Raw genomic sequence first — 143,312 nt, forward strand, 5'->3', positions numbered from 1 at the left:
TCCAGGGTTTTTTTCCTAAACGTACGGTTTTTTGTTAAAATCTCTTAAGAGATTTTAACTGACGGAACTCTCTCTGACATCGCATAGTCACTGTTGACCTACTTAAAACCGCGGGAAAAGCAGACAACAACAACACTATATAAGATTCATGAGATATATTCGTCTTTTTGTTAAAAATACATTAATATCCACAATGTGTGCCGTTCTGGGCTTTTTGTTATCCGACGCACTGTACAAAAACTCGCAACTTACGTCTGCGTCCGCATTAATGCGTTTGGCGCCATATGTTATTTTGGTCTCGAATGAACGCGAGAATCCGCGTGACACCATTACGTCATTAGCAACGAATGCCTTGATGAAAGCTTCGAAAGCCCTATTGACAAGCACAGATTTTAGTTTTACTACAATAACGGCCGTTTTAGTGGTAAAATACAATAGAATATATTTCCATGCGTTGTTTACAATGTATTTCATGCGGAATTTTGAATCTCAAAGGAAGAGTTATTATTGCTTTAAGCTCCATTATTGCAAATAAAAATAATTTCCAAAATTTTTGCTAATCTTTGAAAAAAAAAATTGGATTTTGGTTGCATTTTTTAAGTTTGTTCCTTTCCATTGTTTCTGCTTTGGACCGAAGTATCTATTGTCCCTGGCTGTTGCCCAGTAGGTGTAAAAGTTTCCTTTTTTTTGTTTTCAGAGACGTTCTGTTTCCTAAATTTAGTTAATCGTTTACTTTCACCTATCTCTTCAATCAAAACATTTCTTTTAATTTTTTATGAACTGTTTATATTTCATTCTTTAAAGTCAACACATCCATAAGATTTTCAAATTTAAATGTCTTTTTTTTAAACTTATATTATGAAGTGTATATTTACACAAATGCAAAAGTTGTAAGATGGTTATCAAACAAAGTTCAAGCTAGATAGGCCTATTTATACTTACAATATATGAATCAATATCCATTTAATTTAAAAAGTGTATTGTGAAGTAGTTATACATAAGACAATACATAAGAAAACAGATTATTTTGAAAAATAAACATGATAAATGCACAAACGACCGCTTCACAGCGATTGCTTCTGTTGCGACTGCTTGTCTTCTCCAAAGCAATCCGTGACGTAGAACTTTCATTTTTGACTCTGGTTTTTCCAAGGTAATCGTTTGGTATCTCCCCGTGAAAACATTACTAACCAGGGGCGGATTTAGGCCGTCTTCTGGGTCTTCCGGAAGACGGTCAGATTTTAAAGTTTACATTGACGGGTATCTAATATATTCTGTCGGAAGACGGTCAAAAATGGAGGATGGATTAACAAAAATAATTTGGAAGACTGTCAGAAAATCTCTCTGGATCCGCCCCTGCTAACACCATCTGAAGAACACACGTTTGTAAGTCTTATACTCTAAAACTACGACTAAGCACCTGACGTTTTTGAAAAATAAAAGACAGCAAATTTACACGTCCGATCTCAATCAAGCTGATCGAGACGCGCGCTGCAGCACTGTTCTTTCTGCTTCCGACTCGTGCACACCAGCTCCGACAAATTTGGGTGCTCTTTAGTAATTTAAAACTTAACTCTACACCACAGGTGCACCCACACTACGAAGTAACTCTGAAAGATTGTTACGGTTGAATTTCCCTCGAGGGTAAATCTTACTACCCGCAATTATGTTATTTAATCAGCTTAATTCTTGATCACCTTCTAGCCACGTCACGTTGATAATTACTCACCATCCGCCGTGAATAACTCTCTGCGTTTAGCTATCAGTTCACTATTTCTCTTTCTGGCTGATGGTGAGGGGCGTGTTGCTCAAACAGCGCAGGTTTCGCTTTAAGTACCAGGAAATATTTTATCAGCTGAGACTAAAGAATCAATGACGTCACGCCACGCTGAAAATAAACACTTCTGCGCAGGCGAATAGGCCGTAATCTGAAGCCTGAGAGATGTTGTTTTACTCTCTCATCATGCAGCTGGAAGGTCGATTCAGAACTAGCTGGAGTATTTTGCCACCGAAATCCGCGAAGTTCCTTCCACGAAAACTGTCGACGAAAACAGTGTTCAGTTTCAAACACCCGCAATAAGTAATGCAAGGATACAACGCGTAAGGTAAAACCTGGCGGTGCCTAGGCCACATTGTCCAATCATAGGACGCAATTGGACATAAATCTGCATATGCATGAATCAAGCTGACCTAATTTCACCCAATTTCTGGGTCACTAGTCTCACGCTTTACTACGGATACTACACAGCTAAATTAATGCCCAGCAAGCGAAAAGACAGAAAGAATTAAAGGGTAAGGTTTTTACACATATATTCAAGGCTTCCTAACTACTAGTACGTGCCATAATGATTTATAGAATATTATACGCGTGTTTGTGTATGTGCATTGTATGTGACAAAAATCCCTGTACTAGTAACAGATTTAATTTTACAGTCAGGTAGAAACAAACAATGTGGAGAAACTTTGCACAGAGGAGGACTCAACAGAACCTCTTACAAATAAATAAATAAATAAATAAATAAATAAATAAAAATAAAATAAAATAAATATGCTCATCATCTCCAGCTTTTACTGGTTCGAGACATCATTTGCCTGATACTGCTGTGAGGTATGTACAACATATTTTAAGTAAAATGAAATAAGCCCTACATATGCATTATTTATGGCCATGATAATATTACATGATGCTTAGTTATTTTGGTGACTGTGAGTTTTGGTGTTTTTTAGAAAATATATTTTCATTGTGATAACACAAATCAAAATTGGATTCTATTATTTCACATTGAAAACATTTTTATGTGAAAATCTCATGTGAGTGGCAATTCAGTTTACATTTTCAAACCAAGTATAATTAAATTAACTTTCTAAATATTTTATGGAGTAGTTAAAGAAATGTTGTACAAACAGTATTTTATATTATAAATGTTAAGTTATTCCAATGGATTTTTAATTCAAAGTCGGTATACACTATTGAAGCAAATATTTTTTTCATTTCTGTTCTTCTGCTCAAAAGCAACTTGACCTAAACAGCAGAAATAAAAAAAAAAAAATGATGAGCCTGTCCTTGTGCATATAGGGAGCAAGTGAATCAGTGGTTCAGTACCTATACCAGATATGCAGGAGACAAAAAGATTAAAATGTACTTAATTAATTAAAAAATATCAACTAGGCCAGATCAATGGATCAAGTTTGTTCCCTTTCCATTATATTATAAATGAGCTAAATTGACTTTTTGCACAGGACGAGTGGTCTTTTATTTATATACATGTTTACTATACATGCTTAATATACATGCTTTATTTGTTTAGCTTATCTCCTTGTAGGCCAGCTGAACCTGTGGAATATAAGTCACCAAACATTTTGTAACTTTGTTGTGAAAGACAGACTGATACATAGGATGGAGGTTCTACGATTGAACAAATTGACCTCACTGTTCTAGGCTGAAGTTGAAAAACATTCAGTTGGCGATACATCTAGTTTTAGGCGAGACATTAACTAGTGATTTTTTTAATCAAAAGTCTGGTCATTGATTGAAGATTTTTTAAGGAAAGGGTAATAAAAGTATAGTTGTTCAGTTTAGTTAGGATTTCATTACAGTACACACTTAATTGCTTTACAATAATCACTCAGAGAGTGAAGTATGGATTTTGAGTCATTGTTGCACATCATCTTAAGCTTATTTCCGTTTATATTATTCAGAAAGGATAAACTCAAAATATGGAAGCGTGTAAGGGTCACAACACCAACACCAAAAACAAACTTCACAACACCAACACTAAAAACAAAACTCACAACACCAAAAACAAAACTCACAACACCAACACCAAAAACAAACTTCACAACACCAAAAACAAAACTCACAACACCAACACCAAAAACAAACTTCACAACACCAACACCAAAAACAAAACTCACAACACCAAACAAAGAGCGATTTAAACAAACCTGAGTATCATGTATACTGTATCATGTCTGCATTAGATAACCACTCTACTTGACCCACTTCAGTGGCCATTAAAGAACAATCAATTGTCAAGTTTAAGGCCCTTTGATTAAACAACCATATTTTCTCTCATATTTTAGTTTAGAGGTAAAAACTTAAATAGGATAGAAAATATGGTTACTTTGGTTGCTTGGCACGGCTGTCTATCCTGCTTCTGTGAAAAAATCTTAGATGATCTGATTAAGATTAAAATAGACCATTTTCTCTAGAAGGGTTGGAATTGCCACTACTCTTTAATTTGCAACCTTGACAAGTGATTGATTGTTCTTCAATGACTACTGAAGTCGGTCAAGTTGGCATAGTAACTTGGTGCAAACATATAATACATATGATTCTAAAGTTTGCTACTAGACTTGTGTTTAAAATGCTCCCCGTGCTTGTTGTTGCCAAAACAACCAAAGTAACCATATTTTCTATCCTATTTTAGTTTTTACCTTTAAACTAAAATATGATGGAATATATGGTTGTTCAATCAAAGGGCCTTAAACCATTGCAAGCTAATTAACTTTGAGACACTTCTCGGGCTTAACATTCATAAGTCATGTGTACCTCGCTTCTGAATGTTAAATCGTTTAAGTCATGTTTAACAACTTCTGTAGTTGAGGCTGATGCCTGAATATCACATAATCAGCGTTCTTCGCCAGAACTATGAGAAAAACATGATTTTTGAATAATTGGCGATCCTCAAATGTAGCTTGGATTGATTGATATGTAGGAATAGATTCAAAAATTGACAGTTGACTCTTAATTTGTTCTACGTTACGTTATTATTTCTACAAGGACCACACCTTACATTACTGGTGAGCTTTATTTTAATAAACACTGTGCCCCAACAGCCGCACAGCTGAATCCGAAATCTCAATTAAGCTTTATTGTGTAAAAAAGTAAGACACAAACTTAACATCTTGAAGGGTTGGAACTGCCTCTACTCTTTAATGTGTAGGCTTGACAATTGATTGATTATTCTTTAATGGCCACTGAAGTGGTCAAGTGTGAGTGGTCATATAGTGCAGACATGATATGGTATACATGATACTCAGGTTTGTTTAAAACGCTCTTTGTTTGGTGTTGTGAGTTTTGTTTTTGGTGTTGGTGTTGTGAGTTTTGTTTTTGGAGTTGGTGTTGTGACCCTTACACGCTTCCATATCAAAATATGGCTTATGAGAGATTTTCCACAGCTTGTTTTTCATAAAAGTCGGAGAAATGCAAGTTCTGGTACTTACATCAAGGACAGAAACTGAGGAGGAAGGAGGAGACAGTTCCAAGGAGAAGAACAGCAGAAATGAATGATGGAAAACTGGTGTGATACTTAAAAACACATACCACACCATGACCTCTCTCTTCCAGTGAATTTACATATGTATCAGCCAAAGAAGTTGTTCCAAATGAGCTTATTTTCTTTCTTGGGCCATTTCGGCTTCTAAAGAGCCAACACTAGATAATCTCTCTTTGTCAGAAGAAACTCACACCAAGCTGCTGTCAATCTGTCAAGATATTGTATAATTAGCATTTAAAGGGAGGAAAATTACTCAGAAGTAACTGCATGGCTCTGTCTCTGACAACAGTTAAGACACTTCCCAACTGCTCATTATTGATAATTAAAATAGCAACATCATATACTTAACCACTGTAGGCCTAGAGGCCAGTATTGTCTGACTCCAGTTGCTGTCTTCCAATGATATACCAGCAGGTTTCATCAGAGGATTTCCCACAATTCTGTTACAATTCTGGGACAATATTGACTTTAAGGAAGAAAAAAACTCACTGGGGCTATGGTGATTAGAATTTTGCTGTGACTTTTTACAAAGAGATTTAAATATGAATGTCCCTCCCAGTACTTGTAATATATTCTCTTTTCTGTATATGAACATGTAAAGATAAACTCCCAAATATGTTTGTCCTAATCGAATCTTTTATGTGGTTTACATATTAATCTGGAATGCATTTAGCATGAAAATGTTAGAGAAAAGCTTCAGTATACATAGAATTATTGCCCCATTGTTTTGGTCCTTTTACCATATTTTTATTTTATTATAAAATTTTTTTTCAACAAAGGCTCTGTTTTATCTTATTCTATATATTAAATCATTTATAAGAATTTGCTTCTGAAAAAATCATTTTAAATAGAATGTTCACCGTCAACCCAACGGTGATTGTTATGCGATGAACGTTGGACATAAGACGCGAAGCCATCATTGTCTAAATTATATAGAGGTCAGCGACAACAGCGATCTTGCTCTACCGGGGCCGTAGCGATAGTCCGAAGGTTCAATAGTCCGAAGGTTCATTGGTCCGAATGTTCACTATAGAACCTTCGGACCAATGAACCCTTGATTAAAAAATCGATAAAAATGTTACCACTTTTTGGACCAATGAACCTTCCGACCAATGAACCTTCGGACTATCGAGACGCCCCCGCTCTACCTGTAGTGGAGGCCATATGATCCAAACGCAGCTGACTTTGTGAGTGGGGTGCACTAACCCTATTATCCTTGATATCTTTCCTTGCGATTCCAGTCCTGTGTATTATTTGTCCAAGACCGTATCGAGCACGTACCCTCTACCAGGGCCACAGGTTGATTTTTCACCAGATATCCACAGATAATTTTTCTCACAAAATATGGTCAATCTTCTAACTGTGGCTGGTGGAAAATATGCCAATAATATATCCCGCCCTGGTAGAGGGTAGCAAGCATGAAGGCTTCGTTCAAGCGATTCTTCACGAAATAAGCGGTGACATGTGAGAGAGAGTCCTCCATGATAGAGAGTCTGCTTACCATTCATTTGTACAGGTAAGCCTCGCTCTAGATTTTGATCCACTTAGGTTATACGTACTAACCCTTACCACTATGACTATAAGAAGGGGGGACTTTCTGTTACATGGACTCTCAGTTTCGGTACACCAGCACATACAATATGTACAGGTAACTGTATCCTTATAATGCATCACTCAATGTAAAAAGGACCTGATTTCCCTGTGCTTCATGAAGCACTATGCTCTTCTTTCACATTAAATTTTAACTTCCAATTACGTTGAACATGATATGATGCCTGAATGTTAGTTTTCTAATTTCATTTTGTGATTCTTTTCACCATGAAACAACCTGAAACACTGAATTATGGTAACATCAGGCACCACTGATCCATAGCTTCATCACAAATATTTTTTGTAATAAATAAAAAATATTATATTGTCGCAACTTGTTTTTATTGGTAAAAACAGACAACTGTGAAATAGATTTAGAAGTATTTATTTTACCTGAAGAGATAAAAAGATAGTGTATTTGCACAACCACAACCAGTCAGTTACAAAAGAGTGAATCTATATGTTACAATGAATAAAACACTTAATTTAAACAAAATAACTAATCCAATACATACACCCATTTAATAATATAACTAAACTAGAGGATCAGAGAGGCGATACCGCCTTCTGTTATAGTACCACCAGCTGGAGTAAGCGCATTCGTATGGAAAACCAAAAAAAAACAGGTCACCACCACCACCACCAGTGTTAAGCTTGACAAGCTCTATAAAATGCAATAAACAAGAGTTCTCAAAATATGCAAAAAGAAGTGAAAAAACAGCATAACTGTAAAAACAGTCTGATCAAGCTTATTTTCGAATTAAGCTGTATTTTTGTAATATTGATCACTCCTGTGATTTTCAAGACAGTAGACATATGGGTTTTCCTTGAAATGTGTTATCAGCGTTGCATATGTGTTGGATAAAAAGAAAACCCAGGAGAAACACTGGGCACATCTCTGCCAGATTTGAAGATATGAGGGGCAGAAAATATGCAAAGTTCAGTTCATGGTGAAAAGTAGGTCAAAGGTCAATTTCAGAGTCACTGTTAGATTGGCATTATATGTCTTCCTATTCAAGTTCAATAGTAACTATGCGCATTTCTTTGTCAGTTTTGGAGATGTAAGAGCTAGAAGATTTGCAAAGTTCAGTTCATGGTGAAAAGTAGGTCATATGTCAATTTCAAGGTCACAGTAAGATTGCCAGTATACGACTTCTTATTCAAGTTCAACAGTAACTATGGGCGTATCTTTTCGAGATATAAAGGATAGAAAATTTGCAAAGTTCAGTTCATGGTGAGAAATAGGTCAAAGGTCAATTTCAAGGTCACAGTTAAATAGCCAGTATATGGCTTCCTATTCAAGTTCAATAGTAAATATGGGCGTATCCCGGTCAGTTTTCGAGATATAAGAGACAGCAAATTTGCAGAGTTCAGTTTATGGTGAAAAGTAGGTCAAAGGTCGTTTTCAAGGTCACACAAACACCACTGCCAGTATTGACATTGACAAGCTCTACAGAATGCAACAAACAAGAGGTCTCTAGCATTTATGGTTCCAGAATAAGAGTGTTTTCAGTTTTAGCATCTAATGGCTGCTTCTCCTGTGAAAATGCACCGATTGACCCCAAACTCCCAAAGATGAAAGGAGTCCCTAATTGTAACCCTACACTATGATATGAGAGCTTAGGTCTGTGTAGTTTCTGAAAATTGGCACAAACATATTTTTTTTTTGCAGAAAATTCCCATTTTTAGAAAATTTTGGCCTGTTTGACCTTGGAATAAAGGTCAAAATTCAAATCCAAGGGCATATTTGGTATCTCCACATATGACTTTCCATCAAGCTTCTGTAGAAATTTTTCCCATAATTCCTTCAGTTTGTGAGATATTTAGCATTGAATTTTCAAAAATTCTGACAAGGGTGCGTTTGAACGAGGGCCACGCCCAGGCCAATGCACCGACTGAGACAAAAAAACCAGGGGGTTCAAGTTGAGATTATATGTGACTTAAATCCAAGAGATGGGGACACAGGTCCTTGCGGTCTAGGAGGAGAAGCGGTAATGGTGACTTGTATCCCACGCCATCCTGCGGAGCCGGCGGAGCTGCAGGAGCCGGCGGAGCTGTACGAGACGGGTCGGGACTAAAACCATGAGTACCGCCAGCGTACACGCTGGTGGTACTAATAAATAATGTTTCATGGCAATGGAATTTGAAAGAATAATTAGCTCACCTGTAAAAATAAAAAGATACTGGTCAGTTACAAAAGAGAGCGAAAAAGGGCACGGCAACAGACGCTGATCAGGTGAACACGACTGTTATCACATGAGAGAATTATCTAATCAACCCCTGCTCAAGATGATGAAAGAAAGAAAGAAAGATATACATACAATATAAAAATGGATGTGGTGAAAAATACACAAGATGAGACTTATACCCTGTCACAAAATAAATTCGCCCATGCATGGCTTCATTTTACAACACTGGACTTCTGTCCTCAAAAATTTCTGCATTAAAAATCTGTGACACTTCAAATCTACTATTTCTTGAACTTCAAAAATAGCCATGGTCAAAGTCTAGTGAAGAGATTTAAAAATGTAATATTACTTCACACTATTACTACTGAGTGCTTTTTTTAAATTTTTAGACCTTATATGCATTAAATAACTTTATAAACAATAATGTAATCTACATAATAATAAAATAATAATAATAATCTAAAAGAAAACACAAATAGTTTTTTTTTTAAATATTTTTTTAAAAATCTCATTGAAGATAGCTAACCATTAAAATACCAGAATAAAAAGAAAAACTTGGCTATTTGATCTGGCTATAAATACTTAAGTTATCATCTTAATATACCTCTATAATACTTCATATTACGTATCCACCTCAACCATATGAAAGGAACAGCAGGAAAAATATCAATAACTAGAAAAAGCACTCAGGAAACACAACCTCCGCTAGGACAAATAATAATTAATAATCAACCATTTCATAATTAATGAATTGTCAACAAAATCTTATATTATATCTTCATCAGCTCATGCCCGAGCTTTCTTGAAATTCTAATTAATTAATTAGCTATTCACTTAATAAGTTAGTACCCTTCCACTAAATCTTAACTTTTTTGCATATAATGACAATAATTCATTTCAGAAAATCACAACCTATATGCAAAATTAAATGTGCAAAAGGATCATGTATGTATAAACATTTAAAATTCAAAGGTTACATAAGATCTGATTATGTATGAAGTCTGAAACCTTGAAAAACGAGTTTGTGGAAAGGTAAACTTTAACATTTACTGTCATAAATACAATATTATTACTCAGAATATTGTAACTACTTCACCATTTTACCATGCTGCTGTCAAAGCAATCAATTTTATTTGCTTTATTGAACAACACAAGAGTTCGGTCTGAAAATGTAAAGAATTGTCTCATTTCAAGACAACAAACTGGACAAGAAAGACCACGTCTCTCCTATGGCGCGACTTGTGAACAACTCATAGTAATAACAACATTAACTTAAAAGCAACTCAATCACGTGAATAAAAACATGAATAACTATACAACAAAATACAGTAACTAATAAAACGGAATGTACATGTATCAAAAATAAACAAATTACAATAAATGCAACGGAATGTGAAGTAGAAAAGGAATGATAAAGGGTGAATAATAAGAAACCAAAAGGTGAATACCAAATAAAACATATATAATGTGAAAATAAACTCACGCCTACCTGAAAATGTAAAGAATTGTCTCATTTCAAGACAACAAACTGGACAAGAAAGACCACGTCTTTCCTATGGCGCAACTTGCGAACAAAAAGCTTATGAAAATACACGAACAAAGACGAACAAATACGAACACAATGAGAGCACAAGGAGAGCGCAACTAAAGTATTTTGCCTGTCACACTGCTAATCAGCTTTTTTACAAAATAAAAAAAGGTACTTCTGTTTTGTCTTAGGTATTTTAGCCTGCAAATAATGGATTTCACAACTCGACACTTAAAGTCATAATAACTCTTCATTTTGGCCAAAAATTGGATTTTCCTGGAGTAAACGGCAATTTTCCCGTACTTACCAATGGTCAGCGACCCCATTCCTGCATTCAAAGTTAATCCAGGGTTTTTTCCTAAACGTACGGTTTTTTGTTAAAATCTCTTAAGAGATTTTAACTGACGGAGCTCTCTCTGACATCGCATAGTCACTGTTGACCTACTTAAAACCGCGGGAAAAGCAGACAACAACAACACTATATAAGATTCATGAGATATATTCGTCTTTTTGTTAAAAATACATTAATATCCACAATGTGTGCCATTCTGGGCTTTTCGTTATCCGACGCACTGTACAAAAACTCGCAACTTACGTCTGCGTCTGCATTAATGCGTTTGCCGCCATATGTTATTTTGGTCTCGAATGAACGCGAGAATCCGCGTGACACCATTACGTCATTAGCAACGAATGCCTTGATGACCGGGAAGAAAAGCATCGTAAGCCCTATTGACAAGCACAGATTTTAGTTTTACTACAATAACGGCTGTTTTAGTGGTAAAATACAATAGAATATATTTCCATGCGTTGTTTACAATGTATTTCATGCGGAATTTTGAATCTCAAAGGAAGAGTTATTATTGCTTTAAAAAAGGATTTCTGGCCTATTCTAATTCACCAGTGCCTATATCCACTAAAAACACATATATTATATATGTTTAAACACAACCTTTTACAACCGGCCTTATGCCAATCAAATTCTAAAATTTACATTAAGGTTAATATCATCAAAATGTCTTCAGAACAAGTCAGTTCCCAAATCGCCCATTAAGAAGTGGGTCGCAGTTTACTTCTTTATGTTCACCAGCAGTTTTTTTTATCCAATTGTGACTGTCTTGATGCTTTCATGGGGTCTTCAAAATATCAAGTTATTTTTTTGTGTTCACAACACAAAATTACATGACACACAATGTTTGACAGTCTTTGAGACAATTTCAATATAGGTACACAGCCATCAATATAAACAGATGCCAGAGAAGAGCTTGATTTCTTCTGGATCATTTCTCTTGTATTCGCCAGAGTAGCAATAAAATGCAACAAATCGGTGAAGATATTTTGAATCATCCACGTCTCAACAATCCATTTGTAACTCTGTCTGTATTGTACCACAATCCATCTCAGTTTGTCAAAAATTAATCACAATGATGTGACTATAAATACAGTAAACTGGACGGCCGGCCATTAGACCTGATGCAAGAAGTTAAATCAAAATCCCTCATAATTTGCCAAGTTTGCTGCCTCTGACCACGCAGCATGTCGAGCCCCATCCATTTCTCCAGCCAACTGATTGTCATCCCGAAGTCGATGACTCTGTCCGCCAATACAAGCCTTACACTCAGGACATGTTGCTTCTTCCATGGCGCCACCACAGTCTCCGATTGCGTACACATGACCTGACAATGAAGGGTATACTTTTGTATTAAGCATTTGCTATTTAGCATTCAAAGGTTAAAGCACTTACAGGGGCGATTTGAGGTCTTTGATTTTTTTTTCTGTCAGAAGATGGTCAAAAATAGAGGATGCTTCTACAAAGATACTTTGGAAGACTGTCAGAAAATTTATCTGGGTGTGCGCCCGACTTATCAACATTTTTGAAATTTGCATGAGACCATCAAACAGTTCAGTACCTTCTTCAGGGGTAAATGACAGGTGTTGTTATAAAATGTGGCTGTTCATAGTGGTAAGTACACAAAATCTACAGATGCAAAAATTTACATGCCAAAATGAAAACCAAGGAGACCACTATAAGTCTATAAGCTGACTTTATATTCAAATCAAACTTACCATTTGGACACTTAAACCAATGCCCTTGGGTCAGGTCCATGGCTTTAACAATTTCCTGGCGTTCTGTGTCTGTGATTCCTAGTCCCGAGGCTGGACAGGCCTGCTTCACATCATAGTATATTCTCTTCACTTTTGCCTCTCTTTCTGGAGAAAGTGGTTTCTTGTCACACAGTAGGGTTTTCACGCAATCAAACCAATCTGATAATTCGGGGGACAAGGTCCCCCCGCTGTTCTCTATTTGGGTTTTCATGATGTACCAGTTGCCCAGCAGGGCCAGGCGAGTTGTCTCTGCACTAAACTGGGTTGTCTCCTGCTGGCTCATGTGAGAGCGAGGCTGAACGACCCAGGTATAAAGGGATGTGAGCTCCTTCATAATGTCCTTGAGTTCACTAGCATATTTCCCAGTTTTCTTCTGCTGTTCTGCAAGCTTCGCCTTCATGCCAGACAGCCTTTTAATTAAGTTGATTTGATTCTCAATAAAGGCCAACTGATCGGCAGAAACAGTTCCACCTGTAATCTTGGATTCAAAATCGGCAAAGATGTTCTGCGCATGAGGCAAGCCACTTGGATCAATATTGATTTCAGAAATTTCCCTTTGAAGACGGCTCTGAGTTGTAAGGAGTATATCCCTATCAACAGCCAACTTCATTTTCACTAATTCTACATTTGCTAACTGAGTGTTGATCTGCTTGCCATAACGCAGGTTTCTCCTAATGGTTGTCTTACACAATGGGCAGCTTTTTAACTGAATGCTCATGTTTTTTGAATCACTGCTTTCCATTGCAAAGTACTGATCGAGTCCACTGACTTCAAAGTAGTGCTTGCAATCCTGGAGTTGCACGAATCGAGCGTCATCTTCATCCTCAGTCCCAAAGAATATTTTTGTCACTTCCTCGCCATTGCAAACTCTGCACAATTTGGGACATGGCTCACCGCAAAGGCCAATACAAGGATGTCCACATCTCAGCATCCTGCTGCAAGGTTCATTACATGGTGGGCGGTTGCATGGCTCACTGCACAGCTTCCTGCATTTGTGGTGCTTGCAGACCCATGCACAGGGTTCTATACAAGGCACACAGGGTTCTCCGCAGGTCTTTTGGCATTTGCTGTGCACACAGCGGTTCTCACATGGCCTCTGACAAGGGGGGCAGTTCTTGGTGCACGTGTCCTTGCATGGATGTCCACATACTAAGGTGCGATCACATTTCTGTTGGCATGACATGTGCAGTCGCCCTTGTCTGCATTTTCCACATTCCCCAGCACATTTGTGCCCACACTCCAGTATCGCTTCACATCGTTTAGGACATGGGAAAGTCTCAGGAGTACGATGGCAATAAGTCATCACAACGTGATCACATGGCCAGAGACGTTGGTACACCTTATCACATTTCTTTGTGTGTTCCTCGCTGCACTTGTTGCTGCAATTGTGCCCACAAGGCAGTTTTATATCACATGGCTGATTGCAGGACACCAGAGACAAGTCCACTGAGCAAGCAACTGATTGCTTATGGCCACAGGCTGGCATGACTTTATCCACCATCTTCATGCATTTGCCACATTCTTCAAAGCAGCGTTTTGTGCACTGATGCTTCATTTCACAAATTGTTTTCATGCATGACTCCATGCATCGCTGATTTGCATGCTCTTTATCATAGCCATGACAGACTTTTTTGCATGCATGTCCACAAGGAAGACGATATTCACAAGGTAGCATGCACCCACCCTCTGGTGCCAAATTAAAATCAAGATCTGTCTTGGCAAAAATGCCCTTTTTTTTAGGATGGTTCTGACAGTACAACCGCAATCCTTCTCCAATAGACCCACATTCCCGAAGATCATCAATTATCTTGCTCCACATGTTATTACTTTTTAACAGCCTAAAGTTGCCTATCACATAAAAACCCTTTTTGGCACGTGACAACGCAACACAAATGCGGTTTTGAATTGCCAAAAAACCCATGTTCCCTTCTTTGTTGCTGCGGACAAGCGATAGTAAGATGATATCATTCTCTTCTCCTTGAAAATTGTCTACGGAGGAAACACGCACTCCCTGGAATGTTGTCTTGGGCATGATTTTCTTTAACTGCAACAGCTGGCCTGTGTAAGTTGTTAGAATGGTGATCTGCGCTGCCCCATATCCTTGAAGGAGGAGATATTTACACAGTGCAACGATAAACTTTGCCTCATGTTTATTGGATCGACTACTGTTCTCTCCATCCTTAACTTCTGGGCAGCTATGGTTAATGAAGAACATATTTTTTGAAACGCCTCTGATGTCTTCAGCATCCTCAACACTTGGGTGGTTTTGCAACTTCGGATAGATGTGCCTTAGCAATGTAGCAATCTCAGGACGCATGCGGTGCTGCAGCTTCAGGCAGTCAACTTGAATGCCATTCTTGACCATCCTCTCAAAGAGAGACACATCAAGGTTGTACTTCTTTGCCAAATCATAAACTGTTGGTGTTGGCCTCAGCTGCTTGTGGTCTCCAATCAGGATGAGGTGCTGACACGACTTGCTAAGTGCGGTCACAATGTGGGCCTCCAGTACTTCAGCTGCTTCTTCAACAATCACAATCTTGGGCTGGACTTCTTGGAGGATGCTGCGGTACTTAGCAGCGCCAGTTGTGGTCATGCCAATCACAGCAGCCTCTTTAAGAATCATGAAATCCTGCTGGTTCTTGACTTCCCTCATGCGTGCTGAGACTTCTTCATACTGTTCCTCATACTCTTCTATCCCTTCCTTAAGGTGTGTACAGTATTTGGTAACCCAAAAGTGATATAACCGCCATCTATCTTTTTTGGATAGGGTCCAGACATTGCGCACTTCACCCTCTTCAACTTCAGACATAGCATTCTTGTTGCGAAGCCCATCTCTTAGAATTTTCTTGCGTTTTTTGGATGTTTGATTTTGATCTTGCCAACCAATATCTTCTCTGTCTTTGGTACTACCAAGTTCAGAAATGCTTAAGTGATCAAAATCAAGGGCAAGAGGAATATCAGAAATGGCCACCATCCTCCTTCTAGGAAAATCAGCTTCCTCTTCTTCATCATCAATTATCCTTTGCTCCTGCAACATGTCTGCTTCTTCTTCCACATCAATAACTTCCTCTTCTTCTTCTTCATCCTCGTTCCCTTCCTCCTTTCTTGCTCCTTCATCAAACCCTCTATAATCCCCTGGGGCATACAGGTTATTTCCCAAACCTAACCAGTCAACCATGTTGGAATTCCTTTGAGAAGTTTGTTCAAATGGCCAATCCAATCCTTGAGGCTGCCTGAACTCTGTAAGGCTTGTGTAGTGGTCAGGGTCAATAAAAGGGCGCAGTGTGTCCTCATGCATGATTCCTTGGTCTGTGTGCTCTATGCGGGCTACAATATTTTCTATCTGTAACTCTATTTCCTTCATCTCTGATCTTGCATCATTCAAACCTTCATGGATCCCAGAGGGGACCTTCTTGTTTTGACGCATTTCATCTTTCAGGTTTCTGATTAAAAACTTCTCCAGAGCCTTGCTCATTGACCTGCCCCCAACCCTGACAATGCCATTTTGTATGAATGTGTGTATGCCCTCTAGGAACTGATCCAATGCATGGTTGGTGTAGCATACAACTAGAACAGGTGTGTCTCCACCCCACACAGCTTTATTGTGAAGGAGTGCCCTAGCAATCTTCAGACCCAGGTATGTCTTGCCTGTACCAGGTGGTCCCTGTATAACTGCTATCTCTTTGGTTAGGGCTGTCTTCAGGGCTCGCATTTGGGATTCATCCAAGTGGAACACCTCAGCACTTGGCCAGCACGAGGTTTTCAGTGCTAGCACCTGTTGGGCACTCTCAGCTGCCAGGCTGTCCACCGGGAAGTAATCATCATTATCTGTACCATCTTCAAGCTGAAGGAGGGGTTCTTGTCCTTTAACTAGTGGGTCTTCTGTTAGTGGACTTAAATCAAATGCAACTCTATCCTGGTCTCTTCCTTGCAGGTATTTTGGTGGAGCCACCCCCTTTTCACAGTGAACTATATATCTTTCCAATGGAAATCCATTCTCTTCAATGGTCTGTAATCCAAGGAGAACATGGCGATATGCCTCAAAGTAAGCAGTTGTCTCAGCCATAATGAAGGAGGTGGCAGGTGAAATTGTGTGTACCTCTCCCATTCTCTGCTCAAAGCGAACTTCTAGGACCCCTTTTGCCAAATCTTTTGGATTGCGGTTGGCAACTGTGGCAAACAGAAGTGTTTCGAAATGATCCTGTGACAGACATACAAGAGAACCAAAGATCAGTCTTTTGCTGTGCTCCCACCTCACCCCCTTCAGCTTGGACACATCAAGACGTATTCTGTACACCAATCCATTTGCTGTGCACACCGGATTTACCACATGGACATCATGGTAGATACGGATATCTTGAAGACTTTTATCTTGAAGATGGTTAACATCTTTTTGGTTGTTAGATCTAAGATGTAAAAATTTCATAATTCCCTCCCTTAAAGGCCGAACGAAATCTTCGCGCAGCAGGCGGAACTGGACATCAAGATATTCATTGACATTTTTGTATTTACCACATGTTATATTTTTTCTTAGAAATGGCTTCGTTGTCAAATTGATGTCATCAAGAGTGGGGAAAATTGGAACATTTCTGAAATCATCGGGTGGGAGCTGATCATCAGAAGCTATTGCCATGTCACACCCAGAGCCTTCTTCTTGCTCTGTCTTCAAAATGGCTTTACTCAACCTGTTGACCTCTGCCAGCTGAAGCTCAATACCTTCATCAATGATGTCACTGATGGACCGAAGCTTCTTAATAGTGCTATCTAACATCAACAACGGGCCCAAAACAATGACTATTGCAGCTTGTGGTAACATAATAAGTAGTTCTCTAAATATCTTTAGCATGTCTTCAATGGGCTGTTTAAATTCTTCTCGCTTGCAGTCTGAACTTTCAAGGTCCATCTGGGCAATGTACATTACAAGGTGCACACCCAGAAATTTGGAGTCTTTGACAATGTTCAGCAGCTGTATCAAAAGCTGGCGGGACAAGCTGCATGTGCAAGCTTTCCCTAACAAGGCCAGGACAAGCTTGATCTTATCAGGTTTCAACGAGTCTGATAACAAGAGTTCCCGAAATCCACTTCTTGGGTTATTTAGTGTGGTTAATAGTTCAGAAGGTTCTTTGGACTGAAATTCAACAAGTTTACGGTACCCAATAACTGGTATCCTCCTCTCTGCATCTTGTCTTGCATGACTGCCCCCTCTACTGGCATTTCTTGGCATACCATTGGCATATCCTCCTTGTTGCCTTGAACCAGAGATTGTTGAGGATATGTTACAAATATCAGTAACCAATTAAATGATAATATATATCGATTGGCAGCAAATAAGACAATGAAGTTGGCAAATATACAGACATTTTAATTCTAAAAACAAGTATATTAAAAGAAACAGACTAAGTGTTTTAAAAACATCATTAAAAATATTTTCCCCTTAACAATGGGTAAAGTCTAACAAAGAGAAGTATGTGCTTTTCACTGTTCCTTCTCTCCTTTTCTTGTTCGGACCAACCACAAATATACACTAATGGGTCAAGACATTTTCATTATTTTTATGTTGTTGTCAATTTGAAACAGCTCATTTAACAACAGCAATAATGAGAAAACCTATGAGCAAACTAAACTAAAAGTTATAAATAACTTTATTGATTAGAGAGAGAAATCATCTACCTTTATCTTTAGATATAATAAATATGATAAAAAATTGCAAAAGTGAACAAATGAAAAAAGCATCTTGCTAATTATCTATATATAAAGGCAAGGCATACTTAATATATACAAAAAATAATAATAATAATAATAATAATAATAATAACAATAATAATAATAATAATAAATAAATATATTACATTTTATTAAATCCTACAAGGGATATAATAAATACATGATCATTCCCCAAAGTTTCATTTATCTTGGTTGCTTTGTATAAAATTTATGTCCTTTTTAATAATATGCTCCAAATGCCTGCACATTCTCTATTTGTTGGCTATAGACACTGGTAATCCAACAGACAAATAGATGTATGTTTAAAGCTACTAGTATATACCCTCACTTTTTGTGGAGAGGGGGGAAGGGACATAATAAATGGCCTCAGTTTATGTTGTATACTTACTCTGCACCATGAGGTTGTTGAAAACCTCCACCTCTGCCGCGTGATCTTCCCCTTCCTCTCCCACGCCAACCACCATTGCCTCTTCCTCTCTCCGCCTAACAAAAAAGAAATTCATTGAAGTTGTTAGAAATAAATTAAATTACACTCTGTCAATGAATCATTAACCCCATTGGGATCAAAAAGGCCCCATTCAGAATAGGGGACTAACTAGTTAGTCTGAGGGTCAAATATGGCAACCCACTCCAAAGCTTGTCGTCTTATCCTCTAGTAGACACTGAATAGATATCCCGTGGGGAAGTATTCAAGTGGGTCGGCCATATTTGACCCTTGAACTAGTTAGTCTCCTATTCTGGGAATGGGGTGTAAGCTTGTGTTATCCCCAGTATTCAGGCAAGGATATCCCAGAAGTATTCAAGTGGGTCAGATAATTGGACCCTAGGACTAGTCAGACCCTAGTCTTGGATGGGACCTTGGTGCTGACCTAGAAACCTCCCCAGGCAGCCCAGTAAATGAGCAGGCCTACAAAACTACCAGACTAGGCACCAAATGATCCCGAAATCGACTCTAGAACAATTCCTCCCCCGGACTTTTCCTCCCAAGGACAATTCCCCTCCGGACTCCCCCCCAAGAAATATATATTTATTTACAAATATATAGAACAAAGTGTAAAGTTTAGAACATTTCATCCATTTTATTAATGTTTTTAGTGTGATAATACAACTTCATCATGAAACAAATTTAATGTGTATCGAATCATTTTAACTTTTACAATTATATTTTAAGATTGTGCATCTCACGACTTTTTGTTTTTATTGTAAAATCCAATTTTTTAAGTTGCAAATAAATACATATTATTATTATTATTATTATTATTATTATTATTATTATAATTGTAAAACAAATTCCTTTTTCATTGAGTACAGGTACAGGAAGATTTGATAAATATCGAATCAAAGTATAATCACCTATCCTTCAGGTAAAGGTTGGGTAAACAGATGAACAGGTAAACAGATATTTTATGAATATTTTAGTGGTGAGAGTAGAGGGTAGGTGGGTAGTGGTCAAGCAATTAAAAATAGTCAAAGGGATACCTGGATAAGCAAGAAAATCTGTTTACCACAACTCAACCTAGAGATGCACCTTGATTCAAGACTTACTCAACCAAGGGGGGGGGGGGGGGGTAATAAAGCAATTAAAAGTATGTAAAAATAACTGGTGTAGCGATCTCAGAATAATTATGCAAAAGCTGCAGTTAGAAGATATATTCACAATGCGGTCAGCGGTAGACTTAGAGCTGGCACATCGGAAAATTATTGAATTGTACAAGGTGATATGGAAAAACGACATCCTGAAAAAGCCAAAGCTAAGAACATATATACTCTTCAAAAACACCTTCAACTGGGAGTCATATGTTAAGTTGTCCATGAGTAAGTCATTAAGATCTGTACTATGCCAATTAAGATGTGGTATACTACCACTAAGACTTGAGACAGGCCGATATGTAGGGGAAGAGGTTTCCTCCCGACTCTGTAAATTGTGTCACATGAACTTGATTGAGGATGAGGTCCAGTTTGTGTTAATATGCCCTCTATACGTGGACATACGACACCAGTTTTTGGGAGACCTGGACGGCAGTAATGTCGACAGGGAAGATTTAATTAAAACGTTAATACACATAATTGTAAATAAACCTAAAAACTTGGCACATTATTTAAAAGACAGTTTAAGTCTAAGACACACAGTCTTATTTAAGGCGGCACATGTGCTGAGTATACCATGAATTATAGTGTTTATTTCACTTCCAGCTTTAATATTTATGTATATATATTACTATGATGATGATTATTTTTTTTTTACTATTTTTATTATTCTCTGTTTCTGATATATTGTAGTATTATATAGTACGGTGACTTGTAGGCCCATGAGGCCGGGTGAGGCTCTCACATGTCACGTTAATAAATAAATAAATAAATAAATAAATAAATAAATAAATAAATAAATAAATAAATAAATAAATAAAAGTAACAGGTAAATCATCAAAGGGTTACCTGGATAAGTGAGATCATCTGTTTACCCCTCCTTTACCTGGAGATATACTTTGATCAGATTTATAATAAAATGTTCTGTACTTCTATCTCGAAAATTGTATGTACTTGTACTCCATGAAAATAATTTGTTTTATAAGATTTTCTATCCTCGAGTTGCAACATCACACTAAGAAATACTCAGAAAATGGATGAAAATATTTGAACTTTGTACTCTTTCCTTTATATTTGTACATAAATATATATTCTTTGGGGGCAAGTTGTCCTGGGGGGGAATTGTCGGGGGGGGGGGGGGGGAATAGTCCAGGGGGAATTGTCCTGATACCCCGAAATCACCGGTAGATCGGACCACACTACCTGTTTTCAAGGTGTGTGTCAGCACACATTTCACTATCTGGAATTGATAATAATATTTTAGATGGTTATTGCCACCATTCTGTGTCTACTAGCTGAGTTTATGAAACATACATTTATAAAATCATGTTTTTCTCTCTCTTCTTACTGGTACATTTCAACATTCCCTACAATAACCCAAATAAGAGCCAACAAACATATCTGAATGCACATCATTCATTTATGAATTATTGTTCAAAGATGGACAAAACACAATTATTTCCAAGATACGCATGCAGGTATGTGGTTCTGGGCCTTTAGAGTAATTAAGTGAGAAATGAACTGCATATATGCAGTAACATTCCATATGGGGATAATTAAGCTCCATTATTGCAAATAAAAACAAGGCAGCAAAGCTGTCAAATGTACAGACAAAAACCAGAAAATAAAAACGCAGGAAATAGGCTACGGTCAATTCTGATGAACTAATGTATTATGCTTACTGTAACTGCATAGCCAACATCAAATTCTTATTCTGCATAACATTGGATTAGGATGAAAGTAAAATGTGTATCAAGCATTAGACTAAGTTCCCATACCTAGATCAATCTAACAGGATCAATCCAACTCCAAGGGGTTTCTCACTAAATAGCCTTCAGTTTGAGAGTCTTAGGATTCTGGCATGCCAGTTTCAGTAGGCGTGACAGACAACTAAGCCACTTACATTGATTGCAATTTAGCGAGAATTCCCATGGAGATAGATCGATCCACAGTTAGCATGATAGGGTCTGGAAATAGTCCCTAAGGTGTCAGGCTGATAAGAGTTAAACTTTGGAAATGCCAGAATGAGGTACAGTGAAAATTACACACAAAAAAAAATTGCTTAAACTCATATATATATATATATATATATATATATATATATATATATATATATATATGATTAATTTTTTTTGGGGGGGGGCTGTATGTCAATCCTAAGAATCATTCTTGTAACAAAATACAGAAAATGTTACAAAGTAAGAGTACAGGGCTCCTGGCAGATGGGAGTGATAAGTCACAACTTGAAAATGCCAGTATAGCACTCTATAAACCTGCATTGCCTCCAAAACAGAAAACAATCACACTGGTTTTCAAACACAAGCTGCGCATTTCTGTCTTATGAAACTTTTCACTAAGTTTCAGTATCATAAGTAACATGGTTTTCCCTTAATCGCTATCCTGGCAGCAGTGTCCAAAATAGGGTTTTCTTCAACTTTCATGCAATAAAACATAATATTTAACAGCATAATGACCATCAAATTTTTTATAAAAAAATAAAAGTATCATGAATATTCACAAAATGTGATTTGGGAAGGTCTTCAAGGCCATGGAAGTTCAGAGTCACACTTTCAAAATGTCAAAATGTAAACAAGAGATAACTGTACTGAAATGATTTTCTTTCCATTTTCAACACCTTTTTTAAAACAAAATAATCAATAAACTGTCATTTTTAAATGTTCAACTAGGAAAATTGTTGACATAAGAAAAATATCAATAGAACAATTTTCAATGTCCAATTTGCTCCATTTGCAGATGCTGAACATAGTGAATGATTAAATCTGACAAACTGCAATGATGAGTTCCTTTCCATTTATGAAACAACACTTTTACATATCTTATTAGTTCCATAATGAGACTGTTAACATGCCTAAGAATTAAATCTGAAGAAATAACAATTATATACAAAAATACAGAAAATGCACAGCACTTCTGGTGGATGGGAGTATAAAAATCACATCTTGAAGATGCTAGTGTTTGAAAAATAATTTAAAAAAATTTTTTAATAAAACGTAAAAAATTCCAATAAAGCTGCTATTCAAACTTTTAATCTAGCTGTATTAACTTGATATTAATAACCCCACCAAGTTTGAGAAAAATAAAGCACTGTTATGCATCTATAGCATGTTGGCATAACACATTCTTTTTGTTGTAAATTATTTGCAATGTTAAACACCATTTATCTGCACAATTATCACCAAATCCTAATTTTGTGACACAGTTAAGAGAGCTAAACCTATGGGACTTTACAGGGAAATCTCAAGGAGTGTTTTATGTAATCTCATTTAATGGCCAATTGAAAATTAATGAGTAGGCAAGTGACTTTATAGACCTTAATTTAATTAGTGATCACCCAAGGGACAATTTTAAAGACTGCTATCCATACAGTACCGTCATATAGCACAAAGGTGTTGCATACATGCTGAAAAAAGTGAAAAAGCAGCATTACTTCCCTAAAAATGACCCGATCATGCTGATTTTCAAACTTGACCTGCATATTATGAATATTCATCAGTTCTGTAAGTTTGAAACCAAAAGGTAAAATGGTTTTCCACTTATAGTGTTATCGGTGCTGCATATATGCTGAAAAAAGTGAAAAAACAGCATAACTACCCTAAAAATGACCCGATCATGCTGATTTTCGAACTTGACCTGCGTAATATGAATATTCATTAGTTCTGCAAGTTTCAATCCAAAAGGTAAAATGATTTTTCACTTATCATGTTATCAGTGTTGCATATATGGTGAAAAAAGTGAAAAACAGCATAACTTCCCTAAAAATGACCCGATCATGCTGATTTTCGAACTTGACCTGCGTATTATGAATATTCATCAGTTTTGTAAGTTTCAAGGGAAAAGGTAAAATGGTTTTCCACTTATTGTGTTATCGGTGCTGCATATATGCTGAAATAAGACAGCACTGTTCTGCAATGGGTTTACTTCCATTTTTAAAACACTTTTTTAACAAAACAAAATAAACAGTATACTTCCATTTGTATATGATCAACTAAGAAAATTGATGAGATGGGAAAAATATCAATAGAACAGTGTTAAATGTCCAATTTCCTCCATTCTGAGATAATGAATATAGTAGATGATTGAATCTGACAAACTGCAATGATATTTGTTTATTTCCATTTTTGACACTTTATAACATAATACACAATAACAAGTTTACCATCATTTTTACATAATCAACTAACAATGTTATTAAGATGCAGGAAATGTCAAACAAACACTTTTACGTATCTTATTAGTTCAATAATGAGACTGTTAACATGCCTAACAATTGAATCTGAGGAAATAAGAAAAAACAGCATAACTTCTAAAAGAATGGCCTGATTATGCTGATTTTGGAACTCAACCTGCGTTTTAGTTAGTTTGACTACTCCTGTGAGTATAATGACAATTGGCCTATCTGTTTTTCTTATATTGTGTTATTAGCGTTGCACATATGTTGAGAGAAGTGAAAAAACAGCATAACTTCCCTAAAAATGGCCCGATCATGCTGATTTTCGAACTTTACCTGCATATTATGAATATTCATCAGTTCTGTAAGTTTCAAGCCAAAAGGTAAAATGGTTTTCCATTTATGGTGTTATCGGTGCTGCATATATGCTGAAAAAAGAGAAAAAATAGCCTAAATTCACTAAAAATGACCCAATCACGCTGACTTTCGAACTTGACCTGCGTATTATGAATATTCATCAGATCTGTAAGTTTCAAGCCAAAAAGTAAAATTGTTTTCCACTTATCGTGTTATCGGTGCTGTATATATGCTGAAAAAAGTGAAAAAACAGCATAAATTCCCTATAAGTGACCCGATCATGCTGATTTTCGAACTTTACCTGCGTATTATGAATATTCATCAGTTCTGTAAGTTTCAAGCCAAAAGGTAAAATGGTTTTCCACTTATCGTGTTATCGGTGCTGCATATATGCTGAAAAAAGTGAAAAAACAGCATAAATTCCCTATAAGTGACCCGATCATGCTGATTTTCGAACTTGACCTGCGTATTATGAATATTCATCAGTTCTGTAAGTTTCAAGCCAATAGAAAAAACGGTTTTCCACTTATCGTGTTATCGGTTAAGGTGCACGGCGACGACGGCGACGGCGACGACAGACGCAGATGATGGCTATATGTACAGACACATCTGTGTCTGTACATAATAATTTCCAAAATTTTTGCTAATCTTTGAAAAAAAAATTGGATTTTGGTTGCATTTTTAAAGTTTGTTCCTTTCCATTGTTTCTGCTTTGGACTGAAGTATCTATTGTCCCTGGCTGTTGCCCATGCAGTAGGTGTAAAAGTTTCCTTTTTTTTTGTTTTCAGAGACGTTCTGTTTCCTAAATTTAGTTAATCGTTTACTTTCACCTATCTCTTCAATCAAAACATTTCTTTTAATTTTTTATGAACTGTTTATATTTCATTCTTTAAAGTCAACACATCCATAAGATTTTCAAATTTAAATGTCTTTTTTTAAAAAACTTATATTATGAAGTGTATATATATACACAAATGCAAAAGTTGTAAGATGGTTATCAAACAAAGTTCAAGCTAGATAGGCCTATTTATACTTACAATATATGAATCAATATCCATTTAATTTAAAAAGTGTATTGTGAAGTAGTTATACATAAGACAATACATAAGAAAACAGATTATTTTGAAAAATAAACATGATAAATGCACAAACGACCGCTTCACAGCGATTGCTTCTGTTGCTACTGCTTGTCTTCTCCAAAGCAATCCGTGACGTAGAACTTTCATTTTTGACTCTGGTTTTTCCAAGGTAATCGTTTGGTATCTCCCCGTGAAAAAATTACTAACACCATCTAAAGAACACACGTTTGTAAGTCTTAAACTCTAGAACTACGACTAAGCACCTGACTTTTTCGAAAAATAAAAGACAGCAAATTTACACGTCCGATCTCAATCAAGCTGATCGAGACGCGCGCTGCAGCACTGTTCTTTCTGCTTCCGACTCGTGCACACCAGCTCCGACAAATTTGGGTGCTCCTTAGTAATTTAAGACTTAACTCTACACCACAGGTGCACCCACACTACGAAGTAACTCTGAAAGATTGTTACGGTTGAATTTCTCTCGAGGATAAATCTTACTACCCGCAATTATGTTATTTAATCAGCTTAATTCTTGATCACCTTCTAGCCACGTCACGTTGATAATTACTTACCATTCGCCGTGAATAACTCTCTGCGTTTACCTATCAGTTCACTGTTTCTCTTTCTGACTGATGGTGGGAGGTGTCTTGCTCAAACAACACAGGTTTCGCTTTAAGTACCAGGAAATATTTTATCAGCTGAGACTAAAGAATCAATGACGTCACGCCAGGCTGAAAATAAACACTTCTGCGCAGGCGAATAGGCCGTAATCGTAAGCCTGAGAGATGTTGTTTTACTCCCACATCACGCAGCTGGAAGGTCGATTCAGAACTAATATAATGGAGTATTTTGCCACCGAAATCCGTGAAGTTCCTTCCACGAAAACTGTCGACGAAAACAGTGTTCAGTTTCAAACACCCGCAATAAGTAATGCAAGGATACAACGCGTAAGGTAAAACCTGGCGGTGCCTAGGCCACATTGTCCAATCATAGGACGCAATTGGACATAAATCTGCATATGCATGAATCAAGCTGACCTAATTTCACCCAATTTCTGGGTCACTAGTCTCACGCTTTACTACGGATACTACACAGCTAAATTAATGCCCAGCAAGCGAAAAGACAGAAAGAATTAAAGGGTAAGGTTTTTACACATATATACAAGGCTTCCTAACTACTAGTACGTGCCATAATGATCTATAGAATATTATACGCGTGTTTGTGTATGTGCATTGTATGTGACAAAAATCCCTGTACTAGTAACAGATTTAATTTTACAGTCAGGTAGAAACAAACAATGTGGAGAAACTTTACACAGAGGAGGACTCAACAGAACCTCTTACAAATAAATAAATAAATAAATAAATAAATAAATAAATAAATAAAAAAATAAAATAAAATAAAATAAAAATATGCTCATCATCTCCAGCTTTTACTGGTTCGAGACATCATTTGCCTGATACTGCTGTGAGGTATGTACATATTTTAAGTAAAATGAAATAAGCCCTACATATGCATTATTTATGGCCATGATAATATTACATATGATGCTTAGTTATTTTGGTGACTATGAGTTTTGGTGTTTTTTAGAAAATATATTTTCATTGTGATAACACAAATCAAAATCGGATTCTATTATTTCACATTGAAAACATTTTTATGTGAAAATCTCATGTGAGTGGCAATTCAGTTTACATTTTCAAACCAAGTATAATTATATTAACTTTCTAAATATTTTATGGAGTAGTTAAAGAAATGTTGTACAAACAGTATTTTATATTATAATTGTTAAGTTATTCCAATGGATTTTTAATTCAAAGTCGGTATACACTATTGAAGCAAATATTTTTTTCATTTCTTTTCTTCTGCTCAAATTAAGCAACTTGACCTAAACAGCAGAAATAAAAAAAAATGATGAGCCTGTCCTTGTGCATATAGGGAGCAAGTGAATCAGTGGTTCAGTACCTATACCAGATATGCAGGAGACAAAAAGATTAAAATGTACTTAATTAATTAAAAAATATCAACTAGGCCAGATCAATGGATCAAGTTTGTTCCCTTTCCATTATATTATAAATGAGCTAAATTGACTTTTTAAAAAAGGATTTTGTACAGGACGAGTGGTCTTTTATTTATATACATGTTTACTATACATGCTTACTATACATGCTTTATTTCTTTAGCTTATCTCCTTGTAGGCCAGCTGAACCTGTGGAATATAAGTCACCAAACATTTTGTAACTTTGTTGTGAAAGACAGACTGATACATAGGATGGAGGTTCTACGATTGAACGAACTGACCTCACTGTTCTAGGCTGAAGTTGAAAAACATTCAGTTGGCGATACATCTAGTTTTAGGCGAACATTAACTAGTGATTTTTTTTTATCAAAAATCTGGTCATTGATTGAAGATTTTTTTAAGGAAAGGGTAATAAAAGTATAGTTGTTCAGTTTAGTTAGGATTTCATTACAGTACACACTTAATTGCTTTACAATAATCACTCAGAGAGTGAAGTATGGATTTTGAGTCATTGTTGCACATCATCTTAAGCTTATTTCCGTTTATATTATTCAGAAAGGATAAACTCAAAATATGGAAGCGTGTAAGGGTCACAACACCAACACCAAAAACAAACTTCACAACACCAACACTAAAAACAAAACTCACAACACCAAAAACAAAACTCACAACACCAACACCAAAAACAAACTTCACAACACCAACACCAAAAACAAAACTCACAACACCAACACCAAAAACAAACTTCACAACACCAACACCAAAAACAAAACTCACAACACCAAACAAAGAGCGATTTAAACAAACCTGAGTATCATGTATACTGTATCATGTCTGCATTAGATAACCACTCTACTTGACCCACTTCAGTGGCCATTAAAGAACAATCAATTGTCAAGTTTAAGGCCCTTTGATTGAACAACCATATTTTCTCTCATATTTTAGTTTAGAGGTAAAAACTTAAATAGGATAGAAAATATGGTTACTTTGGTTGCTTGGCACGGCTGTCTATCCTGCTTCTGTGAAAAAATCTTAGATGATCTGATTAAGATTAAAATAGACCATTTTCTCTAGAAGGGTTGGAATTGCCACTACTCTTTAATTTGCAACCTTGACAAGTGATTGATTGTTCTTCAATGACTACTGAAGTCGGTCAAGTTGGCATAGTAACTTGGTGCAAACATAATACATATGATTCTCAAGTTTGCTACTAGACTTGTGTTTAAAATGCTCCCCGTGCTTGTTGTTGCCAAAACAACCAAAGTAACCATATTTTCTATCCTATTTTAGTTTTTACCTTTAAACTAAAATATGATAGAATATATGGTTGTTCAATCAAAGGGCCTTAAACCATTGCAAGCTAATTAACTTTGAGACACTTCTCGGGCTTAACATTCAGAAGTCATGCGTACCTCGCTTCTGAATGTTAAATCGTTTAAGTCATGTTTAACAACTTCTGTAGTTGAGGCTGATGCCTGAATATCACATAATCAGCGTTCTTCGCCAGAACTATGAGAAAAACATGATTTTTGAATAATTGGCGATCCTCAAATGTAGCTTGGATTGGAATAGATTCAAAAATTGACAGTTGACTCTTAATTTGTTCTACGTTACGTTATTATTTCTACAAGGACCACACCTTACATTACTGGTGAGCTTTATTTTAATAAACACTGTGCCCCAACAGCCGCACAGCTGAATCCAAAATCTCAATTAAGCTTTATTGTGTAAAAAAGTAAGACACAAACTTAACATCTTGAAGGGTTGGAACTGCCTCTACTCTTTAATGTGTAGGCTTGACAATTGATTGATTATTCTTTAATGGCCACTGAAGTGGGTCAAGTGTGAGTGGTCATATAGTGCAGACATGATACGGTTTACATGATACTCAGGTTTGTTTAAAACGCTCTTTGTTTGGTGTTGTGAGTTTTGTTTTTGGTGTTGGTGTTGTGAGTTTTGTTTTTGGTGTTGGTGTTGTGAGCTTTGTTTTTGGTGTTGGTGTTGTGAAGTTTGTTTTTGGTGTTGGTGTTGTGAGCTTTGTTTTTGGTGTTGGTGTTGTGAAGTTTGTTTTTGGTGTTGGTTTTGTGAGTTTTGTTTTTGGTGTTGTTGTTGTGAGTTTTGTTTTTGGTGTTGGTGTTGTGAGGTTTGTTTTTGGTGTTGGTGTTGTGAGTTTTGTTTTTGGTGTTGGTGTTGTGAAGTTTGTTTTTGGTGTTGGTGTTGTGAGTTTTGTTTTTGGTGTTGGTGTTGTGAAGTTTATTTTTGGTGTTGGTGTTGTGAGTTTTGTTTTTGGTGTTGGTGTTGTGAGTTTTGTTTTTGGTGTTGGTGTTGTGACCCTTACACGCTTCCATATCAAAATATGGCTTATGAGAGATTTTCCACAGCTTGTTTTTCATAAAAGTCGGAGAAATGCAAGTTCTGGTACATACATCAAGGACAGAAACTGAGGAGGAAGAAGGAGACAGTTCCAAGGAGAAGAACAGCAGAAATGAATGATGGAAAACTGGTGTGATACTTAAAAACACCACACCATGACCTCTCTCTTCCAGTGAATTTACATATGTATCAGCCAAAGAAGTTGTTCCAAATGAGCTTATTTTCTTTCTTGGGCCATTTCGGCTTCTAAAGAGCCAACACTAGATAATCTCTCTTTGTCAAAAGAAACTCACACCAAGCTGCTGTCAATCTGTCAAGATATTGTATAATTAGCATTTAAAGGGAGGAAAATTACTCAGAAGTAACTGGCTCTGTCTCTGACAACAGTTAAGACACTTCCCAACTGCTCATTATTGATAAACAAGGCAGCAAAGCTGTCAAATGTACAGACAAAAAACAGGAAATAACTATGCACAAAATAGGCTACTGTCAATTCTGATGCAAAAGTACATTATGTTAAACTGCAAATTCAACATCAAATTTTAATTATGCTCAAGCAGCACCCAAAATTGTGTTTTCTTCTATTCTGATGCAATATTACATAATGGTTAACAGCATAATGACCGTCAATTTTTAATAATAAAATATACATGGATTTTCAGAAAATGTGACTAGCATGGGTCTTCAAGCCCGTGGAACTTCAAAGTTACACCTTGAAAATGCCAATATGTGAAAAATTAAATTTTCACAAAAAAACTGTTTAACTGGCAGTAAGAATTACCAAACAGACTGCATTGCCTACTGAAGCTGTATTTTAGTCCCATGTTTCTTTCCTGTAAGTTTGAGAACAGTAAGTGACATGGTTTTTCTTAAATGGTCATCATGGGGGCAGTGCCCAAAATAGTTTTTTTTTTCAAATTTTGATGCAATATTACATAATGTTTAACAGCATAATGATGAGTATTATGGATATTCAGAAAATGTTACTAGCAAAGGTCTTCAGGCCCATGGAACTTCAAAGTCACAACTTGAAAATGCCAAAATGTAAACAAGACAACACTGTTCTGAAATTTTTTTTCCATTTTTAACAATTTTTAACATAAAACAAAATTAACAGTTTACTGCCGTTTTTATATGATCAACTAAGAAAATTGATGAGATGGGAAAAATATCAATAGAGCAGTGTTAAATGTCCAATTTCTTCCATTCTGAGATTCTGAACATAGTGAATGTCAATGATTGAATCTGACAAACTGCAATGATATGAGTTTATTTCCATTTTTTGAAACTTTATTACACAATACACGATAACAAGTTTACCATCATTTTTACATAATCAACTAATAATGTTGTAAAGATGCAGGAAATGCCAAACAAACACTTTTACTTATCTTACTAATTAAATAATGAAACATGCATGTTAACATGCCTAAGAATTAAATCTGAGGAAATGTGAAAAAACAGCATTTCTTCAAAATAATGGCCCAATTAAGCTGATTTTTAAACTCAACCTGCGTTTTAGCAGGAATGACCACTCCTGTGAGTTTACTGACAATTGGCCTATCTGTTTTTCTTATTTTGTGTTTACAGTGTTGCATATATGCTGAAAAGTGAAAAAAAAAGCATAACTAAAATAGTGGCCCGATCATGCCTATTTTCTAACTTGACCTGCGTTATAGTAAGATTGATTACTCCTATGAGTTTCATGACAACAGGCCTAACGGTTTTCCTTGAAATGTGTTTACAGTGTTGCATATATGCTGAAAAGTGAAAAAACAGCATAAGTTCTACAATAATGGCCCGATCATGCTGATTTTCGGACTTGACCTGCGTTTTATGGATATTCATCAGCTCTGTAAATATACAGCCAAAAAGTAAAACTGCCTTCCACTTATCGCATTTACAATGAAAGTGCACGGCGACAGTGACAGTGACAGTGATGGCAACGCCAGCCACGACAGACGCAGGTGATGGCAATATGTACAGACACATCTGTACATATTTACTGTACTGTTTGAGAACAGTAAGTGACATGGTTTTTCTTAAATGGTCATCATGGGAGCAGTGCCCAAAATAAGTTTTTTTTCAAATTTTGATGCAATATTACATAATGTTAAACAGCTTAATGACCATCAATTTTTAATAATAAAATATTAGTATCATGGATATTCAGAAAATGTGACTAGCAAAGGTCTTCAGGCCCATGGAACTTCAAAGTCACAACTTGAAAATGCCAAAATGTAAACAAGACAGCACTGTTCTGAAATGTTTTTTTTTCATTTTTAACAATTTTTTTAACATAAACAAAATTAACAGGTTACTGCCATTTTTATACGATCAACTAAGAAAATTGATGAGATGGGAAAAATATCAATACCACAGTGTTAAATGTCCAATTTCCTCCATCCTGAGATTCTGAACATAGTGAATGATTGCATCTGACAAACTGCAATGATATGAGTTTATTTCCATTTTTGACACTTTATTACACAATACACGATAACAAGTTTACCATCATTTTTACATAATCAACTAACAATGTTGTAAAGATTCAGGAAATGTCAAACAAACACTTTTATGTATCTTATTAGTAAAATAATAAGACTGTTAACATGCCTAAGAATTGAATCTGAGGAAATGTGAAAAAACAGCATAACTTCTAAAGTAATGGCCCGATCATGCCGATTTTCGAACTTGACCTGCGTTTTAGTAAGATTGATTACTCCTGTGAGTTTCATGACAACAGGCCTAACGGTGTTCCTTAAAATGTGTTTACAGGGTTGCATATATGCTGAAAAGTGAAAAAACAGCATAAGTTCTACAATAATGGCCCGATCATGCTGATTTTCGAACTTGACCTGCGTTTTATGAATATTCATCAGCTCTGTAAATATAAAGCCAAAAAGTAAAACTGTCCTCCACTTATCGTGTTTACAAGGAAAGTGCACGGCATCGGCGACGGCATCGGCATCGGCATCGGCGACGGCATCGACGACGACAGACGCAGATGATGGCAATATGTACAGACACATCTGTGTCTGTAAATAAATAGCAACATCATATACTTAACCACTGTAGGCCTTGAGGCCAGTATTGTCTGACTCTAGTTGCTGTCTTCCAATGATATACCAGCAGGTTTCATCAGAGGATTTCCCACAATTCTGTTACAATTCTGGGACAATATTGACTTTAAGGAAGAAAAAAACTCACTGGGGCTATGGTGATTAGAATTTTGCTGTGACTTTTTACAAAGAGATTTAAATATGAATGTCCCTCTTGTAATATATTCTCTTTTCTGTATATGAACATGTAAAGATAAACTCCCAAATATGTTTGTCCTAATCGAATCTTTTATGTGGTTTACATATTAATCTGGAATACATTTAGCATGAAAATGTTAGAGAAAAGCTTCAGTATACATAGAATTATTGCCCCATTGTTTTGGTCCTTTTACCATATTTTTATTTTATTATAATTTTTTTTTCAACAAAGGCCCTGTTTTATCTTATTCTATATATTAAATCATTTATAAGAATTTGCTTCTGAAAAAATCATTTTAAATAGAATGTTCACCGTCAACCCAACGGTGATTGTTATGCGATGAACGTTGGACATAAGACGCGAGGCCATCATTGTCTAAATTATATAGAGGTCAGCGATAGTCCGAAGGTTCAATAGTCCGAAGGTTCATTGGTCCGAATGTTCACTATAGAACCTTCGGACCAATGAACCCTTGATTAAAAAATCGATAAAAATGTCACCACTTTTTGGACCAATGAACCCTTCCGACCAATGAACCTTCGGACTATCGAGACGCCCCCGCTCTACCTGTAGTGGAGGCCATATGATCCAAACGCAGCTGACTTTGTGAGTGGGGTGCACTAACCCTATTATCCTTTGATATCTTTCCTTGCGATTCCAGTCATGTGTATTATTTGTCCAAGACCGTATCGAGCGCGTACCCTCTACCAGGGCCACAGGTTGATTTTTCACCAGATATCCACAGATAATTTTTCTCACAAAATATGGTCAATCTTCTAACTGTGGCTGGTGGAAAATATGCCAATAATATATCCCGCCCTGGTAGAGAGTAGCAAGCATGAAGGCTTCATTCAAGCGATTCTTCACGAAATAAGCGGTGATATGTGAGAGAGAGTCCTCCATGATAGAGAGTCTGCTTACCATTCATTTGTACAGGTAAGCCTCGCTCTAGATTTTGATCCACTAAGGTCATACGTGCTAACCCTTACCACTATGACTATAAGAAGGGGGGACTTTCTGTTACATGGACTCTCAGTCTTGGTACACCAGCACTGTATTCGGCATCACTCAATGTAAAAAGGACCCAATTTTCCTGTGCTTCATGAAGCACTCACCCTGAGCTTCAGAGCTAACTTGACACTAACCTTTTCACTGTAGCCTATCTCCATCGTGTCAAGTAACCTCTGACCAGATTCGAGTGCCCCCGCCGCCCGCCAATCAAATTTAAAGCCCGCACTCAATGACTCATTGAACGATCTAGCCAATGAACGCGAACGAGTCAAAGCGCGCTTTGTTCAAATCCGGACCAATCAAAGATAAGGCTGAATGTCAGGGACTTGCCGTAACCTGTGGGCAGCACGCAAAATACATCATCCCTCAGTAGATAATGATGCAGGGCATCATACTGCTCTGGTTTCAATTCCGATATACTCCATGCTTTCTTTGTGTACGGTTATGCACTCGGAACCACTCGGAACTACTCGGATGTCTCCGCACTCGACAATAACTATGTTGTTAGTATGGAGCTTGCGGAATCAGCCGAGGATTGCCGATTGACGATCAACCAATCAGCGTTTTCGCCAAACTTTGGTGAAAAATTTTGAAACATGGATTCGATTGGCTTATATAAAATAGGTCAAACTATTTTCGTCAGAGGTTACTTGACACGATGGAGATAGGCTACAGTGAAAAGGTTAGTGTCAAGTTAGCTCTGAAGCTCAGGGTGTGAAGCACTATGCTCTTCTTTCACATTAAATTTCAACTTCCAATTACGTTGAACATGATATGATGCCTTAATGTTAGTTTTCTAATAAAGGGAACCGGAGAAGATCAGCATTGGTCAGAATTGTGCCGGAAGTGACGTGCAGTGGTGTTAGAAACGAAGCTGAGTGGTCATTTTAACATAGAGGTGAACGGCAGTGAAGACGGGTTGTCGGAGGAAAAAGAAGTTTTCTAAACAACATGGTAAGATAACACTTTTTCTTTACGCATTTTGGGCAGAGAAAACTTGTAGAAATAATAAATGCATGATATGAAAACGTGACACGGAACTTGAAGGTGCAAAATCGTGCTTAATTGGCGGTCAACTTGTTTTAAAATGAATGCTGCATCGACCGCCATTGCGACAAAGAGTGTAAATGGAAAATAATTCCCGGGAGGCTGTAAATCGTTGCCATGTGGAAATTTGGCATTAATATAATCCGATATGTCCATATCTAAGTATTTTTGGGGTGTATGAGCTGCAATTACAACGATGTTTTAGAGGTCTTGAAGGACCTTGTGAAAACAAGGAAGTAGTTCGTAACTAACAAGTGAAATGTACCGATCTCCGACTGCTGTGCACAGCTGTATCTTTTTTTCAATATATTGACGAATTTTTGTCACAGGACAAATAAAACATTTCACTGACAAGATCTTCCCAAAAAGACAAAAAGAAAATTCAGGTGAGCTGACAGGTAATTAAGACTAGCTCAAAGTACTAATAATTGACATTATTATGCAATACTCAGTTGGTAAAACGATTCTCACAGGTAGATAACATGTAACATGACCAATTTCTATAGGCTAATGATTGCCAGCCTGAGGAAATTGATTGCCAGTCTCTTTTGTCAGTGATTTTTAACTCAGATAAGAGGCTGTCAGAATGTCACCTTTGTCTTGGCATTTGTCACTGATTAGCGCCTTCCCCAGTGTAAAAGGTATATCAGTGTGATCATGTGTGTGGAATTTCATGCCAGATGGACATATAAAGATCTAAAAATTCGTCAATATATTAAAAAAAAGATACAGCTGTGCACAGCAGTCGGAGATCGGTACATTCCACTTGTTAGTTACGAACTACTTCCTGGTTTTCACAAGGTCCTTCAAGACCTCTAAAACATCGTTGTAATTGCAGCCCATACCATAAAACACCCAAAAATACTTAGATATGGACATATCGGATTATATTAATGCCAAATTTGCACATGACAACGATTTATAGACTCCCGGGAATTATTTCCCCTTTACCCTTTTTGTCGCGCTGGCGGTCGACGCAGCATTTATTTCTAAACAAGTTGACCGCAAATTAAGCACGATTTTGCACCTTCAAGTTCCGTGTCACGTTTTCATATCATGCATTTATTATTTCTACAAGTTTTCTCTGCCCAAAATGCGTAAAGAAAAAGTGTTATCTTACCGTTGTTTAGAAAACTTCTTTTTCCTCCGACAACCCGTCTTCACTGCCGTTCACCTCTATGTTAAAATGACCACTCAGCTTCGTTTCTAACACCACTGCACGTCACTTCCGGCACAATTCTGACCAATGCTGATCTTCTCCGGTTCCCTTTATTTCATTTTGTGATTCTTTTCACCATGAAACAACCTGAAACACTGAATTATGGTTACATCAGGCACCACTAACCCATATAGCTTCATCACAAATATTTTTTGTAATAAATAAAAAAGATTATATTGTCGCAACTTGTTTTTATTGGTAAAAGCACGCAACTGTGTAATAGATATAGAAGTATTTATTTTACCTGAAGAGATAAAAAGATAGTGTATTTGCACAACCACAACCAGTCAGTTACAAAAGAGTGAATCTATATGTTACAATGAATAAAACACTTAATTTAAACAAAATAACTAATCCAATACATACACCCATTTAATAATATAACTAAACTAGAGGATCAGAGAGGCAATACCGCCTTCTGTTATAGTACCACCAGCTGGAGTAAGCGCATTCGTATGGAAAACCAAAAAAAAAACAGGTCACCACCACCACCACCAGTGTTAAGCTTGACAAGCTCTATAAAATGCAATAAACAAGAGTTCTCAAAATATGCAAAAAGAAGTGAAAAAACAGCATAACTGTAAAAACAGTCTGATCAAGCTTATTTTCGAATTAAGCTGTATTTTTGTAATATTGATCACTCCTGTGATTTTCAAGACAGTAGACATATGGGTTTTCCTTGAAATGTGTTATCAGCGTTGCATATGTGTTGGATAAAAAGAAAACCCAGGAGAAACACTGGGCACATCTCTGCCAGATTTGAAGATATGAGGGGCAGAAAATATGCAAAGTTCAGTTCATGGTGAAAAGTAGGTCAAAGGTCAATTTCAGAGTCACTGTTAGATTGGCATTATATGTCTTCCTATTCAAGTTCAATAGTAACTATGCGCATTTCTTTGTCAGTTTTGGAGATGTAAGAGCTAGAAGATTTGCAAAGTTCAGTTCATGGTGAAAAGTAGGTCATATGTCAATTTCACGGTCACAGTAAGATTGCCAGTATACGACTTCTTATTCAAGTTCAACAGTAACTATGGGCGTATCTTTGCCAGTTTTCCAGATATAAAGGATAGAAAATTTGCAAAGTTCAGTTCATGGTGAGAAATAGGTCAAAGGTCAATTTCAAGGTCACAGTTACATAGCCAGTATATGGCTTCCTATTCAAGTTCAATAGTAAATATGGGCGTATCCCGGTCAGTTTTCGATATAAGAGACAGCAAATTTGCAGAGTTCAGTTTATGGTGAAAAGTAGGTCAAAGGTCGTTTTCAAGGTCACACAAACATTGACAAGCTCTACAGAATGCAACAAACAAGAGGTCTCTAGTATTTATGGTTCCAGAATAAGAGAGTTTTCAGTTTTAGCATCTAATGGCTGCTTCTCCTGTGAAAATGCACCGATTGACCCCAAACTCCCAAAGATGAAAGGAGTCCCTAATTGTAACCCTACACTATGATATGAGAGCTTAGGTCTGTGTAGTTTCTGAAAATTGGCACAAACAAATATTTTTTTTGCAGAAAATTCCCATTTTTAGAAAATTTTGGCCTGTTTGACCTTGGAATAAAGGTCAAAATTCAAATCCAAGGGCATATTTGGAATCTCCACATGACTTTCCATCAAGCTTCTGTAGAAATTTTTCCCATAATTCCTTCAGTTTGGGAGATATTTAGCATTGAATTTTCAAAAATTCTGACAAGGGTGCGTTTGAACGAGCGCCACGCCCAGGCCAATGCACCGAGACAAAAAAACCAGGGGGTTTCAGTTGAGATTATATGTGACCTAAATCCAAGAGATGGGGACACAGGTCCTTGCGGTCTAGGAGGAGAAGCGGTAATGGTGACTTGTATCCCACGCCATCCCGCGGAGCCGGCGGAGCTGTACGAGACGGGTCGGGACTAAAACCATGAGTACCGCCAGCGTACACGCTGGTGGTACTAATAAATAATGTTTCATGGCAATGGAATTTGAAAGAATAATTAGCTCACCTGTAAAAATAAAAAGATACTGGTCAGTTACAAAAGAGAGAGTGAAAAAGGGCACGGCAACAGACGCTGATCAGGTGAACACGACTGGTATCACATGAGAGAATTATCCAATGAACCCCTGCTCAAGATGATGAAAGAAAGAAAGAAAGATATACATACATAGAATATAAAAATGGATGTGGTGAAAAATACACAAGATGAGACTTATACCCTGTCACCAAATAAATGCTCCCATGGCTTCATTTTACAACATTGGACTTCTGTCCTCAAAAATTTCTGCATCTAAAAAACGTGACACTTCAAATCAACTATTTCTTGAACTTCAAAAATAGCCATGGTCAAAGTCTAGTGAAGAGATTTAAAAATGTAATATTACTTCACACTATTACTACTGAGTGCTTTTTAAATTTTAAGACCTTTATATGCATTGAATAATTTTATAAACAATAATGTAATCTACATAATAATAAAATAATAATAATAATCTCAAAGAAAACACAATTGGACCCACAAAGAGCTTTAAGAATTTTTTTTTTAATCTCTTTGAAGATAGCTAACCATTAAAATACAATTCCATCACCAGAATAAAAAGAAAAACTTGGCTATTTGATCTGGCTATAAATACTTCAGTTATCATCTTATTATACCTCTATAATACTTCTTATTACGTATCCACCTCAACCACATGAAAGGAACAGCAGGAAAAATATCAATAACTAGAAAAGCAACCTCTGCTAGGACAAATAATAATTAATAATTCACCATTTCCTAATTAATGAATTGTCAACAAAATCTAATATAATATCATGCCCGAGCTTTCTTGAAATTTTAATGTAATTAATCATTTATTCAATTATAAAGAAAGTGCCCTTCCACTAAATAAATCTCAACTTTTTTTTGCATATAATGACAATAATTCATTTCAGAAAATCACAACCTAAATGCAAAATTAAATGTGCAAAAGGATTATGTGTGTATAAACCTTTAAAATTCAAAGGTAACATAAGATCTGATTATGTATGAAGTCTGAAACCTTGGAAAACGAGTTCGTGGAAACGTAAACTTTAACATTTTATGTCATTTTACAATATTATTACGCAGAACATTGTAACTACTTTTAAGTTCAAACTATTTTATCATGCTGCTGACAAAGCAATCGGTTTTATTTGCTTTATTGGACAACACTAGAGTTGGGTCTGAAAATGTTAAGAATTGTCTCATTTCAAGACATCAAACTGGACAAGAAAGACCACGTCTCTCCTATGGCGTGACTTGTGAACAACTCATAGTAATAACAACATAAACTTAAAAGCAACTCAATCACACAAATAAAAACATGAATAACTATACAAAAAAATACAGTAACTAATAAAACGGAATGTATCAAAAATAAACAAATTACAATAAATGCAACCGAATGTGAAGTAGGAAAGGAATGATAAAGGGTGAATAATAAGAAACCAAAAGGTGAATACCAAATAAAACATATATAATGTGGAAATATACTCATGCCTACCTGAAAATGTAAAGAATTGTCTCATTTCAAGACAACAAACTGGAGAAGAAGGACCACGTCTTTCCTATGGCGCAACTTGCAAACAAAAAGAATACGAAAATACACGAACGAAGACGAACAAATACGAACACAATGAGAGCACAAGGAGAGCACAACTAAAGTATTTTGCCTGTCACACTGCTAATCCGCTTTTTTACAAAATAAAAATGTACTTCTTTTTTGTCTTATGCATTTTAGCCTGCAAATAATGGATTTCACAACTTGACAATTAAAAAAGGATTTCTGGCCTATTCTAATGCACCAGTGCCTATATCCACTAAAAACACATATATTATGTATTGAAACACAACCTTTTACAACCGGTCTTATGCCAATCAAATAAAATTTACATTATTGTTAATATCATCAAAACATCTTCAGAACAAGTCAGTTCCCAAATCCCCAATTTAGAAGTGGGTCGAAGTTTACTTCTTTATGTTCACCAGCAGTCTGTTTTTTTTTATCCAATTGTAACTGTCTTGATGCTTTCATGGGATCTTCAAAATATTAAATTATTTTTTTGTGTTCACAACACAAAATTACATGACACACAATGTTTGACAGTCTTTGAGACAATCTCAATATAGGTACACAGCCATCAATAAATACAGATGCCAGAGTAGAGCTCGATTTCTTCTGGATCATTTCTCTTGCATTCGCCAGAGTTGCGATAAAATGCATCAAATCGGTGAAGATATTTTGAATCATCCACGTCTCAACAATCCACTTGTAACTCTGCCTGTATTGTACCACAATCCATCTCAGTTTGTCAAAAATTAATCACACTGATGTGGCTATAAATACAGTAAACTGGATGGCCGGCCATTAGACCTGATGCTAGAAGTTAAATCAAAATCCCTCATAATTTGCCAAGTTGGCTGCCTCTGACCATGCAGCGTGACGAGCCCCATCCATTTCCCCAGCCAACTGATTATCGTCCCGGAGTCGATGACTCTGTCCACCGATACGAGCCTTACACTCAGGGCAATTTGCTTCTTCTGTGGCACCACCACAGTCTCCGATTGCGTACACATGACCTGTCAATGAAGGGGATACTTTTGCATTAAGCATTTGCTATTTAGCCTTCAAAGGTTAAAGCACTTACAGGGGCAGATTGAGGCCGTCTTCTGGGTCTTTGATTTTTTTTTCTGTCAGAAGACGGTCAAAAATAGAGGATGCTTCTATAAAGATAGTTTGGAAGACTGTCAGAAAATTTCTCTGGGTCCGCCCCTGACTTATCAACATTTTTGAAATTTGCAAAAGACCATCAAACAGTTCAGTACCTTCTTCAGTGGTAAATAACAGGTGTTGTTATACAGGGTGGCTGTTCACTGTGGTAAGTACACAAATTCTCCAGATGCAAAAATTCACATGCCAAAGTAAAAACCAAGCAGACCAAGAGACATGAACAGTTTCACAAATGATCATTACTGTCTACAAGCTGACTTTATATTCAAAACAAACTTACCATTTGGACACTTAAACCAATGCCCTTGGGTCAGATCCATGGCTTTAACAATTTCTTGGCGTTCAGTGTCTGTGATTCCTAGCCCCGAGGCTGGACAGGCCTGCTTCACATCATAGTATATTCTCTTCACTTTTGCCTCTCTTTCTGGAGAAAGTGGTTTCTTGTCACACAGTAGGGTTTTCACGCAATCAAACCAATCTGATAATTTGGGGGACAAGGTCCCCCCGCTGTTCTCTATTTGGGTTTTCATGATGTACCAGTTGCCCAGCAGGGCCAGGCGAGTTGTCTCTGCACTGAACTGGGTTGTCTCCTGCTGGCTCATGTGAGAGCGAGGCTGAACGACCCAGGTATAAAGGGATGTGAGCTCCTTCATAATGTCCTTGAGTTCACTAGCACATTTCCCAGTTTTCTTCTGCTGTTCTGCAAGCTTCGCCTTCATGCCAGACAGCCTTTTAATTAAGTTGATTTGATTCTCAATAAAGGCCAACTGATCGGCAGAAACAGTTCCACCTGTAATCTTGGATTCAAAATCGGCAAAGATGTTCTGCGCATGAGGCAAGCCACTTGGATCAATATTGATTTCAGAAATTTCCCTTTGAAGACGGCTCTGAGTTGTAAGGAGTATATCCCTATCAACAGCCAACTTCATTTTCACTAATTCTACATTTGCTAACTGAGTGTTGATCTGCTTGCCATAACGCAGGTTTCTCCTAATGGTTGTCTTACACAATGGGCAGCTTTTTAACTGAATGCTCATGTTTTTTGAATCACTGCTTTCCATTGCAAAGTACTGATCGAGTCCACTGACTTCAAAGTAGTGCTTGCAATCCTGGAGTTGCACGAATCGAGCGTCATCTTCATCCTCAGTCCCAAAGAATATTTTTGTCACTTCCTCGCCATTGCAAACTCTGCACAATTTGGGACATGGCTCACTGCAAAGGCCAATACAAGGATGTCCACATCTCAGCATCCTGCTGCAAGGTTCATTACATGGTGGGCGGTTGCATGGCTCACTGCACAGCTTCCTGCATTTGTGGTGCTTGCAGACCCATGCACAGGGTTCTATACAAGGCACACAGGGTTCTCCACAGGTCTTTTGGCATTTGCTGTGCACGCAGCGGTTCTCACATGGCCTCTGACAAGGGGGGCAGTTCTTGGTGCACGTGTCCTTGCATGGATGTCCACATACTAAGGTGCGATCACATTTCTGTTGGCATGGCATGTGCAGTCGCCCTTGTCTGCATTTTCCACATTCCCCAGCACATTTGTGCCCACACTCCAGTATCGCTTCACATCCTTTAGGACATGGGAAAGTCTCCGGAGTACGATGGCAATAAGTCATCACAGCGTGATCACATGGCCAGAGACGTTGGTACACCTTATCACATTTCTTTGTGTGTTCCTCGCTGCACTTGTTGCTGCAATTGTGCCCACAAGGCAGTTTTATATCACATGGCTGATTGCAGGACACCAGAGACAAGTCCACTGAGCAAGCAACTGATTGCTTATGGCCACAGGCTGGCATGACTTTATCCACCATCTTCATGCATTTGCCACATTCTTCAAAGCAGCGTTTTGTGCACTGATGCTTCATTTCACAAATTGTTTTCATGCATGACTCCATGCATTGCTGATTTGCATGCTCTTTATCATAGCCATGACAGACTTTTTTGCATGCATGTCCACAAGGAAGACGATATTCACAAGGTAGCATGCACCCACCCTCTGGTGCCAAATTAAAATCAAGATCTGTCTTGGCAAAAATGCCCTTTTTTTTAGGATGGTTCTGACAGTACAACCGCAATCCTTCTCCAATAGACCCACATTCCCGAAGATCATCAATTATCTTGCTCCACATGTTATTACTTTTTAACAGCCTAAAGTTGCCTATCACATAAAAACCCTTTTTGGCACGTGACAACGCAACACAAATGCGGTTTTGAATTGCCAAAAAACCCATGTTCCCTTCTTTGTTGCTGCGGACAAGCGATAGTAAGATGATATCATTCTCTTCTCCTTGAAAATTGTCTACGGAGGAAACACGCACTCCCTGGAATGTTGTCTTGGGCATGATTTTCTTCAACTGCAACAGCTGGCCTGTGTAAGTTGTTAGAATGGTGATCTGCGCTGCCCCATATCCTTGAAGGAGGAGATATTTACACAGTGCAACGATAAACTTTGCCTCATGTTTATTGGATCGACTACTGTTCTCTCCATCCTTAACTTCTGGGCAGCTATGGCTAATGAAGAACATATTTTTTGAAACGCCTCTGATGTCTTCAGCATCCTCAACACTTGGGTGGTTTTGCAACTTCGGATAGATGTGCCTTAGCAATGTAGCAATCTCAGGACGCATGCGGTGCTGCAGCTTCAGGCAGTCAACTTGAATGCCATTCTTGACCATCCTCTCAAAGAGAGACACATCAAGGTTGTACTTCTTTGCCAAATCATAAACTGTTGGTGTTGGCCTCAGCTGCTTGTGGTCTCCAATCAGGATGAGGTGCTGACACGACTTGCTAAGTGCGGTCACAATGTGGGCCTCCAGTACTTCAGCTGCTTCTTCAACTATCACAATCTTGGGCTGGACTTCTTGGAGGATGCTGCGGTACTTAGCAGCGCCAGTTGTGGTCATGCCAATCACAGCAGCCTCTTTAAGAATCATCAAATCCTGCTGGTTCTTGACTTCCCTCATGCGTGCTGAGACTTCTTCATACTGTTCCTCATACTCTTCTATCCCTTCCTTAAGGTGTGTACAGTATTTGGTAACCCAAAAGTGATATAACCGCCATCTATCTTTTTTGGATAGGGTCCAGACATTGCGCACTTCACCCTCTTCAACTTCAGACATAGCATTCTTGTTGCGAAGCCCATCTCTTAGAATTTTCTTGCGTTTTTTGGATGTTTGATTTTGATCTTGCCAACCCATATCTTTTCCATCTTTGGTACTACCAAGTTCAGAAATGCTTAAGTGATCAAAATCAAGGGCAAGAGGAATATCAGAAATGGCCACCATCCTCCTTCTAGGAAAATCAGCTTCCTCTTCTTCATCATCAATTATCCTTTGCTCCTGCAACATGTCTGCTTCTTCTTCCACATCAATAACTTCCTCTTCTTCTTCTTCATCCTCGTTCCCTTCCTCCTTTCTTGCTCCTTCATCAAACCCTCTATAATCCCCTGGGGCATACAGGTTATTTCCCAAACCTAACCAGTCAACCATGTTGGAATTCCTTTGAGAAGTTTGTTCAAATGGCCAATCCAATCCTTGAGGCTGCCTGAACTCTGTAAGGCTTGTGTAGTGGTCAGGGTCAATAAAAGGGCGCAGTGTGTCCTCATGCATGATTCCTTGGTCTGTGTGCTCTATGCGGGCTACAATATTTTCTATCTGTAACTCTATTTCCTTCATCTCTGATCTTGCATCATTCAAACCTTCATGGATCCCAGAGGGGACCTTCTTGTTTTGACGCATTTCATCTTTCAGGTTTCTGATTAAAAACTTCTCCAGTGCTTTGCTTTTTGACCTGCCCCCGACCCTGACAATGCCATTTTGTATGAAGGTGTGTATTCCCTCTAGGAATTGATCCAATGCATGGTTGGTGTAGCATACAACTAGAACAGGTGTGTCTCCACCCCACACAGTTTTATTGTGAAGGAGTGCCCTAGCAATCTTCAGACCAAGGTACGTCTTGCCTGTACCAGGTGGTCCCTGTATAACAGCTATCTCTTTGGTTAGGGCTGTCTTCAGGGCTCGCATTTGGGATTCATCCAAGTGGAACACCTCAGCACTTGGCCAGCACGAGGTTTTCAGTGCTAACACCTGTCGGGCACTCTCAGCTGCCAGGCTGTCCACCGGGAAGTAATCATCATTATCTGTACCATCTTCAAGTTGAAGGAGGGGTTCTTGTCCTTTAACTAGTGGGTCTTCTGTTAGTGGACTTAAATCAAATGCAACTCTATCCTGGTCTCTTCCTAGCAGGTATTTTGGTGGAGCCACCCCCCTTTCACAGTGAACTATATATCTTTCCAATGGAAATCCATTCTCTTCAATGGTCTGTAATCCAACGAGAACATGGCGATATGCCTCAAAGTAAGCAGTTGTCTCAGCCATAATAAAGGAGGTGGCAGGCGAAATTCTGTGTACCTCTCCCATTCTCTGCTCAAAGCGTACTTCTAGGAACCCTTTTTCCAAGTCTTTTGGATTGCGGTTGGCAACTGTGGCAAACAGAAGTGTTTCGAAATGATCCTGTGACAGACATACAAGAGAACCAAAGATCAGTCTTTTGCTGTGCTCCCACCTCACCCCCTTCAGCTTGGACACATCAAGACGTATTCTGTACACCAATCCATTTGCTGTGCACACCGGATTTACCACATGGACATCATGGTAGATACGGATATCTTGAAGACTTTTATCTTGAAGATGGTTAACATCTTTTTGGTTGTTAGATCTAAGATGTAAAAATTTCATAATTCCCTCCCTTAAAGGCCGAACGAAATCTTCGCGCAGCAGGCGGAACTGGACATCAAGATATTCATTGACATTTTTGTATTTACCACATGTTATATTTTTTCTTAGAAATGGCTTCGTTGTCAAATTGATGTCATCAAGAGTGGGGAAAATTGGAACATTTCTGAAATCATCGGGTGGGAGCTGATCATCAGAAGCTATTGCCATGTCACACCCAGAGCCTTCTTCTTGCTCTGTCTTCAAAATGGCTTTACTCAACCTGTTGACCTCTGCCAGCTGAAGCTCAATACCTTCATCAATGATGTCACTGATGGACCGAAGCTTCTTAATAGTGCTATCTAACATCAACAACGGGCCCAAAACAATGACTATTGCAGCTTGTGGTAACATAATAAGTAGTTCTCTAAATATCTTTAGCATGTCTTCAATGGGCTGTTTAAATTCTTCTTGCTTGTAGTCTGAACTTTCAAGGTCCATCTGGGCAATGTACATTACAAGGTGCACACCCAGAAATTTGGAGTCTTTGACAATGTTCAGCAGCTGTATCAAAAGATGGCGCGTCAAGCTGAATGTGCAAGCTTTAGCTAACAAGGCCAGGACAAGCTTGATCCAATCAGGTTTCAACGAGTCTGATAACAAGAGTTCCCGAAATCCACTTCTTGGGTGATTTAGTGTGGTTAATAGTTCAGAAGGTTCTTGCGACTGAAATTCATCAAGTTGTTGGTACTCAATGACTGGTATCTTCCTCTCTGCATCCTGTCTTGCATGCCCTCTATTGGCCTTTCTTGGCCTACCATTGGCATGTCCTTCTTGTTGCCTTGAACCAGAGATTGTTGAGGATATGTTACAAATATCAGTTACCAATTAAATGATAGTATATATCAATTAGCGGAAAATTAGACAATGAAGTTGGCAAATATACAGACATTTAAATTTTAAAAACAAGTAAATTCAATGGAACAGATTTAGTGTTTTAAAAAAAAATCATAAAAATAAGATTCCCCCCTTAACAATGGGTATAGTCTATCAAAGAGAAGGTTGTGCTTTTCACTGTTCCTTCTCTTCTTTGGTTGTTTTGACCAACCATTAATACTCTAATGGGTCAACACTTTTTCATTATTTTTATGTTGTTGTCAATGGAAACAACAGCTCATTTACAGCAGCAAAAATAAGAAAAGCAATGAGCAAACTTAATTAAAAGTTATAAAAAAAAACTTAGTAAGAGAGAGAATTTATCTACCTCTACCATCAGAGATAACAAGTTTGACAACATTTTAAAAAAATTTAAAATGACCAAGTGAAAATAAAAGCACCTTAATTGCTAACTAGAGGATCAGAGAGGCAATACTGCCTCCGGATATTGTACCACCAGCTGGAGTAAGCACATTTGGATGGAAAACCCAAAAGTAAGGGTCACTATTAGTCTTGTGCTGACAAAGGCTGTAAAATTTTATCAACAAGAGTTTTCAATATATATATATATATATATATATATATATATATATATATATATAATCCAATTAAGTGAATTTTCCGATTGACCTGTATTTTCCTAACATTGATCACTCCTGTGATTTTCCTTGAAATGTGTTTCCAGTGTTGCATATTTGCGGACAAAAGAGAGAACCTAGGGGCAACACTGGTCATATCTCTGTTAGTTTTGAAGATGTGAGGGCAAGAAAATATGCAAAGTTCATGGTGAGAAAGTAGGTCAAAGGTCAATTTCAAGGCCACAGAAGATAACTTCCTATTTAAGTTCAATAAAAACTATGGGCACTTCTTTGCCACTTTTTGGAGATTTAAAGGCCAGAAAACATGCAAAGTTCAATGGTCAAAATTAGGTCAAATGTCAATTTTAAGGTCACAGTTAGATTACCAGTATATGACTAAATTCCTATTCAAGTTCATAAGCACCTATGGGTGTATATCTGCCAGTTTTCGAGATATAAGGGAGAGAGAACATGCAAAGTTCAGTTCATGGTGAAAATTAGGTCAAATGTCAATTTCAGGATCATAGTTAGATTGCCAGTATATGACTTCCTATTCAAGTTCATAAGTACCTGTGGGTGTATCTTTGCCAGTTTTGGAGATATGAAGATCAGAAAACTTGCAAAGCGCAGTTCATCATGAAAAGTAGGTCAAAGGTCAATTTCAAGGCCACAGCTGGATTACCAGTATATGACTTCCTATTCAAGTTCAATAGTAACTATAGGCATATATCTCTGCTAATTTTGGAGTATTTCACATTTTATTTTCACCAATCTGGGGTAGCGCTACTAGGCTAGCACTCGCCAATTTAGCCAAATGCTAAAACGGACTTAATTTGGCTAAACAAAAAGGACTTGATTTGGCAAATTTTAGTCAAATTAAAACTATTTTTATAAAAAATTGACATAAAAGTGATGATTTGGCTAAGTGAAAAAAAATTGCCAGCACTACCCCAGCCAATGAATATTGGATGTTGAACTTTTTGATCCATAGCAATGCCTAAGCCATATCGAATGTGACCTAAATCCAAGAGATGGGGACACAGCTAGGTCGTTGCAGTCTAGGAGGAGAAGCAGTAACGCAGTTCTAGACGGGTCGGGCTAAAACCATGAGTACTGGTGGTACTAATTAAAGGTACATACGAACCGAGTATCGGTGGAGCTTAGATTCCCAGTAACACATGTAAACCACTTCTACTAGATTCTTATATGACTCAAATAAATTCGACATGCCAAGGAATAAACTGAATAGATCACTCGATCAGCCATAAAAGACCTTTAGACATGATCATTCCCCAAAGTTTCATTTGTCTTAGTTGCTTTGTGTAAAAGTTAATTATGTCCTTTTTAATAATATGCTCCAAATGGCTGCATTCTCTATTTGTTGGCTATAGTCACTGGTAATCCAACAGACAAGCAGATGTATGTTTAAAGCTATATACCTCACTCCTTGTGGAGAGGGGGGAAGGGGCATAATAAATGGTCTTTGTATATGTTGTATACTCACTCTGGATCACGAGGCCGTTGAAAATCTCCACCTCTGCCGCGTGATCTTCTCCATTCTCTTTCTCTCCCACGCCCACCACCTTTGCCTCTTCCTCTCTCTGCCTAGCAAAAAAGAAAATCATTCAAGTTGTATGAAATAATTCAATTTCAATCAGTCAATTAATGAACCATTATCCCCACTGGAATATTATTTGATAGATGAAGAAAATTATATATACTGCATGTTACATTGTACAGACAGTTTTCATCTCTATATTTTTTGCTTGAAAATTCATAATAATGTTATCTATGGGTGCTTTCCCAGAGATTTAGATCGATCTAAAGGTTAAGATTTAGATCGACCTAACTCCCTGGGGGTTCACGCTAAATTGCAGTCAGCCGAGCGGGCACCATAGTTAATTACCCCCTTACAGCTTTTAGTAGGGGGGGACAGACACTTAAGCCGGCCAATCTGACAGTAATCTAGTGAGATTCCCCACAGGGATAGATTGATCTAAAAATCTATGGAAATGGGGTGTATGTACTCAAAAGGATTCTAGGACATTCCCCCCCCCCCCCCCCCAAGGACAATTCCCCCCTTAGACAATCACCCCGCCTACAAAAAAAAACTATATATATATATATATATATATATATATATATATATATATATATATATTAAAGTGTATAAAGTTCAAAACATTTCATCCATTTAATTTATATTTTTAGTGTAATAACACAACTTCATCATTAAACAAATTAATTTCTAATTTTTTATGGGTTGATTATATTTCATTCTTTAAAGTCAACACATCCTTTAGATTTTCAAATTTAAATGTCCTTTTTTAAACTTATATCATTAAGACCATTTTTAGATATAAATGCAAATGTTGTAAGACAAGCTAGATAGGCCTACTCATACTTACCATATATGAATCAAAATCCAATTAATTTCAAGTGTGTTGTGAAGTAGTAAGACATAAAACAATACATAAGAAAGCAGATTATTCAGAAATATATACATGATCAATGCACAGATTATAGTTTAACAGCTATTGCTTCTGTTGTGACGGAATGGCTTCTCCAAAGCAATCCGTGACGTCAAACTTTCGTTTTTGACTCTGGTTTTTCCAAGAGAGTCGTTTGCTATCTCCCCGTGAAAAAAATGCTAACACCATCTAAAGAGCACACCTTAGGCTTTGTTAGTCTTACACTCTAAGCACAACTAAGCACCTGACTTTTTTTAATAAAAGACAGCAAATCAAAACATCCGATTTTAATCAAGCGTGTTAGACGCGCTGTAACACTGTTCTTTCTTCTTCCGACTCGTCACGATATTTCGACCAACTCGGACTCGCCCTAGTCAACTTAACTCTGTTATACAGCAGCACAGGTGCACCTAGACTACGGGGTTTCTCTGAGGATTATTGCAATTGCATATTTAATTCTGTCATTTATCGCTGCCAATTAAGTTGAATCGGAATGATGGGACTGAGCTACCCAACCTCTACCTACCACTCCTAAGGGAGGGGCAGGCAACGGGGGTCTGACCAAATAGCACACCTGAGGGGGTGACAGGTTGTCATACCTGTCACAACCTCATTCCCTGATGAAGTCTGACTGCAAGCAGATGAAATATATTGGATGGTAAGATCAGACAAATATATAAGAAGCTATAGACAAAAGAATCTTCACAAGTCTATTCTGTCATTTACCTTACCTTAATTCAACTTGCCAGTAGGTTTTTAATTACTATCATTACTCATTCAGCTTCTCGGTCACTGTCAATCACAAGTTCACAATTAACCCATCGCCATGGCGATAATTACTTACCATTCTCCGTTAAGAACTCTCTCCGTCTAATTGTCTGTTCGACGTTTCTCTTGCTAACTAACGGCGAAAGGTGTGTTGCTCAAACAGCGCAGGTTTCGCTCTAAGTACCAGGAAGTATTTTGTCAGCCGAGACTAAAAATTCCGCCACGCTAAAATTAAACACTTCTGCGCAGCCGCATCTTAGTTGGTATTTTTGGGTTTCGATTCCATCAAAGAGAACTTTACAAATAAAATGTAAAAATAACGCCACTATATACAAAAATAACAGTAACAAGACTAAAATGCTTCATTTTCCTGAAATTATTCGGTTACGGAATGTAACTACATTTTGCATCTTTTTTTCACCCGGGCAGAGACGATCGAGAGGTTATAATTCAAATGTTAAACGTAGGGAATAGAGTGTTATAGCTTATAGACTTAGGCTTCGTTCACATGCAATGTCTATTTTCTAAATTCTATTTTCTATTTGCGGTATGTCTTATGATCACGGTCTGTGCACTGAATATCCCGCCGCGTAATTACTGGCAGCGCGAGCCAGTTACTATAAGTTACTATAAGTAACTGGCTCGCGCTGCCAGTAATTACGCGGCGGGATATTCAGTGCACAGACCGTGATCATAAGATAGCGCGAATAGAAAATAGAATTTAGAAAATAGACATTGCATGTGAACGAAGCCTAAGTTAGCCTACCTTGGCATTTAAAATATAGAATAATCATTTATCCTATATTATAGCCAGCTAGATGCACAGTCGTCATTTGGATGGCCTGAACGAGGAAAGGACAGACTATCTTAGTCTTACATAAAATCTTCAGTATATATACCCCCCCCCCCCCAAAAAAAAAAATAATAATAATAAATAAATAAATAAAATAAATTAAATAAAATAAATAAATAAATAAAAAGGATGGGGAAGGAAGAGAATGGAAGAAAGGTATCGACACTGTGTTTGAAGCCCGAAGTTAAAATGTCAGTCCTACATATATGTACATACATCTGGTCTTTGCATTTAATTCAATCTGAACTGCACAAAGACTTAATTCAGGTCAAAATAAAATTGAAGAAAAGTACAGAAAATACTGGATCCTGCATGATGAAATTCCAACTACATGATTTCTATCTTCATCAAATGTTGATGAATGTGAAAGAACACTGACCCTTGATGCAAAGAGGGTTTGGAGTAATAAAAATGCAATAAAAAGTTATAATAGTGCTGTCATCTAAGAATTACAAAACATTTATTCAACATTATATGCGTGGCACCAATTACAATGAGAGCAATGATTCTACAGTTTACAAACAGTGCCCGGTATACGAACTCCAATTTTGCTACTAAAAACTAAGATTATAAGAGAGGTGTCATCACCTCCGGGGTGGGTACCACCAGCTGGACTGCGTTGAAAACTAAAATCTGGTCTATGTTAATGCACCAGGCAGCTCCTACGGGGGCGTCTCGATAGTCCGAAGGTTCATTGGTCCGAAAAGTGGTTACATTTTCATCGATTTTTTAATCAAGGGTTCATTGGTCCGAAGGTTCTATAGTGAACATTCGGACCAATGAACCTTCGGACTATTGAACCTTCGGACTATCGCTACGGCCCCGCTCCTACAATAGAAACTTGATGCAAATTATCAGCACTATTAAAACAAGTAAGATAATTTTATATAACAAATATATCCAGACATATACAGCAAGGTGTAACTTGACCTATAAAAATAACCTTTTACGTTAACAAAACAAAGTCTTTACAAAGTACCCATAATGCATGATATTCTGTAAGGCCAACAAATTACAGATTACAAATATTATATTGTACAATTTTTAAAATAAGCTCATGTAAATCCTAGTGAATGCAGCTGTAAGACATAAATTGATTAACCAGTAATTTATACAAATTTCTCTGTGTAACTGTATCTTTATGTTCCCCCTGTCAAAATTTAAATGCTCCTCTTAACTTCTTTAATATCAAAGAACACTTTATCAATTTATTTACCTTGAGGTTGTAACTATTTAAAACAAATACGGTTTTAATTCTTAAATTGGATGTCAGCTGTGATACACATAGCGATACCCACAGTAAACCACAGTTATAAGCTGTTGCTAAGGTAACCTTAAAACTTACAGCATGGATCAATTATCCTGGCAATTACTTTAATTCCAGATATACATCATATTTGTCAATATTTCAATTTTTTCAGGATTCACATTTAACGTATTCAACATGATATTTCTGATCTGAGCTCCACTTTGGACCAAGCTCAACTCCCTTTAATCTAAAAAAAAGAAAAAAAAAATCTGGGTATTTATAAAATCGAGTAAAATTTGAGGAAAATACAATAATTTAATTATGTTCTTATTTTGTAAGGCATGCTAGTTACAGTACTATAATTTTAGACACATACTTGTACTGCAGCAAGACAGTCAAAGGAACTTAAGAGTCAACAGTTTGAGGCTTTAAATATTTCCATAGTTGGAGTCTCACAACACTGGGCATTTGCCACTTCTCTCAATAATAATGGAAACTAATACAAAGGGTAGGAAAGAAATATGGAGGGTGTTTCATCACTGGTGAAGTGGGGGTTTAGTTAAAACACAAGTGAGGTGGGGGTGGGGGGGGGTGGGGGGGGCAGGACAAGGATAAAAAGTGTCTGGGTAAAACAGCTGATGAGCACAACTTTACTTTTTACTTTACTTTAATAATAAAAGAAGTACAGAGCCATAGAATATTTTCTTGGTTTGGTATCGCTTGAATCTTTATTTATTTATTATTTTTTTTAGGGGGGGGGGGGGGGAGGGGAAAGGGAAAAGGAGGAGGGATAGGAGTACCTGGGTATCTTTGATATTAAAGGAGGAACACATGCCCGTAGTAGCCACACCTGGATATGCCCTTGTTCACATAACTTTAAACTTTAACAGGAAACTTAAATTCTTTTTCAATTCTTTGTGACCAAGAAAGATATGACTGTGTGGTTCTTTAAAGAAATAAAGCATCAGTTAGTAAACATACTGAACTTAACAACACATGAGTTAAAGTGCAACACAGAACAAAAATCACACTTCACTATTTTCACATAAAATATGCATCTGAACAGACTAGTAATCGATATGTCATTAGCCAGCAGGGTCAATTTGAAATGCACGAGAGCATTGCACCAGAGGATATGGAAACAGCATGCCATTGCAACTAGTGCATATAATTCTGTGTCGCAGCAGAAACTGGATCGACTGGGTTATTGTCACAAGGCTATGTCATGGTTAGTTTTACCATCAAGCCATCAACTGTACTACCTTGGAAAGCATTTGAAGCTAAATGAGGCATTTTTTGTATCAGAATAAAAAACAGATTTATGAAAAATCATATCACTTAAATATGCCATGCTTAAAACAATTAAACAGCAAAAGCTGTAAAAAGAATAAAATTTAAATGCCGCTTTTGCCTTCAATGAATTGTCACTACTACATTTTAGTTTGAAATTTGACTGCTCATTTTGCTATGATAGACTTTTAATACACTACTTACAGATATTACATAAGTATACTAAACATTTACAGTTATTACAAAAGGAAGCATTAAGATATATTTTACAACTGGAAGTTAGTGTTAAACCAAATCTTGTTTTTTTTCACATATGGAAAGCACCGATACAATTGCAGGATCATGTAAAATGTACAATTTGTAAGTAGAAGTGAAACCTGGTATTTCTTCCCGTCACTCATCAACCTTACTCCTTATTAAGTGAAAAAAAAGTTCTTTCAAAGTTGCCACAAAATCTTTTCAATCAAGTATGTTCAGATTTCATTGACCCGTTTCACCATTTCACATGATCAATGCCTTTTGACAAACGACTGAAATGTCACGCTTTGTGGGTAAAAACCATATTCCATTTGAAACCATGTACGTTTTCACACTCTTTACACAAAAGGCAATGAAATACAGATTACTGAATCTCGTGATCTTACCTACAAACTTTTAAATTAATATAGAACTCCAGAATACACATGATCATAAATACAAAACAGGTGAAACATACATATTTAATGATACAGAGATTCTAAAAACCAGAATACATTTCCTAACCACAGCGATATTTCATCACAAGTTAATATTAAATATTTACTTTTATGCAGGGATACACTGTGTGGCACACCTACATTCTTGAAATAACCCAACCAGCACTTACATAAAAATTAAAAATTGAATATAAAATAGTTTGATTAGATAAAGAACGACATAAAATCTAAAAATTAAAATATCCACAATATCTCGATCTAGCATTAAAGAGTATACATGTATTTACAAATTGTTTTACAAGGTAATATATATAATTATCCCATTTTCAGATCATACAGTGGTCTTGAAATCCCCAATGTTTATTAGTCTCCCCGACTCCACCAATGCCATTATCATTCATTCACATCGAATGCGCGTCACATGCAGATAAAATTTATTGTAAGATTTAAATTAATAAGATAAAATGAAAATGTAGTTGTCTTGTTATTTAAACTGGCATAAGTTCATAATAATGGTAAAATTTCAAATAAAAATTAAAAATTAACCAATTGTTGCTTAAAATAAGAGGCAATACAAGGAGTGATGCCCAAGAACAAAATTGATCACAATGATATCAAAACTCAGAGAAACTTAAAACTTGTGGATAAAAATAAGTTAAAATGTGTTATTTTGAAGACACATAGGTCTTGCGTTAAAATTTGAGACTTCCAAATAAAAATTGAATTTTGGGAACAAAAATCTGAGTTTTTCATAACATTCTCATGCTGTTAATAATTAGTCATCTTTTAACTAAGAAAAAAGTGACATAATATTCTAGATTGGTTTTGCGTGGGTCCTACTGCAGATGATAAACTGATGAAATATCTGATGGATGTTGATGCAAATTTGGCAAGTAAATGATTTCTTTAGTGTAGAGTTTCCTGGTACAACTGACATGTTTCCTCGAAATTGGACAAATACGTGTCATTTTCCAACTTAGGTTTAAAACTAATTCTAGAAATATCATCTGAAATCGGGCAAGTATGTGAAAATTTCCAGACTTATGCAAACTGTTAGTCACAAACATACGAAACAATATCGGAAATGTCCGAGAGACTGTCATCGTCTTCGCTCCCAATGTTGGTCTTGCTGTCTGGCCGAAGAATACTGTCCATCATAAATGAGTTTCCATTGGTTGGTTTATTGGCAGCTGGGATAGGGGGCGCCACAACTCCAGTCTGAGGCATAACAGTTGATGATGTGTGACCATTTATACAGAGTTTGTCAGATTTGTGAGAAATTTGCCTTTCATTCTGGATGTCATCCTCTTCATCTTGATCCTCTTCTTTTTCTTCTTCCGTTACTTCTTCACTTTCTTCTTCTTCTTCTTCCTCCTCCTCCCCCTCCTCTTCCTTCCATTCATCATCGTCTTTCACAAAGTTTTTCCTTCCTGTTTTCTTTGATTTGTTTCCTTCATCCTCTTCACTATCTGAATCTAAAATCTTTTTGTAATTGACCTTGGCTTTGACTGCAGCTTGTCTTGGCCTGTGCCTCGGGACAGGGGAACTGTTATTTGGGTCATAATCGCTATCATCCTCATACCGACTACTAGTCCGCCTTTTACGAGATTTTGCAGGAGGGCCCAAATTGTCCGAGTCCGAGTCCTCAAACCTGTTTTTACGTTTTCTGGGAATCACTTCCTCCTCTTCCTCACTCGCTGAATAAATTATTCTTCGTCTCTTTTTTGACCTCTTTTTGGACTTTTTGTTTTTAGACCTTTGAGTTGACTTTTTCTTTCTTTTTCTCGCAGGCCCACTGTCATCAGAATATTCTTCAGAGTCACCATCGCGATAGTTGATCCGTTTTGAGGCAGCTCGCCTCGTGGGTCGACCCCAGTCATCATCACTGTCCTCCAAACTTTCTTCATCATCATCAACAACTGAAATTAAATAAAATACAATTTTTTTTATCAATAAGATTCTTCCTGATTCTAAGGGATTGTATTTGGCAGATTGACACATTTTCTACCCTTAGTGAGAATCGTTCACAGGTCTACCAACACCCAACGACCTGTGGGTATTCATGATGTGGGTATTCATGATGTGGGTATTCATGATGTGGGTATGATGATGCTCTTGCAAAAAGAGTGAAGAGTAGCCGTTTCACAAAAATTTTTCTCCCAAGTAAGTGATTACAATCACCAAAACATCAGTTAATATAATAAAAGCAGAAGAAAAAATCAAATTTCTTCATCCAAATTTAACAATATAAACAGAGACAAGTGATTAACATTTCTGATCACTTATATTTCTTGTCTTTCCCTTAAATATTCTCTAGTATTCAAAACATACTGCAATCCTCATTGTCCTTACCAAAATCATCATCAAATCTCGACCGATATCCTCCACCTCTCCTGAAGCTCCGCCTGCCACCAAGTCTTCCACCACGTTTCTTCCCCGTTCTCCAGTCGTCACTGTCCTCTTCCTCTCCTTCTTCTTCCTCCTCCTCGGCCTCGGAGTAGTCGTCATCGCTGTGAAAAAAGAAACATTTTAGTGAACTTAAAAAAAAAACTTTGCTGGGCTCTGCATGTATACAATAATGAAATAAGCCTTTTAAAAAAATACCAGGAAATCTGCATCCAGTTGAAATTGTGATCAAGAAGAACTATCTTGAGATTTAATCAAAATTTGGGGAAAAAAATATACCTGAAATCTACAACTTGTCCACAAACAAACCCAAAACACACAAAGGACAATGATAAAAAAACCTCCTTTGTTGGCAAAGGGTTAAAATGTGACCTTAATAAATTTGGCAAAAATCATTCCCCATTTTACTCAGTAGCTTTATTTATTTGCTGTAATGGAATTTACATAATTTTTTTCTTTCTTTTTCTTTTTTTTTTTTTTTTTTTGGCACAAAATATATGAACTCACTCAGTGGCTTGATACTCCTCACTGTCATCCTCTTCCTCACTATCAATATCCAAAGAATTCAGTCGGTGTTTTTTCTTCTTTTGCCTGCTCACTACTGGCGGCGGTCTCTCAGGTAATTCCTCTGCCTCTTCTCGACTGTTATCTTTTTCTACATTGTCTGTTTCTTTTACGTAGGACTCCTCGTCTTCTTGTGGCAGCCCTTCGATATTGGACATGTCTTTACCTCTACTACGACCTGGGAAGAAAGCAAAATGATACAAAGTAACAGTAACACTTTCCATTAACAAGAGCTAAAGTCAGTTATTTTCATTCCAGGACAGCATTCAGATTCACACATTGTACTAGCTGGGTCGGTCCAACTCTGAGGGGGATTCTCACTAAAGTGCAATCAGTGGAATCAGCTTGATTGATCTGACGCCTCCTCGAGCAGCTACAGATGGGGAATAATAAACTACCATGTACAGATTAAGCCGATTCCACGAATTACACTTTAGAGAGAATCCTCCCATAGTTGAACTGACCTAGCTAGTACGACGTGAAAATCTGAATGCTCACTACGATGCAACTATATCGCCTTTGAGACTCTGAAATAATGGTCTGTAAATAGCTCAGTAGTAGGCTGTTGTGTGAAGAAACTATTTTGTAATTTTGATTGTATAATGCATCATCTCCAATAGACAAACTTCACATTTTTATGTCAGAAGAAACAATCATTCAATGTCTTCATTTGCCTTGTTTTATAAATTCCAATAAAAAACAAGGGAATTTATTGCCTTCAAAATGAAACCCAGGTCCTAATTCCCAAAACGTGCATAAGGTAGGCTTATGGTGCTCTAATGAAAACCACGGATTAAAAAATTTTGAAATTTGGAGAGTTTGTTGCATATTGAAACTAAGAATCTTTCTGTCCCGTACTACACTGACCATACAAGAATCAAACAGCACAACGTTTCAGTAGTAGTCCTTAAAATGATGAAATGCCACAGTAGCTGGGAGCTCTGGTATAACTTGGGACATCCCTTTACTGTACTACAAATGATCTTTTATTATACTTATATTTATCTTATTTAGCACTTAATCCATACTGAATTTTTTATTTTCATTTTATTTCCAAAACAGCAAACTGACTTAATTGTGCAATATACTTATCTTCTATTCTGAAAATCAATGTCATATTGTAGATGTACTTACAATGACCATATAGTGAGAACTTGAACTGATAATTTACTTATATTGATTTATCACCACAAAAACATCACCCTTCAAAAGAGGGAAAAGTAAATAAATGACCTGAAACAACCCTTGAATATTTTTTACTGACAAATTATGGCTACAGTATAATAAAAACATTTTTTATATTTATCCAACTGACAGTTTTCATATTTGTTAAGAAATGAATAATAAATATATTCAGTAATATGCTATGGGTAGTTTAAGTTTCAGGCTCCCATTTATTTACTTATTATAACATTAATGGCAATCATCAAAGAAAGCCCACCCAAAGCCTTTAAATTAGTGTAAAATCCAGCAATATTTCATGGGTTTATGGGTCAACCTAATCACTAAAAAGTTAACTTTATCTCAAGCAGTACCCAAGGCCTCATTTTAGGCTATCTCTGATGACTACCCATTTAAAAAATTCCCAGTCCACAAAAAGCCATATGGCCATTTCAAACTTAATTCTTGCATGCTAGTTTGTTTCACACCAAGCAATTTAGCAGTTTAATCAATAAAAAGATAAGAGGAGATACCTTGGCCAGTGTCTCCTGCTGTTTCTTCTACAAATATAAAACATTCAATACTATAACACCTTCAATGCATTCATACAACCACAATGCTGCCTACATTTAATTTGCAATTTCCAAAATGAACTATTGTTTTAATGATCAATTTTTTGTTCTTTTTTCAAAATTCAATTACCTTTTTTCAAGGAAAAAAATCTTTGTTGGGCTTCATCATACCTGATGAAATATTCACTTAATTGCCAAAAATATTTTTCTTTGGAAGAACTTTGCCAAATTTACAAATTCAACAAGAATTTAAATTAAGTTATTCTTCAATTTATCTTAATCAAATTATTTTTGAGTTATCAAAGACTTCATCTTCAAGGCTTCATGCCACTGCACAAATTACTGAAAAATTTACACAAACTCTTTGGCAGCAAACAACACAGCACTGAGGACACAGAGGGTGATTCTTTATGTTCAAATACTGTGTGGTTGTTCAGTTTTGTAGGGGAAGACTGGGGGGGGGGGGAGTATGGCAGAGGGCCTATGGGGGAGTGGGATGTGAGGAAAAGAGAGTTTGAGAGAGCTGCTATGAAAGGGGAGAGCATGGAATAGTAAGGAAAAGGAAAGTTAAGTATGGCAGAAATCAGGTTAGTACAAACCAGGAGGTGGAGGCTCCTTCACGTCATCTTGTACTGCATCAAGTATGATCTTGTCAAACTCTTCAAATTTATAGTTGATGTCTTTTCTCGTCCTGCGAGATCTTGCTTTCACCATGTAGTCATCTTCCTCCTCTTCTTCTTCTTCGTCATCTTCCTCCTCTTCCTCATCATCATTATCGTCTTCACCTTGGGAGGACGTTGACTCAGTTTCCGACCATTTTCTTTTAGGTCTTGGTCTACTGGTCTGAAGTTTTAAACAAAAGATTATTCAATAAATCACCTTCAATTACCATGACTGAATTCATCAGTAAGGTTCATCTTTGAATTTTTTTGAGAAAAAAAAAAAAAAAAAACAGGAATCAAGCACATTTTTTCTTAAAACCTAATGACTGTTTTTTTTTATCAAAAGAATGAATTTGTTTTATACATTTGCATACAAACAATATAATAATTATGCACATATATTTGAAACTTGAGTTTTGAGTATGCAATTTTTTACATGAATTAACTTCATACTTATTAAAACATATTTTAGATTATACATTAAACAATTTTCAGAAATTTTTCATAAATATTCTTTTATCATCTTACATTTTCATAGAGTATATTATCCAGACTAATCCCCACAAAGGCCAGTCTTTCTTTCCTCTTCACCAGCCGGTCCTGCTGTTTCTCCGCCTTCTCATACTCTTTTAAATAACCCTGCAGCTTCTCAATCAACTTTTTCTGGGAAAAAAATTGGAAAGATATTTGAGAGGAGAAAATATGTTAATAAATTGGAGATACTTACTTACTTACCTTTTGCCGCGGATGCAGGGAGAATTATTTTCTCTAGATATTTACATATATTTCTAGGGCTTTTCACAAGATGTTGACATATCTGTGCTGTGGATAATTTTGCACAATAATATATTTTATAATAATAATATATTTCTATTTATAATAAATAAATAAATATAACTACTTTATTGCCCCACCTCCCTCTAGTAGAGAGTAAGAGATATTCAGATTGCACGAATTAAATGTATGACTATTGGACTAATAACCTTGTATTCTGTACTCTTATCACAATCAAAACCATGAGTTGTCGCCTCAGAACATTGTCTAACAATTGGGACTAAAATAATATATATATATACTTACATGTTCACAGGAAGGACAGAACCAGTCACCTTCTGGTATAACAAGAAGTGGAGGTCTCAGGCAGGCTGTGTGATAGCCATATATCAATATAATATACTTACATGTTCACAAGAAGGACAGAACCAGTCACCTTCTGGTATAACAAGAAGTGGAGGTCTCAGGCAGGCTGTATGATAGCCAGCATCACAACTGTCACAGAGCAGGATCTGGAAAGACATGGTATTCGGTATGGGTAATGCTGTTTTTTTCTTTCTCTCTCTCTTCATGTGCTCATCTCCAACCCTATCTTCTCAAACTGCACACACACCTCCCTCTCTCTCTCCAAGCCCATCCTCATTCTCTCTCTCTTTCAGACCCCCCTCCCTCTCTCTCTCTCTCTCTCTCTCTCTCTCTCTCTCTCTCTCTCTCTGACACCCCTACTCTCCATCTCTCCCCCAACATACACACACCTGTCCTTCTCACTACATACTTCTATAACTGACACTCCCTTGCTTTCTCTAAGACTCTCTCCCTCTCTCTCCCCCCTCTCTAACTCTCTCTGAGACTCTCCCCCCCCCCCCCCCCTCATTCTCTCTCTCCCTCCCTTCCTCTCTCTCTCTCTCTCATTCTCTCTCTCTCTCTCTCTCTCTCTCTACTTACCCACTCTGGCTGGTTGTACTTTCCACACCTGGTACACGGGGTATCATCATTTATCTCAACTGCTTCCACTTCCATCTCTTCTGTAAAACAAGAATGTTAGCTGTTAACATTTGACATTGAGGGCAACCATGTGTATGCACAACCAAACACACAGAAATCAAGATACTAGCAGCTGTCATTCTATCATTCCTTTTACACACACACACACACACACACACACACACACACACACACACACACACACACACACACACACACACACACACACACACACACAGAGGAATACTGCCAAGCAACCATGCACTTAATTTTAACAACTGCTCTTATTTTCTCTTTCACATACACATAAACCCACTCAAACACCCACACATCTGCATGTACACACATACACACACACACACACACACACACAAATGTACACACACACACACACACACACACACACATACACAAATGTACACACACACAAATGTACACACACACACACACACACATACACACACACACACACACACAATGTACACACACACACACACACACACACACACACACTTACTTCTCCTAGCTGCAGCCCTTCTGGCATTCCTTCCATGCGGGACATAATTCTCATCGTCCGTCTCGTCCATGGAGAACTCATGATCTGACTGGTCAAACTTGAGTTCCTCATCACTGGATGGGTCGTGTTGCCTGTCAAGCTGCTCGAAGTAACTGTCCAACCACTCATCATCGCTGGTGTCATATTCAGCATGGTGACCCTTGGATTTCTTATTCTGAAAGTAGATAGTCCATTGTGGTCATTATTTTATACTTAGTGTGTGATCTTTAAAATTTACATTAAAAAATGAGAAAAATGAGAGTAAAAAATGAGAAACATACTGCAAAAAAAGAAACATCAAATTCATTTTTGAATACTCTAATACTAAAGAAACAGCTAACATAGAAATGAATATCATTTTTCATCTGTCAATGATTCTTTATCTTTCTGTATTACCTGGACACCATATGTGGGCACTCCTATTATTTAGAAGACAATCCTTACTATTCAAATAAGATGAAAAAATAAAACATCAGCAAAGCACCAAAGAGCATGAGGACATTATTTAAGCCTAACCCAAAGACAGACATAAAAGCTAAATGTGTATTCCTTTACATTCATTTTTCTATATTCTTACCCCTTTTTTGTTCTTTCCCTTGGACTTCTTTTTGAGCCACACATTTTCCTCATCACTGTCTTTAGCTTCCTAATATTTTTCAAAATGAAAATTCATAAAAAAAGTATAGAATTACTTTGCTAATGATTTTATAAATTTAATTCAACAAGTTACCCGTTAATATCTGAATCTAATAGATGTCAACAAAATTTTCAATACCAATTGAAAAGACCTTCACAGGAAATTGGAACCTAAAGAAATAATTCATACTTTTTCCATTATCAAAGACTTGATAAATTTGCACATATATCACAAGTGGAGGTGGTATAAATAAACTATGAAATATCATACCATAAGATAAGACATGTTGCAAATGTTGAAGGCCAATGTTTGGTAAAAATTCAATTGAACAGACTTTAGAACGAGTCCAGATACATTTCCCCTTTGATCAATTTTAATTTTTAGCTTTATTCACTCTTACCATCATTGCCTTTCTCTTCTTTTCCTTTTCTCTTTCATCAGCTTCTTTGATCTCCCTCTCCATTTTCTTCCTTTCTTCCATCTCCTTCTCCTTCTTTAGGGTGATTTTGGTAATTCTGGCCGACCTTCTGACCTACATGTAGAATAATTATGTAAAAATTTCAAGCTCCTCACATTTTAAATGAATTTTCTATTTCAAGATTGATCATGTTCAGATATTTACAAAACTTGACTAACTTGCAAGTCTAGCCCACTAACTTTTAAAAACCAAACCTTTGATTCAACTTTTTATCACTATTACTGACAACACTGGGGGGAGGGGGGGGCAATTTATTGATGTTGCTTAAATACTTTGTGCAATTATTGTAAATGTGTACAAGCTATGCAATACCTTACACTTACTAATGTTGGCATACTTAATTTTACCCAAATCTTTAACACATACATATTTGGCAAAATAATACAACATATTTCATGGTCTTTCTCCAAATTCATCATTTCTGTTAAAATTCTGAAATATAAAAATTGCTTTTTTATTACAAAATGTGGGGAGTACATCATGGGGGCTTAATCTGATGTAATAAAGGTCAAGAAAAATTTTCTTTAAAAAAATTCAAACCAGCACAGCATGTCATATCAAATTAAGTATATTTTCTTTGACAATGTGCCAAACTATTTGAAAAAAAAAAAACCTACCTGGGACAAAGGAATATTATCATCGCTTTCATCACCATCTTTCTGTTCTTTCTTCTTTCTCCCTTTTTTCCCCTTGGCTTTTGCTGGCGTACTCTCTTCATCATCTCCCTTCTCTTTACTTCCATTGTTAGCATTCTCAGTCAAATTATTGGCATTTTTCTCAGTCTGACTAGGAGATTTAGATCTGCTTTTGCTTTTACTTTTCCCCTTGGGCCTTCCTCGACCTTTTCTTTTTGCTTTCCTGCCTCTTTTGACAGGAGATTTTGGTTTGGACGAATCGTCTTGAACTTCGTCAGTCTCTTTCAGTTGGTCTTCAGCATCCTGTACAGAAATGTCTTCCTCTACCTTCTTTTCAACTTCTTTTTCCAAAGAGTTAGCATCTTTTGCTATTTCTGAATTAGTAGAGACAGTTCTCTTGTTTTCTGTATTTTCTTTGTCCTCTGTTGCCTGATTGGAGTCTTTATTCGTATCTTTAGGATCCAGAGACATTGTATTTTCAGGTTCATCAACTATTTCTTTACTGACATCTGAATCAGCTTTCTCACTGCATTCCTCTTTTTCTGAAATATCTGTCACTAAATTTTTGTCCGTCTCTGACGTCTGGTCCCTTCTTTCTTGAGTAGCAGGCAGAGATCTTTCAACATTTTTATCTACATTTGTTTCTTTGTTTGCATCACTCTTTTGTTCAACAGTTTGTGCTATGTTTTGTGTTTCAGCAGAGGAGTCCTCTTTAGTTTCTTTGTCATCTGCAACTTCAACTTTTTCTCCATCAGAAGGTGTATCATCTCTTCCCTCTTTTTCAACTTCTTCCTCCGTCTTTTCTTGTTTCACAGAAACTAGATTTTTGTTGTCCTCCTTTTTCACATCAGTTTTATCGTCTTTCGTTGATTTAAAATTTTTACTGTTCTCTTCCTCTATATTTACCTCATTTACTTTTTCTTTTGCATCCAATTCTTTTTCCTTGTCTAATTTCACTTCACCTTTTTCTCCTTTTAATGACAACAAACTCTTGTCACCTTCTCCTTCTTCCTTCATTTCAATTGTTTCTTCTTTTACAGACAAATCTTTTTCTTCTTTAACTTTGACAGTCTTTTCACCACTGACTGCACTGAGATCTTCTCCCTTCTTCTCTTCTGTAACTTTCACTGTGAACTCCTTTTCAGCACCACTTTCTTCCTCTTTTTTCACCTTTATGTCTTTTATTCCCTCCTCCTGACTTGAAGACACTTCTTTCCTTTCCACATCCGGGTGAACATCCTTGTGTACTTCCTGGTCTTCATCCTGATCTTCATCCTGGTCTTCCATCTCTTCATCGTCATCAGCCCTGTCTTGATTTACTTCCATATCTGCTTCTTCAGTTTTGATTTCAGCTTCAAGAAAAGACAGAAAATGGAAAATTGAAACAAATGCTGGCAAACTAATTTAGAAACATTGGTTAAATATTAAATATTAAAACTTGGTTAAAACTTAAATAACTGCGGCTTGGGAATCAACAGTCTAAATACTATCAGGCAGAGAAAAGATCCATAAGAGGCACTGGTGTAATTTTAAGATGAAATTCATGTCTGGATCAGTCAATTCTTTGGCTGTTTAAACCTGTTTGGTGGCCCTTTTTTAAAAGTCTATACATGTGGTTTTGATACTAAAAATCATTGGTGCAGTTTCACTTCACTTCACCCTCTTCTTCTATCATTGAAGTTTTCACAAAAATGAGTCTCAATTAATGTTTGGTTATCAGCCACACATCTTTGTCTATAACTTTACTATGACACTGACCAGGGCTTTCAACGCTCGGAGTCGTAGATCTACTTTCGCTTTCCATTTCCCCAGGTTTTTCTGCAGCCTCGGCAAGCCTCGTTATAAGACTCTCAAGGTCCTCTTTGCTCTGACACACAAGTCTCCATGACGATTCAAGGTCAGGGTCTTCTTGAAAGAGGCGCAGGTTGAGATCTTTGTCCTACAGAAGAGGAATTTGATATAAAAGTGATGAAATAAATTCAAATTTGGCAAAACTTCAACATGCCTCTCTCTCTCTCTCTCTCTTATAAATGATCACTTCAGGGATGAGACTGCCATTTAGTGAGAAAGTCAAACAAGGCAGCAAAGCTGTCAAATGTACAGACAAAGAACAGAAAATAAAGATGCAAATAAGTGAAAAATTAAATTTTCACAAAAAACTGTTAAATTGCCAGAAAACTTTACCAAACAGACTGCGTTGCCTATTGAAGCTGTATGTTAGACCCATGTTTCTTTCCTGTAAGTTTGAGAACAGTAAGTGACATGATTTCCCTTAAATGGTCATCATAGGAGCAGTGCCCAAAATAGGGGTTTCTTCAAATTTTGATGCAACATTACATAATGTTTAACAGCATAATGACAATCAAATGTTATTAATAAAATATTAGTAACATGGACATTCAGAAAATGTGACAAGCAAAAGTCTTCAAGATCATGGAACTTTAAAGTCACACCTTGAAAATGCCAATATGTAAAAAATTAAATTTTCACAAAAAACTGTATTACTGCCAAAAAAAAAAACAAGGCAGCAAAGCTGTCAAATGTACAGACAAAAAACAGAAAATAAAGATGCAAAATAGGTCATTTTGTCAATTTTGATGCAATAATAAATAATGCTTATAATAGCACTGTCAGTCAACACTGAATTTTAATCATGCACAACAGGTACCATGGTCAATAACAGGAGCGAACCCAGAGATATTTTCTGACAGTATTCCAAAGTATCTATGTTGATCCATCCTCCATTTTTATGGTCTTCCAACAGAAAAAAATAGATACCAGTCAATATAAACTTAATAACCTGACCGTCTTCCGGAAGACCCAGAAGATGGTCTCAATCCACCCCTTCAGTAAGATTACAGTTTCAGGACCATGAGAGTTCAAATTCTCATGATGAAAGTCTCAATATTTGAAAAACGATGACAGTGCATAAAATAATATTACATAATGTTTAAAGACATAAAAAACAATACAACTGCTTATGTGGAAATATAGAAAATGTGCAGAGCCTCAGGCAGATGAGAGTTAAAAGTCACAAATGCCAGTGTTTGAGAAGGAAAACATAACAAAACTAGAAAAGCACTCCAAGAGCGCAGACCTCTGCCAAGACAGCAATTGTTGATTATTATTGATTGATTATTGATCCGGACCACGACCAAAAACTAATCATTGTCTTCCTTGCCCACTTCTGACAGTTCCTGAAAATTTCATCAAAATCGGTCCGTAACTTTTTGAGTTATGTTGATGACAGACAAACAGGGGTGAAAACATAACCTCCTTGGCAGAGGTAAATATAATTCCAATGATGCTGCCATTCAAACTTTTAATCTTTTTTGATATATATATATATATATATATATATATATATATATATATATATATACATATATATATATATATATATATATATATATATATAAACTTATTTGCAATATTAAACAAAATTTACCTGCATAATTATCACTGCTTACTTATTATTAATCTAGCAGAGAGCTTAACCTTTGGGAGTTTACAGGGAAATATCAACAAGTGTGCTTTATGTAATCTCATTTAATGGCCTATTAATGACTTTATAACTCTGAACTTAGGTAAGTGATACCCAAGGGAAATTTACAGACTGACCCTCTCAAAGATCTTTCAGGCCCATAAGTCACATCTTAAGAAAAGCACATAACAATAATGCACAAAATAGGAGACTACCAATTCTGATGCAATACATTATGTTTAACTGCACAGTCAACATCAAATTTTAATTATGCACAACAGGTAACACCAACGAAAGTAAAAGCATAAGGCTTCAGGCCCATCAGAGTTCAAGTTTATACTTTGAAAGTGCCAGAATGAGAAAAATGAAAATTTCACACAAAATTGCATGAATTCAATGATAAAAGATAACCCAATTGAGCTGGCTTTCTAATTTGAACTGCATGCCAATCCTAAAAATCATACTTGTAAGTTAAAAATAATAATAAGTAACACAGTTTTCTTTTCATAATGTTTGCAGTAGCAGTGCAAAAAGATTTTTGTCAATTTTGATGTAACATTACATAATAAATTATATAATAATTATCACCAATTTTTGATTATTGACTATAAATAGCATGGGCATTTAGAAAATTTGATTACTATTCGGCTTCATGTCCATGGGAGCTCCGAGTCCCACAATGAATATGCCAACACGATAATAATGAATTTTTCACTAAAATGTATAACTTCCAGAAAAAGAAGCCAATTAGACTGCTTTTCCAACTCAGGCTGCATTTAAGTCCGGTGTTTCTTTTTTGAAAGTTTGACAGTCATAAGTAACACGGTTTTCCCATAATGGTTATCATGGCAGCAGCACCAAAAATTGTGTTTTCTTCTATTTTGATGCAACATTACATAATACTTAACAGCATAATGACCAACAATTTTTAATAATAATATGCACGTATCATGGATTTTCAGAAAATGTGACTACTAGTAGCATGGGTCTTCAAGCCCGTGGAGGTTCTAAGTCACACCTTGAAAATGCCAATATGTGAAAAATGAAATTTTCACAAAAAAACTGTTTAACTGCCAGAAAAATTTACCAAACAGACTACATTTCCTACTGAAGCTGTATTTTAGTCCCATGTTTCTTTCCTGTAAGTTTGAGAACAGTAAGTGACATGATATTCCTTAAGTGCTCATCATGGGAGCAGTGCCCAAAATAGGGGTTTCTTCAAATTTTAATGTAACATTACATAATGTTTAACAGCATAATGACCATCAATTTTTAATAATAGAATATTAGTAACATGGACATTCAGAAAATGTGACAAGCAAAGGTCTTCAGGATCATAGAACTTCAAAGTCACACCTTGAAAATGCCAATATGTGAAAAATTAAATTTTCACAAAAAACTGTTTAACTGCCAGAAAAAATTACCAAACAGACTGCATTGCCTACTGAAGCTGTATTTTAGTCCCATGTTTCTTTCCTGTAAGTTTGAGAACAGTAAGTGACATGATTTTCCTTAAATGGTCATCATGGGAGCAGTGCCCAAAATAGGAGTTTCTTCAAATTTTGATGCAATATTGCATAATGTTTAACAGCATAATGACCATCAATTTTTAATAATAAAATATTAGTATCATGGATATTCAGAAAATGTGACTAGCAAAGGTCTTCAGGCCCATGGAACTTCAAAGTCACATCTTGAAAATGCCAAAATGTAAACAAGACAGCACTTTTCTGAAATGGGTTTATTTCCATTTTAACACTTTTTTAACATAAAACAAAATTAACAGTTTACTGCCATTTTTATATGACCAACTAAGAAAATTGATGAGATGGGAAAAATATCAATAGAACAGTATTAAATGTCCAATTTCCTCCATTCTGAGATTCTGAACATAGTGGATGATTGAATCTGACAAACTGCGATGATATGTGTTTATTTCCATTTTTGACACTTCATTACACAATACACGATAACAAGTTTACCATCATTTTTACATAATCAACTAACAATGTTGTAAAGATGCAGGAAATGTAAAAAAAAAAAACACTTTTACATATCTTATTAGTTCAATAATGAGACTATTAACATGCCTAAGAATTGAATCAGAGAAAATGTGAAAAAAAAGCATAACTTCCCTAAAAATGACCCAATCATGCTGATTTTCGAACTTGACCTGCGTATTATAAATATTCATCAGTTCTGTAAGTTTCAAACCAAAAGGTAAAACGGTTTTCCACTTATGATGTTTACAGTGTTGCATATATGCTGAAAAAAGTGAAAAAAAAGCAAAACTTCCCTAAAAATGACCCGATCATGCTAATTTTCGAACTTGACCTGCGTTTTATACAAATTCATCAGTTCTGTAAGTTTCAAACCAAAAGGTAAAACGGTTTTCCACTTATTGTGTTTACGGTGTTGCATATATGCTGAAAAAAGTGAAAAAAAAGCAAAACTTCCCTAAAAATGACCCGATCATGCTGATTTTCGAACTTGACCTGTGTATTATACAAATTCATCAGTTCTGTAAGTTTCAAACCAAAAGGTAAAACGGTTTTCCACTTATCCTGTTTACGGTGTTGCATATATGCTGAAAAAAGTGAAAAAACAGCATAACTTCCCTAAAAATGGCTCGATCATGCTGATTTTCGAACTTGACCTGAATATTATGAATATTCATCAGTTCTGTAAGTTTCAAACCAAAAGGTAAAACGGTTTTCCACTTATCCTGTTTACGGTGTTGCATATATGCTGAAAAAAGTGAAAAAACAGCATAACTTCCCTAAAAATGGCCCGATCAAGCTGATTTTCGAACTTGACCTGAATATTATGAATATTCATCAGTTCTGTAAGTTTCAAGTAAAAAGGTAAAACGGTTTTCCACTTATCGTGTTTACGGTGTTGCATATATGCTGAAAAAAGTGAAAAAACAGCATAACTTCCCTAAAAATGACCCGATCATGCTGATTTTCGAACTTGACCTGTGTATTATACAAATTCATCAGTTCTGTAAGTTTCAAACCAAAAGGTAAAACGGTTTTCCACTTATCGTGTTTACGGTGTTGCATATATGCTGAAAAAAGTGAAAAAACAGCATAACTTCCCTAAAAATGGCCCGATCATGCTGATTTTCGAACTTGACCTGAATATTATGAATATTCATCAGTTCTGTAAGTTTCAAGTCAAAATGTAAAACCGTTTTCCACTTATCGTGTTTACGGTAAAAGTGCACGCCAACGGCAACGGCAACGGCGACGACAGACGCAGGTGACGGCTATATGTACAGACACATCTGTGTCTGTACATAAAAAAAAAACCAAACAGACTGCATTGCCTACTGAAGCTGTATTTTAGTCCCATGTTTCTTTCCTGTAAGTTTGAAAACAGTAAGTGACATGATTTTCCTTAAATGGTCATCATGGAAGCAGTGCCCAAAATGGGGGTTTCTTCAAATTTTGATGCAATATTACATAATGTTTAACAGCTTAATGACCATCGATTTTTTATTATAAAATATTTGTATCACAGATATTCAGAAAATGTGACTAGCAAAGGTCTTCAGGCCCATGGAACTTCAAAGTCACGCATTGATAATGCCAAAATGTAAACAAGACAGCACTGTTCTGAAATGGGTTTATTTCCATTTTTAACACTTTTTTAACATAAAACAAAATAAACATTTTACTGCCATTTTTATATGTCCAACTAAGAAAATTGATGAGATGGGAAAAGTATCAATAGAACAGTGTTAAATGTCCAATTTCCTCCATTCTGAGATTCTGAACATAGTGGATGATTGAATCTGACAAACTGCAATGATATGAGTTTATTTCCATTTTTGACGCTTTATTACACAATACATGATAACAAGTTTACCATGTTTTTTACATAATCAACTAACAATGTTGTAAAGATGCAGGAAATATCAAACAAACACTTTTAGGCATCTTATTAGTTAAATAATGAGACTGTTAACATGCCTAATAATTGAATCTGAGGAAATGTGAAAAAACAGTATAACTTCTTAAGTAATGGCCCGATTATGCTTATTTTCGAACTCAACCTGCGTTTTAGTAAGATTGACCACTCCTGTGAGTATAATTACAATTGGCCAATCCGTTTTTCTTATATTGTGTTATCAGTGTTGCATTTATATTGAAAATAGTGAAAAAACAGCATAAATTACCTAAAAGTGACCCGATCATGCTGATTTTTCGAACTTGACCTGTGTATTATGAATATTCATCAGTTCTGTAAGTTTCAAGTCAAAAGGTAAAATGGTTTTCCACTTATCGTGTTATCGGTGCTGCATATATGCTGAAAAAAGTGAAAAAAACAGCATAAATTCCCTAAAAGTGACCCGATCATGCTGATTTTCGAACTTGACCTGCGTTTTATAAATATTCATCAGTTCTGTAAGTTTCAAGTAAAAAGGTAAAATGGTTTTCCACTTATCGTGTTATCGGTGCTGCATACATGCTGAAAAAAGTGAAAAACAGCATAAATTCCCTAAAAGTGACCCGATCATGCTGATTTTCGAACTTGACCTGCGTATTATGAATATTCATCAGTTCTGTAAGTATCAAGTCAAAAAGTAAAATGGTTTTCCACTTATCGTGTTATCGGTGCTGCATATATGCTGAAAAAAGTGAAAAAACAGCATAAATTCCCTAAACGTGACCCGATCATGCTGATTTTCGAACTTGACCTGCGTATTATGAATAGTCATCAGTTCTGCAAGTTTCAAGTCAAAAGGTAAAATGGTTTTCCACTTATCGTGTTATCGGTAAAAGTGCACGGCGACGGCGACTGTACATAAAAATATGGCGTGGAGTCCAGGGGGTGGCTTAGGCTTATGATATTTTTTGGCTCCCATAAAGAAATCTGGAAATCTGCCGACAGTCGGAAAAATCTCATCCTTGTAACTTACCAGGAGGTACCAGTCAGTATGCCGTATGTTGGAAATCTGCCGACAGTCGGAAAAATCTCATCCTTGTAACTTACCAGGAGGTACCAGTCAGTATGCCGTATGTTGGAAATCTGCCGACAGTCGGAAAAATCTCATCCTTGTAACTTACCAGGAGGTACCAGTATGCCTTCCCATTCCTGTCCTTGCCAGTGGGAAGATCCCTCAGTTCTTGGGTTTGCATGGCATTCACCTTCTCCTTGAACTTCACATGCTTGTCAAACTGAGACTCCATCAGATTCTGTAATTATTTTTTATATAACAAACCTGAGTTATTTTTCAAAACTTATTCTTTCTTATATTTACAGTATGATTAACATGATGTATATGAAAAAAAAAATAAAGAAAATTGTGACACTATCTCTCTCTCTCTCTCTCTCTCTCTCTTTCTCACACACACACACACACTTTTCTTAAAATGCAGTATAGTTTCAAATCAATTACTTGCCTTCAGTATTCTGACTTTGGTTTCAACTTTGCATTTTCTGAACCCAGACTGGTCCACCTCCCAGCCATCAACCTCTGAGTATGAGTAACAAAACTGAAATAAACCAAGACCAAAATTATTGTATTTTGTCAATTTCTTAAAATTAAAAATAATCAGATCATCTTCATTTATAATGGCCACTGAGTAACCACAGAGTTTGATGTAAAATTGTGAGAACTGCATACCGTAATAATAATAATAATAATAATAATAATAATAATAATAATAATAATAATTCATTAATCTATTTATGTTTGCAACTAAAAGTTGGGTTGTACTACAAAAGAGTGATAAAAGTAACTGAACACTTTATGGCATAAAAAACATTAAAATTTTTTATGATTAAAAAAATATATCAATCTGTTACTTATATTAGTTCAATAACATAAAAGAAGAATTCATTTATTTAAACATTAAATGAATCAATTTCTTTAAAATAGTTAAAAGGAATGAAGTTTATACATGAAAATTTCTGACAGGATCATTTCCTAGCTACTAGTACCAGCATTACTTGGGTTTAAATTTTCAACTCCCTTGGCTGTCATGTAGTCAGTAAAACGTAATTAACTTTTACAGTTGGTTTTCTATTTACCTTTGCCAATTTTTTCTCCCATTTATTTTTCTGCATGCTCTTCTCTATCTTCCTCAGCAGGGGGAAGATCAGGTCCATTAATCTGGTGGGGACTGCAAAGGGAAACGGTAAATATAAAAGGTATAATATAAACAAAGTGTGAAACCTGGGGTTCGATAACTCAGTAATGGGGAGAGGGGGGGCCAGGGAGGCCCGGGGGGGGGGGGGTGACATCTCATAACAAGCCAAGAGGTCCAACACACACACACACACACATACAATCATATAAACACATGTGTACGCACATGCACACACACACAAACCAATTTGCACTCACAAAAGCTACACTTGGTGGCTGCCGTTTTACTCAAACACTATGAACCAGACAGAGTGAAATGTGTGGTTTCAAATTTCACATGCTACTACTCTCTTCTTTAAAACTAGAGTGATTTCTGTATGGGCACCTCCTTGGAATGCAATAGTTGAGTTTAAAGACACTTATTCGTATGACTTTCAATGGAATCAAATTTTGAACGATGTAAAACTAAATACAGTGAACGATTTACGCTTAATTCGAGGCGCATCATTCACCATTATATTAGGGAAATCGGGCGGCAATAATAAAAGAAATACACCAAAAATACATAAATTGTTTATATCGAGAAGAAGTCTATACAAATAAATGGATGTCACTGAACGTGTGTTTTGTAAAACATTTGCGATCGAAGATTGGAGTCATTATTTGTTAAAATCCTTTGTGTCAACCCCACGTTAGAAAACGAGGTCAAGCTAAATCCCTTGTTTACATTGCATGTTTTTCCTTACCCGTCCTAGTTTCTTCCAGATCCCGCTGCAGATCTGCGAATGATACATGAGGTAAATTCAGCAATTCACCATAGCGATTAAGAAAAGAGCAAATGACTGCAAAATTTGGGTCTGAATGAAAATCACTGGATGCAGCGACAGCTGCCGCCATCTTGATACTTTTAATCAAACCAACTCAGAGCCAGTATTTTACCTAGAGCCTTGCTTTCGAAAAAAATAAACGGCAAAATTATTCTTATATGTGTGCCATGAAACATTATCATCGAATTAAATCGAGCTAAAATAATTTTACACGTGGTTTATAACATCAAATAAAACGTAAAGCTTTATAACAATTAAGAAAACATATGCTCACAATTAAGTTTATAGCTAAATGATAGCTTTGTACCAAGTTGACCTTGAACTTGTAAACATTAGATCTTACTCCCCGGTAAAGCCTCGTTTACAGAAAAACCTAAACACGTACAAACAAATGTAAATAAATATCTACATTGAGTTTCCACTTCAGTTTTCAGAGTTACATGCTAACCACAGTAAATTGTGCAAACCGGCAAACAGAACAGGAAACTCTTCAATTTGGCATCCAGAAGGCGTTTTATTATAAAGAAATAACTGTTTTAATTCACAATGAGCAAGACTTTCACAAATAGGGCGTCCACTACCGGTACTCGCCCCACAAATCCAGCAGCGAGGGGAAGGGGGAGGGGGAGGGGGGTTGGAAGAGGTCAAATGCCACCAAAAAATCCCAGAGAACCGAAACCGAAAATGGACGAACAACAAGAACAGCAACCGCAGGATCTGGAACAAAGAGTTGAACAGTGAGTTACAGATAGGGTTAATTTTTCAATAATAAAACATGATAAATATATACTAAGCAGTAATGACTCTGTTTTCAATTGGTTTTGATACCTTTGTAAAAGTTCCAAAGTATTGAACAATTAACTTTCTCGTTGTTAAACTGGATAAACGTAAATATAAAGAAATGCACACTGTCCAAAGGTCATACAGTATGTCCATGTCTAAATATCCTGTACAATTACTTACATTTTTCAATAAAGACCTAAAATTGATAAAACTTCTCAAATGATAGTGCATGATGTTTAAGTATTTTCTACTGAAATGTCAGGAGGACTATTAGTACTACATGTAGTACGTACAAGTATAGCTGTCTGGATTGGGTCATGCATTGTTATTCCCCTAATATTAATTGTAACTTCTGTACATCATTACTCCCCCAAAGTTATGATATTCCCAATATAAACGCTTTTCTACATGGTCACCCTCCGCACTGATAATATTCTACCGGTACTCCTCTACTTCTGCTGCACCCTTTCTGTTATACTTCTCTCATTACAGTCGCGGTGGTTACTCCGTGATATCTCCTAATGAGAAGAAGAGACAGGAAGTAACAAACCGTAAGTTCTGTGTCTGTGGTACTGGTACATGTTTTTTGTAAGTTTTTTAATGTACTTGGCTGCCACGTGGTCCAAGTGGTCCTTTTGCACATGTCAAAGTCATTTTTATATATGCAGATTTAACCATGCATGCTGTCACTCCAAATACAAACAAAAACCGACTGAAACCTAAATCATGGAACACCAAATAAATTATTTCTCTTTGTGTAAGAGTTAAGATACTTGCAGTGCATTGTAAATCAGTATTCTATGACTTTTTTTATTGATAGAGGCTGCCAAGGAAACAGAAGCTTATGAGAAGCACAAACAACAGTCAAAACCAACTTATGTGTCTTATGTTGGAACAGTAGGTAAGGGGGAATCCATTTCAGTCACAGTCTCCCTCTGCTATATTAATGACCAGTAAGAGCCTAAAGATTAAGAGGTGTACTTGTCAAAAAAATGAGAGATTTTTTACCTTGTCTTACCTCAACTTGGCCTATGGATGCAAGGTGGTCTCATTAGTCTCCCAAATGCTCTCTCTTTGTCTGTCATTTATCATCTATTGCTTTGAGGTTTGTGAGTGTATGGAAACGATCAAAACAACTGCAACTTCCAGTTGCAATTTATTACTTTGTGTTCACTGAAAAAGAGTTGTGAAAGGGTCACAATACTTGGTAAATTTTATTTGTATTTTTCCATTTTCTATAGATTTTTAACTCCAGGCTAGTTCTTTTAAATCTACGCTAGTTAGTATGATAATGATATAATTGTATAACAATAGTTTTACAGAACAAATTTTCAGAATACCTTAAAGCCAGTAGTTCAGAATCACTTAATTATTTTATATTTAATATCATATTATTCTAGGAGGGGGTTCAGTAAGTGAAGATGAGGTTAGAAAGAAAGCACAAACACAACAACGTCAGGCAAAGTATAACCGTTTGGTAAGAGCAAATGTTTGATTATAATGCTTAATGTCAATTGAAACAAAGTTTTTTTTTAAAACAGATTGTGGAAATAATGGGATTAAAATAAATGAAAAATGACTGTGAAATGAGATAAATGATGTGAAACTAATTATTTGCCTTAACATGTGGAAATTTAAACCCAAAGATCATGTTTATACAAAATAATTGGAAAACTTTTGTTTAATGAAAATCACGTAGCAAAAGAGTCAGCAATGGAGAGATGAGAAAAGACAGAGAGAAGAAGCTGAGTTTGAAAAGAAGAAAACTGAACAGAGGAGGAAGGTGAGTCACAACCAGTCACAATTCAGTTATAAGCCATTTGCTCAACTAAAGCAATACTGTGTTTTCACTGCATGTTTGAAATGTTTGTTAAACTACCACTGACATCATTGCATAGTGTTACTTTGAAAAATGAACTGGTTTACATAAGTCATGCTTGTGTCGGTGAAATTTACCTTTACCTTTACACGTACAAGTGTTATTTCAGGATATCAGTCCATAATACCGACCTTAACCTCTTTTTGACATTGATTATTGTTATTATTTTTAGGCTGAGGAGAAGGAGAGGAAAGATGCTGAGAGGGGAAAGGGGCTGAGAGAGGAACATAGAAGGTGAGGGGATCTTTACAACATTGATTAGGTTACTGATTCATTATAACATGGGCTAGCTAGGTTACTGATTGGTAGACACTGCAAAGTATCAGGACAAAATCAGTAGATGTTATGTTATTATATGTAATACTAGAGCAGTTATGGAGGGTTGATCATTGACCGTAGATGTGTAAACTGTCAAGTATCACAAAAATTGTTAATTTTTTTTTACAAGAAATAGAAAATTTTTTTGTTGCTGAAAATGTTTTTAAGATAGTGACAGCAAAAGAAAAATAATGAAAAAGGAACTGAAAATCCAATTTTTATAGTTTATGCATCCAAGAAGGATATTTTATGCCAGAACTATATCGAAATTGCTAAATCTATATATATATATTTTCATTATTTTTAATTTTAGACATAATTTAGCATTTTTTGAGAAGAAATTTGAGGCTCAGCAACAAACTCAGCAGCAAGAACCACAGAGAGAAAAACTGCAGCAAAAGGCACCACTAGAAACTCGACCAAAGTCAAAACCCAAAAGTTCAATAAAATCAGTCACTGAATCTTTAAATGCTGCAACCTTACATTCATCCCCTCATGCACACCATGGCAGTGGCAATAATGATACTGTGGCTCCATCTATTGAGGAAAACTTGTACCATGAAGAAGACTATGAAGATGAGGCTGCTGGTTATTATGATGACTGTCATGAAGAAAGCTGTGAACTTGACCAACTATGGGCTCTGTTTCCTAATCATGAAAGGAGCTATCTTGAAGAACTTCTGGAAGACACTGGGTCTATTGAAGCTGTGGCAGCCATCTTGGCAGGATGATTGGATTGGGATGGATTTTTTTTGTGTCTTTTTTATCTTTTCATAATACAAAGACATTTCCAGAAAAGACTGTGCTGTTATAATAATTATTTTTTAAATTGTTTCTTTTTGTTTTAAGTAAAACGTTGCATACATCTTCTATACATATTATATATTGACTGTGATATTTATTTTTTTATTTTTTGTTTTTTGGTTTTTTTGCAAATATCATGAATAAAAGGTGGATGGAATAATATTGCACATCTTTGAGAAGAATTAATTATTTAATAACATTAAAAGATATAATTAATGTGCCATTGTAAGCGTTAATACTGTCTGTCCAGAATTTTCCTCCTGTATTAGACTGCATGATCTAAGACCGTGAAAATCTAAAATGGAGCATAACATGGGACAGAAAGCGGTCTTCAGACTTGTCATATTAACCCCTAAACATTTCAGCCATTGTTTTTATAAAGTTGTCAATTCATGGATGTCTTTGCCTCTGTTAAAAATCAAAATGTGTATCCAGTGCTTGGCATTTTTGATGCACCCCCCCCCCCCCCATGGCACCACCTATAATACAAGTGTTATTGCTAGAGTCATTATGGCATTATCACCAGCAGCGTGCAGCTATCAGGGCCGTAGCCTCCGGGGGGGGGGGGGGGGGGGGGGGGGGGGGGCAGCTGGGATTTGAGGTGCAAAAAAATAATTGCAAAGGTAAAAAAAAATAATTGCAAAGTTGGTATCAATTCAGTGAGAAAATGCACTCATGGCCACTAGACAATCATTCAACAATCTTTTTACAAAGGTGTACCGTTTTTAGCCAACTCAGTTAATGCCAAAAAGCTGTGACTGTAAATGACTGTACTTATGGCAAAATGAACCCACAATTTCTGACTTCTGATTGAGAAATAAATAACAATGAAAATGCACCAGAATGCAGTATTATACATACAGCTTTTAAAATTTTTCCACACCCTTCCCCTCAGGGGCTTCCCCCCTCGTGTCCGCTTACTGCCCCCCCCCCCCCCCCCCCCTGGCATTTTGCTCAGCCTACGGCCCTGGCTAATGGCTACTTTTTCCTGGTAAAGTCGTGTCCGGAATTCCTTATAAGAACCAGTAGTTTGTCCCTACCCCTCGCTCGACCCCCCTGTATAAGTCGCGTCTATATAATCCCGTATTTATTAAGAACCAGTAACTTGCCCACACACCTGTGAAAACGCTTCCATAAATTAATTTTGAGAACCCGTAGCTTACCCCCCCCCCCCCCCCCCCAGGGTAATTGTGTCTGTGATTATTCCTAAAAAAAAAAGCTTCAATGCGGGTTTTTTCATTATGTGATATCCACATTACGGCCTCTTCCCCCCCCCCCCCCCCCCCCCCCCCCCCATTCCCTCCCCCAGTTTCAAAGATACACGGAAACTGATATAATCAAGATGACTTGCAATTTGGAGGTACAAAAGTGAAATATCCGGCTAACATTAATATTGGATTTGGAACTTGCAGTAGCACTTTCCCATAATGCTACGTACTTTTCCTACAGGCGCTTCTAGTGTTTTGAAAAGCATAACGGTAGCCTGCGGGTTTTCTCTATTTTAACGATGGTGAATTAGCTGTGTTGCCCGTAGAAAGACTGCTATAAAACCACAACCGGAGGGGAGACCTCATTTATTGACAGACTTTTTCAGGGGATAAGGCAATCAATACTTTCTCTGCTTCTTGCTGTTTCTTGTCAGAAAATGGCAGGCGCTTCTTCCCACGCGCGTCCATAGAAAACATCGACTTTTGGAACATCGGCGTTTGCTAAGAAGGAATTTTAAGAGTTCATCTTTAATGTGCTGTGACCTTAAGTGTATATTAAGAAAAGGTGATCGACAGGACAGTTGCCTAGAAAAATCCTTGCGTCGGCTTAAGGGGGTAGTTGACCGTAAGAAGACGGACTTAATTTAGTATATATCGGATTCAGCATCAGAAACTAAAAGTAAAATTTCCATCGGGATTGTTTTTTGGCTCAACGGTGAATTCGCAGATTTTATTTTACTAGGAATGAAGGATTACAAAACACTTTTGGCAATTGAACGATGAAGGAAAAGGGACTGAGATGAACGTTGATGGTCTGAATCCTCGTTTACGCTTCAAAGAGGCGCCAAAAAGATGTAATACTGGAATGATTCTCTCGGTGAAGCAGAAAAGGGATTTACTTTCCGGTTTACTGTCAATGATTAATTATTACGCTATAGGGATATACGAACCTGAAAAATGACCGAACTTATGTAAAAGAAAACAAATTTACGATAAGGATCGGCAACAGTTCGTTAAGCTTTTTCAGAACTTGCAATATCCGCTGAGAAGTGAAAAAAAAAAACGCAATTCAGAAAGGTACAGAAGGACATTTTTCCGGTAGCTTTTTGGATAAAGGCCACTTTTTTTGTTCTGGACGTTACAAGAGACTAAAAATTGTCATGGAGTCCTCGGTTCCACCTTTCTTCTGGGTTGTTCTGTCCTGTTGTTTGCTGCAGTTTGGAGGAGCGTCTGGAGACGTGTCGAATTCTGAAGGTAAGAAAACAAACAAACAAACAAATAAATAAATGTCATTAAAAGGGTTTGAGACAGAGGACTTATTTATCTTAGATTTTCTTTAATTTCACCTGATGTATTAATCTATTAATTTGCTGGCCCACTGTGAGTGGTCTAGATCCCTTTAGCGGTTTGCCCTTTCAAGAATCTTGATATTCCAATACTAGAATATAATAGTATAATTATAAAACCATTCTTTGTTATTTATGGATGTATAATAAATTCACAATTTATCGTGGGTTAATATTGCGGAAAAGCGACATTTCTCCAACTGTATATTGAGCGGCAATGTCATTAATTGGGAATACATGTTTTGCGTGACAATGAAGAGAAAGATGAAATATAAAGATGGAGATGTAAAATAAGTCGATTGTAGGAACCCTTTTCAATGGTACACTATAGATCTTTGCTGTACAGTTAGACATATTGATAATCCTGTTAGGCAAAAAGATTCACAAGTTTCACTATGGAAAACAAACCAATGTTTTAATCACACTTTTTTAGGGCAAGTATTTTTATTTTTTATCTTTTTTTTATTTTTCTGTATATGTTACATTGATTTGTTGTTTGTAGTTCAAATATTTTCAAAGGAAAATAGTTTTAAAGTGGTATACAGTTACTACAGGCGACAAATGCACCCAGAAAAACCAAGGCAATTCGCGGTGGGAATAAATGACAAAAATATTGATCATTTTCAATGGGGAAGCATGTGGAGGTAATGGCGAATAAATGAAAAACTGTTCTGTTAATTGCTTTGTGGGGCAGGGGAAATCTCTAATTTAACTTATTTGACAGATGCACCAGGTGGTGTCGTTCACTTTTATAGATTTTTATTCTCTTAAGTTTCACAAGTCAGTTTTTTCTTTTGCTCAGCATTGTTAAATTATAAATGCATCAAATGCGAAGGAGGTGGGTGGGTGGCGAGCGATGTAAATAGTTAATTAAAGAAAAAAGAAGAGAGAAAGGTATCCCACACGAAGATTAAAGTTTTTATTCCTCCGAGAGGGGGTGGGGGTGGGAGGGGGGGCGCCTATGTTTAACCCCTTCCTGTGCCTTAATTTTGAAAACGCTCTCCCGGAACAGTGGGGTCTATTATATAGTCACTGTATTGACCGAAACTGCTTATGTCATTCTTGATTTGTTAACCTATTTGTTCAGATGGTCTAATTGAATTAATTAAGCAGGCTAGAGATCGAACGCTGTCCTGTATTTGTGGGACAGAAAGCGGGTATCTGACTATTACAAAGAGGTGGCTGGAAGGCATAAGTGACTCAACGTGTATGATTTTCCCACTGGTCATGTGGCAGATGATGAGCCGCCAACCGAAACATTGAATCTTATTTTTTCGATGTATCAATGTTTCGCTGTTAGATCAGGGGTGTTGGGTCTCTCTCTCTCTCTCTCTCTCTGTGTTTGGGGGGGGGGGGGGGGGGGGCAACACCCCATTAATACCCGAAAAAACGTGTATTTGACTATCACGAGACCTTACTCTTTTAGTCTTAATTAATTCAATGATAAAAAGACAGAAAATTATATCACTTTGAAATCACACAATTCTGAGAGCACACATTTGACGATAGACTCGATATACCAGTAACTACATGTAAGTGTAATAAGAACGATGCCAACGTTTTCCTATGTGTATTAAAATACAGTGTTTTATTTTTATCCTGTTTAATGAACATGTATAATTATCATCACAAATTCTAGATATACAATGGCAAGTATTTCTGTATTTTCAGTTCATAACCGACGTGAGGTTCGTGAGAGTTACGAGGAAAAGTTGATCACGGATCTGTTTGCTGATTATGACAGCCGGTCGCGTCCCCGTCTTAACTCCACAGAAAGCGTGCAAGTCAGAGTGAAGTTTGTGCTAGTGCAGCTCAATAATCTGGTAAATGTGATGCACACAGGTTCAACGCGCTAGCGTGCACACACACGCACATAAACACGTGAAGAACATTAGTCGAATTGAAAGCTATGCAGCTGTAACAGGTGGGGCACGTTACACACGCGCTCTCATACACACACGCACACACACACACACACAGTACTTCTTATATAGGGATTCCTATACCTTACAAACACACATGTTAAAACGTAGTCTGACATATTAATGAAATGTCGTTTATATATTAATATTATTTTGGCGTACAACTCATAAAAGTTTCCATAGTTTTCTCATTATTCTTATAATCTCTCACTCTCTCTCTCTCTCTCTCTCTCTCTCTCTCTCTCTCTCTCTCTGCGTGTTTGATTTATCCTTCTTTATCGATTCCCATATTATAAAACTACAGAATCCTTTATGTACCTGTAAGCAAAACTTATTAACCACAATACACATCGGCATATAATCTACACATGGTTTGCTGTAAAGTCTACACTATGTTATCTTTTATTCGATTTCCTTGCAATAGATAGCACGGAGTATAATTGATGTTTTTGCGTTTAGGACGAGAAGGTTCAAATTTTAGCAACATCCGGATGGATGGAGGTGGTACGTATCTTTTTATTTCATTGATATATGCCTTTAGTGGGAAATTCCCTCTGATGTCTTTATTTGAAGAAATATGGAAAGGCCTTTGTTAACCACTTTCCGATGAAAGCCATTATTGCGTGATTGCAAAAGGTTTTCAAAATTCATAGGAAACCGCTCACAGGCGCATGAAAGAGTACCTTTATCACAGCTGACTTTGTATCCATGAATAGGTACAATGTAATATCACAGTAAAGTGCCACGTCAACGACGGACACATTTTCTGTAATATTTGCATAACTGATCTGTATCACTTTTTAATTGCTGTGGATTTCTGTCTATATTGGAGGTTACTATAGCATAAAGCGAAGCAGATGAGGGAAGTCAGAGACATGCAAATACTCCACAGAAAGTGAGTATCGATCACTCACGTGACTCAGACGTTCCTTTTTTAAATTTAATAAATTTTTGTACACTTTAGGAGTGGCAGGACGAACGGCTGACGTGGGATCCCAAGCACTATGGTGGTCTGCGGTCAGTGGTGGTCTCCTCCCAGATGCTATGGCTGCCAGACATCGCCCTGCAGAACAGGTGGGTTACTGGAGAGAGTGTCACAATCTGTCTTTGGCTTTTTTATTTGGCTTTTTCGTGATTTTTCTCATTTTTTCGGAAAACTGAGACCTTTGAGGTTCGTAGGCAGGGGAGGTTCGGTTCGGGGGTTCGAATCGAAAGAATCTCCCCTTTGACCGGAAAAGGTCCGCTTTGAAACAAATTGTTCTCGGTATAATTTCATTTTTCAAGTTTGGAACTAATTAAGGAGAAAAACGGGCCACTTTTTCAGAAAAAAATCCATGTTTAAAATTGATGGCGAAAGGCCAATCTTTTTTTATTTCTTTCAGCGCGTCCGAGATCTACCATTCATCTTTCCAAGACGCCAAGTTTCGCATCACGGTCGGGAATACAGGCCACGTGTTATGGCTTCCTGGCGGGAAATTCTTCACCAACTGCGAGCTAGATATTCAATATTTCCCCTTTGACGACCAGACTTGCAAGCTGCACTTCACTAACTGGGCATACACTGGACTACAGGTTAAAAGAATGAATGAAATATTTTACATTGATACCTACCTTTAAAGATGCATACAAAGTCAATTTTTTGTCACAAAAACCAACCAAATGCCAGCATATAGTTTCAAGTAGTATAACTAAAAGAATTACCAAAAGGCATTGTTTAATTTTACCCAAAAATGATGTTTGAACGGATTTTTCTGCTGGCATTCTAAGCTGTATGTCAATGGGGCAGGAAAGTAGGTCACGAAAGTAGGTTAAATTTACAACTAAAAATTTAAAGAAAGGAGCAGTCTAAAGGTCTTTTATGGCTGATCAAGTGATCTGTTCAGTTTATCCCTTGGCATGTCGAATTTATTTGAGTCATATAAGAATCTAGTAGAAGTGGTTTACATGTGTTACTGGGAATTCACGCTCCACCGATGCTCGGTTCGTATGTACCTTTAAATTAACGCCGCTATTTTGATGGTTTATTTTCAAGGCCCAATTTAAAAAGGCCATTTCTAGATCTTACGCTTGCTTTTGCATAGACTTTCGTGAGGTATTTTAAAGATTAAATTATGATTCTATAGTTATCTGGCTTTTTGCTTCACTCAACAGTTTATCCTGAAAAAAGCACATTATACAACCAATCATTTTATTTTTACCAATAATGAATATACGTCCTTCTTAGGCGTAAGAAATATCCATAGAAACATTTAAATCATAATTCAACATTCACATTTCAGGTGAATCTCCTCAACGCCTCGTCCAAAATCCCCCTGGAAAATTACAAACTGAACGGCGAGTGGGACATCGTCGCCACCAAGGCGTCCCGCGAGGACGTGTACTTCTACTGTTGTCCCGAGGTCCCCTATCCCAGTGTCTACTTCACCATTTTCATGCGCCGGAAGTTTCTGTATCACCTGACGAATATCGTCACGCCCTGTTTGATGTTGTCTATTCTGGTGGCTGTGGTGTTCTATTTGCCCCCTGATGACGGAGAGAAGATAGCACTGGGGATTACTGTCTTGCTGTCTTTCTCTGTTTTCTTGTTACTGATTGCGGAGAGCATGCCCAGGATTTCTGAATCGGTGCCGATTATTAGTAAGTTAAATAAGTTTTTAAAAGAGATTTTCAAGAACGCCAAATTTAGTTTTTCTTTTTCTGATTTTATTTCATGTATGAGTCTCAAGCTCACATGAGTACAAATAGGGGTCGTGAAAATTTCCAGTCAAATATATATTTAAATAATGCCTTAGGAACTCTCATTTTCTCTGTTTGAATTCAAATATGTAGATTGAAAATAATTTTATAATGATATCGAAAAAAAATTAATAATACAAAAAAAAAAAAAAAAAAAATTGTAATGTCCCAACGTTTGTCTCATCAAAGGACGTGCATCTCAAAATATATCTTTTAATTTATATTTTTACAATATTTGCTTTCAGGTATTTATTTGTCCATTTTCATCGGCCTGACCACAGTGTCTATCTTCTGGACTGTTCTAGTTCTTAACGTCCACCACCGGACCATCATCACCCCTGTCCCAAAGTGGCTGCGCCTCCTCCTCTTTGAATGCCTGGCGCGCATGCTCTGCATGCATCACGTGGTGCCAAAAGCAGACGATCAGAAAAACGGCGCCAAAAGAGACTCGAAATATTCAGAAATGGGCGAAGATGGAGAAAACTCGCATTTGATGACGCCCTTGGATCATGTCGGCGCTCGACTGAGTAGTCAAAGAATAAGTACAGGGTCGAATGGAATTGAAGGACCAATACGCTGCGCCCTGCATGCGCCATCGTTTAGTGTTCAAAAGTCCAAATCCCCTTACGTCGAGCGATCCTACTTCACCAGAATGTTGGAGGAGGTCGTGGATCACCTTCGCTTAATGAGTAAAAACCGCAGAGAGGAAGAGGAAGAGGAATGGCAGAGATCAGAATGGCGGGCAGCCGCCTGTATAATTGACAGGTTTTTCTTTTTGCTGTCCATGGCGATCATTTTGGTGTCGTCTGTAGCTGTCCTTTTGTTCATTCCGCTGAATAAGCCTGATCTCAAGGTGACCTGAGACAATCACTGAATAATTGAATAATTCTTGTAGAGCTACATGTACCCAACTGTTAGAATTGGAAGTCTTCTGATCTGAACACAAGAGATTATTACTAAAACCAAATGAAACAAAAAACATGGAATAATTTTGAATGTCGGAACTGATCCACTGACCATTTTCCCATAAGAAATCGTCGTTTACCCCGGGAAATCCGTTTAATGGCACTTTTTACCGCCAAATTGAACTGTAGTCATCCCTCATCCGACACGTGCACGACAGTAATTAAATAGTAGAAAATCAAAGTCACGAACTTATTATATGCAAAATACGGATCAAGTATTGCACATCGCTTTTTAAAATGATGGAAGGATTTATTGTCAACAGAAAAAAATGTTTTGTTAAATGGATTGCTTGCAATATCTTGCATGAATGAATTAGGGGGCATATTGGCAGTTGGTAGAATTGATTGCATAAAATATGCCTTAGTGGCTTCAATGTCTTTTTTCTTCCTTTATGGATAGAGTACGGGGGGCGGAATCCATGATTTTGTTTTGGGAATAGGAAATGGAACATCCCGCCTCGCCCCGCCTATGCTTGCCATTTCATTCACTCACAGCTCAAGAGATTCGACGTTTTTATTGCCATTATATGGCTCTTGGTGTTTATGTTAGTTTAAATTGGTTTAAGAGTTGAAACTGCGTTTAACGCACATATTAATCGTTTGAGTAGATGGAAAAGTAAGTATGAGATCATCGTATTTCTGTTTATATAATTTGCCGTGAATGAAATAACGTGAATTTAAATAAAATAAAGATTTTTTTGAAAGATTGAGATCAATTTTGTACTTAAAACATGAGTCTCTTCAATGGGCATGTTGTGGCTGTTTGTAAATTAGCCCCACCTTCCATACAAATCGTAACTTAACGTCAAAATTTGCAAGAAATTTGTGTTTTTCTTATTAGATGTATTGGAGCTAGAACGTCAAATACTTGTATTTATGGAACATAAGAATGTTAGGCATAATTTGTGTCTGTTAGACTACGTCATGCGGTATATTTTATCATTATCTCTTTTCAATCTTAATAAATTGTTACAATCTAAACGGTGAACAACGTGTTATTTTTTATTTGACATCTTTCAGCAACGTTTTCAGACCCGTAGCCAGGGGGGATTCGGGGGGATCGAAAGAACCACCCTTTTTGCTGGGAAAAGGTCCACTCTGGATAAAAACTTGATCTAGGTACATGAAGTTTTCATGGGAAAAGGTCCACTTTTTCAGAAAAAGAACCCCCTTTTGAAATTGCTGGCTACGGGTCTGGTTTTGTTGGAAATGCCGTAATAAGAATTGTACATGACATTATAATTAATATATAACGACAGTATAGATGTATTGTCGCCTTTGTCGCCCCCAAATTTAAGCAAAAAAGCATTGGTGTTAAAATTATCTCTGTCTTTTGATTCACAATAAACATACTGTTCAATATAATATTTCAATAGTGACATGTTGAGTGGTAAATCAATAGATAATTCATGAACGGCACTTAATTTTGAAGTAAATGAATGTTTCAAAGTTTCTGTAGCTTGTCTTGTATACTAAAACCTATCCTCACCATCGCCATCTATGCTCTCCCAATATCTCGCAATCTCTCGCAGTTACTATAGCCACAAGCTTACCCACGTGACCAAACAACAGAAGCCACCTGTGTTTATCAGGTGTTGTAAAATAACAGCGAAAGCACCTGCACGATTCACCCTGCAACCAGATAGACGCGCTAATTAGTAATCATGAGTCAGAGTGGGAAGATGCATCGCTCGTACCAATCTATCCTTCCAACACACAACAAACTTCTACAAAAGAGGTGGGATGAAACTTACTACAATGAACACAGGAGAAAGGTGAGCTAATTATTTCATGTCAGATTATTACTTCGAATTCATAGTCACGGAATGTTATTATTAGGGTGATAAGACGGAACATTAAGGTATTAATTTGATATAGGAAGTGGGATTAATAGGACGGACATTGATTGAGGTCCTTTTTTGGAAGGAGGGTCGTTGTAAACTGAATTAAGCAACTTAATTAATGAAAATTTTTTGAATGAGTGAATCATTGAATTGTTTTAAGTTTGGATTATAAAATCAAAATAATATTTTATTTATGGCGTGATGATAACTCTGAAGTCTGCTGTCTTTAAGTGAATGAAATATGTTTTTATCCTTTTCTAAATATGTATACTGTAGGCATGAAAAACTCACTTGGTTAAAACAGACTGGTTACAATTAATAATTTTGAAAATTTACATAACACTTATATACTAATTTACTATATTGCTGTATGAAAAAATAACATGGGAATACATTTTCATTATTTCAGGTCAGAGATGCTGTCCCAATTGTAGATACCAAAGCTCCCCAGACATATATGCATTTGCATCTTAAATTGAAAAAGTTACAGGTAGGTTAAATAAATTATTATCATTATTTTTCTGTATTTGTAGTGTTTTGTTATATATTCGTTAAATGTCAAATTAATTGTTATTCCCTTTTTTAAATATATCCAGTGTCTATTGTATTAATATTATTCCAATATAATTACATCCGTACACAAGTACTGTTGGCTCATGGATTAAGGATATTTTATTAACAACCCGTGCACCCCATCGTGAACCCCCCCCCCCCCCTTCCTACCTGGATTTGCCTTAAAATGCTCATCCTTTAGATTTGTAAATATTATGTCATCTTCCATTTTAGCAAAAAAAAGTAGTATGTACCATTTACAGATAAGACAAATTTGGATGAACAAATGTAATATATTGATTTCACGAGGTAAATAGGATAGCAAGTCTCAGTAAGCAAAACTGGTTGTCATGTACTTGATAGCAAGATATTGGAAATCAATAGACTTTCATTCATTCATTCCTACAGCACTGGCATGCTGCATTACACATTCATTGAGAGATGTGTACATTTGGGATTTTATGAGAGTACACGAGATATTGCAAAGTCCTTAAATTCCCAAGTTTCTAGGCTTTGATGTCCGGATTTGTTTTGGTGAAACAAATTCCTGAAAATTTGATTGACAATTGCTGTGCCAGAAGCAGTTGCATGGGTTCATATTAATACTATTAATTACAATTGTAACTTTTATTTATTTCTCAAAAAAAAAAAAATTTTTCTTTTACATGATCAAATGATTTCTAGTTATGATTCTACAAATATTAGAACTATTTTTATCAGGGTGAAATGTGTGTGACCAGACTTGCCAAACTCATGTTTTATTTTTATTTTCAGCTGGAGGAAGAGAGGCTTGCAACCATTGAAAGAGATAACAGAATCCTTCTGGAAAAGATGTCTTATATCATGCGCACACGAGGAAGAATAGATAATAGGAATAATTACGAATACAAAAGGTAAATGATTCATATTCAGCTTTGAATCATATTGTTTTTAAACCCCAAGTTGACTGTGATATAATAATATAAAATATCATTGTGTTAGATATTTATTTTTGGGAAGACAAATTTATGTTTATGATACTACCCACAGCAATAACTCAAATATATCCTAATCTGCAATTACAGAATAATCTATTATAATCCAAATTTCATAATATTAATTTATGATTATTGGTTATTAAAATACTTATTTAGTATGAATTTTCACTTAATTTTCAAAATATATTTACAGTTTGAACAGAGAAAAACGGCAGAGGGAACTCCTCCGTATTACGCGGGAAAATCAAGAGATACTGAAGAGAATCACGTTACGTCAGCCAGAATACGACCACCTGAAGTGGGAGATGGAGTGGGAAGAAAAGCTCAAGTTTATTGATAATATTTCACAGTATCCAATGGGATGGTGGGAAAAGGTGAGAAAAGATTAATAATAATAATAAAGATTCTAAATATATGATAATTGTTATTTTTTATAAGAAGTTTGTTTTTTGCACTTTTGTGTCAGTTAGTGTAAAAAGGTAAAGAAAAACCAATTTTTAGACAAAAAATAATTCAATATTATAATATATTATTTGTTAAGAAATGATTTATTTACAAAAGATTATTTATCAACAACATTGGCCTCATTGTTTTTCAGCCAGAAAAGAAGAAATCCAGCAAGGAGGGAAGGAAGAGTACAGATAGTGAGAAGAAGGATCAAGAAAAGGAGGTCACAGAGGAGGAGACACAGAGGGAAGATGAACAAACACAGGAACAGGAGGAAGTGACTGCATAAAAAATGAAAGGAAACCAGTTCAATTGATGATGATGGAATATCTTGCCTGATGGATGGAGTTCTAACAAAAGTAAAATTTAAAAAAGAGACATCACTGAAAAGTTTTCATCAAAGAGGTATTTTGATATTTTTGAAGACAGATTTTAAGGACTTTACCAACAAAGAAAAACTTAATGATGAAACAAACATGCCACTGATGATTACAACTGCCACGGGATAGAAGAAAGTTATTAGAAAGTATTTAATTGTTTGACAAGTGGCAAATTGATTAAATATATGGGCTTCAAAGCAGTTCCAGCTCCAAATCAGTGAAGCAGTACATATTTCTGTTACACTGCTGTAGCTTTAAGTGACCATGAAAGCAAATGAAAATTGCAGTATCATGGAAAAATATTGTGATGAGATTAATTTGAGGTAGTATCAAAGATTAGGGTAACTACGAGAATAACTTCCACTGTTGGTATAATATAAGGATTGAAGAGGATTGGGGTAAAATGGAGAGATAAGTATTGTATTTTCCATTTTCAGCTGTTACTGATTGCTAGTTTTAAACTGTAGGTTAACTTACCTTCTTGTCTACTTTAAAAATATAATATACCTGTTTAAATGAAATGTTCTTCAGTAAACTATATTTCTATGCAGGCTATAATGCTTTAAAATAATAACTTTTGCAATGCTATCAACAGATTAAACATAGTTTTGGTATTATCCACACTATAAACTTAATATTCTTACAAGTATTCATGTACTAACTATGAGTGGAAATCTGCGTATCTTGAAATTTGGCCTTTTTGGCTTTTTTCCCCTCACTGGTTGTGTCACTTTTGCTCAAAAAAGGTTGTTAAAAGTTTGAAAGAGAATTCAAACTTAGATTGCTGCTTTAGCACTCTGCTTTGATATTTCATTACAAGTATATAAGTTTTCTGTGATTAGCTACATATACTTATATATATTTATGCATATTCGTAAAGCTGTGAATTTACTGTTTGTACCAACTGGTATTAAAACTCATAATAAATGGAGGGACTTTTAATGAGTATGCTCTATTGATAAAGAGTTTACTTGATATGATGTCTAATTAAAATTTTTAGGGTTAAATATCTTTACAATTTACAGTCAGTTCAGGAATTTATCAAAGGAGTCCCACAGTTTATGTGACTTTTGGAGTAAGGTTGTACTTTTTTGATAAAGGCATTTTAAATAAAATATTTTGTATATTATAACTGAAAACAGTTGTTGTTCAATTTATACTTGCAGATGAGTGCACGTTTACATGAATATTTTTCATAACACATAAATGTTACATAAATGTACATATTTATTATACAGTTTCATTTATGGTGAGTTTGTGTCCCTATTTCTCATATATACAAATATTTCGTTACTTTTAAACATGATATAGATAAAAGGCAATATTTGCACAATTAACTTCTTCACATCAGCTATTGATTTTTTTACTACATCTGAAATCCAGCAAATGTACAAAAATGTACAAAAAGATCTGACAATATTTAATGCTGCCTAAAACCTGATTGTGTTTACAAACTTCATCTGAAAATATCTGACAACATGATCGTTTCAAAAGTAAGACCCAACTTAATTAAAATCATCAGGTAAGTGTCAGCATTATAGCATTTATTAAACTATGTAAAATAGTCTGAAGAACTGAATTTAAGTCTTTGATGTTGTTTCTAGGTAATAATCTTCATATTCAGCACAGTATGACCAATAATACTATAAAATAAAAAGTATGACATAAATTATTGTTTAAAAGTCAATAGCTTGTAGCATGAGCACTTTGTTTTCTATAATATCCTTGAGCCATTTTTCTCTAAACCTTGACTGTCCAGGTCTGAAAAATGAATAAAATAAATAATGATACTAACCATCTAGTTGAGTAGATAATATAATCTACAGTAATATGCCAAACAATTCGACCAAGTTTATATAGTATGTCAAATATGCTTTCTATTCTTCATTGCCTCTGTGTTCAATATTTACTAAAAATTTCAACTCGGAACATCAGTCTGATAACAGGGGCAGATCCAGAGATTTTTGTAACAGTCTTCCAAATTATGTTTCTTGATCCATTCTCCATTTTTGACCAACTTCTGACAGAAAAAATTAGTTGCCCGTCAATGTAAAACTTAAAATTCTGACTGTCTTCTGGAAAACCCAGAAGACGGCCTCCATCCACCCCTGGGTATACTCAGGTGACAGGTACCATTGGGCAGACATGTGAAAAGTTTTGTGGGACCATTGTAAAGAAAAAAGCCTTCTATATATTTTTGGATAAAACATTTAAATGCATAAAACACATACATGGATAAGAAAACTTTTATTGATTTCTGTATGTTCTTTTAAACACAAGGACACATAATAGTACTTACATGTGAACAAGTCTGTTGGTTTCGAAGACATAATATACATCTACAGGATATGTCTGAAACAAAAAAGTTCAAAATATACATGAATGAAGTTAATTAAAGCAAGAAACAAACAAACAAAAAATAATAAGAAGAACAATTTTCTTTTATGCCACATGATAATAATAATAACAATCATAGAAAATAATTTTTTGAAAACATACTTTTACTAATTTTAAATTATCATTCAAGTACAACCATATTTTATTATTATTATTGATAAAATACCTTTCAGTCCCCCCAAAAAAATGAAAAGAAAAAGAAAGAAAGGGACAAAGGAAGAAAGAGAAATATAAAATAGAGAGAAAGCAATTAATGACTTAGAATTTTGTATAAAAGCCAACAAACAAACAAAAAAATAACAGTAATAGAGTACAGCCCCCCCCCCCCCCCCCCAAAAAAAAAAAAAAAAAAAAGTATTTAAAAATGTTGATTTAATATAGTCACCTTAGGCTTAATCTTAGATACCACAAAAGTGAAGTAGACACTGGCTGTAGCTCTGGGGATTGGTTTCCTACGGGTAGGAATGCTCCAGCGCACTCTGTACCTGAACCTCTTGTCAAACTCAAAGTCATCCTCTTGTAAGAAGTCTATGCAGTATAACCATGCGCCTTCATAATCCCACGTCTAGAAACAATTGTTTATATTTATATTTATATTATCTTTTTCATATATATTCTTTTGAAGAATATTAAAAAAATAAGACTCTTAATTACTTTTTTGGAATCTAGTTGAATTTTCTAAATTTTCGACAAAACAATCTTTACCACAACTATTTACAGATTCTTTGGAATTATTTACAGATCTTTCTATTGCATTCAAATAATCCCAAGTTTCAAGGTCTGCTGAAAAGTCAGCCCTATTATGGGCATACCTATGTTGGGTAGTGGCATGACCTTTAGGGTGCTTTGTGTCAAATTGACAATTTATATTCCATACATTCGAGTTAAAAATATTAATAGTGACAACATTCTTACAAGCATACGTTTCCCATATGCTTTACTGCATTCATAAACTCTATTATTTTGTTTCTAAATTCATTATATACCAGATAGTACACTTGTCACTTGCCTTTAAGAAATCATTAATTTTGTCTTCTCCCTTCTGTATTGTAAACTCCTCTATTGTCAACCATTCAATATTTTTCACTTGATAATCCTCTCTGAGATTTTCCAAAGAAAGCAACGTGGTCTGTCGTGATGTGTCCCTCTCCAGTAAGTGTTCAGATTCTAGTTTCTTCACTGCACTGTTTAACACCTGGTCCACTAGTTCATGTGCCACCTCAGCATACTGCTCCCCTGTGTCCATTGTGTTATGTCTATGTCTATGTGTGTCTGGTCCGTTCCTGCAAGTAAAAAAAAATAAGTTTGTTACTGTACAGTAATATGCTTGCACTATGAAGTCTGAGGCTCACCTTTGATAATAAACTATTAAAGAATCATTAATATTTAACAGATGCAAACCATCATAGTGACCCAGATAAACTAATGTACGTAGTGGAAATAGGAAATATTATAATGGGCAAACGAAACATATGCGTGTGTAAAATGGGGCACTTGGATTACTGAAAATTCATGTTATCTAAAATAGACCACAGTTTCCTGGTTGTTCAGTAAGGGTCCATTATTAGTGTCCTTGATGGTAAATTAGCTTTAGATATCCTGATTCACAAGTGTGACTATAGATACCACGTATACTTATTAACTAAAGAATGAGTGAAAATTCTGAGATTTTTTAACTGCTTATTTTAAAAACAAAATAACCGAACCGATAGTGGTTTTTAAAATACATACTGAAAGATTTGTAGTAAGACGTATACAACGGGTTTAATAAATGTATCTTTTTTCAATAGGGACCCACCTTATTCGCTAAAAAATACGATTATTTCATGAAAAGTTCGCCAAAATCCTCCATCAGCGTGCAGCTTTGTTATGGCAACAGCGGAAGTTGCTTCGACCCAATCAAATTCCTTGTTATAATCTTGCCTTTCTAAATATTTCGCATTATTCCCTTTGATTGGGCAATTAGTGCTGCGCATGGTGCGTGTTTACTTCCTGTTCAAAATGGCGGGGGAAGTTGAAGATCAAAGCTGCGATGGAGTAAAAAGTGTTGATCTGAGTCGTTTGCGTGCTATTGTTAAGTCTCATATTGAAAAGGTAGAGACTTATACCTATTTCTATTTTGATAAAACTGTTAGATATGTCCAACTACCTTGAGAAACGATATACGTTGTAAAAGCACGGTTACGATAACGTGATGTCATTCATTCCCACTAATCAATCTCGCAAAAAATGTAAAATTTCTCTCTCGTTTTATATTTCTATACTTAACTCGATCCGTTGGGATAAATGTGTTTTAAGCTATAGAATTATGAATATGCGCCTCGCTGGCAAGTTGATATCAGTAGAATATATCAGACCACTCGTCAAAAACATTTTTCAGTCGGTTTTTATTGCTTTTCAGCATCAGTATGAGTCTGCATTATTTTGGGCGGACAAGGTGGTGTCACTGTCAAACGGTAAGAAATAATTCAAATAGTTTTAAAAGAGTAATATTAATGTTTGGTTTTGATAATTTTGCCGATTTGAAATTTTTATTGCACTCCAAAGCTAACACACTTTATTGACGAGTTAAAGTTTAATTTGGAGGAAAGTGTTTTAGCGGTTTAAAATTCTTTTCTTCTTCTTATTAATTCATTATTTATTGTAGGAGAAGTTGCAGATGTGTACACATATGCTCAGACCCTTTTCTTAACCAAACAGTACCACAGAGCTGCATATTTGATAACCAATAGAAAATTAGAAAAGGTGTGTTTGAAATAATTTATGATAGGTCTACACCATTTTAAAGTAACAGCATTTTTTCATCACATGGTAAAGATGCAATGGCCCTGCCTGGATTTTTGATGTTTGACTGTTAATTTGTAGTAGTGAAAACCATGTCAAGTTTGTGAATATCTGATTTATTGCCATAAACTTATTTAAGTGAAAGGGTGGCTTGTTTAAATCAAATTAAAATCCTTTGGTGAAAAAAAGGATGAACAAGTGGTGATTTGGTTAAGTGAAAAAAAATGCTACTGCCATCACAACACAACATGCCATAATGGCTATGTCGTATTTTTCAGACTAATGCAGCTTGCAGGTTTTTAGTAGCCAAATGCCATGTAAGTAAAACAGTACTAGTGCAGAAAGCAAAAGCTCTAGCTTTGAAAATGATCATATGACACAAGCAAATAACTTTTGATAAACCCATTGCATTCATTGAAAATTAAGAGGCCAGTAACATAAGACTAAGTCATGTATTGGCTTTGGTTGGTTTGAGAGAAAAAGAGACTAAAATTGCCATTATCAAAATTTCAATATTTCAATATTCAGTATGAATGTAAAGAGTACCAAGAAGCACTAGAAGTATTGGACAGCAGTGAAACACCGGGAACAGGAGGGATTAGAAGAAGTATTATTAAAGAGCAGGTTGAGTCTCAGGATGAAAGTGGAGAACCATTAAACAAGGTAAACCATAATGAAATAATTTTGTTTTGTTATATTTTTCCCTATTTGCAGATATTTTGAACTTGTGGAAATTTATGTATTATTATAATTGTTTACATTATGTTTAGATAATTCAAGTTTTTCATGAATGAAAGCTTTTTTTCTGAAAATTCAAGTTGTAATTTCCTTATTTTATTTTTTCTTCTTTAAAATTCTATTTTTAAATAGAAAGAATTATCATTTTACAAATAATCTTAAAAGAGAAAAGGTAATAAAGATAAACTTTTTGGGGGTATTTTACCAAGATTTTATCTAATGACTTAAATGACCTTAAATAATGCAGTCAAGTTTAATCAGTATAAAACATGTGATAAGTAGCCCAAAGTTGCTGGTATTATTGAAGGGTTTTAGACTTATTATTATTATTATTTTTACAGATGTCAAGTTCTATCCACTTGCTCAGGGGAAAGATTTACGAGGCCCTGGACAATAGAAATCTTGCAGTGGAATGTTTGCGGGAGGCCCTGAGAGAGGATGTGTACAATTTTGAAGCCTTTGATGCTATGATTGGTCATCATATGTTGATGGCTAGTGAAGGTGAATATACGGTTATGTATGCTGTTACTTAAAAATGGTGAAACGCCAACAATATGAAAAATTGTCATGGCTACAATAAAAGTGCTGTCATGGTAAAATTGTAAAATGATTATTGGTCAAGATTACAAAGTAAATGCTTTTAAAAGTGGCAAAATGTCTGGAGTCATGTAAAATTGTTTTAAAATATGGTAATTAATCATGGGTACAATATCAAATTGCATCACTGAGGACATTTTCTTGTAAACCCTCCCAACCCCAAAAATTTAGAGACTGGTGTTTGTTTAATTATGCGCCAAGTGCTCCATGTTTACTTTTTCAAAATAAAGGTTATAATAATATGTCTCACCACTGGTACATAAGTAAGCTAAATTTAATGTCATTCCACATAAGTAAGTTTATGATCATTTTTTGTGGTTCTGTTATGGGTTTCATAACTGATTTTCAGGACATTAATATTTTGATGGTTCTGTATTTCCAGAGAAGGAATTACTGGATTCTTTACCCTTCAGTCAACAGTGTCCTGAGGAAGAAACAGAACTCATCCGCTTCCTGTATGAAAATAGACTGAAAAAGGTTGGCAGATTTGTCCTGAACACTGTAGAGTTCACAAATGCATTGCTGCATGTTGTGTAGGCTCTGAATACTTTGTCTGCAGAGAAAAATATGCTCACGCGCACATATGGATGCATGCACGCACATATACATACACCCACATACTCACTGGCCTTTGCAATTTAAAGACAAACTTTTTCATGCTCTCCACAAATTTTCACATAAGCAACTGCAGTTCACTTAGTACATAAATGTGTGTATGTGTGTACATACGTAAAAACACAACTGCCTTCTTAAACATCGAAGAAAATTTAAACACTCAATTTAATATTCTTAGTGTATTACCATTCAATTCAATTCAACGAAATCATGCTAAGACTCTGTATTATCCCAGAAAGGAGTTATTATTAGCTGACCCACGGCTTTCTATGTTCCAGTACAACAAACCTCAAGAACTGGCCATTCCCACAAGTTTAAACAAACTCCATGACAACCTTGACATAGTGGTGAACACAGCAGAGAGACACTATTACAACTGTGATTTCAGAGAGTGCCATAAAGTAACTTCCATGTGAGTTTATAGTCATTTCATATTGAGTGTAGGCAGTGCCTTAGAGACCCCATTCCCATAGACTCTATTGGTATACATGGATCGACCCAACTCTTGCTGACTGCAATCAGCTTAACTGAATGACACACAGAGCTCGGTCGATCCAATGTCTATGGAAATGGGGCCTTAGAGACTCGATTAGAACAGTCACTGAAGAGGCATTTAGAAGGGTAGTAAAATATATATTTTAAAGTATTGTCAGTGTCTTACAAACTTGACTACAAGTATTGTCATGTTTGAAAGAGTTTTTCTGTGTCTTTTTGCTGAAATGTATACATGGTTCATAAGGATGGTAATGCAGTTAAAAAAGAAGAAATGCATAAATTTTGTGACTTTTTATAATGATCAGATTTATGCTTCAGGGTACTTGCCAAAGATCCATACAACAGTAGATGTCTGCCTCTTCATATAGCAGTATTAGTGGAGCTTCATCAGTCAAATAGTAAGCTGGATAACTGTGCCAATGTTCAAATTGTTATCTAAAACTTTAAAATATATAATGGGTGTTAGACAAGGGGGTTAGGTTTTGAGTCACACACTTGAATTTCACTGTTGTTGGTAAAATGAGAAAATTTTTCAGATTGTAATTTTCTGAACAGCGTTGGATAATGGAGTGATAAAGGAAAACTTGGTTATATTTCCAGAAATAGCTTTTTTTTTCTCTCTTTGCTATGTAAAGGTGTAACAGTTATTGTGTGCCTGATTGAAAAATGTCGATAAATGAGAAGTCACTTTTTATTTTAAAATAGTTATATAAACCATTGTTAAATAAAGTAAGAAAGCTTAGTTTTTGGTATTTTATTTTTCAGATTTATTTTACCTCGCTCATAAGTTGGTGGATTTGTACCCAAACAAAGCAGTAAGTTGACATCATTGATAATAATAAAACATATTAAAAATAATGTAATTAATTCTGAATATAGGCAAAGAAAATTCTGGCTTAAACAATAACTTTTCAGGTACATGTTTCTTACTCTCATTTGTATGTATAAAACTTCCATGAAATTTATTCATATTCATTCTTTTTTTGTCATGCACAGTCATGCACATGCATTTTTCTTTGTTTGTGAAATAAATCTGTTATTTTTAAATTGAGTAACGCTTTCCTAATCCTGCATTTTTCAGGTAGCTTGGTTTGCCGTGGGCTGTTATTATTACCTGGTGGGCAAGCATGACCCCGCCAGAAGGTATTTCAGGTAAATAGGTGTACAGTCTTTAAAATCAGGATTATTACATATAGACTTCTTCATTATCAATTATATAGCAAAAATTGTAAAAGGGTCATCAAGGAGGGAGAGGGGGGGCCATTTGATCAATAATGGCCAAGAAAATTGTATTTTTTTTATACTTCAGCTTGTAAACAAATTATTTTTCAGCTTAATTTAAGAGTAAAGCCTGTCAAGGTAATATATCAATTAAACAGTTGAGCAGTGTGAGAGTTTTTCACTACATCAACAAGGGTATCGAGTCGTCAAATAAATTAAAGTCTTTATTTTAATATTTCCTATTCCAGCAAGGCTACAAGTCTTGACCGGGTGTATGGTCCAGCCTGGCTGGCCTTTGGTCACTCTTTTGCCGCCGACAACGAACATGATCAAGCCATGGCCGCCTATTTTACTGCATCACAGCTGATGAAGGGGTAAACAGTATTTGTTTTTATTATGTACAGACACAGATGTGTCTGTACATATTGCCATCACCTGCGTCTGTCGTCGCCGTCGCCGATCATGTCGCCGTCGCCGTCGCCGTGCACTTTCAGCGTTAACACCATAAGTGGAAGACAGTTTTACTTTTTGGCTTTATATTTACAGAGCTGATGAATATTCATAAAACACAGGTCAAGTTCGAAAATCAGCATGATCGGGCCATTATTGTAGAATTTATGCTGTTTTTTTCACTTTTCAGCATATATGCAACACTGTTAACACATTTCAAGGAAAACTGGTAGGCCTGTTGTCATGAAACTCACAGGAGTAATCAATCTTACTAAAAAGCAGATCAAGTTCGAAAATCGGCATGATCGGGCCACTATTTTAGTAGTTATGCTGTTTTTTCACTTTTCAGCATATATGCAACACTGTTAACACATTTCAAGGAAAACCCATAGGCCTGTTGTAATGAAACTCACAGGAGTAATCAATCTTACTAAAACGCAGGTCAAGTTCGAAAATCAGCATAATCGGACCATTATTTTATAAGTTATGCTGTTTTTTCACATTTCCTCAGATTCAATTCTTAGGCATGTTAACAGTCTCATTATTTAATTAATAAGATATGTAAAAGTGTTTGTTTGACATTTCCTGCATCTTTACAACATTGTTAGTTGATTACGTAAAAATGATGGTAAACTTGTAATCGTGTATTGTGTAATAAGGTGTCAAAAATGGAAATAAACTCATATCATTGCAGTTTGTAAGATTCAATCATTCACTATGTTCAGAAACTCAGAATGGAGGAAATTGGACATTTGACACTGTTCTATTGATATTTTTCACATCTCATCAATTTTCTTAGTTGATCATATAAAAATGGCAGTAAACTGTTAATTTTGTTTTATGTTAAAAAAGTGTTAAAAATGAAAAAAAAAACCTTTCAGAACAGTGCTGTCTTGTTTACATTTTGGCATTTTCAAGTTGTGACTTTGAAGTTCCATGGGCCTGAAGACCTTTGCTAGTCACATTTTCTGAATATCCATAATACTAATATTTTATTATTAAAAATTGATGGTCATTATGCTGTTAAACGTTATGTAATATTGCATCAAAATTTGGAAAAAAATATTTTGGGCACTGCTCCCATGATGACCATTGAAGAAAAATCATGTCACTTACTGTTCTCAAACTTACAGGAAAGAAACATGGGACTAAAATACAGCTTCAGTAGGCAATGCAGTCTGTTTGGTAATTCTTTCTGCTAGTTAAACAGTTTTTTTTTTTGTGAAAATTTAATTTTTACATATTGGCATTTTCAAGGTGTGACTTTGAAGTTCCATGGGCTTGAAGACCCATGCTAGTCACATTTTCTGAAAATCCATGATACGTATATTTTATTATTAAAAACTGACGGTCATTATGCTGTTAACCACTATGTAATATTGCATCAGAATAGAAGAAAACACAATTTTGGGTGCTGCTGCCATGATGACCATTATGGGAAAACCATGTTACTGATGATTGCCAAACGTTCAGAAAAGAAATACAGGACTAAAATGCAGCCTGAGTTGGAAAAGCAGTCTAATTGGCTTCTTTTTCTGGAAGTTATACATTTTCAAAGTGTGAACTTGAACTCCCATGGGCCTGAAGCCTTATGCTTGTTACACATTTTTCTTACATTGGTATTACCTGTTGAGCATAATTAAAATTTGATGTTGAATTTGCAGTTTAACATAATGTACTTTTGCATCAGAATTGACAGTAGCCTATTTTGTGCATAGTTATTTCCTGCTTTTTGTCTGTACATTTGACAGCTTTGCTGCCTTGTACAATGTTGCTTTAAGGGATATTCAGAAGTGGTGTCAATAATTTACTGATGACCCTTGTGTTTCTGGTAAACCCCTGAAGTGGTCAGATATACAGAAAGTGATTGCAAATGACGATAAATTATTATTTTGCTCTTGTTTAGGCCCTAGAAAAGGACACTCAACGTTCCCCTTTAACATTGTGCTCAAGCCAGCAGAGAGAAGAGACATATTTTTCAACTCTGATTTTAGAGAGTGCCACAAAGCAAAGAAACATCTGTGTGAGTTTATAGTGATTGTAAATGTAATAAATAATCTATTCTTTCAATTGTAGATGTCATCTACCTGTGCTGTACATAGGACTGGAGTATGGTTTGACCAATAACTCCAAGCTGGCGGAGAGGTTCTTCCAGCAGGCGTTAAATGTGGCCCCCGAGGATCCGTTTGTTCTACATGAGATGGGGGTGATAGCTTTCCACAATCAGGAGTAAGTCTGGAAATTAGAGAATAAAGAACTTTGAGCTGGTGAAGTGAAAGTGTTAGATTTTTGTCTTGGGTGTAATTACCACAAATCTTTTGTACAATGAAAGTCAGTTTCTTTCCTCCTCTCTTTCGGCTGTCTCCTATGTCTTTTTTCTCTCTCTCTTACACTCTCTCTCTCTCTCTTCCTCCCTCACAATTTCCCTACACTCCCCCCACTTGCCCCTCATACCTCTTCTGTCTCTATACCCCCATCTTTCTCCTTATATCCCCCCTCTCTTCTTCTATTCTCTCTCTCTTCCTCTCTCTCTCTCAGAATTTTGCTGATATGTTTAAAGAATGTGTAACTGTTGCTTTCTTCAGCTGGGTTGCAGCAGAGAAATATTTCCAAGATGCGCTGGAGAAGATCCGCTGTGTGACTCCTGACGTCATGATAGAGAAGTGGGAGTCCCTGCTTAATAACCTGGGGCATGTGTCCCGAAAACTGAAGTGAGTGTATGCTTACAGTATAGACAGGCCCATAGCCAGAGGGGGGGATGGGGGAGGGGAGTTCTGGAGGTTCAAACATCTGCCCCCTTTTTGCCAGGAAAAGGCCCACCCTGAGTAAAATTTTGAGCTAAATACAAGAGGTTTCATGGTAAAAGGCCCACTTTTTCAGAAAAAGATACCCACCACCCTCCTTTGAAAATGCCTTCTACAGGCCTGCTAGTGGTACAAGAAGAAGTATGCATACATGCACATATACTTGTTTATATGCCTGAAAACTTCTTCAATATTTTGGGAGCATATTTGAGATAGCTTGCTTACAAACGAACGAGCCACCACTGATGAAAACAATATCCTCAGGGATGTGATTTTTCTCATTTTTGGGGGCCATAAATATCATTGGCCTAAGCAGCCACCTGGGCCCAACACAATATTTTACATCTTTTTTACGAAATGGTAGTCTCATCCCTGCTTCCTTCATTGGTCCAGATATTCATGCATTTCATTTGGTGTCCAGGAAGTATGAAGAAGCTCTGGAATACCACAGGCAGGCACTAATAGTCAGTCCTCAGACCCCGTCTACGTATTCTGCCATTGGATATGTGTACGCCCTGCAAGGGAACTGTCATGCTGCTGTCGATTACTTTCATAAGGTATAAATTTCTCTCTCTATCTCCTTTCTCTCTCTCTCTTTCTCTCTCTCTCTCTCTCTCTCTCTCTCTCACACTCACACACACACACACACAGTCCTTCTCTCCCTCTCTTGCTATCCCGCTCTTTCTCACATGCACACACACACATTCTCTCTCTCTCTCTCTCTCTCTCTCCTGCAGTTCACACATCAATTTTGACATCAAAACATCAGTTTGTAGCAAAGGAATATTTATTACCAACTATCTAAAAAACTGATGAACTTATTGCAGGACCTTTCTAAAACATCGTACCTGCAACATAAGACCTATTTCATGTTAACAGAACAAATTTAAATCTAAGATTAAAACCATAGTTGTGAAGTTGGCCATCTCTGTAGTTTTAATATTTCCTATTTTTTCTTCTTCCTCCGTCAAGGCCCTTGGTCTTCGTCGAGATGACACATTTTCGACCACAATGCTGAGTAATGCTGTTGAGGAGCTGATGGGCGATATGTTTCCTTGTGACGGTAAGCCATACTTAGGCATCCGGTAATGGCTCAGTCATTTCAACCCAGGAAAATTATCAATTTTCTTGATATACACGGTGGTCCACCGTGCAACCTATTTTACTTTCCATCTCAGTTTTAATATAAATGTAATTTCAATTGTGTTGCTACCATTTGGTAGGAATGTTCTGATTATAAGAATTTATTACTTTAAAAAATATAGTATCTGTAAAATTTGCAATTTCTCCAGTTGAAATATCTGAGCCATTACTGCACAGTGCACATTATACCTTTATGCATTGCAAAAAAAAAAGAATGTTTGTGAACATTATGGAAAAATCATTGAAAAAAAAAAAATAAAATCAATAAATCAGTTTTTAAACTCTCAATTTCTGATTTGTAATTTTGGAAGTGATGTTCAGTTTCTGCCTCTTTCACCAGAGTAAATTTCAAACTAAGTGCTCAAAAACGCGTCGCTCTATAGATTGAAATCTATTAAATGGTTTACAATGTGGTATTTTACTTTTAAATTGGTACTTAAGGAAAATAATAAAATAATAGCGTTGACAAGTGAAGGAAATCAAATTTTTTTTAAAATAAAGGTCTAATGCTCATCTTGTGCCTTTCAGAATTATCACACATCAAGTTGAGATGATATTTTCATAAGATTTAAAAATAAATAAAAAATTTGAATGGTCACAAAGATGTCTTAAGGACTTAGTTGCATCCTTATCACCATATATTCTGTTGGTTAAGAAATATCGGCCTGTCTTTAGTATCAAGGATATAAATTATGTTTCTCTTCTCTGTTGGTTATGAAATGTCTGCCTCTCTGTCTTCAGTATCAAAGATATAAATAATTTAGCAGTTACTTTCTCATCTCTTCACTTGATGTAATTCAAGCTGTGACACACGGTAAGATTAATCGACTTGTGCTATGAATTTTTCAAATTCACTTCACAGATTTATATCATTGACACCACCCAATACCATGTGGGTGCTAAAAAATTTACAGTCATGTCACCTGTAATACAGTTGTGTAATACTGTACGCAAACCTGTGGCAGACTTTGAGGGACTTAGAGACCATTCCCACAGAATTTTGGATCGATTTATCTCCCTGGGGAGTCTCACTAAATTGTGATCAACTTAACAGGCTTAAATGTCTGTCACGCCTAGTAAAGCTGTTAGGGGGTAATTGTCTTTACCGTAGCTGATTCGGTAGGCGTGACAGACATTTAAGCCTCTTGAGCTGATAGCAATTTAGCGTGAACCCCCAGGGAGTTAGGTCGATCCAGATGGATTGATCTAAGTATGGAAACCCAGTCTTACTCGAGAACTCAGTCACAAGCAACATCTGGAAACAACCTTCTGATAACTTGGGGACACTTAAACTTTATGTGCTTCATTTGTGGAAAATTTTTGAATATTCTAAAGTATAATTTTTTTGAATTTGACAATTTTGAATATCCTTAAAGACTTAAGTGTAATTTTTTTTTTTTTTACTTTTAGTGATTATGATTTCTGGATAATTTTGAATATGCTAAAAGTGTAATTTTTGATGTTTTGTGATTTTGATTTGTGAGTAGTTCAAGGTATTTGAAAATGAAAAAAAAAGTTTAATAAATTATTTCTTTTGGTCTATATCTGAACCCTAGAGTTATTAGAGGTCATTATCAAAAGAAAAAAATTGAAAATAAAGTGAAATACAGATTATGATTTTAATTGTAGTGTGTATTTCCTTTTGATTTTTTTTTATTTTTGACTTTTGTACGTATTTGTAATTAAAAGAATTTATTTTCTCAGGTCTTCCAGATGTTTTACCTGAATACAAAACAGAGAACAGGTTAGACTTCAGTTCTGTCTCAGAGTCCGACCATCAGTTAAGCCAGCCCGAGGACACGCCCATTCAGAGCACACCAGGGGGTGCTAGTGCTAGTGACACGGCAACACTGGATGGAAGCTCAATGGCGATAGAAGAAATAGAAATGGAGGAAAATGATTAAATCGAGAAATTTTTACTTGATTTCATTTTATATGTGACTGAATCATGGATGACAATATTATAGTTATGATTATAGAGAGAAATACCTGTAGGAAATGTATTAAAAAGAGAAGGGAAATTCTTGGAATGCGAAAGCTTCTCTCTTTTTTGTTTACGGATTCTCTTTGCCCATCTGGGTTCTTCTGAGTTTACTTCAACTCAAATGCCACACCTCATTTTTCCATAAGTGACATCTAAAAACTATTGTATGTGGAATAGACCCTACCATCCCAATCTACAGGTAGAGAGAGTTAAAAGAGACCCTTACCTGTCTGTAATTTAATTGGGGGGGGGGGGGGGGGGGGTTGAGCTGAACTCAGTTGAGCATAGAAAAACTTCACGTTTTGGCTCTCTTCATCCCAGATGTACCCATGAAATATGGCACAGGTGCTGAGCTACTGAATGCTGGGGTTTTAGTAACATTCAGTAAGCTCTCCAATGTGCTGTATGCTTTTTATAGTGTAATTCGTCTTCATTTAGGAAAAAAAAGACAAAGGATAGAGATTCATCTACCACTCCAACAGACTACTAATTTTTGGTATTTTAGAGGTCGAATGGTGTTATTTGGTATGGTTTAGAACTGTGATTCAGCTAGTCAAAATTCTAATTACAAGAGGGGACCAGTAATCGTTTTGGCTCTCTTCATCCCAGATGTACCCATGAAATTTGGCAGAGGTGCTGAGCTATTGAATGCTGGGGTTTTAGACCCCATTTCCAGAGATTAGATCGATCTACTTTAGATCGACCTAACTCCCTGGGGGTTCACGCTAAATAGCTGTCAGCCGAGCGGACACGAAAGTTAATTACCCCCTTACAGCTTGTAGTAGGCGGGACGGACATTTAAGCCGGATTATCTGACAGTAATCTAGTGAGACTCCCCGCGGGGATAGATCGATCTAAAAGCTCTGGGAATACAACCTTAGGCTCTGTTCTCACAACTTTTAGATCGATCTATCACCGCGGGGAGTCTCACTAGATTACTGTCAGATAATCCCCCTTAAGTGTCCGTCCCCGCCTACTACAAGCTTTAAGGGGTAATTAACTTTCGTGTCCGCCCGGCTGACAGCTATTTAGCGTGAACCCCCAGGGAGTTAGGTCGATCCAATGTAGGTCGATCTAATCTATGAGAATGGGGTGTTAGTCATGGGTGAAAGTTTTCAGGATTATTTAAGGATTTTCATTCTCCATTCTGATCCTTTTTTTTTCATATGGTCTAAATGCGATGGAAATTGCAAGGTACGTTTCGGGACTTTCAGTTTTTAATCAACTCAACTTTTATATCAAATCAACATTTCAATCAACTCTCACCCATGCATTAAGTGAGCTGTCCAATGTACTTTATGTTATATGTAGTGTAATTCCAATCTTTATATGGGGGGGGGGGGGGGGGGGGGGGGGGGGGGGGGGGGGGGGGGGGGGGGGGGGGAACGAAAAACGGGAGAAAAATTGAGGGAAGGTGGAGTTTCATCCTGTGCATAGGCTGATTTTTCAGTCTAATATTTTTATTGTGGGTTTTGACGAAATACAAGATAGAAAGATACAAAGATACAAAATAAATTGCTCTAGTAAAATTGTGAGTCTCCAGAAGAAAGGTGATGCGTAAAGAAGGTTCATGGCGTTTGTAATTAATTATAGACCATCAAAAAATTAATTTCATCTACCCATCCAGTTTACACAAACATGAATAATTCCAATAAGAATAAAGTAATTTTTCTTCAATCAGCAGTGCAAAATTGAAATAGTTTACCTCCAATGTTTCGATGTCTAACACTGATTGAAGCAAAAACATTCTTATAACACAGCTGATGAAATTCTTGCTTGATGAATAATTCGGACTTTTCGAATGATTAGTTCAGCAACCAGCATATAAGACACATTAACATAAGGTTAAACACAGTATGTAATGTATATATATATATATATAATATATACAATATATACAATACTATCTGATACCCGTCAAATTAAACATTGAAACATGTGAAATTGACAGTATATTATGCCCGCCACACATGCCGATGATATACGGAAATTGCCGAAGGCTAGAAAATGCCTTCAAAATAATTATACTTAACAGTTATCAAATTCAAACTACGGCTACTATCTTCCCACTGTCCTAAGGTACATGCGTATTGCTAACACCTGTCAGTTGTCAACAGATCGTTGTAGTTTGGGAGGAAAACGTGACACGGAGAGTTCGGGTGATCTGTTATTATAATATAGATAAAGTCACGAAATTATGTTTACATATGCTGGTATCACTGCGCGCGGTAACTCCAAGGAACGTATCAATATGACTGCGTATCCTCATGCAAAATTTAGCCGAGACATAGCGTGAAAATGTCAACAAAGACGGTGCTTGCTTTTGTCATTTTTGAATCCTGTATTGGGTTGATTCTTTTCATTTCATACCCTGGCAGTTTCAGTCAGCAAGGCACTCTGAAACCAAACGGCAGCGCGAATACAGAAGACAACGGAAATGACAGAACGGTGGGCGAGCTAGAATACCACACGACAAACAAACTTGATGGAAACAACGTTCGATGGATCGGGAAGGAAAGCAAGATGGTAGGACACGAAAAAGTTAATGTTAACCCCCAAAATGGTAACCGGCTGTCCCAAATGTATAAAACGGAGACCAAAGCTGAAAACGCTCATGTGAACTCGGATGTGGACGGGATTTGGTCAATCAACGGCCCTGCAGAAAGAGAACAGCTGCTGTTTTTTTGGTACAAGTGCGGAAACCAGTGCGATGAAAGAAAAAACGTAACCTTACGCCATAATGCCACCGTTATTTTTACCGGCAACAAACTTATGATAAGAATTGAAGAGATGAGCGTTAGACTGCCTGTTCCAGAAAAACCTTCCAACAGACTCCTTGGGGGAAGTGGATTTCGCGTAGAACTGGTCGGAAATGAACACCATGTTTGTCCAGTGAGAGATTTTTTCAACGGTACGTACATTGCATTTTGTCCGGAGATCACCGGCTGCGTGAACGGCACCATACACCTCGACTACACGTTCTTTGAAGCGTACCGCTCCCATCCCAATCCCAGGCCTACTGCTCACTATAATGGGAAACTGTGTGGAGAAAAACAACTTCACCAAAAAATATTTTCGTTTCATGGATGCCCCAAAAACCCCAAGGCGTTTTTGAAACAAGACAGCAAGTCTGAGTTGTGTAAGTCAAAAACGGTGAGAGATTACCTTGATGGGCGTTGGTGGAACGATGGAGGGCGCTGGCGGTGGGGAACAAAAGACGGATGCCGACTCAAATTTGCTGCCGGTGAGAAATTGCTTCAATGTCAGCGAGGCGTGTCGTTGGCTGTAATGGGCGACTCACATATGCGAGAAACAAGGCTATACTTGAATTCATTGTGGGAAGAGGCATTTCGGAAAAGTGTCCTTTCAAAAAGGGAGAATGGCAACGGGACTAAAGGCGCGCCGCGTTTTTCCTTTAAATTCGCAAAATATCCTAATGACACGCAGAGAGTACTGTCTCTCCTAACGAGGTCCAGTACTAAAGTGATTCGTAAGAGAAATGTCAAAGAAAATAACACCACTTTCAACTTCAAGAAAAGAGTAATCTTGTTTAACTTCGGCATTTGGTCACTGGTAAAGGACAGCGGCAAAAGACTTTTACAGCACGACGTTCCACTCTTCGTTGACTTTCTGGGAAATCTTCGTCAAAACATGAACACAGACATGGCGCCGCGGATGATTTACCAAGAAACTCTCCCCAACCCTTGTTGTAACCAGGACTCGAATTACTACATGACGGCAGCAGCGAACGCTAACATCACGAGGCAACTTCGAGCGCTGGGCGTCGAGGTAATGGAAGCCTTTCGCGTTGCTAACCCACTTTTACCGACTGTATGTGACACACACCATTACCTCTGTAATCGAAACGGAACAACTTTCGGCGACACCGGAAAGACAGTTGCTCAAATATTATTTAAGATGATATGTAATATATAGTGGCTGTACGTAATGATATAAGGAATATAATGAGGCGTTTTGAAACTAATTAAAGATACACAAATGAGGATTTTGCGCCGAATTTCATATTTAAGGGAATTATCACGGGGTAAAAGGCATTTGCTTCAGATTTACCAACCTCTCATCTTCCTTTTCTGAAACTCGCCATAACTAAATTGTAACAATTTTGGAAAAGTCAAAGATTTAAACCCACGGAGGTTTTCCAAACACGCCATTCATTTTCATCGACTCGGCTTCCACGTATCGGGGGACTCTCGCGCCGAGACTACCCCTCTTTTCAAACTTTCACAAGATGGCCGACTAGGACAAGGGACAGTGAATATGATTATTTTCTGCGATATTGATTAAGACCATTTATTATTTTATGTTTAAAAATTTTTATCTGTCCTCAAATAAATTCAACAAGCAGCGATCCATGCACTAAGAATGCGTTTTTAATTCCTACTTTGTGGCTCAAAAAATAATGTAGTTATTAAGTTGGTTTTTGGGACAAGATAACACAGCTTGAAAACCCAGGTTTGCATCACGTATATAGTCTCGAGATGCATGCTATATATTCACCTCAAAACAAATTAAATTTCTTTTTGAAACATATTTTTGATCTGCAAACCAGACTACTGAATTAAAGTGTCATGCGGTCTCCACCACTAAAAAACGCCGTCGATCCACCCTTGGAACGTGTACGGCCCTTTTTCTTCTCCAAAAGATTGTGTGTATTCAAAAGCAAACACTTTCCAAAGTTTTATGGACCGTTACATTTGACAGCCATACTTCGGGCGTGTTGAAATTTCGAAGAATATTCTTCCTTTGGTACAAATCTAGTGCTCATCACGTCTTAACAAATCCATCCATGGCAAAACGCTACGAGAACTCTGAATACAAAATAAGCGCAAAAAGTATATCTTAATTATAACCTTTATTCGCATGTATTTCATACAACCACTTTTACTCAATATGTACTTTGTTCGTACATAAATAAAGAACAAAGCCAGACTTTCTTAAATATTCAAGTTTAAACAGGAAATGCTACTGAGAAATTTTTAAATGCCGTCCCATTTAAAAGATGCACTCTCTCTCTCTCCACACACACAGGTAATGTGATTTCTAAAGACTTATTTAGAGCCCTTAATCTCGCAGTTTTCTTCTAAGTGCTCAGGAACAACAGCTATTCCCAATGAACCGCAGGAAATGAAATGAACCTCTAAAGATCACAGTACTTGGTACAAATATGAAGGAAACTAAAACAGAACGAAACGAAAAGGATTAACCCTTGGGGGGAAAACTTTGTGGGCACTATGCAAAAAGTACAGGTATGCATTTGCTCGTTTGAATAATTTCTTAACAATCTCTTGTAGAACCTAATTCGCCTGTGCCAACACTCACTCACTGCACCCTTTCTCACAAAGAAAATATGTAAAACAATACAAATGCAGTTTCACTTGGCACGTAACGCACGTTGAGATGCTAAGTCCAATCGCTTGGACAACTAGGCCATCGTATTCAATACCTAGCTGACAAAGAGTCAAATCTAAAATACGGGTCATTAGTTGCCTGATTGGATTAAGATATTTTAAACTTACTGGCATCATGTCAGCTAGTGGTTACCATGACATCATGGCCCCCGAGCGTGCTCCTACTTAACTAGATGAACTGATTAAAGCAGCAAAAACGACAGAATCTGGCAAGTCATTATTTGAACGAGCACAATCCTTCATCACAGAATGCTTAAAAAGTGAATATTTAAACTTCGGCCACCAAAAAAAAAAAAGTTTTTGGCACCGACGGTAGCGTAGACAATTTCGGAAATCAACACGTGTTCCAAAATATTGCCCACACTTCATTGTATGACACTTATTCACCTCCCGATTCTGTGTAAAGAAACCACCTACACAACCCAAATAACGGTGGTCTTCACAACAAGTGCAGCGGAAAAAAGACTGGTTCCATTGCATTATTTGGTCCTTTGGTACTCCAGACAAATAAATAAAAAAAATCACCGAGTTTCTGTGTATAAAAAAGTTAGGCAGTCGGTGATTTTTATGTGAACATTTCACGGATGGAAATAATGCCCCATAAGAAAACTACCACCAACTGCTATTAACCAGCGTATACATACACTTATAAATAATAAATAACTTAATGACAGGATTATGAAACTGCTTTGGTTTAGTATTAATTGATAGCGTTTTATGCCCTTGTTGCGCCATAAAACATATCCCAAACTTTGTTTCTATTCCTCAATAATGAAAAGTTTATAATTCATGTTGAGATTTCTTGTGACATAACTAATAACGAAATTCATAAATAAAAACCTGCAGTAGTCAATTCCGACTACCCAATGCGACCATATCAGTAACCAAGACTTCAGTAACCATGGCAAACACATAGCAACCAATTCAACAATATCATAATTTGCATGCATGAACTGCATATCAAATGAGATGGTATAAAACTTGCAGGAATGACTTTATATCAAAATGAGTAGTCTTTCTCTAAATTCAGATCTTGAATGGCACAAACTTGAGAAAATCTCTTTGCCCTTCAATGCGTGTGTGAAATAAGGAGGTATGAATTCAATCAGAACCAAAAAATTACTTTCAGTTCGTGACATCTATAACATTCAAAACATATTACATACCACTGACAAAAGCAATTTTGTACCAATGGCCTACATTGAAAAGCAAGGACAATTATCCCCTATTTCTTTACCTTTTACAATTGCTGGAATGTCTTAGAACAGATTACCGCTGCAAGACGGCTGGCCTTGCATTCTATCAAACCAAGGTTGCAGCTGCCTCATCCACACTGCAACCAACAGCTTGCTATCTATTATTGAACCCAATTGTTATCAAATTTTTCAATTGATCATCACCAGCACGTAAGGAGCGCATGGTCCTTACTCCATTAATACAATCTGAATAGATAAATTCAGAAACTTAACTGTGTCAGGCGACTGCATTGTTATGTGTCAGATGATGTATAATCTTGAAAAAAAAAAAAAAAAACTTTGAAAATGTTTAGCAATTGCTGTATCACACTCACTATACAGCTTGTGGTATACACCTATAGAAAATGAACACATTTCAAGATATTGCCATCCAGAATGATCGTATTAGTGACCAAAATGATCCGAAAAAAGCAATTGGCTTAAGTGCAAGACCAGTACTTTTCCAATCCAGTTAAGTGATTACTCCAGCAAGATCACGTCTAACTTACAAGTGTCCATTTCATTTCCCTTTAAATAAATAGCATAAGTAGTATACAAGCCTTCTCAAAGTAGACCCCAACTCACTTACTATGCTAGCAGAATTCTTCACAGTTACCACTGGAGGCCATAGTACAAGTAGATGACTTGAGATCAATAATAAAGCCCCTGTTATGAAAATTCACTCTATAAGAGCTGGTTAAAACATGTCTTACAACATTCTAATTCTGGAGCAAGCACCAATAAGTACTGGGTCTTAACTGACCCGACATGGACATAATATATTATCCATCTAACAAGTTTTGTCCTTTTGACACTACAACTAATATCGAACAGCAACATCTAAATACCAAACCATACTATGAGCAACATTTAAGCCTACCAACTGAAATAGCTTAATGAATAAAATAAAATGCTTGCAATACCTTCCAATATTGACATAGAACTCACATCATTATGATCTTAACAATTCAAACTCTACACAGTCCAGAGCAAGAATCTGGATTGGTTCTCCATAATTCTTCATATAAAACATTTCCTGAGTTATAACAAAAATGAGAAGTTTGATTATCTATTTGATATCTCTTTTAATAAATTTTTGAAGTAAGTAACCTCCTCCCTTCAAAATATATTGAATGGAAGACAGTCTTTTCTAGAAATCTTCTACAACTGTGTGTAGACAACCCCAATTGGTGCTAGCTAGCAAACTCCAGAAATACTATAATGTTGAATGCAGAGATCCTTAACAAAATGCCCCTGCCACGCTACTCAAAATTGTGCAAAACCTAGGACACCATCTCTGTTAAGAGACAAAATCTTCAACATCCTTCATAAAAAACTCTCATCCTATGCCTCACACAAATTTCCCTCAGTCTAATAGAGGCAACGTTTTTTAACTACAGTTTGACCCCAGTAGACCAAACTTGGTGTGCATCTTGTAATCAAATGACAACGAACAGGACGGCAAATGAAAATCTTCACAAACTACTCAAATACACAACTAGAATAATAACTACACAATAGGAAAAAAGTCTGGCCTCTTTTTGTTTGAGGATAACATTTCTTTCCATAAAACCAGTGTTTTAAATAGTAAATATACAATACAATTGTCATATAAGTTGTTTTTACTTGTTCTTATTTTTCTTCTTCTTGCTTTGTTTAAGGTTACTTTGGTGGCATTCTTGTTTGTTTTTTTGGTCCACTTTGTTTGAATACTTGACACCCTGGGTTTGTTTACTTAATCAGCACTCGTTGGAGCGCTAAAAAATAGATCACCGATCGGCCTCAGTGACGCACTTAAATGTCCGCGTGTACGTTTCCCTTTGCACACGTCGTACGTATGTTTTTTTTTTTTTCGCCACTGATTCCAACCAAAATGGCACTTCTGTCTGTGTTGTCTGTCAATCCACAGAAGTCCCCAACTTAAAAGTCCTTTTGTTCTTCAGTTTTCACAGGGCACCCGTGATTTGCACGCTAGATTATGAACACTAGGATGATGACGAAGATGATGCTGGGAGCCCAGTGCTGGGGAAAGAAAGAAAGAAAAAAAAACTTCCAGAATAACATAAAATGACCTGGGAGTAAAGAAACAACCCACTTGTTTCCTATGTCTTCACACTTCTAAACAGAACGTGTTTTCCAAATCTACTTTCCAGATGAAATTTTTTGTCCAATCTTGGAATCCTCTCACGCTGAAGAAAATGGGATTCCAATCACAAATGGGTTGTTGATCCTTCAATAACTGACATCTCTGTCCATTAGGCAGGAGAGGGTCAGGGACAGAGAGCGAAAGAGGAGGGGTGACGCAGGATGTCAAACAATCATTTCTGACTTCACACAGAGAAGAGCGCCAGTACGCTCCCCATCCTGTACTGAGAATACGAGATCAAAGTATGCACCAAGCTATGCCACAAAAGGCAGCATGATCACCGGTAAACTCCCTTGTATAAAATGTCATGCCACCCAGTTGAAGAGAGCAAGGGGTTAAAGTCAAAACATCAACTATATATACATTTCAACATGTGATCGTAATGGCCTTCTTAGTTTCCTTCTTTGGCCAGCAGAACGGTTTGACAAGACGAAAGTCTTTAAAGCTTAAAAAGCTTTTTTATGCTCTTTTTTTTTTTCATCCCAAATGAGACACTGACCCAGCTGAAGAAGGAACTGAGAAGATTGCACAGTACTTCCAAATGTAAACAGCTATGGTTCGAGTGAAGAGGGGGAGGGGGGAGGAGGGGTGGTGCAATAAAAACACTGGTCTAAACGTCTGTTATCCCCATCTGTAGTGGTTGTGCTCTCGTCCCTGCTCAGCTGCCCCACCAGTCAGTAGATGGCGCTGCTCCAGTGTTGTAGGAGGAGCCACCGTACGAGCCGCCATAGCCTCCATAGGCCATCTGGTAGGCCATGGGGTTGAAGGCGGGCTGCTGCATGGCGTTGGGGGCCTGGTGCTTGTTGCCGCGCTGGTGCTGCTGGCGATAATCCCGGGACCCAAAGCCACCACCGAATCTGAAAGTGAACAACAATGTTATTGTATATGTGCACAGCACAAATACTATTGACAAGGCATGCTGCATCACTCTGGAAGTGTATCTGTCTGAGAGGTTCACATGGCCTACACTCAAAAATAGCTTCCAGCTTGTTGGTTTTAATCTTTTTGGCACAGACTGCACGACATTGGATACTATGCATATTCAGCTAAAGTAACCACAAGTCTGTTCTTATCTACTCGTAAATTTGCTGTTTAGGTTTTTTTTTTTAAACTTCAGCCACTGCTTTAAATTTCCCCCCACCATCTAGGGAAATTCCCTTTGCTTTCTTTCAGCTACAGCCAGTCCCAGTTACTGGTTTACAAAACATCTACCAAACACAAGGTTAAGAGACCGTTACCTCTTGGGTCCTCCCCTGCGTGGTCCTCCTCCCATGCGGCTCTCATAAGACATGGACTCCAGCCAGGAGGGGACTTCTTGGTGGGCCTCCACCAGCAGATCCATCAGGTCACGCACGATGTTCTTGTTCTTCTCATGGAAGAAGGAGGTGGCAAGACCTGGGGGACAAAGAAACAGAGAAAACGTGAGAAACCCCCTCCTTTCATACACTTTCCCTCTCAAATATACTCAGATCAATGTGTGGAAATAAGTAGTTTTCAATGAAGATTCAATGAGTTAAAGATATACCAGGTTTATCCATTCTAAAATATGTTTATCTCTTTCATCAAACCAAAATGCCTCACATTCACAGAAGAACATAACTCAAGTTAGTAGGCAGTACCTTTTTATCTCCCCCCAACATGAGAGAGAGAGAGAGAGAGAGAGAGAGAGATGAAACTAAATAGGAATGCTTCCCTAAAATTGAGGTTGGAGAGAGAGAGAGAGAGAGAGAGAGAGAGAGAGAGAGATGATAATCATACCCAGGTTTCCCACTCTCCCAGTACGCCCAATGCGGTGGACGTACTCTTCGATGTCACTTGGCAGGTCAAAGTTGATGACGTGTTTCACATTGGGGATGTCCAGTCCACGGGCGGCAACCTGGAGTGAACACCATTGGTAAAATACAACTGATGCTTACACACTTTATTAAATAGCCTTTACTGTCTATCATAATTATTCAAATGCCACCGTTGTTTTGCAGGGAACAAATATGATATCAACACTTCAAGAGGCCTCTATTTATAAATAATTAGATACATTGTCAGTCAAGATCAGGAAGCCACGGGCAACAATCTGCAGTGAACACCATTGGGAAATATAACTGAGGCTCACCCACTTTAAAAAAAAAAAAAAACTTGAAAATTTAGTCAGTCTTGGAAATTTTATTGGAAGACAATTCTCTGGTGACATTTTCTTTTCACTTCAAAAACTTTGTCAAACTTGAAAAGGGGCCACTTGATAATTTTGAAAAGTTTGTCATCTAATATTGTCGTGTCGGATTCATGCATTTTAAAATATTAATTATTTTAAGTGAAAAAAATCTTGTTCTAAACAGCCTTAATTATTCATCATTATTCAAATACCAGCATTGTTTTGCAGGGCACACATATCATATTGACAGTTCAATACACCACTTTTTCCAAATAAAAAAGAAATGTCAATCAAAATTGGGTTGCCAATTTGCAAGATGCTTTGTTATGCCACTGTTTTATGAAACCAAAACCAGACAGAAGCTAATTGTTCAGATACCATAAATACATGTATTTTAGTATGTTTTAATTATATTTAGGTCAAAATAATTAAGGAATTCAGAAAGTTTATATTGCTGGGGCTAATTACAACCTTGCTAATTTCTCCAAAACTTTCTGTTCAGTCATTTCAATTTATGATGTAATTTCTACTCAGAGGGTCCTTTCTAGAAAACTGTTTACAATAACATCTTCACATTTGGCAAGCAAAATGTCTAAATATTTTTCCACAATCCATAGGCAATTTTTCCTTGAATGACTAAAATTTAAAACAAAAACTTTTTTTTTCAAAATAGACACCCTTATCTTGACTGACTGGACACAAATATCCCAAAATACTAAATAACTAAAATCACCCAACTCCTATTTCTTTCGTCAGGTCTTCATACTAGCAAATCTAAGCAGGAGACCCAGTGAGCTCTAGGAATCATCTGGTGCATGCAATATTCTCATGAAGAACATAAATATTAAATGAAAGTCCCTCACATGCAAGGTGTCAAACAGAAATCACAATATATAACTGATGTTGAATACTCACAGCAGTTGCTACTAGGATAGGACACTTGCCAGAGCGGAATGTATGAAGAGCAAGCTCGCGGTCCCTCTGGTTACGGTCGCCATGGATACTGGTTGCTGGGTAACCCTCCCTGTACAGGAAGTCCTCCAGGGCGTCAGCTCCTTTCTTGGTTTCCACGAAGACCAAGGTCAGAGATTCCGGGCCGAGGGTGTTGACATCTGGCAGAGAAATATGGGAAAGATAAGGCAGGGAAATTGATATATTCCACCAAAAACTATCTTCAAAAGTTTAATTCCTGCTGTTTTCTATTTTTATGTCTCACTTTTTAAAACACTTTTTTTCTGAATGTGTAGAGAAATTAACATTCAAAGCCACCCAAAATGGGAGCTGTTTGAAGAAATGAAGAGTGGTGTCCTACCTGCAGCATTCAGCAAGTCCAGCAAGAAAGATCGTTTGTCGTTCTCTTCCACCCAGACAACCTTCTGGGTGATGTTCTCGCTGGTGCTGCCAACACGCCCCACAGCCAAGAAGATGTAGTTCTCCAAGAAGTCACGAGCCAACATCTAAAACATGTTAATATTTTAAAAGTAAAATACATACAAAGATGCATTTCTGTATATGTTCTCACTTTGTATGGTTTGATAATCCCAGCACCCAAAATGTGTGATTTCAAAACTTTTTCAAAACAGTTTATTTATCAATGTATACCATTCCATTATACAATTTCTTTAATTGACATTTTTAACTCTTGAGGTCAAGGAGTCAAGTTCTTTTAACATAAAATAAAATGCAAACACAAACTGCAGCAAATTGTTTTTCATCAGTTGTGTAATGCACTCAAAGTTACAAGAATATTATTTCCCTCATCAAATGGCCGAACTGAACCAGTTCTTGTAAGACATTGAAATGTTTGATTCTGAAGTTTAGCTGTTGTTTCTGCTACTGAACCCTTACAGCAAAAGAAAAGCCCAAGAATCTACAGACCCAAAGCAGAAACATCAACAAGGCAGCAAAGCTGTCAAATGTACAGACAAAAAGCAGGAAATAACAAAATAGGCTACTGTCAATTCTGATGCAAAAGGACATTATGTTAAACTGCAAATTCAACATCAAATTTTAATTATGCTCAACAGGTAATACCAATGTAAGTAAAATGTGAAACAAGCATAAGGCTTCAATCCCATGGGAGTTCAAGTTCACACTTTGAAAATGTAAAACTTCCAGAAAAAGAAGTCAATTAGACTGCTTTTCCAACTCAGGCTGCATTTTAGTCCTGTATTTCTTTTTTGAAAGTTTGGCAATCATAAGTAACATGGTTTTCCCATAATGGTCATCATGGCAGCAGCACCCAAAATTGTGTTTTCTTCTATTCTGATGCAATATTACATAATGGTTAACAGCATAATGAAAATCAATTTTTAATAACAAAATATATGTATCATGGATTTTCAGAAAATGTGACTAGCCTGGGTCTTCAAGCCTGTGGAACTTCAAAGTCACACCTTGAAAATGCCAATATGTGAAAAATTAAATTTTCACAAAAAAAAAACTGTTTAACTAGCAGAAAGAATTACCAAACAGACTGCATTGCCTACTGAAGCTGTATTTTAGTCCCATGTTTCTCTCCTGTAAGTTTGAAAACAGTAAGTGACAAGGTTTTTCTTAAAAGGTAATCATGGGAGCAGTGCCCAAAATAGGTTTTTTTCAAATTTTGATGCCATATTACATAATGTTTAACAGCATAATGACCATCAATTTTTAATAATAAAATATTAGTATCATGGATATTCAGAAAATGTGACTAGCAAAGGTCTTCAGGCCCATGGAACTTCAAAGTCACAACTTGAAAATGCCAAAATGTAAACAAGACAGCAAGACATGTTTTTTTTTCCATTTTTAACAATTTTTAACATAAAACAAAATTAACAGTTTACTGCCATTTTTATATGATCAACTAAGAAAATTGATGAGATGAGAAAAGTATCAATAGAGCAGTGTTAAATGTCCAATTTCTTCCATTCTGAGATTCTAAACATAGTGGATGATTGAATCTGACAAACTGCAATGATACGAGTTTATTTCCATTTTTGAAACTTTATTACACAATACACGATAACATGTTTACCATCATTTTTACATAATCAACTAACAATGTTGTAAAGATGCAGGAAATGTCAAACAAACACTTTTACGTATCTTACTACTTAAATAATAAGGCTATTAACATGCCTAAAAACTGAATCTGAGGAAATGTGAAAAAACAGCTTAACTTCTAAAATAATGCCCCGATTATGCTGATTTTCGAACTCAACCTGCGTTTTAGTAAGACTGACCATTCCTGTGAGTTTAATGACAATTGGGCTTTCTGTTTTTCTTATAATGTGTTTACAGTGTTGCATTTATGCTGAAAAATGAAAAAACAGCATAACTACTAAAATAGTGGCCCGATCATGCCGATTTTCGAACTTGACCTGCGTTTTAGTAAGATTGATTACTCCTGTGAGTTTCATGACAACAGGCCTATCGGTTTTCCTTAAAATGTGTTAACAAGGTTGCATATATGCTGAAAAGTGAAGAAACAGCATAACTTCTACAATAATGGCCCAATCATGCTGATTTTCGAACTTGACCTGCGTTTTATGAATATTTATCAGCTCTGTAAATATAAAGCCAAAAAGTAAAACTGTCTTCCACTTATCGTGTTAACGATGAAAGTGCACGGCGACGGCGACGGCGACGGCGACAGGGACGGCGACGGCGACGACAGACGCAGGTGATGGCAATATGTACAGACACATCTGTGTCTGTACATAAAAAGACTACTTATATTTGCAAAATTTTACTGACCCAACTTCAATTATACTAAATTTCTGCATGAGGCTAGTGCCAATTTTCCAGATCTTACTACTGTTGTTTTTTTACAATATGAAAGTTGTCCTGTATCAGATAAAGACCCTACCTGGATTTCCTTGGGGAAGGTGGCACTGAACATCATTGTCTGGCGCTCTCCACGCGGCGGCATGGTGTCCTGCTCCACAATGCGGCGAATCTGGGGCTCGAAACCCATGTCTAGCATACGGTCAGCCTCATCAAGGACCAAAAACCTGCAAGAGTTGAAAAAAAGTTTACTTTAATCTTTCTGTGTGTGTGTGTGTGTGTGTGTGTGTGAGGCTACACGTGCACACGTACTTGTATCTACATGTTAATTAATTTTCCAATGTGTTTTCATTCTGGAGAATGGTTGGAGTTTATTTAATTTATTTTTTTTTATTTTTTTGCTGCAAGAAAGGCAATGAGGAAACATCAATTTGAGTGTTTTGTAAGACCTGTACTTTCATCAGTCATATCCAAACATAAACTGGCACAATTCTGTCTGCAACAAATCAACTTTTATCTAGGCCACCAAATGTCAAACTGGTGAAACCCTCCAATACATTCACCAATGTCAATGTTCCCCGATTGTGAAACTCACTTGCAGTAGTCCAGACCAACTTTTCCTCTCTCCATCATGTCTACCAGTCTACCAGGTGTCGCCACCAGCAAATGACAGCCCTTGTCCAAGTCTCTCATCTGTCCACCAACATCAGCGCCTCCATACACTACACATGGGCGTACATGAGAGCGGTAGGAAAACTGGAAAATTATTCGCAACATGTACACAACTTGGATGTTTTTTATGTCTTAGGCATCTCAGAATACTACTTTTGATTTTGTTATCATTCATTTTATTTTGTAATTTAAAAAAAAAACATTTCTTTTTTCACTGTTTTCCTATTCATGTTTTAATGTCTCCATTTCTTAATTGACAAATATTTTCTGTATTTATGAAGAGACAAGTTAAAAAAAAAATCAAACACCATCCTGACCCCTTCCTTGACATTAACTCTCAATCTCTAGTGTGTGTGTGTGTGCGCGCGTGCACGCATGAATGCATGTTTTACAATTATTTTGTATCAGCTCAGAAACAGCCTCTTGTTGTCATCATAAGATCAGAAAACAGTGTATGTCTCATCACAGCTAATACCAGGCTATAGCCAGAAAATGGGTCTAATCTTCAGAACAAAATAGCTTGTCAACTTCAGATCAATACTAAGCAATTACAAATTTTTAAAAGAAAGCATAAAGTTTTTTTTTGTAATAAAACAGGCACAATATTTTATTTCATTAAATTAAAGTAAGTTATGATTAATTTGAGGTCAGAACAGACTTAAGTTTTGGTCTCAATTTTGGACACCTGTCAAAATCAAAACCTTCAAATCTGAAAATAGTGGTTGCACTGCTCAAGACTTAACCAAGCACACAACTGACCTTGCGAGCCTCGTCGTAGATTTGAGAAGCCAGCTCACGTGTAGGTGCCAACACCAGGGACAGTGGGTACTGCTTGCGGCTACGGCCACCACCCTTGGGCTGAAATAATACAATAGGTTTCTTAGGAAATCGTACTTTCATAAACCCCTCTCTCTGCAGCTGACACATTTACAGACTTTAAATATCATAAGAACTACCAAATAATACCATCATTTTCATCAATTGATCAACTTAAAATTCACAGACAGAAGCCAAAAAATTTTAATTTTCCAAAACATTAATGTACTAATATTACTTACAGCCTTTTTTCTTTTTTTGATGACTTGGCCTATTCTATCAAATATGACATTACTGATCAATTACAAATCTGGCCTGTGGATAATACACTTGCTTCAGTGTGACCAAAAAAGAAAGAAGAAATCCTCACCATGGGCATGTTTCCTGGTCCTTTCTCATAGATCTGGTTCAAGATGGGCACCAGGAAGGCAGCAGTCTTGCCAGAACCTAACACATACAACACAATATCAAGACCTTCAACTGTTTGTTTACAAAACACAGATATTCATATCACATGATACTAGTAGTTATACCATGTTGATTAAATAAAAAGCTGATATAAACCCTTTGCATACATGGGTTAACAGATTTATGATTTGATGAACCAAAACTTTTCTCAGTATCTGAACTGGTATTAGCAAAACACTATGTTGCCATTGCTGACGCAAGCCTGGTTTTTGCATGCCACCAAAGTAAAATAATAAAACTGGGCCACTGCCAAAAAGAACACGACTGTATATAGGCATGCTAATCCCAATACTTCTCTCTCTTTTCAAGTAGTTACCAACTATCTGAAGTCAACTGAAGTACACTTTTTTCAAATGTTCATGTTGTTCAGGCATGCTCATGTCCTGAAAGCTGCCCGTTTCCCACCACCCACCTGTCTGTGCACACGCCATGAGATCGCGCTTGGCCAAGATAATGGGGATGGCGTACTTCTGTACGGGCGTGGGCTTGGTGTAGTTACACAGCTTGATGTTGTTGGAGATGATTTCACCAAGATGGGCATCAGAGAACTGGAACAAGAAAGGGATACATGAATCGGTGCCTAACTCAATGTCTAAACGTTTCAATTTTTGGCCAGTGAATCATTTTTTTTTTTTTTTTCCTTCTGAAAATAGGAATAAAAACTGCTGGTAATTGGTACTTTTAAAGAAATTATCTTCACTAGACAGAGGTAAACAGTGTTTTCAAGCAAAAAGATGGATAGAACAAATGCACACACACGCTATACTTACATCCTCTATGTTTTCTGGAGCACTCTCTCCAGTGGCCTCCACGGGGATGTCTTCATACTTGTCAAAGTTGATGCCACGATGAGCCTGCTCAAACAGCTCGCTGAAATTTTCAAACAAAAAAACATTTATTATTGTTGGAAGTGACTTGATACTGAATATTTTAGAAAATGTGCAAGATTTTTTTATGAGGGCACGCTTTCATTTGTTACTACTGATGAACATGGATGAAATTATGTCTCATCAGCTCAGAGAGAAAAAACTTTAAAACTTAAAGAATGCGTTATTCAATATTCGTTAATTAAATTAATACTGCCCATAACACAGTAGAACTAGAGGATCAGAGAGGCGATACCGCCTCCGAATATTGTACCACCAGCTGGAGCAAGCGCATTCGTATAGACCCCCACATACACAAAATAAGGGACACAGCCACCAGTCTTGTGCTTGACAAGCTGTAAACATGCAATCAACAAGAATTTTCAATATATGCAAAAAAAATATGAAACTAAAAATGGTACAATCAAATTTAAGTTCATCGTAAAGTAGGTGAAAGGTCATTTTCAAGGTCACAGTAAATTGCCAGTATATGACTTCCTATTCAAGTTCAATAGTAACTATGGACCTATCTCTGCCAGTTTTGGAGATATAAGGGAAGCAAAATTTGCAAAGTTCAGTTCATGGTGAATAGTAGGTCAAAGGTCAATTTTAAGGTCACATTTAGATTGCCAGTATATGACTTCCTATTCAAGTTCAATAGTAACTATGGACCTATCTCTGCCAGGTTTGGAGTTAAAAGAGAAAGAAATTAGCATTAGGTTTGGAGTTAAAAGAAAAAGAAAGCAGAGTTCAGTTCATGATAAAAAGTGGGTCAAAGGTCAATTTCAAGGTCACACTTAGATTGCCAGTATATGACTTCATATTCAAGTTCAATAGTAACTATGGACCTATCTCTGCCAGTTTTAGAGATAAAAAGGAAGCAAAATTTGCAAAATTCAGTTCATGGTGAAAAGTAGGTCAAAGGTCAATTTCAAGGTCACAGTAAGATTGCCAGTATATGACTTCCCATTCAACTTCAATAGTAACTATGGACCTATCTCTGCCAGTTTTGGAGATATAAGGGAAGCAAAATTTGCAAAGTTCAGTTCATGGTGAAAAGTAGGTCAAAGGTCAATTTTAAGGTCACATTTAGATTGCCAGTATATGACTTCCTATTCAAGTTCAATAGAAACTATGGACCTATCTCTGCCAGTTTTGGAGATAAATGGGAAGCAAAATTTGCAAAGTTCAATTCATGGTGAAAAGTAGGTCAAAGGTCAATTTCAAGGTCACATTTAGATTGCCAGTATATGACTTCATATTCAAGTTCAATAGTAACTACGGACCTATCTCTGCCAGTTTTGGAGATATAAGGGAAGCAAAATTTGCAAAGTTCAATTCATGGTGAAAAATAGGTCAAAGGTCAATTTTAAGTTCACATTTAGATTGCCAGTATATGACTTCCTATTCAAGTTCAATAGAAACTATGGACCTATCTCTGCCAGTTTTGGAGATAAAAGGGAAGCAAAATTTGCAAAGTTCAGTTCATGGTGAAAAATAGGTCAAAGGTCAATTTTAAGGTCACATTTAGATTGCCAGTATATGACTTCCCATTCAAGTTCAATAGAAACTATGGACCTATCTCTGCCAGTTTTGGAGATATAAGGGAAGCAAAATTTGCAAAGTTCAGTTCATGGTGAAAAGTAGGTCAAAGGTCAATTTCAAGGTCACATTTGGATTGCCAGTATATGACTTCCTATTCAACTTCAATAGTAACTATGGACCTATCTCTGCCAGTTTTGGAGATATAAGGGACTAAATGTTATAATTTTGGAGTTACCATAATGTGCCATAAATTTCCTACAGAAAAGATTAATTAAAATAAAGAAAACATCATTTTGGTCAAAATTCTTAAAATAGGAGGTGCTCTGAAGTTCCAGAAGTTCAAATTTGATGAAATAATGTCATTTTTGACCACAAGTTGTCTGCTTTGCCAAGCCTTATGTATTATTTTTCCAGAGTTCAAAATTTATTATCCATTACCGTACTGCACATTTTGCTTTCACCACCAATATGTACTTTTTGATACAGCGTAACTTGAAAACCGTATGGAATACAAAAAAACGGAGACCACCACCAGTGTTGGGCTTTACATGCTCTACAAAATGCAAAAAAGAATGGGTCTCTAGCATTAACGGTTCCCGAATTAGAGACAGTTTTCAGTTTCGGTACTTTATGGCCGCTACTCCCGTGAAAATGCACCGATTGACCCCAAATTCACGGAGATGAAAGATGACCCAAAGGGTTACACTTTCCAATAATATTATTGGTTAAGTCTGTGTGGTATCTGAATAACAGGGCAAAAAAAATTTTTTTCGTAAAAAATTTCATTTTTTTGAAAATTTTGGCCCGTTTGACCTTGAAATAAAGGTCAAAGGTCAAATCCAAGGGCATATTTGAAATCTACACATATGACTTTTGGAAAGCTGTCTGTAGAAATTTTTCCCATAACTCCTTCCATAGGGTAGATAATTAGCATTTAATTTTGCCATTTTTAGACAAGGGTGCATTGCAATGAGTGCCACACCTAGACCCCAATACCGACAAAGCCCAAATTTTACGTGGAACGAGTTGAGATTATAGGTGACCTAAATCCAAGAGATGGGTACAGGGGCCCTTACCGTCTAGGAGGAGAAGCGGTAACGGTGACTTGGCGGCGGAGCCGCAGGAGCCGCAGGAGCCGGCGGAACATACGGGTCGGGACTAAAACCATGGGTACCGCCAGCGCCTACGCTGGTGGTACAATGATGATTTTAAACTGAATCTATAGTGGTCAGTAAAAATAATCAAAGCCAACATAGTTAAAACTAATACTGCTAAATATACAACAGAGGCAGCTTACGTCTCCATCCTCTCATTCCTGGGCAGTGGTTTACTCCAGTCAGTGCTGGTGTCCACCTCGTCATTCCAGCGACGTCCATCGCGAGGCTGGAAGTCTTCGTTCCCGGCCAGCCAGCGGTTGTTGGTGGGCCAGCCGTCATTACGTCCACGGTCGTTACCGCCCCAGCCACCACCACCGCCGCGTTGGTTGTCACCTGATTGCCAGCGTCCACTGCCGCCGCCACCGCCCCAGCCGTCACGATCCTCCGACGGTCCACGGTTCCAGCGTTGGCCGCCGTCATTGTATCCTCCCCTGTGAACAGACATAATGAGTAAAACCAATTTTCAATCTTAAAGGTATAGTGTACTTGCTCGAAGAGAAACCAACTTAAAATCTGAACTTCTGTCCATCTGACAACTAACACCTAACACTTCACATCTGCAAATTATTTTCCCCTACTATTATTAGGTCTTCCATAATAAGTGCTATTTACATTATGTATAAGTGCTAATAGCAAATATTTGAAGTCTGAAAATTACTATTTCCATCAATTATTTTCTTTGTCTTCCATACAACCAAGCATTACTTAAATTATGTGCAATGTCAAATACTAGCAGCAAACATATGACATCTGCAAATTGCTATTTTCATGTCTTCGATACCAAAGGGCCAGTGTACACCACTGATTCAAAAAATATTTTTGCTGCTCATACAAGTCAATTTTTTGTAACTAAAGAATTAGGCTCTATTCCCATAGGTTTTAGATCGATCTATCCCCGCGGGGAGTCTCACTAGATTACTTTCAGATAATCCGACTTAAATGTCCGTCCCGCCTACTACAACCTGTAAGGAGGTAATTAACTTTCGTGTCCGCCCGGCTGACAGCTATTTAGCGTGAACCCCCAGGGAGTTAGGTCGATCTAAACTATGGAAATGGGGTGTTAGTGACAGCAGGTTGGGGGACACCGAGTCTTACGCATCTAATTCTATCGCACCTGTTATTATAGCCTCCTCTGCCACCTCTTCCACCGCGATCTCCCATTCCGCCTCTTCTGTTAAAGCTGCTGAAGTCTCCGCCTTGTGGACCTCCACGGAAACCTCCATCCATTCCTAGAACACAACAAAACACAATGACTCAACAGAATTCATGGCCCTGTGTACAATTCCAAAGAATCTCTCTCTTGGTTCAGACAATATTCATTTTAACATATAAAATGCTTGCCTTGCCCAATAAATATATACATACATCATTTTAAAAGATCTGAATTCATATGTTGACTACTCAAGAGCAAATAATGCATTCCTAAAATTCTGTCATTTTTGTTATTTATTTGGTTAAAGAAATGTCAAGCAAGCATTAGCCAAGCATTGCATTCAAATTGTAAAAAACTGAATTAAAAAAAGATAAAGAAATACAATAGCATTCAGCAGCAAACATAACATTTAAACAGCCTTATCAACTGATTGCAAAAACTGATATACGTCTTTTTCAGTTTCTTTTTTTTTTTTTTTGTCTTTCAAATGACTCCTTTTACAGGCAGAAATGGAAAGCCTCAAAAATACACTGCCCATTGACCTTCAACCTGAGCAAAGGTCAGCCACATATTACCCGATATTTGCCTTTGTTGGTTTGTTAGCCTTTCTTAAAAGTTTTAGGACAGATTTCCACAAAAACGTAGGATCACTCAGATCAGTAATGGACTAAGATTCAGGTTATTATGGTTGTGGTCCATTCAATTTTCAGCTTTTTAGAAACTAAAATCAATCTGCCTTGTAGATGTCTGTGCTCTTACCATGGTTATCCATATTAAGTTACAAATGAACACGAGTTCCACAATCTTTTGATACAAAATACAACTTGGGTAACCAAAAGCTGCATCCTTGACAACATAACTACACATACACATATATATATCCACAAGGAGAATTTGACTAAAAACAACTAACACATGCACTTATACCATTTCTGATAATGCATAATATAAGACCTGGGGCCAGTTTCATATATATATATAATATCAGGTGTTTTCAATGTAGTCAAAACTTCCCAATTCCAGTCGCTGAATCGTCGTTCCCTTTAAGTGGGCCACCACCCCATTTTATAAAGATGAAAAGCAGTAACTAAACAATCTTTTTTATTTTATTTATTTTGCATGCATATAAAAAACTCTACAGTTTACTAGTCTGGTCTGACTCGCTCTCGAAATATCAATTGAAATAGCAAGACGATAACAAACAAGAGAACTAGCAATATGTTTGAAATGACACACCTAACAAGCCAGATGCTAACATAGGACCGTTAGCCAATGACAGCTTTGTGAAACAAACCCCAGGACTGATAATGAACAGAATTTGATCAAAACTGCACTGGTAGAAGACTTGAACCCAAAATTTTTAGTTTCACATTTCAAGCCAAACAAGTGCCCCCCTCCCTTCTTCCCTGCATTTTTAACATGCAAGTTTGAGACTAAACTTAGTGAACTAAAGGCAAAAGTAAAATCAACTGGTCTCGCAGGCGTATTGAGACACAAACGAAAAAATAAATAAAACAGATAAATATGCATGAAACACACTTAAAAAAGAAAATCTTGCACAGGAAATGCTCACAAATGCCAAGAGAGAGAGAGAGGGCAGCTAAATACATGAGATTAACACCATCAAAAATCAACTCATCCACACGCACTGTATAAATACATTTTTTATTCTTTTTTTTTTAATTCAAACTCTCTCAAACAACAACATTGCACGTATAACTACCTTGTGGCACCCCAAATGTGGCCGGATACTGGACGACAGGCGGTCCGCCAAAGTTATTAAACCCGCCGCGGTTTCCAAACTGGCCGTAACCACCTTGGTTAAAGTTGCCTACAAGATTAACAATCACATTACCCCGCGCCTTGTTCATGGTGTTGTAGACTTTAAATATGCACAGCCTTAATTATTTCAATGACAAACGTAAAACATCAAAGTCTCATTATTCCTACACTGGTGCAACACAACACTTTTAAGAAATATCCTTTACTTACGTCTAGTTTCCAATTCGTCAGGGATAAAAAGACAGTAAAAACAGGATATTTCTTTTACTACATCAAAGAGATACATAATGTCTACTAGGTAATATTGCTCTATAGAACCTCGTTTGCCTCATACATTCTGCTGATTTCTCTGAGCCTGCACAAAAATACTTTTTTTTTTTTTTGCTTTCTAAAAAAAGTTTTGTAAGGGGGGTGGGGGGGGGAGGATGCAATCAAAGATCACAAAAATTCGAAGCAGAAGCCAGAGTACAAACAGGCAACTTGTAAAAGGCAGCGAAATGGGAACTCTCATAACTTGCATTAACTGGTCAACACTTATTACAGACAATGCTCTTGGAATCTGTCCTTCTCTCACCCTTTCTTCCATATTGTTACTACTATATATGTGCCTAGAGCAGATGACAAGGACAGGTTTTATTTTTATTTGGACACTTAACTCCTCACTTCTTACCAACATCCAACTTACTCTTCAACTTCATTTCTGCAGAAATCTCAATTAAAAGCATTTCATGTATACTGAACAAAAATATAAACGCACGAAAGAATATGTAGATTTATTTTCATATATGGAACTAGAGTATATAGCCAAAAATAACAGCATATTTTTCCCGGCAAATAGACATCAATTTGAGAGCATTAGGGGAAGTTTAAATGCTTAGTCCAAGAGTTAGGGCATCAAATACACCATGGGGGTCAACATCCTGAGTTCACAGACACCATTAAATTTGTGCAGAGCAGTACACCAGCGGACATCAGTAAGTTGTCAATAGAGGCCTAAGGGATATTATCCCATTTCTCTTGGAGTGCTTCTTGCAGTTGGCGAACCTTTTCGAGAGCTGGAACATGATGGCTGAAAACTCAGATCCAGAACATTCTACAGGTGTTTGTTGGGCGACATGGTGCATTAGGGTGGTTCCTAATGCTACCAGCGTCTCTGAAGCGTGTTCTCAGACAGCTGACAGTGGAATGATGCACATTCAGGCATACTGCAGCTTCTGTTATTGACAAGCCAGTATTGAGCTATTGAGCATGCCGATGGCATGCCCCCTCATGATTCCAGACGTCTGTGGCATGTTGACAAGTGACAGAAATACACATTTTAGTGTGTTCTTTTATTGCCTAGACTGTAGAGAGTGTCTGTGTATTGGTCCTGCAGATTGACCTCCACTCCGTCATGCTCCATTAGTCTTATGGGTGGAAAAACTGAAGAGTATACTCACAGGGAGCGGCCAAGTGAAACCAGACCACTATACTTGATCAAAACAAATCCATCAGTTCACAAATAAACCATCAACCTGGGCATATTTAATGATTATCCATTTCAACTGACCGTTTTAGTTTCGTGCGTTTATATTTTTGTTCAGTATATATTTTTGAAGCAAGTAAAGGCAAGGAAAATAGGGCCATATTTATCATTTAAAAACTGTTCTTACGAAGGGGTCAAATTGGTCAACCTTCCAGCGGCAATACCAGATTATGTAAAATTCACTGAGCACTTAAAAAAAAAAAATACTCATGAATAATGTTATTATAATTATGGCAGATAGGTTTGGTGCCACTGACAGCTACTAATCAACCTTTTGGCCTCCAAGTATCCCATATCTGAGAAGAACGTCCTAAAAGCCCATACCAGCGCCTGTGACATGATATTATATCCACAAACATGCCACTGCCATTCTCTATTCCATCCTTAATACGTGACGAGTCAAACCCCCCCCCCCCCCCCCCTTGCTATCTTTACATACCTTGTGGAGGAAAATTGGGCTGTCCATATCCTTGCGGAGGGACATGTGGTGGGGCTGGACCTCCGCCACTCCTCAGGTGAGGAGGCACATACTTAGAGCCGCCTGAAACAAAAACATGTTTATTATGTAGACTGAGCGACCATGTAATTCAATCTACGCCAGGGGCCATGTTTCACAAAATTTTGACCCGAAATTTGTTCTGAATGCTTAGATCAAAATTTAACCTTCTTCTATTCAAGATATATCTACAGCAGTTCAACTGTTTAAAGTGCTGGTTTGAAACAGCCACCCATTTCTATTCAACTGGACTATAACAGATTATCATGCCTCAAAGTAAACAGCTATTCTTAATCTATTTTGCAATTGAAAATGCAAGATATTTTTCAGTTTTTTTCCCCAAATCTATCACTGCTATAGTTCCAATTTTTAATTTGTCTAAAGTAACATCCACGTTTGTGCTAATACATTTATCTGGCAGGGGGACCGTTCCACTCAACCTCAGTTTTCTTTACGAACCTCTACCAAATCCTCCATATCCATTCTGCTGAGGTGGTCCACCTCTGTAGTATTCTGCAAGCCGAAGAAATATTAAAGAGGGAATTAGACAAATGAAATGTTCACAACTTAAGTTTGATTGCAGCCTAATAAATGATAACATCTATAAATCCGATTTATATGCAACTTCAAAAATTAACAAAAAACAAATTATCCAAAATATATTGTATTATCAAATTTCAAGTGTTATAAATGATTCATTTCATACTCACGTCCACCTCCGCGTCCGCGGTTTGCGGAGTTCAAATCTAGACCAGCGAACTAAAAACGATAAAGCATTTCATCTTTATTGATGTCATAAGCTGTAGAAGAATGTGGGTTATGTAATATCTTAATGTACAAGAAACATCACACAGCCATCTGACAAATAAATAAATTAAGTTTTTTCCATTGTATAGACTACATTTTCAAACACATTCTTCCTTACAGGCAATATCAGTTTATGGAAAAAGTTACAATTCATGAATAATTTCTGGAGCTCTCAGAGATTTTCTGTAGGTAACTGACCACAACTATGTTAAATTCTAAGCTTAGGAAAGCAATCCTATGTAGAGGCTATAAAAACACCTACAGCCTCACTCTGATGGCGACCAGTGTCTTGTGAGACAAGGAAATAATGAGTTTTAGCTGTTGTTGGAAGAAACCATCATCAAAATCTTATAATTAACTACCTTGATGCTCGTTCACTTCCTGTTTGAGTCAGTTATCTTGATTTCACATTTTACTGTTGACTGGAGATTATGTAACATCCAACAGGTGACAGTGATAAGGTAATGAATTGTCTACCTGTGTTCCAAAACTTCATAAGGCATTGTTCATTAAATTATAGTAACATCAACTGTATGGAAAATATATAAAATTAGCTGGGTGGTAACACCAGGTAATTCTGTAGTGGGCTAATAGTTCTACAATTTGGACATTAGTGGGAGGGGGCAGGTATACTTCCTTTTTGACAAAGGGTACAATCATGACTACAAAAGACACACAAATATCTACCGGTAATACAGCCAGTCAAACTTTTACCATTTTGAAATAAAAGGCCAAGAAACTCGTGTGTAAGGGTGAATATTTTTTCAGTTTTTCTAATTCTGATTGTGAATCAAAACCAAAATGATTTGCCGACCCATTTCAATGATGTCATAGTTCGTTGAACTGTCCACGTGTTTCACATTTTGGAAACAAATATTCAATTTTTTCTAAGAGATTTTGTGGAAGGCATTTTTATTAAATTCTTTACAAGCACAGTTTTATTTTGTCAGGGTTATGGAACATGTGATTCGAATTTCACGCTGTTGTGTATATTTTAGATATATTTAACTTTTTATCGCTGAACATGTGAGCATTGAGTGATAGCGTGTCGCCATTTTATTTTTTCATCGTTCGGAAATTTATCGGTTTGGTTTGATTGAAATTTCTTAAGCTACGAGTGTCAGCCACTCTTGATTCTTCACTCGATCTTTCTACATACCTGCTGCTCTAGACCCTGGCCATTTTGGTTGGAATCATTAGGCATATTACAAAATCTATAAGATGTTTCTTCACACGTTAAAGTGAATCATAAATGAGTGCGCCGCACAAAGGGAAACGCACCTTATATAGTTCAGATCACGTGACCGGCGAGACACGGGAGTATTGAATCTTCAGACAGCATTGATAATTTACTTTTGGGAGTTTATATATATATAATATCAATATACAATATATTAATAACTTAATTTAGTTAGATTTATCTGTAAAATAAACATATAACTTCACTGTATATATTCACGTAAGATGTGAAATTTTAAATATGCTCTAAAAATAAATGCTCCCCCACCAAATCATGGTACTTTAAAGTCGTAAATAGACCGGTTTTGTCTATGTATTTCTGATCGTGAAATCTTATTTAGACGTTTGTATCTAACATAAATAAACAGCATCTTATTTCTGACATACAACATTTACTTTTATTCAATGCAAAAGATATTTAAACCAGCAATGTCGTAAATTTTAACTCCTTTCCGGCCTCTTTAATCGGCCATCTTGACACAGGTGAGAACCAACGTAGAATGGCCTTTGGAAAATCCATTAAATCACTCATACCCATTATACATCCGAACATATATTTCAGATAAATAAAAACCTAGGACACAGATGAAACCATATTGCAAATTTGTTTGAGAAAAACATTGCCCTGTTATGTGTTATTGGATTGTAAATGTGCCCGACCTGTAACGTGTTCCCGTCTGTGTTTAAAAACGTATTTCTATTTCTTTTAGCCCAAGTATGGGGCGTGTAATTAGAAGTCAGCGTAAGGGTCCTGGAAGTGTTTTCAAGGCCCACACTAAGAACAGGAAAGGAGCTGCAAGGCTCAGGCCAGTTGACTTTGCTGAAAGACATGGATACATCAAAGGAGTCGTGAAGGTAGGTAAAAACGAGCACAGGGCTTGACAAAAAGGGTGGGCCACTGGATCTGGGCCACTGAAAACCAACCTCGGGCCATTGAATCGATGGGGTCACTGGCCAAGGAGCGAGTAAAATGTCATGTGTCAAGTCAGCCTTGCAATATTTACCAGTATTGAAAAAAGTTAGTGTCAAGCCCTGAAGCAGAAAATGGCATATAAGTTTTTCAATACAGACTAATTCTGAATACAAATGCAGTGTTTTGCTCATTACAGAGTATAGTCAGTGCATATCAGCATTTCGAAAAATGAAATTCAATTTGAATTTTTATCATTGCATAAAAAAAAGTGCTCCAGAGAAATGGCTTTGAACTTTAAGAAAGCCGTCTGTTACTTGTAAGTTTAAAATTGTTGTAGTGCAGTGATGACACTAAGTTCCAAAAAAGTTGTGACTCACTAGTCAGAAGAGGTAAATTCTATGAAATCTGTCTGAGACTTTGAACAGTTTCTCATAGATTATTCGCCTTTTATAAAGCCATCTAGTAGTAACTTACCAAAAAAATCTTGTCTCCAATGTTTAAGTGAGGTTGATCAAGAAACTAGCATTTTTAGGTCCATTTTTTTGTTTGACAAAAACACTTGTGCTGTAATTTGATTCATAAGTTCTTATATATTTTTCTTATCAGGATATCATTCACGATGCAGGCCGTGGTGCTCCCCTGGCCAAGGTTGTCTTCAGGGACCCCTACAAGTATAAACTGAGACAAGAGACCTTCATTGCCTGTGAGGGCATGTACACTGGACAGTTTGTGTACTGTGGAAAGAAAGGTGATTTGAAGTATTTCTGAATTTCTAGAACTTCTTAGGAAGTCATCTTTAGTTTGTGTGTCTGTGTGTGCTTGCGCAAAAATGTGATAAAATTGTGAAGAGAATGGTTTAAAGATAGGGTTGATAGCTTGTCTTTTTTTTTTTTTTTTTTTTGTGTGTGTGTGTGTGTTATAAGAATCTCACCATGAATAAATCAAAAGGCAGTCTTGAAATGAAATTTAATTTTGAAAATGGAAAGACCATACCCGGCTGGTGGTACCTACCCAGGAGGAGGTAACCCCTCTGTGAACCTCTAGGAATAAAAGTGGAATGGCAATGATGAGTAAAAAAAATTTTCTTCACTTTGACCTGAATTTCATTGCTGACCTTCAGAGTTCTGAGCTATTCCAGATCTTTTTCACAGACGGTTCATTTTGATGAAATAAAAGATGTGCTTGACAAAAAATTGTGAAATTTTACTTGTAGACAGACTTGGCATAGCTTTGCAATTAAAATTAAATTAGTGATGTTTTTGGTGTAGGTTGGTGCAGACTTCTTGTTTGAAGAATATATTTGCTTGCTAGGACGTCTATTTAAGAATGAAAATTATTGTGTTGTTGAATTTTCTGTTGCTTCATGCTCTCTGTATCGACATTTCTTTTATCTTGATCTGCATATCCCAGCTGGCGGTACAACACTGGTGGTGGCTGCACTTCTCTCTGGGGTTGCGCTAACACTCGCCAATTTAGCCAAATGCTAAAACTGACTTCAACTGGCTAAAGAAAAAGGGCTTGATTTGACATGTTTTAGCCAAATTATAACCATTTTGGTAACAAATTGACAAAAATGTGGTGATTTGGCTAAGCGAAAAAAATTGCTAGCACTACTGCAGTCTCTTATTCACATCTAATAAATTGATTTATCTATTTTCAGCTGTTCTCCAGATAGGCAATGTCCTCCCTATCGGGTCCATGCCTGAGGGAACCGTCATCTGCAATGTAGAGGAGAAAGCTGGTGACCGCGGCAGGCTGGCCCGAGCTTCAGGAAACTACGCCACCGTCGTCTCACACAACCATGAAACAAAGAAGAGTCGTGTGAAGCTTCCATCAGGGTCCAAGAAGGTGGTACCTTCAGCAAATAGGGCTATGGTTGGTAGGTTGTGGATTTTTTTTATCTCTGTGGACATGCGGCAGAGGCAATCATTTTGGTTAAAAAGATAAAAAAATGAATAGTTTATATAAAGAGTTTGCCCAAACATGTCATAGGTTGATTGAAATAATGTCTATGTATTAAAAAAAAAAAGAAAACTTGGCTAGATTTAATCTTCTGTTTGTTGGAACTCATAGTGTAGTACAATATTTTGTATTAGAGCCACTGTGTAGACAAAATGAGCATGGATTGTGTAAACGTGAACTAGCAGTGATGACAAACGAATGCCCCTGTCAGAATACCATGACGAAACCTCACTAGAGGTTAATCTGAGCCAGTTCACCATTTGAACTTCAAAATTGGACAATTCTTGATTTGTTTTTAGAAAAGTGAATATGAATATTTTAATTATTTAAAGTGACTTTTGTCTTTTACTACAATCAGGCAAAGACCTATGACCCAGTCGTTTAGGGCCTTGAACACCTGACTGGCACATTGATTTGATTGTTTACAATGTCGTTCTAAATTTTTCATTCAAATTTAGGCATAAACATTTTAAAACATTAACACAGTGGTATAGAATATTATAAAGTGCATTTTCAAAATGTGCATCCCCAAGTTTTTTTGGTTGAGACACCTTAGACTGACCACCCTCTTCATTTCAGGTATCGTCGCTGGAGGAGGTCGTATAGACAAACCCATGCTGAAAGCTGGGCGAGCATACCACAAATACAAGGCCAAGAGAAACTGCTGGCCTAAGGTCCGCGGTGTGGCTATGAACGTAAGTGAACTTCGCTGCAGGTGATGGAAAAGGTTTTGAACGTTGTCAATTTTGCCGTTCTGACCCACCCGTTTGCCCGTTTTACTGATTTAATGTGTTTGCTATCCTGCATGTAGTGACTTCAAATTTCAAATACAAACCATTATAAATTACTCCCTGTAACATATTTTCTAAACAAAAACAAACCTAAATCGACTTATTTGAATTCCAATGTAAAACAACCAAGTGTATAACACAGCCCTCGGAGTTTATAACAGAGTGAGACTATTTTCACTAGAATTAACTGTCATCTGTCATGTTTTTTCAGCCTGTTGAACATCCTCACGGTGGTGGTAACCATCAGCATATTGGTAAGGCATCCACAGTCAGGAGGGACGCATCCGCTGGTAAAAAGGTAAGACAAACTGTCTTGATTTTTGTGATACTTAGAACAGGGTGTACATTTTTGTAGAGAAATGGCTTGTTCCTATTTGCCTTGCCATTGCTGGCATTATTTTTAAAAAAAGTTATTTTCATCTAGAGCCAATGTCTTAAAAGAATATAGGCCGTAGGATGATCTAAGTAAATTTTCACTCTCCTCTGGACCAAAAAAAATAGAGTAGAAAATCGATTAGGTTGTAGACGTATATTTGAAGTGCTTGTTTGCACTAAAGTACGTCCCCCCCCCCCTTTTTCCAAAAAAAAAAAAAAAAAAAAAATCCAGTCTTGGAACCACAACAAACTTCAAACTTGGGTACCTTTTTGTAAAACTGAATCAAGTGGATTTCAGTTTGTTTTATGATTCAAGCAGTGATGAAAGCAAACCCATGTCTGATATTACATGAAGACACTCGGTTGAGGTTTCTGAGCTGTGCCCCCAAGTCATAACATTTTGGCATCGTGTAATTCAATAGTAGAATATCCCAATCACTAAACACTTCCAAACTCCTTTAACAAGGATGTGATTTTAGATGGAATTACAGCCAACAAAAACTTAAATTTTAATCAAAAGTGCTGTGTTAAAAGGTTTATGGTTGTGCAGAAGCAATAAATGGATTTGATTAAACTTAAATGTATTAAATTTTACTATAAAGTTACACGACAGTACGATAACTTAGTAAGATGTGTTATATGAGACAATACGTTTCTTAACTTTTATTTGGCAAACGATCCTCAGTAATTAATTACTGATGGATCCACATGTTAAATCGAATTCTAAATTGTGAATGTTTCCCCATTTTCAGGTCGGTCTCATTGCAGCCAGACGTACTGGTCGTATCAGGGGTACCAAGCAAATTACCGGCAAGGAAAACAAGAAAGAATAATTGCTTGAAATGCAACATCAGAAACTGTGAAATTATTGCGTACATTATTACAGTGACAGAAGAGAATTTTGTCATATTTAAAAAGAAAAAAAGAAAAATTAAATGGTTTATACTGGAAGTGGTTGTTCTTGTTGTTTTGTCTTAGTCACACGTTTATTAGTACCACCAGCGTATACGCTGGCGGTACTCATGGTTTTAGTCCCGGCCCGTCTCGTACAGCTCCGCCGGCTCCGCCGGCTCCGCAGTCGGGCGCCGGAAACAAGTCACCGTTACCGCTTCTCCTCCTAGACCGCAAAGACCTGTCCCCATCTCTTGGATTTAGGTCACATATAATCTCAACTTGAACCCCCTGGTATTTTTGTCTCAGTTGGTGCATTGGTCTGGGTGTGATGTTCACTGAAATGCACCCTTGTCAAAATTTTTGAAAATTTGATGCTAAATATCTCCCAAACTGAAGGAATTATGGAAAAAGTTACTATAGAGGTCTGACCAAAAGTCATATATGGAGTTTCCAAATATGCCCTTGGATTTGACATTTGACCTTTATTTCAAGGTCAAACAGGCCAAAATTTTCTAAAAATGGGAATTTTCTGCAAAAAAAGAATTGTTTGTGCCAATTTTCAGAAACTACATAGACCTAAGCTTTCATATTACAGTGAGGGCTACTATTTAGGGACTCCCTTCATCTTCGTGGGTTTGGGGTCAATCGGTGCATTTTCACGGGAGAAGCAGTCATTTGATGCCAAAACTAAAAACTCTGTAATTGTGGAACTGTTTACACTAGAGACGTCTTGTTTTTTGCATGAAGTACAGCTTGTCAAGCACAATACTGGAGGTGGTGTCCATTTTCTTATTTTCCATACGGTTTAGGAGTTGCACATTATTAAATAGTACAACAATGCAATATTCAGTAGTTAACATAAAATGAAAAAATACTCCCAAAATTAGCAGAGATACACCCATAGCATTTGAATAGGAAGTCATTAACTAGCAATCTAACTGTGACCTTGATATTGACCTTTGACCTACTTTTCATGATGAACTTCACTTTGCAAGTTTTCTGGTCCTTATATCATCAAAACTAGCAGAGATACACCCATAGTTACCATTGAACTTGAATAGGAAGTGATATACTGACAATCTTAGAGCACATTCCCATAGATTAAGATCGATCTTACTTGATCGACCTAACTCCCTGCAGTTAGCCGACCACACACAGAATTTAATTATCCCCTTACAGCTTTTAGTAGGCAGGACAGGCACTTAAGCCAGCTAAGCTGACAGTAATCTAGTGAGACTCCCCATGGGGATAGATCGATCTAAAATCTGTGGAAATGGGGTCTTACTGTAACTTTGAAATTAGCCTTTGACCTTCAAATTGATCTGTGACCTACTTTTCATAATGAACTGCACTAAAAAAAAATTCACTCCCTTATATCTCCAAAACTGGCAATAGTTGCTATTGATCTTGAATAGGAAGTCATATACTGGGAAACTTTTACTTTGAAATTGACCTTTGACCTATTTTTCACCATGAACTGTAGTTTGCAAATTTTCCCACCCTTATAAAATATGCTGACAGAGAAATGCCCATAGTTACTATTGAACTTTACCCAAATATAAACAAACTTTGAAATATTGTTTCCATTACAGTTAGAGAGGAAGTCCTACATTCACAATGATACTACATCCTTGTATTTGACCTTTAACTTTTTCCCACCTGATTTAAAAATATAATAATTATCTATAAAAAATGATAACCCTTGTTTACTGCATTTCATGCAGCTTGTCAACCCCTCCCCCTTCTTTTTCCTTCCCATTCGAATGTGCTTACTCCAGCTGGTGGTACAATACCAGGAGGCGGTATCGCCTCTCTGATCCTCTAGTTTAGGAACTGAGGACACGCAAACTTGTCATTTATCTGCAATGAATAGGCTCTTGAAATTATAATCACAATTATGAGTTAAACCAGTTAACCGGTCCAACTTTATAAACCCGATATTTGAATTGCCCTCCATTACTATACACATTTGCCGTCATCCAAGCGTCCAGAAATTGACGGCTACTTCATCCTGTCCATCTCCCTAACCATTAGAAGTCACTGGAGACTAGCCCCAACACGATATTGTCTGCAGGTCGCTGGAGTTTCCAAGAACGAGACATGCTGGTGATAAAGATAAGTTCCCAGAAAGTTCATGTGCATATCTCACTCTTACACGCAAAAATATAGTATGATAAGTATAAACACAACATTTGGGAAACCAACGTGTTGTTTTTTGGGCAATAGCCTAATGAGATGTTTTTCATCTACATCATTGAAGCAGAAGGGGCCCCCGAGTCCATTTCCGTGCTCCTTTTTGGGTACAATCATCATGCTTTTGAATATTGTTTTAAGTTCTTTTAGAGAATTCTGTCAAGGCTTTTCAGTGGCATAGTTAACACACAGTGAACTGCAAATTATATCTCTTCTATATGCCAGCATCATAATATCTTTATTCTTGCATATAATCCCATGCAGACTTTATATTACATGCCGTTATTTTGCCGTTGTCTTCTATAATGCAAGCATAACAGACAGATTAAACAAAATCCCCACAGAAAATGCAGAAATAGTTCAGAAGGTAACGGCAGAGCGTTCCAGGCTTTATAGCGTCCCCATACGTTTTCGACAATCTGTTATATAGATGCACAGCAAATGACTCTTCGTTTACTGTGCCATTATCAAGGAAACATTCTCGTGTAACATTAGGCCACTCAATAGGATAAAACGATTGCCGATACAAACGTCTGACTATGCACGACTCTTCTTTGGATAGATCTTAGTAACTGCTGACGTCACGAGCCACGCGCGATGTTTTTTCGCCGCGCGGGTGAGAAGACTCGGCCCATTTGCCCCCCAAACGCTCTGATTATAGTGAACTAGGTAATTTTTAAAACAATCACGGAGAAATGGAGACTCACAACATGAAAACGGGTAGTGTGGTCTGATCTACCGGTGAATTCAGGATCATTCGGTGCCGAGTCTGGTAGTTGAGTAGGTCTGTCTACTTGAAAACCTGCTTCAGTGAACTCAGAAAACGCCTTTTGTGTCAAAGCTCAGAATGCGCACACTCGCATTTGGATGGTGGAAAAAATATACTCTACAGTGAACGGCGGTTTCGCTTAGTCTGATTCTTTGTTCCATACACTTGAAAGAAAACCGAACCAGTCGTTTCATTTTGGTTAAATTGCCCGAATGTTTTAAAGGGAACGACCCCAAATGTTATCGCCGTTTCTCGTAATGCGCGTGATTTCCGTATCTCGTACCACATGGTGGCTCGAAAGCGCATGTATATTTCACGATTTGGATTCATTTCCGGTTTGTCCCAATTAAAGTTGTCCAGGCCTCTGTAGGTTTTCCTCGTACGGTCCACAGTCACTGTGTGAAAAAGTTCTGTTAAGCCCTCAGTTCGATGCCCGCCTCCTCCAGGTAAGACATCAGTTTCCACAAAAACTACTGGAATCCCCATGGCAACGCATGGAAGCGCGCAATGGATACGCGAGGTTATAACTAATTTTGCGCGTGAGTATCTCTCTATCAAACTTTGTGCTTCTTCGTAGCGAGTTAATCTATCAAATTTCATCCAACTGGGTAGGTCATGTTTGACGTATATCGCCGATTTTCGTATGTGATACGGAACAATTAATTCTAAAGCGCGTTTGTTTACATTAACGACAAATATGCCCTCTCTTTTAATGTTGGGATTGGGATTACGCATCAAAAGTGTCAAGCAGCCCGATTTAAATACTGAAAAGTTTTGGGATTTTAAGAAATTAAAAGTGACGTCATCACGAGCACCCACAGGGCCATGATGTCGAAGGTAATTTCTGCCCGGCTTAGTTAGTAGCTTCTTCCAGAAATTGGACCCAAAGTGCATCGATATAATCAAAGGGTTTAGATTAACTTTTGGTGGCCATATCATGTTGCCGGCGTTATACCAACCATTTAGAAATATTGTGATTGGTTCTTTGAGTATATTGGTTTGGTTGGAAACAATGAACCCTCTTCCATGCTGATCTTTCGTATCGCTTGTTTTAGATATATCATCACCGGCTGCATTTCGGTCCATGTACAAAGACCAATGTTTTTCCTTTTCATGGCTTTCTCTTTTACTGTTTGCTGCCCAAAAATTGTCAGTACCTTTCGACTGGACAGATGTTTTTACTACACTAGTGACGTCCCAATTATCCCTGTCCACAAATAAATCAACAAAGGGAAGAAATTGTAGCCCTGCCAGAGTTTGAATCTCATCCCCAACGTTGCTGCCTCTTGTCACATTCACCCGATGGTCAAAACTTAGGATTCCAAAGAGTTCATCTGGCCAAAAAGGTATTACAGAATCTCTACCGTTCTTTTCAATCTGTCTCTTATCTACCTGGTTAAGAACTTTTGATTTCAGTAAGATTGAAGCTGTGTCCCAATTTTGGATTTGGCTTCTACTGCGACTGCTGTAGGCCGACTGAATCTCGATCATAGCATTTTGGACGAACAACGATTGTCGTTCGAACCTGGATACGAAAAAGATGCCTTTGGGGGACATCCATTCCCCCGTGAAATATTCATCTGGTAAATTTGACGGGACTATTCTTCTTACATCTATGTAAAGTCCACCAAATGTCCACAGTGCAAGTAAAACACTTACTTCATGTACGACTGCCATAAATTTACGACCCATGAGCAATTTCAGAATGGCGGATTTAGAGACAAAATCGTCCAGTGGTGTGCCCTGAGTCAACTCAGATAACAGTAAACGAAGTACTGTTACGTGTTTCCATGACTTGGCGTCTATATGATCTATACATCCACTGCTTCCACACAGAAATACAACGCGTTTCCCTGGATTTAACCGGACGACGGTCTTTATTTTATCCATAAGCGTTTGTGGAATTGCGGCATAATGAGACCAGACCATGACAAAGTCTGAGGTCGCATTTTGATGTTGGCCCAAGTATTGTGGTGCTGCAGTTAACGCATCGCCTTTATAAGATGTGGGTACAGTAGATTTGGAGCCACCTGTCCGACCACTTGTAGATGGCCTGGCAAACGCCAAAAACTGTTTTAACTGGGTATGAG

General features: G+C 36.8%; 11 protein-coding genes and 2 long non-coding RNA genes across 19 annotated transcripts in view; 7 read left to right on the plus strand and 6 right to left on the minus strand.

Moving 5' to 3' along the window:
- LOC106174435 (NFX1-type zinc finger-containing protein 1) overlaps positions 1-1,900 on the minus strand; it is a 14,115-nt gene extending 12,215 nt beyond the window's left edge. Inside the window, exon 1 of the mRNA XM_086997105.1 lies at positions 1,730-1,900. Within this exon, the coding sequence (XP_086853231.1) occupies positions 1,730-1,732 (3 nt within the window). The 5' untranslated portion in view covers positions 1,733-1,900. The remainder of the gene's footprint in view (positions 1-1,729) is intronic.
- Positions 1,901-2,120: 220 nt separating this feature from the next.
- Positions 2,121-6,058, plus strand: LOC147759392 (uncharacterized). Its single transcript, XR_015331342.1, has 3 exons — positions 2,121-2,292; positions 2,566-2,608; positions 3,324-6,058. It is a non-coding gene; the product is annotated as an uncharacterized LOC147759392 (long non-coding RNA).
- Positions 6,059-7,238: 1,180 nt separating this feature from the next.
- Positions 7,239-35,020, minus strand: LOC106176890 (NFX1-type zinc finger-containing protein 1-like). Of its 4 annotated transcripts, none has more exons than XM_086997100.1 (4): positions 34,425-35,020; positions 18,802-18,896; positions 12,651-17,938; positions 7,239-12,259 (listed from the first exon to the last, which is right to left on the minus strand). In XM_086997100.1, exons 1-4 carry the CDS (start codon positions 34,446-34,448, stop codon positions 12,072-12,074), a joined length of 5,595 nt encoding a protein of 1,864 aa, XP_086853226.1. In that variant the 5' UTR covers positions 34,449-35,020; the 3' UTR covers positions 7,239-12,071. The 4 variants fall into 4 exon arrangements, with proteins under 4 accessions (XP_086853226.1, XP_086853229.1, XP_086853228.1 ...); XM_086997103.1 differs by having other exon boundaries at positions 34,201-35,020; XM_086997102.1 differs by lacking the exon at positions 34,425-35,020 and adding an exon at positions 26,198-26,370.
- On the plus strand, positions 26,593-28,075 carry LOC147759393 (uncharacterized). Its single transcript, XR_015331343.1, has 3 exons — positions 26,593-26,764; positions 27,055-27,097; positions 27,824-28,075. It is a non-coding gene; the product is annotated as an uncharacterized LOC147759393 (long non-coding RNA).
- Positions 35,021-36,727: 1,707 nt separating the features above from the next.
- Positions 36,728-51,315, minus strand: LOC106160670 (NFX1-type zinc finger-containing protein 1-like). The gene is made up of 4 exons (XM_086997104.1): positions 50,830-51,315; positions 49,019-49,119; positions 41,560-46,841; positions 36,728-41,128 (listed from the first exon to the last, which is right to left on the minus strand). The coding sequence occupies exons 1-4, from the start codon at positions 50,830-50,832 to the stop codon at positions 40,941-40,943; spliced, it is 5,574 nt and encodes a 1,857-aa protein (XP_086853230.1). The 5' UTR covers positions 50,833-51,315; the 3' UTR covers positions 36,728-40,940.
- A 734-nt stretch (positions 51,316-52,049) lies between these two features.
- LOC106176887 (remodeling and spacing factor 1) lies at positions 52,050-74,789 on the minus strand. 3 transcript variants are annotated; one of them, XM_086997107.1, is made up of 18 exons: positions 74,600-74,789; positions 73,796-73,887; positions 73,165-73,257; positions 72,829-72,957; positions 66,028-66,208; positions 64,252-65,621; positions 63,557-63,688; positions 63,097-63,165; positions 62,481-62,694; positions 61,925-62,004; positions 61,416-61,491; positions 61,286-61,314; positions 60,734-60,868; positions 60,143-60,386; positions 59,505-59,531; positions 57,754-57,988; positions 57,193-57,350; positions 52,050-56,759 (listed from the first exon to the last, which is right to left on the minus strand). In XM_086997107.1, the coding sequence occupies exons 1-18, from the start codon at positions 74,748-74,750 to the stop codon at positions 55,894-55,896; spliced, it is 4,281 nt and encodes a 1,426-aa protein (XP_086853233.1). In that variant the 5' UTR covers positions 74,751-74,789; the 3' UTR covers positions 52,050-55,893. The 3 variants fall into 3 exon arrangements, with proteins under 3 accessions (XP_086853233.1, XP_086853232.1, XP_086853234.1); XM_086997106.1 differs by lacking the exon at positions 61,286-61,314 and having other exon boundaries at positions 61,387-61,491; XM_086997108.1 differs by lacking the exons at positions 59,505-59,531; positions 61,286-61,314 and having other exon boundaries at positions 61,387-61,491.
- A 266-nt stretch (positions 74,790-75,055) lies between these two features.
- LOC106174430 (uncharacterized) lies at positions 75,056-78,626 on the plus strand. The gene is made up of 7 exons (XM_013555992.3): positions 75,056-75,417; positions 75,956-76,014; positions 76,284-76,364; positions 76,864-76,940; positions 77,163-77,246; positions 77,515-77,576; positions 77,974-78,626. Exons 1-7 carry the CDS (start codon positions 75,227-75,229, stop codon positions 78,389-78,391), a joined length of 972 nt encoding a protein of 323 aa, XP_013411446.3. The 5' UTR covers positions 75,056-75,226; the 3' UTR covers positions 78,392-78,626.
- Positions 78,627-79,774: 1,148 nt separating this feature from the next.
- Positions 79,775-87,622, plus strand: LOC106174426 (neuronal acetylcholine receptor subunit alpha-10-like). The gene is made up of 7 exons (XM_086997247.1): positions 79,775-80,926; positions 82,690-82,841; positions 83,400-83,444; positions 83,905-84,014; positions 84,323-84,512; positions 85,220-85,577; positions 85,922-87,622. Exons 1-7 carry the CDS (start codon positions 80,833-80,835, stop codon positions 86,536-86,538), a joined length of 1,566 nt encoding a protein of 521 aa, XP_086853373.1. The 5' UTR covers positions 79,775-80,832; the 3' UTR covers positions 86,539-87,622.
- Positions 87,623-88,180: 558 nt separating this feature from the next.
- Positions 88,181-92,084, plus strand: LOC106174439 (sperm axonemal maintenance protein CFAP97D1). The gene is made up of 5 exons (XM_013556007.2): positions 88,181-88,416; positions 88,895-88,975; positions 89,812-89,930; positions 90,208-90,388; positions 90,613-92,084. Exons 1-5 carry the CDS (start codon positions 88,306-88,308, stop codon positions 90,748-90,750), a joined length of 630 nt encoding a protein of 209 aa, XP_013411461.2. The 5' UTR covers positions 88,181-88,305; the 3' UTR covers positions 90,751-92,084.
- Positions 92,085-92,233: 149 nt separating this feature from the next.
- On the minus strand, positions 92,234-95,210 carry LOC106174440 (A-kinase anchor protein 14-like). The gene is made up of 5 exons (XM_013556008.2): positions 95,037-95,210; positions 94,248-94,521; positions 93,624-93,803; positions 93,141-93,193; positions 92,234-92,602 (listed from the first exon to the last, which is right to left on the minus strand). Exons 2-5 carry the CDS (start codon positions 94,482-94,484, stop codon positions 92,518-92,520), a joined length of 555 nt encoding a protein of 184 aa, XP_013411462.1. The 5' UTR covers positions 94,485-94,521; positions 95,037-95,210; the 3' UTR covers positions 92,234-92,517.
- Positions 95,203-106,122, plus strand: LOC106174427 (cell division cycle protein 16 homolog). Its single transcript, XM_013555989.2, has 17 exons — positions 95,203-95,332; positions 95,640-95,694; positions 95,886-95,983; positions 96,301-96,339; positions 96,551-96,685; positions 97,102-97,261; positions 97,740-97,834; positions 98,251-98,384; positions 98,786-98,865; positions 99,233-99,282; positions 99,549-99,619; positions 99,937-100,062; positions 102,215-102,367; positions 102,724-102,849; positions 103,364-103,499; positions 103,915-104,005; positions 105,790-106,122. Exons 1-17 carry the CDS (start codon positions 95,213-95,215, stop codon positions 105,987-105,989), a joined length of 1,869 nt encoding a protein of 622 aa, XP_013411443.2. The 5' UTR covers positions 95,203-95,212; the 3' UTR covers positions 105,990-106,122.
- An 8,140-nt stretch (positions 106,123-114,262) lies between these two features.
- On the minus strand, positions 114,263-133,395 carry LOC106170078 (putative ATP-dependent RNA helicase Pl10). Of its 2 annotated transcripts, XM_086996603.1 has the most exons (18): positions 133,246-133,395; positions 131,990-132,038; positions 131,739-131,792; positions 131,223-131,324; positions 129,200-129,307; positions 127,438-127,552; positions 126,464-126,754; positions 123,526-123,625; positions 123,168-123,303; positions 122,658-122,734; positions 122,231-122,329; positions 121,395-121,555; positions 120,882-121,026; positions 118,341-118,485; positions 117,944-118,140; positions 116,638-116,755; positions 116,118-116,274; positions 114,263-115,736 (listed from the first exon to the last, which is right to left on the minus strand). In XM_086996603.1, the coding sequence occupies exons 1-18, from the start codon at positions 133,288-133,290 to the stop codon at positions 115,538-115,540; spliced, it is 2,298 nt and encodes a 765-aa protein (XP_086852729.1). In that variant the 5' UTR covers positions 133,291-133,395; the 3' UTR covers positions 114,263-115,537. The 2 variants fall into 2 exon arrangements, with proteins under 2 accessions (XP_086852729.1, XP_086852730.1); XM_086996604.1 differs by lacking the exon at positions 129,200-129,307.
- Positions 133,396-133,642: 247 nt separating this feature from the next.
- Positions 133,643-138,317, plus strand: LOC106170082 (large ribosomal subunit protein uL2). The gene is made up of 7 exons (XM_013549819.2): positions 133,643-133,808; positions 134,036-134,180; positions 134,845-134,986; positions 135,899-136,117; positions 136,780-136,895; positions 137,203-137,289; positions 138,119-138,317. Exons 2-7 carry the CDS (start codon positions 134,043-134,045, stop codon positions 138,197-138,199), a joined length of 783 nt encoding a protein of 260 aa, XP_013405273.1. The 5' UTR covers positions 133,643-133,808; positions 134,036-134,042; the 3' UTR covers positions 138,200-138,317.
- The last annotated feature ends 4,995 nt before the right edge of the window (positions 138,318-143,312 follow it).

This window comes from Lingula anatina, chromosome 10 (assembly GCF_051362555.1).
Source record: "Lingula anatina isolate TDL-2025a chromosome 10, LinAna3.0, whole genome shotgun sequence".
Taxonomy (NCBI): domain Eukaryota; kingdom Metazoa; phylum Brachiopoda; class Lingulata; order Lingulida; family Lingulidae; genus Lingula; species Lingula anatina.

Bases quoted from the DNA above. Each gene is read 5' to 3' on its own strand.
- LOC106176890 (XM_086997100.1), bottom strand. From the start codon at position 34,448: ATGGAGATAGGCTACAGTGAAAAG. The intron at 18,897-34,424 runs GTTAGTGTCAAG...CTTTTTTGTTAG, and splicing joins AGATAGGCTACAGTGAAAAG to GCGGAGAGAGGAAGAGGCAA. The intron at 12,260-12,650 runs GTAAGTTTGATT...CTTCATTGTCAG, and splicing joins TTGGTTTAAGTGTCCAAATG to GTCATGTGTACGCAATCGGA.
- LOC106160670 (XM_086997104.1), bottom strand. The intron at 46,842-49,018 runs GTGAGTATACAA...CTCTGGTTCAAG, and splicing joins CAACGGCCTCGTGATCCAGA to GCAACAAGAAGGACATGCCA. The intron at 41,129-41,559 runs GTAAGTTTGTTT...CTTCATTGACAG, and splicing joins TTGGTTTAAGTGTCCAAATG to GTCATGTGTACGCAATCGGA.
- LOC106176887 (XM_086997107.1), bottom strand. From the start codon at position 74,750: ATGGCGGCAGCTGTCGCTGCATCCAGTGATTTTCATTCAGACCCAAAT. The intron at 63,166-63,556 runs GTAAGAGTGAAT...GAAAAATATTAG, and splicing joins AGAAGAGAAAGGCAATGATG to GAAGCTAAAGACAGTGATGA. The intron at 61,492-61,924 runs GTAAGTAGAGAG...ATGTCTTTCCAG, and splicing joins AGTACAACCAGCCAGAGTGG to ATCCTGCTCTGTGACAGTTG.
- LOC106174430 (XM_013555992.3), top strand. From the start codon at position 75,227: ATGAGCAAGACTTTCACAAATAGGGCGTCCACTACCGGTACTCGCCCC. The intron at 76,941-77,162 runs GTAAGAGCAAAT...AAAATCACGTAG, and splicing joins AGGCAAAGTATAACCGTTTG to CAAAAGAGTCAGCAATGGAG. The intron at 77,577-77,973 runs GTGAGGGGATCT...TTTTAATTTTAG, and splicing joins CTGAGAGAGGAACATAGAAG to ACATAATTTAGCATTTTTTG.
- LOC106174426 (XM_086997247.1), top strand. From the start codon at position 80,833: ATGGAGTCCTCGGTTCCACCTTTCTTCTGGGTTGTTCTGTCCTGTTGT. The intron at 80,927-82,689 runs GTAAGAAAACAA...CTGTATTTTCAG, and splicing joins AGACGTGTCGAATTCTGAAG to TTCATAACCGACGTGAGGTT. The intron at 84,513-85,219 runs GTTAAAAGAATG...TTCACATTTCAG, and splicing joins GGGCATACACTGGACTACAG to GTGAATCTCCTCAACGCCTC.
- LOC106174439 (XM_013556007.2), top strand. From the start codon at position 88,306: ATGAGTCAGAGTGGGAAGATGCATCGCTCGTACCAATCTATCCTTCCA. The intron at 88,976-89,811 runs GTAGGTTAAATA...TTTTATTTTCAG, and splicing joins TTAAATTGAAAAAGTTACAG to CTGGAGGAAGAGAGGCTTGC. The intron at 90,389-90,612 runs GTGAGAAAAGAT...ATTGTTTTTCAG, and splicing joins CAATGGGATGGTGGGAAAAG to CCAGAAAAGAAGAAATCCAG.
- LOC106174440 (XM_013556008.2), bottom strand. From the start codon at position 94,484: ATGGACACAGGGGAGCAGTATGCTGAGGTGGCACATGAACTAGTGGAC. The intron at 93,194-93,623 runs GTGACTATATTA...TTTTTGTTTCAG, and splicing joins TATCTAAGATTAAGCCTAAG to ACATATCCTGTAGATGTATA. The intron at 92,603-93,140 runs GTAAGTACTATT...TTCATTTTTCAG, and splicing joins ACCAACAGACTTGTTCACAT to ACCTGGACAGTCAAGGTTTA.
- LOC106174427 (XM_013555989.2), top strand. From the start codon at position 95,213: ATGGTGCGTGTTTACTTCCTGTTCAAAATGGCGGGGGAAGTTGAAGAT. The intron at 98,385-98,785 runs GTGAGTTTATAG...TTTATGCTTCAG, and splicing joins TGCCATAAAGTAACTTCCAT to GGTACTTGCCAAAGATCCAT. The intron at 102,368-102,723 runs GTAAGTCTGGAA...TGCTTTCTTCAG, and splicing joins ATAGCTTTCCACAATCAGGA to CTGGGTTGCAGCAGAGAAAT.
- LOC106170078 (XM_086996603.1), bottom strand. From the start codon at position 133,290: ATGCCTAATGATTCCAACCAAAATGGCCAGGGTCTAGAGCAGCAG. The intron at 116,756-117,943 runs GTGAGTATTCAA...TGTTCACTCCAG, and splicing joins CTATCCTAGTAGCAACTGCT to GTTGCCGCCCGTGGACTGGA. The intron at 116,275-116,637 runs GTATGATTATCA...TTTGTCCCCCAG, and splicing joins TGGGAGAGTGGGAAACCTGG to GTCTTGCCACCTCCTTCTTC.
- LOC106170082 (XM_013549819.2), top strand. From the start codon at position 134,043: ATGGGGCGTGTAATTAGAAGTCAGCGTAAGGGTCCTGGAAGTGTTTTC. The intron at 134,181-134,844 runs GTAGGTAAAAAC...TTTTCTTATCAG, and splicing joins ACATCAAAGGAGTCGTGAAG to GATATCATTCACGATGCAGG. The intron at 136,896-137,202 runs GTAAGTGAACTT...ATGTTTTTTCAG, and splicing joins TCCGCGGTGTGGCTATGAAC to CCTGTTGAACATCCTCACGG.